Raw genomic sequence first — 144,179 nt, forward strand, 5'->3', positions numbered from 1 at the left:
AAATGTTTTTTAGTGAAATATAATCATGATTTGTTTAAGTATGTTAAGATGTGTATCTTAAAGTTTTAGTAAAAATCAAAACACAATTACCCTCGACTACTAACAAATTCCGCAGAAAGACAGAAAATTTTAACCGTCACTTAGAGCAAAAAAAATTATGTATGTTCTTAACAAAACCTACACCATATTATCTTTAACACTTATATGGTAAAAAGCCGTTTCTATTAGTATCGTTTGGTCAACTTCTGCTGATACATCACAATCGGATCAGTGACAATTTCTAAAATAACGGATAAAGAGAAATACAAAACAATTATTTAATTTTTTTAATGGTGTGGTTTTTCCTCACTATACAAATGCTCACGTGTTTTTCTAGTTAGTGGAGATGTGCTCTGAAGACAGTGTTAAAGCTAATATGTCAACTTTGCCGTTTGACTTCCTAAGGCCAATGTTCACTGTTACATCTGACTCATTTCACCTTGGAGAGAACGACCTCTATCGGCGAGAAGATCTATCTTAAGTATTTCTTTGTTTTTGCCATTAAATTCAGTAAGCCTTATTTTTCAAATGTTTTATGCACGTTTAGCGATAATTAAAACAGACTACAAATGTATAAAATAAATGTTTTGCCATTCAAAGGTTTAATTATATGTGTTATAATAAATTGAATTGCATCACAATAATTTGAAAGAAGAATATTACTGAAATAACTCTTGTGCTTATTATAAACGTTTCACCTGCTACTAGAAAACATCCTCCAGTTTATTTAAAAATAAGTAAATAAAAGTAAACTTGTCTACGTTTTATAAAATAAACAAAAAATACTTGTTTATGTATTTAGGGTAGTAACTGATTACCTTAACCCTAGCTTGGCTTCATTGACTAATAAATGACTAGTTCCAATAGCAAAATAAATGTAGGTTGCTAAAACAGTTTTGATTTTCATATGGAAAAGGTTGTACGTAAGATTGTCTAAAACAAAACCGTTTACAAAAGATTATTTTCAGTTTGTTTTTTTCTTCGTAAGATGATGAAGACTGGAACAAAATCTAATGGAAAATAATAATAAAGAACGGAAAATTCGTGAAATGTGGTTCTCGCTTTTAATACTTTAGTTTTTCTTGTTATGGATATTCTGCGTTTTTGTTTATCCTCTTCGTTAAATGAATAAACATTTTGAAATCAAATAACCAAACATTACTTATTTCAAAACATTATTCTAATGACACAACATTACATAGAGCTCAGAGTGTTTGTAGCTATTGAAGAACAAGTTTCACATGTTTGTTTGTTTTTGAATTTCGCGCAAAGCTACGCAAGGACTATCTGTGATAACCGTTTCTAATTTAGCAGTGTAAAACTAGAGGAAAAGCAGCTAGTCACCAACACCCAACGCCAACTTTTGGGCTACTCTTTTACCAACGAATAGTGGGATTGACCATAACATTATAATGCCCCCACGGCTAAAGGGGCGAGCATGTTTGGTGTGACCAGGATTCGAACCCGCGATCCTCAGATTACGAGTCGAGTGCCTCAACCACCTGGCCGTGCCGGGCTGGTTCAAATTATTGTCAACGAACATTCTTGCCGTTTCAGCCGTGAGATTGTAAGAACGTTAAGGTTAATCCAATTATTTATTGACAAAAGAGAAGCTCAAGAACTGGTGATAGGTGGTGTGTGTGTTTTTATAGCAAAACCACATTGGGCTAGCTACTGAGCCCACCGAGGGGAATCGAACTCCTGATTTTAGCGTTGTAAATCCGTAGACATACCGCTGTACTAGCGGGGAGCGATAGGTGGTGTCTTGACTATGTGTCTGTCCAGTAGACTTTTACTGGTAAATTAGGGACATGTGGCACAGATAGTTCTGAAGTAGCTTTGAGCGAAACTCAAAGCAAACAAACGAAACTATTATCAATGTTTTCATTCAAAGTCCACATGCAATTATTAACTCTAAAGCTCAATAAATTATTATTTTTGCCAAATTCTGCTTTTAAAAAAACTAGTATAAAATATTAATATCAAAATATAAGCCTGTCTATGTTTTTCGACGAAGTATTTCACATTCAAGTTATGAATGAAGACATCACGAAACATTAGCTGGAGAACTTGACGTCGAGCTATGAAACTTATTAGCATATTTGTTATTTAAGAGCGTGATACAAAAGCTACGTCATATACTTGTTTATACAAATTATTATCAAAATGAAAATTGGATTCTTGAATATTCAAACCTACGAATTTTTAAAACACGTGCTTAGAGATCTCTGTGCATAGATTTATAGTCTTACCTCACGGAATGTTTGCATAGACAGAATATATCAAACTAGCAGGCTTTAATATCAGAGTTCAGATCTTGTATCGCCAGGGAAAAAAACAAACAAACTTTATTTGATAACGTACTCGCTACTGGTTAATGGTCCCAAAGGCTTTAAAGACATTCATACTTACACGAACCAGCGTTAAACACAATCGATTTAACAGTTTAACCGTTTTTTTTTTTAGTTTTCGGGATTACACACGTATAACAGTAGGGTGATTGTTTCTTTGGAATTTCGCGCAAAGCTACTCGAGTGCAATCTGCGCTAGCCGTCCCTAATTTAGCAATGTAAGACTAGAGAGAAGGCAGCTAGTCATCATCACCCACCATCAACTCTTTTAGCACTGAATAGTGGTATTGACAGTCACTTTATAACGTGACCACGGCCGAAAGGGCGAGCATGTTGGGTGCGACGGAGATTCGAACCGGCGACCCTCAGATTAGAAGTCGATCATCTTAACTACTTGGCCATGCCGGAACTTGATGTATATATTCTTTCAATAAACTTTATCTCTTATTATGAGTATAATAGCTTCTATTCTAATTATATTCTCTAGGCCTCGTTGGATATATAAATAGAGTATTATAAATCTAGCTTAAATATTTGAGACTTCATAAGCTTTATTGATTGCTAAGAAATAAAAAAAAAACAGTATTAGAATATAAAATTATTTAATTAATTAATTTATCTATTTATTTTATCAATACAAAGGCTTAGGAGATGCAGTTCTCACCAGTACATGAAGAAGCATTATTCAGATGATCATTTTATATATTTACTTGTCATTAAAATCTGGAATAGATAATTCACGATTATTATAGCAATATAAGATTAATTCGTAAATCATAATCTTAGGTTTCCATGTTTATCGTTAATGTGGATACAGCTAGTCCTATCACAGCTGACACGTATTTTCGTATTTTGTACTTTTATCTTTCGTAAACGACAGTTGCTTTAACGATAACTAATATTTATCAAATATTCGCAAAATATTTATTATAGCATTGTTATACAATATAACTTGTAAGCGAACGTATAATATATAATATGCATTATTTAATTTATAACATAACACGTGAATTCAGAAAGGTAACAGTTTTGGCTTAATAACTTTTCCAATGTCCTTTAAAGAGTGGAAAGGACAAATTTTCCCTAAATTATATTTAACCAGGCATTATTACCGGTAGAACTTTTAAGAGATTATTAGAAGGAGGAAGCCCTGTGACAAGATTTGGTCAAATTCCACAAGCATATATTAAGCAGAATTAACATTATTAAAATAACTCTATTTACACTGATGTACAAATAATATATAAAATAAAAAGTAAAAATAAAAGTTATTTTATTTTATTGACGACGCCATGATACATGAACAACACATTGAAAAAGACTCTGGCAGGTGACTATATAGCTGTGGGGAGGACAAGGACTTATAGTTTGGCCGGTGCTAAAGTCTACTGGAATGTAAATTATGTCACATAATTTCTTTGAACTGGTTTTGTTATCACTTTAATTCCAAATTCAATTAATTTTTCATGGCTTACAGTTCTTACTCGAAACCATTTACTATGTTTGGTTTCTTTTGAATTTCGCGCAAAGCTACACCAGAGCTATCTGCGCTTGCCGTCGCTAATTTAGCAGTGTAAGACTAGAGGGAAGGCAGCTAGTCATCATCATCCACCGCCAACTCTTGGGCTACTCTTTTACCAACGAATAGTGGGATTGCCCGTAACTTTTTAACGCCCCCACAGCTGAAAGGCCAAGCACGTTTGGTGCGACAGGGATTCGAACCCGCGGATTACGTGTCGAGTGCCTAAACCACCTGGCCATGCCAGGCCTACGTTAATTGAAGAAATACTTATTACTTAAGTTATTATACTATTGAAATATTTCTATGGAGTTTTAAGTTGTTTTTTTTTAATCAACTAAATGTGTGAATAATGTTGGACAATTGTGTCTTATTCATTATTCGATTTATAAATTGCTGTAGCAACGTTTCAAAAATTCAGAAGATAATCCTTAACTCTGGTCTTGTTGTTGTTACTGAATGGCAACTTTACTCCTGGTCGCGGTTTCGAATCCTCGTCCTGTCCAATATATTCGCCCCTTCAGCTGTGGGAGCGTTATAATTTGACGGTCAATCCCACTGTTCGTTGGTAAAAGAGTAGTTCAAGAGTTGGCGGTGGGAGGTAAGGACTAGCTGCCATCCTTCTTGCCTTACACTTCAAAATCAGGGATGGCTAGCACAGATCGTCCTTGTGTATCTTTGCGTGAAATTCAGAAAACAACCAAACTAATTTTTATATTTTTTTACTCTGTTTTTTAGACAATAATACATAAATTTATTCTCAATTACAGCAGCAATAGACTTACGTTATGGAAATATAAAAAAATATTATAAATGTTTATTGTAATAGACCAAAATATCTTATAATGTAAATTACTACTTCTCAAGTGAACAACCTTAAACCTAAATTTAAATTTGTGTAGCTTTTTTCTTTCATTTTTAGAAAAATAATATATCCAAAAGACTCCTCTTATGTGTAAAGTTTTGACGTTAAGGTTAGTACAGACTGTTGTGTTGATAGTTGTCAAACATCAAAATTTAAGTGTTATTATACCTTAATTATTCCGAGTATTATGGACTTTTATCTTATATAAATAAACTTGTGTGAGCTAAACCGTTTGTATAAAATTTCAAAATTGTTTTGAAGTTGTTCGCACAACAATATTTTCAGCAAAATGAAACGTGTGATAAAACAATTTATTCGTGATCCAATAATACATTAGCACAGACCTCATCCAGTACAACAATGCTATCGAAACGGAAATACGTTTATACATATCGATATATGTATATTCTAATAATATGATCTTAGGGACTATTACGTTATTTACAATTTAAAACGTTATTTTGTCTGCTATAATATTGTCTTAATGGTGTGTGCTTTCTTATAGCAAAGCCACATAGGGCTATATGCTGAGCCCACCGAGGGAAATCGAACCCCTACTTTTAGCGTTGTAAATCCGAAGACATACCGCTATACTAACGAGGGGCTATCTTAACGGTGATTCACAGCTTTGTTATTGTCATCAGCCTTTCAAAATGTTTTGTAAAATAAGAAATGAAACAATAATAAGCAAGCATTTAAAGACAAAAGAAGATATGAAGCTAATAAAACGTTCAAATACTGAATATACCTCCATTATTTAATGTTGCTTTATTTTTAACTTGTTTATGGAATAGTTTTATTTTCAAGGTTCTTTGAGATAACCATATTCTTTTATTTGTATATCCACTAAAGTGCTTATAACAGTCAAAAAATAACTACATTTATAACAACGTGGATTCCTAAGCTGGTGTTATTTTACTTCATAGTAATTGTTCTCGATTAGTTTTATGGGTTTTATGTTTATGTACGTATATGCCAGGTTTTCTTTTTTAATATAAGTTAAAATTATCTAAAACTAGAAATATTCTGCAACCTTAAATTCCTATTTCAAACACCATCAAAATATTTATACTTTTCACAAATCCAATATGATTTATTTTTATATCATGTTGCATTTTTCTTTGTGGATGTAACGTTTTAATTGAATAACAATTAATATAATTTATTTCTATTTTTAACGGAACTGAATACCTGTTGGACGAACTTAACCCGATTAGTTAGTTTGAATTTCGCGCAAAGCTACTCAAGGGCTATCTGCGCTTGCTATCCCTAATTTAGCAGTATAACACTAGAGGGAAGGCAGCTAGTCATCATCACCCACCGCAAACTCTTGGGCTACTCTTTTACCAATGAATAGTGGGATTGATCGTAATATTATAACGCCCTCACGGCAGAAAAGGCAAGCATGTTTGGTGTAACAGGGATTCGAACCCGCGACCCTCAGATTATGAGTAGAGTGCCTTAATCACCTGGCCATGCCGGGCTTTAGTTGAGTCGAAAACAACGGGTTCCTAAACGTAGCCCTCTAACGTCGATAATTAAATGAATACATACACTGCCCTCTTTGTCTTAAAACGATTATCAATCAGTGAATTATTAATCATGGACCCACTTCCAAACTAACCACAAACAAATTTATTTTTTTATCATATTTTGAAAACATAACAGCTTTATATAGTAACATATTTTAACAGTTTAAGTAATAATGGTCAGGGCATGCCATTGAAAATAAAATAAAATATTTTTACGTTCATATATTTCTAATTTCATCTTCTTGTTGTTGTTTTTGTTTTGAATTAAGCACAAAGCTACACAAAGGGCTATTGGTGCTCTACCCACCACAGGTATCGAAACCCGGATTTTAGGGTTGTAAGTCCACAGACGTACCGCTGAGCCACTGGGGAGGGTCTAATTTCATCTTATCTTTAACAAGCATGATTTATCACGAAATATGATATATTTATATACATGACATATTTGCAAAATTCAATACGAAGGTGGTATTTTACAGTTTTATTTTTAAGGTAAGATTCAATTATTTGTCGTTATAATTAAAAGAATGTACTTATAAATACGTTATGGTCAATGTTTGAATAACCTCTGTGATCGTACATCGTCTGATTGGTTTGTTTGTTTTTTGTTGTTTTTTTAATTTCGCACAAAGCTACTCGAGGGCTATCTGTGCTAGCCGTCCCTAATTTAGCAGTGCAAGACTAGAGGGAAAGTAGTTAGTCATCACCACCCACCGCCAACTCTTGGACTACTCTTTTACCAACGAATAGTGGGATTGACCGTCACATTATAACGCCCCCACGGCTGAAAGGGCGAGCATGTTTGGTGCGACGGGGATGCGAACCCGCGACCCTCAGATTACGAGCCGCACGCCTTAACACGCTTGACCATGCCAGGCCCCGTCTAATTGGAATGAACTGGTAGAGTTTGGTTTATGTCTCTATTTGCGAGTATTATATTCACATTGTTATTATATATATATATATTCTTCATAGAACATAAACAAGATATATTTAACTTCGTTAATAAGGTTATATTTATGGTTACTTTGTTCCGTTTCAGAAACCAATATATAATTAAGGTTGATATTTTTTCCCTTAATTTATTTCAGTATCTATAATTAAAATGTTTACTGTCGTATGTGTATTTTAAATTTGTAACTGCAGTACATATAATTTCATATACATTTATATGTTTATTTATTTCAAAAAATATAGTGCAAGCAAAGTAGCAGAATCACACGAGTCCAAACACTAGTTTTGCAATATGAACTATCACAGTTGAAAAGAATACAAGGTTAACAGATGGCTGCCTGTCTTTCTGCTGAAACAACAGCTGTTGTTTTAGTTACAAACTTAAATGCCCAAACTGACAAGAATCATGCAAAGATGTTTGTTGTAAAACAATGTAGTCATCTTCGATGTTGACAATAATGAATTTTACCTCAACAGCAAACGAATCAAATTTTGTCAAACGTTCAGCAAAATTTAAGATCATCCAGTTGGAAAAAATAAAATTCAAATGATAATTAAATAATCGTACGTTTATATATTTACTGATTATTCTATTACAAAGACTGGCCATATTAATAGTTCCAGTTAAACATATTCCAAACATCTACGGGGTGTTTATTCTCCCGTCTTGGGACTTCAATTGGCGTGTCTGTATTCCATCATAAGCAATAGTAAACAAGCTCTTCTTTTCTAAGAAATTGTTCTTTCTCATGTTTATGCTGGCATTTCCTCTACCAATACCAGAGTCCGAATCGTCACTCAACGTCTCGTTACCATGACTTAATCCAAGATTGGTTTGATTCTCCATTAGTTCTAGAGATGAATCTAAAGATCCCCTTCTAATCTTGCGTGTTTCGACATGTTCCGATTGTTGGTGTATTTGACGTTGTTGTAGTTTTATGTCGTCAGAATCGTTGTTGCTCTGCATATTGTTGTTTGTTGATCCCACAAGGACATTGACTTCACCATCTTTACTAGTAGCATTGTTGACCTCACTTGCTCCATTCGAATGTCCGTTATCCACTTGGTTATAAGTTTTATGAATGTCGTCCAGTTTGGTTTTGTTCTGCAGTTCTTTATGATTGGGCGTAGTTGTTGCGTGCAATGGATCAAATACTCTCCGATCGTTAGATTCATTGGTTGTTGGTGAAATTACGGAATTTTCGAATTTGCGTGACTCTTTCTCGCTAATATTTTTCGTCACTTCAATACCATTAGTGTGACGATTTTTAATAGAAGGGTCGATAACAGTTTCGTAAACGGTGGTTCTGCTTTCTTTTATTGTTCGTATAACAGTGTTATCTTCTGTGCTCTCTACTTGTTTGTTCTGATCTGAAGAAACGTGCCTTTTTACATTATATTCTGAGCTTTGATGGACAGAGTTATAGTTATTTGTGTCTTGCATTTGTTTCTGATCAGTTTGACTGTTTAAATTGTTTCTTGTATTTATTTCGTTTGACGCTTGTATACTTGTGTTTTGGCTCTTTGAGGTTTTCGTCGAGCTGTGACCTCCAGTTTCGAGAAATTCCGACTGAGGCAGATTAAGATTTGACTCAGAAGCACTATTGTTCATTGATGTTTTATCTTTATGAGATGCTGCGTTGTTAAGTGTGTTACTACTGTTGCTTTTATCGTCGGCTTGTTCCTGAATGGACTTGACATCATCTGCATTGTTTCGAGAGTTTTCACCAGGATGTTGTCTGTTGCTGTTATGATTGTGAGGTTTATTACTTTCATGTGTCGTGTGATTCTCTTCTTGACCACGAATTCCATTATTTGTGTCATTTGTAAGGTTTTCTTTATTTACCTCTCCACCACTATTTTGATAAACAGTGTTGTTGTTTGATGTATTGTCACATGAAAAGTAAACAGGTTGACTCTCGGGCAAATTTTTACCCGGAACATCATTTCCAAGATTGGACGTTGTTTGATCAGTTGATGAGGTTATCGTATTGTTGATATTATCTCGAGGACGTATCGAGTTGTATTTCTCATTGGCATGATAATGTTGTACATTAGACATTTCAGAGAATTCTACTCGTTTTTGTTGGTGGTTATCTTTCCATCCATTTCCATTCTCCATTTCATTATTGTCTTCCGTCTGAAGGTTTCTTTGCGTTGTTTCTTGTCTTTTATCTTCATTGCCAATGTTTTGGTTTCCTGATCCCGGTTGTGGAAAGACATTCGGAGGATTATTGGTTCCAATTCCCATATTTGGCTGACGTATTTGGTAAAGGTTATTACTGCCCTTTTGATACTCAGACATACGTTCAAAACTGTCCATTCTGACCACGGGTCTTTCTTTGATAATGTGTATTTCACGAATAAATTCACGATTTACGTCTTGAGTATTATTTTCAAAAGAATTTTGGTTTTCTCTTCTGCTTACATCTTCATCTTTAGAAACATAATTCATTCCACTGGGTGGATCTGGTAGTCCTGCAATATACTGCCTATTGCTTTCTATTTCTGTCTGATAAATATTACCCTGATACGCCTCATTAACTCCTACAGAAGAAGTCACGTTTTGGTTATCCTGTAGACTCAACTCTTTTCCATCGTTAAAATACCTATATTCTCTGTTAATTTTCGTTTGATCTACTGAATCATCGTTTTTGGGAGTCTCGTATTTCACAGGTTCGTGAGGACTGGTCTCCACAGCTGACTGTTCAAGATTTGTTTCATGAAGAATTTGACTAGACGGTCCTTGCTGTTCCATCTGGTACCTAAAAATTTCTGTTTCTTCCCTTTCTTGAATGTTGTTTTGGATATCGTAATTACGTTGGTTTCTTCTGTTTTCATCAAACCTTTCTTCCCAACGTTCCTCAGCTGCCCATCTTCCTCCGACCTGATCGTTCGGATCTGGTTTTCCTTGTCTTCTGTAACGTTCTTCTGGCAAAATAAAGTTGCCAGTCCAAGCTACCTGCGGCCTGCCGTTTGGTATATGTTGACCATAGATATCATAACCTCTGTTTGGCAAATAAACATCACTATTCGTCCTATGATACCTAGAAAACTTCAACTGGTTATCTCGAGGATCTAAGCGGAAAGAGTCATCCCTGTACAAAATCCTGTGTGGGCGACTTCTGTGCATGACATTTTGATCTTGGACATTTACGTATTCCCGTCGTTCCTTATAGAGATCTGGCTGACTGTTGCTACGATGGAGTCCATCATCGTTGTGTTCCAAGTACCTAACGTTTTGGAGGTCATGTTCATGTACAGGACTTCTCAGATAAAGAATCTCTCTTCGTCTCGGTTCGTGTCCTCGTCCATCTTGGTCAAGGTAACGCATGTCATCAAGTTCTTCTGTTCTGTACATTTCGTATCTGTCTGTACCTCTCCGACGCCGATTTGCAATATTTCTGCGAACCACATAATTATTTCCCACAAGCTGCCCGCTAGCGCCATCTCTTGGCAGATCGTCAATTCTGACTTGGCCATCTTCTGAAGCGCCCCTCATGTCACGATAAATTCGTTCCACACGATCTCCTCTATAGCCCATGTTATCACGCCCGCTATAGTCTTCATTCATGGTGTCTTGTTGGTGAGAGTCTCGAGGTGTCCCCCTTTCTCCTTCGTGTTCAACATATCCTGTATCTGTTCTGATCAGCTCTTCTCTGTCGTAATCAGGGTGTTTATTGAACCTCCAGACGCGCATGTTATCTTCATTCGAAGCCTGTTTTCTGAGGGTCCTAGCAGGGAATGTGGAAAATCAAAATTAGATGTGTTAGGTAAGAAACTCAACAGTCCAACTCCCTACATTGGTGCATTGTAATTTAATGATTTCTAAATTATATTTGTTATTTAAATTAACAATAATGTAGAATATGTTTTTATTACCTTTATCATTTAGCTGAAAACACTGCATAAATAAAACTAATATTTTGCTTATTCACACGCATGCTCACATTATTCAAAATTACTTAATGTGCACTACATACACACGCGATTTATTTATATTTTTCTTCCTATGAAATCGTTCATAACTTATCAGCATTAGCTGCAGTTCACTTATTTCTTTTTAAAAACATCTATTGATTTAGTAAATAAATATATTATGAAACACCAAAACTAATTCATTTCAAACCTACATTTAATGCAAATGCATTTTATAAGTTTAATGATGGGTTTTTAGTTACCAAAGATGAATAATAATAAAATACTAAAGATCTACGTTTGTTCATTAATAAATTATTTCTAGCACTGAGTAGAACTAACAAACATTTTTATAACAATGAAATAATCAAACCATCTTTATTAATTGAAAGAATCAACACATATTTATAACAATGGGTTCATCAACAATAAAAAAAAAACATTTAGAAAGAACATCCAGAAGGATTCACGTAGCGTAGCGCACATTGGAATATTTATTGAAGAGCTACATCCACAGAAACGTATTTATTTCTTCAACGTTTTACCTTACGGTTTCATTAAGACCCGGAAACCGCAGAAAACAAAAGTCTTAACTAGAAAAACAGCTGACGTAATTTAGAGCAATAGCAACAAGTCTTTACGTACCATCTGAAACGAGATCATCTGACCTACCAACAATAAAAGACAACAATTCTAAATGTATGACAACAATATAAACACTGTGAGCAAAATGTTTATTTAAAGACAAAAAGTGTCTACTGAATCTTGGAGATAAACAGCACATGTGATCACAATCATAAACATAAGCTTTTTTAGGGATAAATTATAACAGAAGGGCCCCCCCCGCTAGTTCAGCGGTAAGTCTACGGATTTACAAAGCTAAAATCAGGGGTTCGATTCCCCTCGGTGGGCTTAGCAGATAGCCTCATGTGACTTTGCTATAAGAACACACACACACACATAACAGAAGGTATATCCAAGATGTCCACGGAAAACATACAAGTTCAACATTTAAAGTGACAACCCTTTATTTCTGTTTAACAAAGTTTTCTCAGACCTGATGACAAAGGACACTGTGATATTTATTAAAATGGGACAAACTATGTTGAGCCTTCTTTGTTAACCTAAAGATGACCCAGGTAGGTCGAAACGTTGTTCCCCGCTTTATTACTAAAAGTGTTAATACCCATACCAGCAGTTCTGATATACATTTCGTGTTGAACCTTCAGAAGTCCACCAACTTCGCCCATCATTGACGAACTACATCGACTTGAATATGCAAAATATATTGTTCACGTGACTTGTGAATCTTTACAAATGTGAATGTGTAGCCACTAAATCATTGAAAGTTTACACACACGCAAAAAGAGCTCAAAAGTATGTATTCAAAACAGTTGGACAATGTATGTCCATAAACATTAACAATACACAGTTTCTTTGGCCACTTGTACTGTGACGTTTTTCTATTACGTAGATGTAAGAGTAGCTAGCCATTGGGTGATAATGCCGAAATAGATTCTGACATAATTTTGACGAACCATATTGATACTAGACCAGTGCACGACTGGACACTTGGTAGAGGAAGTCTCCTGCATAAGTCCAGTCAGCCTTTAAGTATTAAAATAGGAATGATTTGCCACGGTTTCATAGACAGAAAATATCAGATTCGAGAAGTCTTCTGTCAGAAGGGAGAGACGATGATCGTTGTAAATGGTGGATTTATATACATATTATATGAACATTCTAAACACATTCTACGCTATATCTTTTCTAAAAAATAGTGTATATATATGTGGCTGTAACTAGGTTTACGGTTTACCTTAGTCCCCCGCTGGCACAGCGATAAGTCTACGGATTTACAACGCTAAAATCAAAGGCTCGATTCCCCTCGGTGGACGTAGCAGGTAATCCGATGTGGCTTTGCTATAGGAAACCCCCTCTGGTATTCGTGCAACCCGTTTAACTTTACAGGTTTATTATATTTCATTGAGAACATGTCTCGTCTTTTTGTTTGTTTTTTAAATAAATATTTTATTTGCAGTTTTATATTCTTATCATATATTTATTATCATTTTTAATTCTTGATCACGTGATACATAAGGTCTTATTGTTATTGTCTTTAATTGCATTGTTTAATTGTTTGTTTTGTTAAATGTTGGTCTTGTGTTTAGTAGGATCTCTATTTCCTGATAACCCGTCACACCAGATATGCTCGCCATTTCAGCCGTGGGGGAGTTATAATGTGACGGCCAGTCCCACTAATCGTTGGTAAAAGAGTAGACTAAGAGTTAGTGGTGGGTGCTGTTGACTAGCTGCCTTCCCTCTTGTCTTTCAATACTACATTAGGGACGGCTGTCGCAGAGAGCCCAGGTGCAGCTTTGTGCGAAATTCTAAACAATCCAAACTACTTTATAGTCATAAAATGAAACATTAAGAAAATAAAGAATTTTCACCGGTAACTGACTGTTCATCTTAATTTAATAATAAGAAGAAACATATCTTTCTTTATAAAAACAAATAAACTTAGCAAGTTTTATTTATAACAACAGGTCTCGTTTTGTTGGTTAACTTCAGTTAAAGCCACTCCAGGGCTATCTGTGCTAGTCGTCTCTAATTCTGAAGTTTTTCTTTGTTTTTTTTTTGTAATTAAACACAAAGCCACACAATAGGATATCAGTGCTCTGCTCACCACGGGTATCGAAACCCAGGTTTTAGCGTCGTAAATCCGCAGACACGCTGCTGTGCCACCACTTATGCAATTTCCATATGTAACTGAGGTTAGAATATATTGCAAGGTATCCGTACATCGATACACATGTATCACACGAAAATTACAAATAAAGTCCGTTCTTAAAAAAAAGATCCATTAAGGATTGTGTAAATAAAGAGCTCACTGAAATGCCGAAAATATAACTTAAACCCATTTATTTTGCTTCCGCTGTTAATCAAGTACTTAAGAGTAAAAGTAATGCATAAACTGTACATACAACTTAGCCAGAAACTGACGTAAAGAAGATTACCGGGAGAACAGGTCTAACACAATCACATGTATGAACAATAAATACAACTTAGCCAGAAACTGATGTAAAGAAGATTACCGGGAGAACAGGTCTAACACAATCACATGTATGAACAATAAATACAACTTAGCCAGAAACTGATGTAAAGAAGATTACCGGGAGAACAGGTCTAACACAATCACATGTATGAACAATAAATACAACTTAGCCAGAAACTGATGTAAAGAAGATTACCGGGAGAACAGGTCTAACACAATCACATGTATGAACAATAAATACAACTTAGCCAGAAACTGATGTAAAGAAGATTACCGGGAGAACAGGTCTAACACAATCACATGTATGAACAATAAATACAACTTAGCCAGAAACTGATGAAGAGGAGATTCCCGGGAGAACAGGTCTAACACAATCACATGTATGAACAATAAATACAACCAGAAACTAATGAAGATAAGGTTCCCGGGAGAGCAGGTCTGATACATTCAAAAATATGAACAATAAATACAACCAGAGACTAATGAAGATAAGGTTCCCGGGAGAGCAGGTCTGATACATTCAAAAATATGAACAATAAATACAACCAGAGACTAATGAAGATAAGGTTCCCGGGAGAGCAGGTCTGATACATTCAAAAATATGAACAATAAATACAACCAGAAACTAATGAAGATAAGGTTCCCGGGAGAGCAGGTCTGATACATTCAAAATATGAACAATTAATACAACCAGAAACTAATGAAGATAAGGTTCCCGGAGAGCAGGTCTGATACACTCAAAAGTATGAACAATAAATACAACCAGAAACTAATGAAGATAAGGTTCCCGGGAGAGCAGGTCTGATACATTCAAAAATATGAACAATAAATACAACCAGAGACTAATGAAGATAAGGTTCCCGGGAGAGCAGGTCTGATACATTCAAAAATATGAACAATAAATACAACCAGAAACTAATGAAGATAAGGTTCCCGGGAGAGCAGGTCTGATACATTCAAAAATATGAACAATTAATACAACCAGAAACTAATGAAGATAAGGTTCCCGGGAGAGCAGGTCTGATACACTCAAAAGTATGAACAATAAATACAACCAGAAACTAATGAAGATAAGGTTCCCGGGAAAGCAGGTCTAACACAATCACTTTTGAACTTAAAAAGAAATCGTCAACAAAAAATCAGAGCATTTCAACAGTTTAAACAAACGAGTCAATCAACACTGTTCTACTCTTTAATCAACGAAGATGTTTCAGTTCTAACGCATACAAAAACGAGCATTAATGTTGGCTTGATTAATGCACACCTTCAAGAAACGAAGCAGAACAAAACTTGAGAACAGTTTGTCAGGTATAACCTCCATATGTTTGTCATAAATAACCTTCATGCCAGATAAAACATGCTATGTGGTTACCAGATATAATCTCCATGTGTTTGTTTGCCTGTGTTTCCCAGCTATAACCTTCATGTGAAAAAATTTCAAAGTTTATTATCCATAATATGACGACAAAGTAGAAAATGTTTTACGTTATTGAGACATAGTAACTCAAAATCTCATTAGCAAAGACACTGCATGACGTTGGTAACAGTGAATCGTTAGGAAAACATCCTGTAGTTGTGTAACTGTAAGTTACACAACTTAGAAACAATTTAAATATAAAATACATTACGAAGCACACAATACAAACAGTTTATATTTTAGAAACATTATTATTAAAATATAAAGTCTACAGAGAAAACAACTGACCACCTGGTTTGTTTTTAGATTTTGTTCTTTTTTAATTCAAAATTATCAATTTTATCTTTAGTTTCTTATATTTGGATTTTTTTGTTTATTTGAAAAAAAATACTGCTATGTTTAGTTAACACAGTAACTAAGAACGAAACCATGGGAAGTTTCGAACCTTTAATCTCATTTATATGTGTTTATTAACTTACTATGTCTTACTTTGAACTAAAATGTTAATATTTGAGTAAAGAATATTTATTGTTCTGAATAGTTACTTATGTTTTTATTTATTTATCACACATAATATAATTCTCCGAAATAGTTTTAAAATACAGCATTTAAACTTAGTTTCTAAGTAACATTACAATAATTATTTTTAATAGTTGTACTGAGTTTTATTACTTCCGATACTTCTTTTAAGTAATGTTATGTTTTTCGAACATCATATTTTTGTCTCATATTTTAAGTAAACAACGGACCAGTGCTGCTGTCCCCCGCTGACACACCGTTAAGTCTACGAATTTACAACGCTACAATCAGGGATTTCAATCTCCTCAGTGGACTCAGCAGATAGCCCGATGTGGTTTTGCTGTATGAAAATACACACGCTAATGTACTAACAAATCATTAATCTATTTGTTATAAGTTCATGAGTTTCAGTGGAGGTTAGTTAGAGAAATTTCAACTCATATTGTTCTATTTCAACGTGTGTGTGACCTTACCTTCGTCCATCAGTTTCACTGGTTTCTTTAATTGTTATGACTTCTTCAGAGGGACCAACTTTACTGGGTGACGTCACAACATCATTCTTCCTATTACGTGATTGACAAGCAATTCTTATAGTTACTTCTTTACGCAAGCAAATAATGGCTAAAGTTAACAAAAGCCAGTAACTGTGTAAGTAAATTAAAGAAAGTTTCAATATGTTATTATCACACAAAGTGATATAAATATCATATCTGAAGGAACAAAGCAAACATAATATCAGTTCGCGTTTTTCAATAATTTAGAATGTAGTTCAGATATTTAGTTTTAACTTGTAACCTATCAAATAAAAAGACGTATTACATTGTAACTAGCAATATTTACATACAATAAATACACATACAACTGAACGAATACCAAATAGAAAACACACCCATTGCCTCAGTTACAATTACTACTCATTTCTCTATTCACTTAACCAATTATTAATCAAAACCTTTAAATAATAAAAGTGTGGATTCATATATCAAAAGTATCACATGCAAATTTTTTCAACAGTTAACTGTAGATATACATCAGGCTAAGAAACGACGTATCTATATGTGTACTAACTTTACTGAAAACTTTAGAAGTTATGTAAATTTAGATTCAGATTTTTGTAAGGCTATAATCAATCTGATATTGCCACAGTAAGAACACACAACAGAAAATATGAGTTCAGTATACGTTAAAGAAGGACATTGAGTATAATTGAGTTCTTAAAGTGTCGTGCATTTCTGAGAACTATCAAAACGATCGTTTCGTCATAGTACATTTATCTTACCTATTCCGTCCTCTGTAGTAACAGCAGTAACATATCAACCAGATTAAAAGCAGTAGCAGTACTAAGATAACAAAGACGATGAGAAACCAGAAAACAATGTCGTAATCTTCCTGTCTCACTTCCCTTACCTGTAAGAATTATTATAAGTACAAAATGTTTCGTTGAAAGATATCTAATCAAAGTGGTTTCTAATTAGGCTTAATTAAAACCAGCTTTATATTTTTTTAACGTTTTAACCCTCTTATTTTAATAAACTCAACCGTTAAGACTCAGTTATCAGGTTGATAATTACTCTAGTGACTTTAATTGTTTACAGGATTTAATAAATTTAACGACCGTTCTTTTATCTGTTTACAGCATAAGATGTGCAAACTTGTCGAACAGTGACTAGGCTTAATTAACCACCTTTATTTATATATATATATATATATATATATATATATTTGTTTTACGTTTCAATCCTTTTATGCTTATGAACTCAACCATTCAGATTCATATGTTATAATTACTCTAGTGACTTTAATTGTTTACAGGATTTAATAAATTTAACGACTGTTTATCCAGACATGTCGACAAGTGATTAGGCTTAATTAACCACCTTTATATATATATATTTCAGGTAACCAAATGATTAAATTGTATTCCTTTGAAAACCTACTCTGATACTGATGACAAATATTCATAAAATAAATGAAATTGATATTAAACATTGATCAGTGAGATTATAGAGTAATGAAAACTCTCCTTTTGGACGAGTAAAATTATTTTCAGAAAATTCATAGCATAATATCCCACCCTCTCGAAACTTTAATGACTTCTCGTAAACTAATCTTTACTAGAAATGTATTTCTTAACAGCTAGTCAGCGAATCTGGGAAACATGTTTGGTAGAATGATTATCGAATAAAGCATTTCGGTACTCTCTCTTTGGCTTCCCCCCCCCCCAGTGGTGCAGTAGAACGTCTGCAGACTCAAACCGTGGTGGGCTGAGCACAGATAGCCCACTATGTAGCTTTGTGTTTAGTTCCAAACAAACAAATACTCTTTTAAAAAATTAACAGAGATTTGAACATTTTGAGATATCTGGAATCTGAATTACCCATCAACGTGGCGAAATGTACACTAGTTTCTACACATAAGACGGTGATTGCGCAAAAACAGATCTAGTTTCTAAGCTCTATAAAGCCGTTTCTTCGCGGTTTTCGCGACTTCTGTCGATGGAAATGACCAAAAAAACTCAACAAAGATTACTTGTCGCTCTAAAGTAGATAACTGTATTACCTGTCTGAACATAAACACTTTTACTATTCTGTGCAAGAGGAACACATTTCGACCACGCTATTGAAAGGTGAGTTCTTCTTACAATAATGGAGGTTTCTAAGCCTAACGGATGAAACTTTTTTTTTTCTTTTCTTGGATATTTATTTTTGTTCTAGCTTTAATATCACAAACAGTGACGTCACTTCATAACCAACCCAATATTCCGAATCCTGTCTTATTGATTTGCATACTGGAAGTTAAAATACATTTATCTCCAGTCATTTCCGCTTAATTTTTTTTTCTGATAAAATAATGTTCTGAAATTTAAATTAATACTCAAAGTAAAATTAGCAGACAAACACCTTTCAATTTTTGTAAATAACGAATGGTAAACACTACGGAATCTATAGAAAGTTAAAAGCTCAGTTTTCTATAAATATTTTTTAATCTTAAACTCTGAAACTCAGTTGTAGGTTTGCTCAGAACTGATAGAAAAGTTTTCAGCTCAACTCAGTCCAATTTTTCTTCTGATGAAAATTCCTCGAATTTTAGAGAAATGGGTCAAACATTACACAAACCAAATACACTTGGCGAAAGTTCCAATGATTGTGAAAATATCGTATTTAACAAGTTTTAAATATTTTGAAGTATTATCAAATACACGGTAGAAACACTTAACAATTCAATACCTACCTAGGTCATAACTCATTTATTAATCGAAATTCTTGTGTATGCGGTGATAAGAAATTATGTAACGCTTAAAGTTTCAAAACTCACCTCGCTTTTGTCTTGGAGGACGTACTGCCGACCATAAATAGCACTGAAAAGATACACAGTGATGTCATAAATTTTACAAGGCGTATGTATACAGGGTGGCCCAAAAATCACACATCCTTTAAGTTATGCAACTTCTGTGTATCGATTTTAGAAGTTTTATTTGTATTTCAGATAAGATTGGATGATACGTAAAAATAAACCCAAAGCACTGACGAATTAAATCAGCTAATTACAAATGCTTTCCATCGAATCAGAGTTGAAAATTCTGTAACAGTACATCAGGTACTCTGTCGTAGATGTCATGATTGTTTGAATGCTAGTTTAGCCCACTTTAAGCATCACAAATGATGTAGCAGTGTATGTATACAGTTTATTTGTTGTATGAAATATTAATAAAGATGTTTCTTTCTGGCTTTTAGGCTTATTTACTACAGCCAAACGAGCATTCCAAATGTGAATACAGTTTTGAACAATCCTGTGTATATACCAAAGTGCCAGCTTCTAGTTTACGTAACTGTATCAAACTTCGTTCGCATGTCTGTTTTAATCCAATATCAGCACACCTGATAAAACGTCCTATTTTATAGTAATGAATTAAACACATCAGGTTGTAGAGATTCTGTGATGTTGTTTTGTTTGTTTGTTTTTATTTCGAGCAAAGCTACTCGAGGGCTATCTGCGCTAGCCGTCCCTAATTTAGCAGTGTAAGACTAGAGGGAAGGCAGCTAGTCATCACCACCCACCGCCAACTCTTGGGCTACCCTTTTACCAACGAATAGTGGGATTGACCGTCACATTCAGCCGTGAGGGCGTTATAAAGGGCGAGCATGTTTGGCGCGACCGGGATTCGAACCCGCGACCCTCGGATTACGAGTCAAACGCCTTAACACGCTTGGCCATGCCGGGCCGATTCTGTGATGTTATATACAGAGTAACCATAAAGTCCTTGTGCAGTTGGAATCTTTAACAACCTCACTTTTATATAAGATATAAGCAATCTGTTATAGGACAAATAAAGGGAATGTATTCAGAACCTAAATAAAAGTGTTGAAGATTCATTTGTTTTAATTTCTTTCTCTTATTTTCTAGATAATAAATCCTTTACTGTACTGAATGGTTTCGATCTTGGCCACTTCGCTCCCCAGACTTGTCCCCATTAGATTTTTTTCCAGTGGGGGCATGTAAAAACTGAAGCTTATACTACAAAGACTTCCTCTCTAAACAATCTTAGAACTAGTATATCAAATGTGATCAGTGCTATAATTCATACATAACTACAGAATGTGTTCGGGGAACATCGAAATCGCGTTCGGTTTTGTATCCCAAACGATAGTGGATATGTTGAAAGTTTACATTCTTACAATTAAATATACTAAATCTTGAATAAAGTCCCTCTTTTCCCATTTTACAGGTTGTTTATATCTTATATAGAAGTGAAGTTATGTTGGGGGTGTATAGCAAAACCATATCGAGCTATCCGTGTCCATCGAGGGGAATCGAGCCCCTGATTTTAGCATTATAAATCCGAAGACTTATCGCTGCCCCAGCGGGGGAAAGGTGAAGTTATTAGATTCAAACTGCGCAAGGACTTTATGGACACCATGTATTTTATTTTTTGCTATAATGTGAGTTTGCGAAGACAGACAATAGTTTCCAACATGTATTTGCACAATATCTAATGACATTTGAGCCCCAGTAGCTTAATGGCAAGTTAGAATATCTTTGATGCTAGAATTCGAGGTTCGCTCCTTACAATGAGCACAGAATAGACATACCATGTAGTGTATATTTCGCTAAAGAATTCGAGGTTTGATCCTTACAAAGAGTACAGAATAGATATACAACGTTATGTATATTTCGCTAAAGAATTCGAGGTTTGATCCTTACAAAGAGTACAGAATAGATATACAACGTTGTGTATATTTCGCTAAAGAATACGAGGTTTGATCCTTACGAAAAGTACAAAATAGATATACAATGTTGTGTATATTTCGCTAAAGAATTCGAGGTTTGATCCTTACAACGAGCACAGAATAGATATACAATGTTGTGTATATTTCGCTAAAACAACAATATCAACCACTGGGAATTCCTCTGATATATTTAACTATAATCTCGGTAATTATAAAAAAGTGTTTACACTAAATCGAATCACATTTGCTACTGATTCCACATAGCAGTCTTCAAGTTATCATATATAAAGGTCTAACTGTTAACCCTAATTGAAACAAAGACCTAAAATAGTATTACAAAAACATATATTTAACAGCTTCAACGATCGATTTTCAGAGAAAATAGAAGATATTATTAAGCAATTCTGTACATTTTTTTGTTGAGCTAAACCTGGGTTATTATTTTGTAGTTTAACCAGTAATAAAACTACACACGTATTATGTAAACACGTATCATTATACCACTTACTCCACGTCGAGTTTTATTGGGCCGCGATTCTTTACAGTAGGTGTCTGTAAGTTGCTGGCGATAATGGTCAACAGTAAACGGACAGTATACAATCCACTTGTTTTAAAATAATATATTCAAAGCAAGTCAAACGTATGTATAAATATTTTTACACCATAAGTATTCACAATTATATCCAGAGTTTTAAATAATTGTCTATTTTTCCTCAGAGTCCATCAGGTAGGTTCGATCACTTTAGCGAACTTTCTTACAAGGCAAATTACTTTCTTTTACCTCTGTTATTATAATAAACACTGTGAAACCCACTTTAGAAATTACCCGCATACTAGCTTCACTTTTACTTTCACTAACTTAATTTTTCTCTTACAATCTTGGTCACCTATAGATATATATGTCCATTTTAGGTCTAGACCTTTCTACAAATTACGAGACGTTATAATGTAACAATACTCACATAAAACAACGAGAGAATTCAAGAGGCTCGAATAACATGGAATCAATTCACAGCTACTACACAACAAATGATTCGTTAAACTATTTCATAAGCAAACCTGTGATAATTTATCGCTTCTAACAATACTCACGCCCTATGACTATCTACATCATAGCTCTTGTATCCAATGTAAAAGAAACGGAGGCCGGCATGGCCAAGTGGGTTAAGGCGTGCGACTCGTAATTTGAGGGTCGCGGATTCGCCTTTTCAGCCGTGGGGGCGTTATAATCTGACGGTAAATCCCACTATTCGTTGGTTAAAGAGTAGCCCAAGAGTTAGCGGTGGGTGGTGATAACTAGCTGCCTTCCCTCTAGTCTTACACTACTAAATTATGGACGGCTAACCCAGATAGCCCTCAAATAGCTTTGCGCGAAATTCAAAAACAAAAAAGAAAAGAAACAGTCCTGCATATGTAACACTCCTGAATTTTACGATAATCGTTAAATGTAATAAAAATATTTCTTATTTCTTCTACTAACGTTATCGCCTTCTGTAGCTTTAAGTGTTAAATTATTTTCAAAATATATTTTACTACATCATAATGAAATTATTCTAGTATACCTGAGAGCATTCTCCAAGGTAGCAACGTTAATCATGGAACTGAGAGGGTACGCGACCCAGGCAAAGGCCACAGACCTAGAAAAAGAGTTACCCTTAGTTGAAAACTTTTATTGTTTTTACGTTTTATTTAAGCCAGGTTTATAGCTACGTCTAATAAAATCATTTTTATCAACTTTTATAAACCTATAAAATTTGTCACAAATATTGGTCTTTAATACTTAAGTCATTGACTATTCTATAAAAATGCGCTATTTTAAATTTTTTATATATACTAACAGTTTGAAAGTCATTATTCATTAGATAATTGTCTTTGGTTTTTTATATAATTCGCTTTATTATAAAAACTACTTTTCATCAAGTTAGTACATGGATTCAGACCTAGCCTAATTCTTCTAAACTGGCCTAAAGTCATTAGATGCAATTGGAATTACGACCAAAAGTATTATGAAGCAGTGAGGGTACACTGGTGAAGCATTCTAATCATTATAAGCATGAATGATATATTAAAATAGTTATATTCATTATTAGCTATATTCATAAATGATAAGTTACTGCCAGCCTGCTCAAGTATGTTAATTAAACAAAAGGAAAAATAAACACTAGGTTGTTACCTGACTCGACTGCCGTTGTAAGGACGTGCTGAGTAGATACTGACTCTCGCTCCAGTAAGAGTATTGAGAGCTCTTGTTTGTCAGACAAACAATAAAAAAATGGTTATTTCCAGCTGTCTACGAGTTTTTGTTTACTTCAATTATTCATTGAAAACATTATTACTGTTAAGTCAGAGGTCACGTGCAGTTCATTTAGGTGAAAACTTTTCACATGTATCAACTTTTAAGGTATCTTTAGACATACTTAATATCAATGAAAAACGTAATAAGTCCTGAAATTACTGACAAAAAACTAAAGATTCCCTATCTTAAAAGTACGACTGATTCTTTACAGGTGCATATCTGCTGTTTACATGTACATTTAATTCATTGGATAATCAGAACATTTACCTCTCTATTTCGTTCTTTCTATCCAAAACGTCCTCCACAGACAAGGGGATAATAAAGCTTAGCGTTCTGTTAAGATACTCCTGGATTACAAAAGAAAAGAACTTCGTGTATAATATATTATATCGAATCTTGTTGTGTTTTGTATGTACGAAACTTTTGGATAAAGATGAGGAATCTTTGTTAGGTTTTATTAGTAACAGAAATTGTATTGGTTTTGAAGACGCCATCTTTCTTTTAAAAGTCCAATTTAGCTGATTGGAGGTTATTTGAATAACTAAATAGTTTAGCATTTGACCAATCTTCCAGGTTCAATCGCTGAAATTGACATTCGTTTAAACATTTGTTTTGCGAAAACACCACAATTTGTCCATTGCGGAATCAAAATGAGAGTCATGTAAAAAGAATAATTTTCATCTGCCTTTGGTATGATACAGATCATTGCCCAAGGATCCCAGTTAACGAGTTTTGTATTAACGAAAGGCGTCTTGAACACTTTCTTGTAAAGAAGACAAAAAATGATCTGAAATGCTATTCTTACATCCTTCTGATTTCGAGTTCTAAACTGACAAATTAAGAGGATTTATTTGTTTGTTTTGGAATTTCGTACAAAGCTACTCGAGGGCTATCTGTGCCTGACCAAATTAAGAGGAACGGGTAAAACATATCTGCTGTTAATATGATTTTCATCAAAAGTTTTAAGCCTATTGGCATTTGCTTCTTCGCTAACTTTTGCCCTTTAAACTGTAAATGCTTCTAAACAACAAGTGTATACAATGCAGAATATGGAATCATCGTAGAACTACCTGGCCCTGCATGGCCAGGTGGTTAAGGCGTTCGACTCGTAATCTGGGGGTTGCGGGCTCGAATCTCGGTCACACCAAACATGCTCGCCCTTTCAGCCGTGAGGGCGTTATAATGTGACTATCAATCCCACTATTCGTTAGTAGAAAAGTAGTCCAAAAGTTAGCGGTGGGTGGTGATGACTACCTGCCGTCCCTCTAGTCTTACATTACTAAATTAGGGACGGCTAGCGCAGATAGCCCTCGTGTAGCTTTGCGCAAAATTAAAAACAAAACAAAACAAACAAATAGAATTACCTGTATTATGATGAAAATATCTATGTTTTATAGAAACTTCACACTGTTCATAATACTTTTTTTATTTCTAGTATTTCTCAAAATAACGATTTTATAAAGTAAAAAAAAAAATCGTGACTTTTGTCAGGTACACCTTCAAAGCAATATCAAATTTCTAATTATAGTGTGTCCGCTTAGACAACATTTGTATTATCACACGTAGCACGTTCCTTCTATGAAATAACCTTGTTATACCGGCTTAGATAGATAAAATAAAAGGATATGAACTTTATTCTAAAGCGGAAGAATTTCTCCCTATTTGTTCAAGTTATTGCAAACACAACTTGCCTGATTGTGCACCTGAACATCCACAGTGGAGGACTGTACTGGTACGCCATGATCGTGAGCTCTTACATTTAGCGTTATTGGCGGAAGATTACTTTTGCTAGTATCTCCTTGTTGATTCTTAGCTATCAGAGGCTCCTTCAACGTTATTTCACCAGTTATGGAATTAATGTGAAATTTGTCTTCATAATTTCCACTCACTATTTCGTAAGTCACGTTACTATTAGGCCCTGGACCATCTGCATCGTAAGCCTAACATCAGAGAAAACTGAGGTTAATATTCACTTTAGAATATACAATATACAATAAAACTAAATTAAAAAAAAAAAAACGTAAAATTAAAAGTAACGTGTATAAATACGAAAGTGAAGCATTAGAAAGAAAATTTAGTTTTCTGAAAATAATTATATAAATAAAAACATAAACCTTCCAATAACGAACGTGTAAAAAATAGGACCTTTTTTTTATACTGATTTTAAAGGCTGTATCACGAAGGTGGTAAAAATATGGCTTCTAATTCTTTGTAGTTAGATAAATTATTCTCATGTAAACCGTATTAAAACACTCTAATTTTAGCCCTTTCTACCAAATTTGGCCCGGCGTGGCTAGATAAACGGATAGGGGTTCGACTCGTAATCTAATGATCGCGTGTTCGAATCCCTATCACACCAAACATGTTCGCCCTTTAATTGGTGGGGCCGTTACAACGTTGCGGTTAATCCAACTATTCGTTGGTAAAAGAGTAGCTCAAGAGTTTTGGTGGTGATGACTAGCTGCCTTCATTCTAGTTTTACACTACTAAATTAGGGATGACTAGCGCAGATAGCCCTCGTGTAGCTTTGCGCGAAATTCGAAAACACACGAACAATAATCTAAATTTTGAACATTAAACTAACAATCGTACTATTGTATTTTTATTACATATAATAATACCAGTCGAGGGTGAAACTTTCTGTGCACTTTTTTTAGCCATTTTATAAAATGTCTTTTTACCTTTACTATTAATCTCTGATTAAATGTTTTCATGTCGGTGTTTAACACGGCATCGTAACGAGGTTGCAAAAACGTTGGTACGTTGTCATTAGCGTCCACCAGATGAAGCAGTAATTCAACAACATTCTTGTTACCTTTACCAATATCATCACGAGCTTCTACAATCAAAGTATACTCCGGGATTCTCTCTCTGTCTATCCCTTCAAGACTTTGTAAGGTGATGACTCCGGTTTCCGGATCCAGTTTTAAACTGTGTAGATAAAAATCACAGGTAAGTGTACTACTTAGATTATGTATGCACAGAAGCTTCTTTACTAACTACAATGTGGGATTATAAAATGTAGCCTAGATTTTATAATCCCAAGTACAAGCTACAATGTGGGATTATAAAATGTAGCCTAGATTTTATAATCCCAAGGTGTAGTTTATACCTGGGATACTTTCAATTGGTGCAGCATTTTTTATGTTTAATTTGTTTTTGTTTCTGCTTGTTTTCGAGTTATAACAAACGAATATAATATGTATGTGTGTGTGTGTGTGAGAGAGTTAGATTATCCAATTAAGCGTTATTACACAACACGCCAGCCATATTACATAAGCGATAACAATGTCCAAATCACTTTACCTGCATGAGATTAACTGTTAATCACTTTATCGGTACAATTTTCTGAGAGTTCCTTTGTGGTAATTTTATTTTATATTACACTTAATAAAGCTTTGTCTAACTTAGTTTGTTAAGTTTGACAACACTTAACGTTTTCATGAACACTGAACTATGTTTGGCTGTTGTTTCGAGCTCCTGTTGCTGTAGCGACTAATTGTTATTGTTGTTGCCCTCGTTGTTGTAATGACCAAGTGTTATTGTTGTTTTGAGTTCCTGTTGCTGTAGTGACTAATTGTTATTGTTGTTGCCCTCGTTGTGGTAATGACCAAGTGTTATTGTTGTTTTGAGTTCCTTTTTCTTGCGCCCCTCAGTAGCACAGCGGTATGTCTGCGGACTAAGAATGCTAAAATCTGTGTTTCGATACCCGTGGTGAACAAAACACAAATAACTCATTCTGTAACTTTGTGCTTAACTTCAAACAAACAAAACACACAATCCTTGTTGTTGTAACGTCTATGTGCCTCCTGTCCGAAATAATATTAATATATTTTTTATAATGATTTTTCGCTTTCAATGCACATCTTTGATACGTTACACACTATAACAGGGAAAAAATATCTCACGTATTGTAAATACATAACGTATTATGCTTTTAAACTTAGACGATTTTAAACCTCACCAACACAGAAAGAACTCGTTTTCTTCAAGTAAATGGACCAAACAAAGGAATAGCATGTGATTCGTTAAAATCAATACAAGGAGGTTCTTATAAATAATAAAACTAATTGCTGCACAGACAGGAAAAAGTCGACATCATTTTAGAAACTCTGGTACGACCACAAGTACACCCCACCATTTGTTCACTTCTTTGACCTCAGACTCACAAGTTTTGACTTGTCACTCAGTTCTCCTTGCTTTTGTAGTAGGTTTGATAAACTACTAAATCAATATTAAAGAAGTTTAGAAAATGTTTCTAACCATACATCTTGTAACGTTCCATACAATAAGGTATATTTTGTTTATAACATAAAGAAGACATTCCATTAACCATTAAAGTTCAACTCATAACAGGAACTGAAATATGATTATTTTTATTGTGCACAATCTTATACGAGTTCATATTATTGTTATTTGTTCCAGGTTACAGCCTCCATGTTGTTTTCGTATCTTTTTCCCAGCCTTTTCGCATTTTCATTCAAACTTTAACGTTTGTCTTGACCTTCTTAACATATTTTCTGGCAGTAAAAACTCACGTGCGTATGGTGTTAATACATTTATTTAAACTCCAAGACATTTTTTTACTGTTTTCATTTCTCTCTTTCAAAAGAATAATTTCTTATCAAAACTCCTTACACACAAGTTTATTTTCATAAGTATTCACAATATTAATGGATGACAGCAGTATCTTGACTAAGTTGGTGAACGTTTAGAAGTATAAGAAATGTGATTTGAGTGTAATTCTAACCACTCATCGCTTAAAGTAAAGGAGAATATGTTATTTCAGTCACACATCGTGTCACACTAATGACCTCGAGGCCTTTCTCCCAGTTACCAGGTCGGCTAGGCATATTATATATCTAATCAGTTTTCACGAACAAAGTCTATTCAGGTCTGGCTCGTAATAAACAATTGAATCATAAGCATTATCAATTTTATTTAAGTCATTTAGAGTTCGGATTTTAAGAATAAGACAACCATATATACTACTTATTACCATTTTGTACATGAGATGGCGCCACATAGCAGCCACCTCCGCGTGGACAGATTATTTTGAGCAGAATTATGAGATAAATCGTAGAAATATACGTTTAATATAACACGCTATAAGAAAACAATTATGTTGTTTATTTCATTTTCCTAATTATGTACACTAAATATAAACTTTTATTTAACCACAAATTGAAGCTGCTACTGAAATGTGTAACACTGATTGCTCACATTTGATGGAAACAATGGATGACTGTGAGGCGTAACATTGCAATGTACCATTGACTACTTTTAAACCTGGAATGTAAAATAAGGACTTTGGAAATGGTATTAGCTCTTATTAGTGATTTAAGTATTTTCACTTTTAACTGTACAAATAATAAATAACACATGTAAATAGAAGGAGTGATTTAGATAATACATTAATTTTTGGCATTATCTGTTCATATCCGAATAAAATATATGATATATTATATGTATATATATCAGAAGTTATAGTAGAAATGGGGCGGATACACAATACATGCAATACAAACTACATATTCATAAACACGTTTAATAACCAAATAATAAATCTTAAAAAGTATCTGAGAGATAACGTTAGATGCTAAACAAGTCACATGCAAAATTAAAAGTCACAGAACCACTTGAGAGTCACCAGTTCGCAACATCACAAATTTCTCAATCTGACTGGCTGAGATTGTTGAACGCTTGTGGTTGTATAACAAAACAAACTTACCATAGTTATAAGTTTACCAAATGGAACAATAACATAGAGACCACGTGCTAGTACTAGCGTGAAGTTGTTAATTCATTAACCCTTATTATATTCACACAACCGAAATTCGTGCTTGAAATTACACACTATAGAATTTACAGCACAAATGCACGCTCACAATGTATACACGCAACACAAATGAAGCGAATGCACACCATAGATATACCATTATTTGAACATACCATATATTATGGAGCACACCCACACTGATTATATAAACATAAAATATAAACACAAATGTCACCTTCTATGAAAAAACTGTACGAAGAAAAGGAAAAATTATTTAAAAGAAATTGACAGTGTGGGAATTCGCGCTCCAAAAAGTGAGGAAACAAGGTAGGAATGGGCGTGGCTTAATAAAACCTCCTTTGTAAGGGGGCGTGTCCCACATCAGGTTAATGCCCATTTGTTGTATAGTATCATGATCATATACAAAAGCGTGTCTATGAGTCTTCTTTTATAAAGACAGCAACGAATCCACGACGTCGATACACAGGAAGTTTGGTCTTTGTACTTTAGCTCACCCATGTGACGAAATCCTGTTACCTTCTCATGAAACTGTAAGAGGAAATATAAGTTCCAAGCGAAAAAACAAAACATACAAGTTATGTGTCCACACAAGTATCTGATTCTTATGATGTTATATAAACAGCCTTTAAGTACACGTATTGTCTCCAATAATTCGATTTACAAAATGCTCCAATCTATGTATAACAAGTATAACCAAGTTTGATTAGTCCATTCCATCTGGTATAATGTATAAAGGATAAAAAAAAGTTTACGAGATGTTGTACATAGAAAGTTTTATTAGACAATCAATGCCTTGTTTCCTTACATTTTGATGCACCCGTTTTCACACTTTCGGTTTTAAAATATTTTTCCCACTTGTATTCAATATAAAAATATAGAGTCCAAATCTTATATAACGTTTCATTCACAGTAAACCAATTTTTTTTGGATTTTTAACTATAATGTTTTTGTTGATTACTGGGAACGAGAGAAATGGAACAGCCATAAGACATTTACACTGAATTATATACGATGGTAATAAAAACAATAGTGTTATCCAAGTAGCCAAGATCAGAATGAGGCCACCTTCAAAAAAACTTGAGACCTGTTTACTGTTCATCGTACTAATGTTCAAGTTTTTATACAGATTGCAGCTGCCAGGACTTTCCGGTCTCTGTGCTAAGGCTTTTGACAAGACTTCATTATACATATGAATGAGTTTTCAGCCTCTTTGTGGAGACATTCATCAAAATTCGCTTCTCAGGTTCTCATATCTCTATAATGATTTCCTTATTCATATATATGATATTTTGTATTATGTATTGAGACCTTGACCAATATCTAACTTCTCCAGTGAATGACGTTTCGCTGTCCATACTGAAATTAGGACTTCATTTCTCGAGTGAATGACGTTTCGTTGTCCGAACTGAGATCAAGACTTCATTTTTCGGATAAACAACTGCCCAACTACTTTGAGAAATATTTCCTCTGCGAGGGTCTGGATATTAAACCTTCCTCGTGATAATGTTAAAATATATTTTTATTAGATCTCACGTGCTGCTATTTCTTGAGCATCATAAAGCTGTTTCCTAGCTGTTTCAGATGTAAATAAAATGTCTAACTTACTTTTGTGCAATGGGTCCATTGATTGATGTGTAACGAACCTTTCCAAAGTTTCCCGAGTCTTTATCTGTAGCCTAGAAAGCAGAAACATGAGACGGTAAACTACAATATTGAAATATTATAAAGTCATACGCTTACTGGTAAGTTAACAAAACAGGAATAAGGTACTGTCTTGCGTTAGATGGTAAACTAATAAAACAGTAATATCGAACAGTCTTACGTTAGATGGTACAAGCTAAAAACAAAGATATCAGACAACCTTGAACGAGGTAGTAAGCTAACAACATAATAACCACTTCAATTTTCTATCCTTTCAGAACCACAATCAAAAGCATTTTTATAATAGTTCCTATTTCAAAACTCAATGACATAATAACTATACATTGTTATGTTTTAATTTTTCATATAAAACGTATATCTTTTGAATGATTCAGTAAATTCATTTCTTTGTCTAACATTACCAGCATTTCTGTCAACCTGTAATCCAAGTTTACATGTTTTACGTCTTAAAACAGTAGACGTTAAAGAGAAATAGACAGAAACAGCAAGAAAAGGTTCGATCTCTGTGTTTTATGTTTCATGTGAAACTACGACAATAGCACAAAAATTGGTATCTAACTGTGCGCATAACTTTTAAGCTACAAATAGGGGCGTTCTTTTTACGACCATTCAAAAATTTCTAAGATGAATTTACTTTAAAATAATTTAAAATTATTATATTTACATAAAGGGTTACATATGGGTTACACTATTGGTTCTAGTGGCTCTTCTCGTTCGTTGACGTGGAATTTGTTCGAACTCCATCTTTGGAATTCTTTAATAGTAAGCACGTTTAGAGTCAGCAAAAACATAAAATGTGCACAGATCTAAAATCATGTCAAGCTCCTTTAGATGACCATCTGTCACTGGTTATCTGTGTTTTGTCCGCTACAGGGTACGTTACTCCGGATTTTAGTGTAAACTTATCTTTGATCAACAAGCTATCTGATACTTCTCAAACTAAAGTACTAAACTAGTTATATGAGACTCGAGCTCAAACTTAAGTACTTAATTATTCGCCCCCCAATGGCAAAGCAGCATGTTTGCGGACTTATAACGCTGGAAACTGAGTTTCGATATTTGTGGTTGGCAGAGCACAGATAGCCCCTTGTGTAGTTTTGTGTTTAATTCCAGATCAAACTAAAGTACTTAACAAGTCATGTGGGATTCGTTGAAGGATATCAACAGATATTTTTGTTCCTGTAACCAAAATTATTTTGTTTGTTTGTTGTTGTTTTTTAATTTCGTGCAAAGCTACACGAGGGCTATCTGCGCTAGCCGTCCCTAGCAGCTAGTCATCACCACCCACCGCCAACTCTTGGACTACTCTTTTACCAACGGATAGTGGGATTGACCGTCACATTATAACCCCCATGGCTGATTGAGCGAGCATGTTTGGTGTGACGAGGATTCGAACCTGCCACCCTCGGATTACGAGTCAAACGCCTTAACCCACCTGGCCATGCCGGGCCCCAAAATTATTTTAATTTAATTAACCACAAAAGATCTAAGACCATACAGGTTAGTATGAACATGCGCGCCAAATCAAAACAGTGTATATTTTATTATACATATATATACGATTGTACTTGGTGCTTAGCCTATGGAGAGATTTTCACCTTTGATAGAAAGTGATTTAAAATGTTACTCGTGTTTTGTTGTTTCTTGCTGTCTAAACACATTTGTCCAACCCTAAAATATTCAATCACCGTAAACACTAACTCTTCAATAGAGCTTCACTTTAAATTTTGTTACAGGAATTTTGAACAAGTGATATTATTAAAACACTGGAAGTTGTCTTTTGAGAACTTGGCTTCCTAAGGATTATGGTATCTAAAATATGGAATACTTTATTTACTTATTCAAATCCTTGCACTGGCTTGTTATCCCGAATTAACTTCACTCTGGTTTTAGCAAATTCAACATCACCAGGTGTCGCTAATATATCTACTGGTAGCGGCACCTCTCAGTAGCTAACGTGCCAAGCACTTTCAGGGAAGAACTGGTGACCAGTGCTGTTTATTAGTTACTTTCCTATCTCTTCAAAATTAGGAACTATTACTTGTAGATAACATTTATAACCTTACGTGAAATCTTGAAACAAATAAACGAATGAACTTGTTATGAAGGAAAAAAACAACTGACCACTACTTTTGTCACTAATGTACCAGGCTCAGCATTCTCAGATATCGAAGCTTCGTAACGGATGTTATTAAACTGAGGAATGTTGTCATTAGCATCAAGGATGTTCACTCTGATCTCAGCTGTGGCTGATAGAGGAACTGTTGCCTGAGTCTCACGAACCAGAATCTGAAATAAGCACAAAATTAGGACTAAGTAAATTGGTAAGTTCTTGTTCACATAACTAGGAATGTGCTTAATAGAATAACACTTTTTTACCATAATGTTACGATACACACACACACACAAACGCTTCAAATCGTAAGTAAATTATTGTTCGTTTGTCATTTAGCACAAAGCTACATTATGGGTTATCTGTGCTCTGTCAACCACCGGTATCACAACCGGATTTCTAACAGTGGGAATCCGCAGACATACCGCTGTACCACTGGGTATATTAGTAAATAAATTATTAAACATATAATAATAAATAATGTACCATGTTTTGTTTAATTTGCATTATCATTAAATGCGTAATTGAAAGATATTAAGTTAATACAATCTATTTAATCACCTGTAACATAAAACATGGATTATATCAAACCAGCAGAGCAAATATACGATTTCTATAGTTATCAACTGTGAAAAGTGCTGGGTTCATTTTTGTCAACTGAAAACGCATCTTTACAGCTGATATTACTTTAAGATGGAATGGCTATTTCTGAACAGGAAGCGTTGCTAAGCAACATAACGATAATAGTGATGTCAAGACCATTCACAGAATTAAACACATCACAACGTGACAGTCTCACAATAAAACAAACATAAGCTAATCAGAAAAATAACATGTTATGTTTTCTTTCTTTCCAAAACTCAGTGTTCCAGAAACCAGTTTTTATTTGGAAATATTCACACGTAATGTCAGCAGTTGTAAAAAAAAGGCTTTCCACCGTCACTGTCTTCAGCTTCTCTCTTACTGATAACTGACACAGAGAAGCAACTAAAAGTATTCTGAAACTTTGTTGCACTCGTTTTGTCAGTCAGGTGTGGATATTGGTGTGTACTACTAATAATGGAAATTATTCTCAGATGTATTACTATTTTTAACTTGTAATAGTGATAACAGCCAACTGAGTTAGAGCACTGAGATGAAATGTTATCACGTTAAGTTTGAAACCACTTATAAGCGTAATCAAGTGAAGGAAATAAAACAACAGAAGTGTAAGTTATAAACCAGAAACTGATCTAATTAGTACCTTTTATATTATTATTTATATCAAACAGGTATAACGACTTCATTAATATCGTGTGATGAAGTTTGAGTCAGAATTAGCAGAAAGTTAACATAAGATTCAAAACTTTCAAGTTGCAACATTTCGATTGGAGAGAAATATTCTTAACTTCCTAAACCTAAATTTCACGGATGTTTAAACTGCCTGATAAAGATGTTAAACGGGTTTAATGGGCTTTATTATAAGTAGCTGTTAATTATTAATGTAAAAACAACTATTTCGACAAATAAAACTGTACCGTTCCTATGAGCATGTTTGTTTGTTTTTTTTCAAATTCTGAGGAAACATTTATTTTCCATGAAGCATTAAGTTTGTTCCATATCTTCTAACCTAATCTTTTAAAAATCATTAACGATCCTTACTCTCAATCAGGAGTTCTGAATTAAATCTCCATTAAGTTTGTTCCATATCTTCTAACATAATCTTTTAAAAATCATTAACGATCCTTACTCTCAATCAGGAGTTCTGAATTAACTCTCCATTAAGTTTGTTCCATATCTTCTAACATAATCTTTTAAAAATCATTAACAATCCTTACTCTCAATCAGGAGTTCTGAATTAACTCTCCATTAAGTTTGTTCCATGTCCTCTAAGCCTTTCAAAATAACCTAATCTTTTAAAAATTCAATTTAAAAAATCATTAACGATCCTTACTCTCAATCAGGAGTTCTGAATTAACTCTCCATTAAGTTTATTCCATATCTTCTAAGCCTTTCCAAATAACCTAATCTTTTAAAAATCCAATTTAAAAAAACATTAACGATCCTTTCTCTCAATCAGGAGTTCTGAATTAAATCTCCATTAAGTTTGTTCCATATCTTCTAACCTAATCTTTTAAAAATCATTAACGATCCTTACTCTCAATCAGGAGTTCTGAATTAACTCTCCATTAAGTTTGTTCCATATCTTCTAACATAATCTTTTTTAAAATCATTAACGATCCTTACTCTCAATCAGGAGTTCTGAATTAACTCTCCATTAAGTTTGTTCCATGTCTTCTAAGCCTTTCAAAATAACCTAATCTTTTAAAAATCCAATTTAAAAAAATCATTAACGATCCTTACTCTCAATCAGGAGTTCTGAATTAACTCTCCATTAAGTTTATTCCATATCATCTAAGCCTTTCAAAATAACCTAATCTTTTAAAAATCCAATTTAAAAAAACATTAACGATCCTTACTCTCAATCAGGAGTTCTGAATTAAATCTCCATTAAGTTTGTTCCATATCTTCTAACCTAATCTTTTAAAAATCATTAACGATCCTTACTCTCAATCAGGAGTTCTGAATTAACTCTCCATTAAGTTTGTTCCATATCTTCTAACATAATCTTTTAAAAATCATTAACGATCCTTACTCTCAATCAGGAGTTCTGAATTAACTCTCCATTAAGTTTGTTCCATGTCTTCTAAGCCTTTCAAAATAACCTAATCTTTTAAAAATCCAATTTAAAAAATCATTAACGATCCTTACTCTCAATCAGGAGTTCTGAATTAACTCTCCATTAAGTTTGTTCCATATCTTCTAACATAATCTTTTAAAAATCATTAACAATCCTTACTCTCAATCAGAAGTTCTGAATTAACTCTCCATTAAGTTTGTTCCATGTCTTCTAAGCCTTTCAAAATAACCTAATCTTTTAAAAATCCAATTTAAAAAAATCATTAACGATCCTTACTCTCAATCAGGAGTTCTGAATTAAATCTCCATTAAGTTTGTTCCATATCTTCTAACCTAATCTTTTAAAAATCATTAACGATCCTTACTCTCAATCAGGAGTTCTGAATTAACTCTCCATTAAGTTTGTTCCATATCTTCTAACATAATCTTTTAAAAATCATTAACAATCCTTACTCTCAATCAGGAGTTCTGAATTAACTCTCCATTAAGTTTGTTCCATGTCTTCTAAGCCTTTCAAAATAACCTAATCTTTTAAAAATCCAATTTAAAAAATCATTAACGATCCTCACTCTCAATCAGGAGTTCTGAATTAAATCTCCATTAAGTTTGTTCCATATCTTCTAACATAATCTTTTAAAAATCATTAACAATCCTTACTCTCAATCAGGAGTTCTGAATTAACTCTCCATTAAGTTTGTTCCATGTCTTCTAAGCCTTTCAAAATAACCTAATCTTTTAAAAATCCAATTTAAAAAATCATTAACGATCCTTACTCTCAATCAGGAGTTCTGAATTAACTCTCCATTAAGTTTATTCCATATCTTCTAAGCCTTTCAAAATAACCTAATCTTTTAAAAATCCAATTTAAAAAATCATTAACGATCCTTACTCTCAATCAGGAGTTCTGAATTAACTCTCCATTAAGTTTATTCCATATCTTCTAAGCCTTTCAAAATAACCTAATCTTTTAAAAATCCAATTTAAAAAAATCATTAACGATCCTTACTCTCAATCAGGAGTTCTGAATTAACTCTCCATTAAGTATGTTCCATATCTTCTAAGCCTTCAAAATAACCTAATCTATTAAAATCCAATTAAAAAAAATCATTAACGATTCTTACTCTCAATCAGGAGTTCTGAATTAACTCTCTTTTATTATCAGGCGCCAAATTAACAAATGGAAATAGTATATTATAATTTTAAAAGCTAAATAAAAGCTATATTTACACGAAAATCCAGATACTTCCTGTCGCTGTTTTCATAATCAATAGCAGCCGGATTTTTTACTAAAATGGAAAAGTCTACTTCGTTTGATCCGGTAGATGGCTGTACGTTGAAGGTCCCTGCATCGCCTTCCAGATACAGCTGGAAAGATCCGTTTTTACCCTATAATCAAAATCAAAACCTAAATCCTTCAGTCCAGGCAGAGAATGTGGATATTTCTAGTCAGACAGAGTGCGATTCTGTAGTTTTTCACTAAAACAACAACTAGGTCTCTGCTCAGTAATGAAACTATCGTTGATTAAGGGCCTATAGTCAAAGCATTTAATAATATAAGAAATGGGGCTAAAATGGTTTTAAAGTTTTGGATAAACATATATTGTAATTTCGGGATAATAATGTATGATCCTTTGACCAAGGGTACTTTATAATTTTCAGTAAGTACAGTACAGTTATAAACCAGAATCTTATCTAAACCTGTTTGCTATCCTTCCAAATTCAATATGTACTTAATTACGCCTATCATTCAAAGTTACGCTTGAGTACGTAATAGCCTTCCACAACAATGTGCTTATTGAAAAACTATTTAATATTACCCTTTGAAAGATACCCATGGAACTGTTTAATATTGCCCTTTGAAAGATACCCATGGAACTGTTTAATATTGCCCTTTGAAAGATAACCATGGAACTGTTTAATATTGCCCTTTGAAAGATAACCATGGAACTGTTTAATATTGCCCTTTGAAAGATACCCATGGAACTGTTTAATATTGCCCTTTGAAAGATACCCATGGAACTGTTTAATATTGCCCTTTGAAAGATAACCATGAAACTGTTTAATATCGCCCTTTGAAAGATAACCATGAAACTGTTTGATATTGCCCTTTAAAAGATACCCATGGAACTGTTTAATATTGCCCTTTGAAAAATACCCATGAAACTGTATAATATTGCCCTTTGAAAGATACCCATGGAACTGTTTAATATTGCCCTTTGAAAAATACCCATGAAACTGTTTCATATTGCCCTTTGAAAAATACCCATGAAACTGTTTCATATTGCCCTTTGAAAAATACCCAAGAAACTTTCATATTGCCCTTTGAAAGATAACCACGACACTGTTTAATATTGCCCTTTGAAAAATACCCATGAAACCGTTTAATATTGCCCTTTGAAAGATAACCATAAAACTGTTTAATATTGCCCTTTGAAAAATACCCATGAAACCGTTTAATATTGCCCTTTGAAAGATAACCATAAAACTGTTTAATATTGCCCTTTGAAAGATACCCATGGAACTGTTTAATATTGCCCTTTGAAAGATACGCATAAAACTGCTTAATGTTACCATTTAAAAGATACCCATAAAAGCTATTTAGAAGTATCCTTTGAAAAGTACCTATGAAAACTATTTAATAGTCATATATTACCCTATGAAAGATACCCACGAAAGGTATTTAATAGTCACGTATTACCCTTTCGAAGATACCCGTGAAAACTATTTAATAGTCACATATTACCCTTTAAAAGATACCCACTAAAGCTATTTAATAGTCACGTGTTACCCTTTGGAAGACACCCGTGAAAACTATTTAGTATTACCCATTGAAACATACGCATAAAACTGTTTAATATTACCCTTTGAAAGATACCCATAAAAACTATTTAGTGGTATTCTTTGAAAAGTACCTGTGAAAACTAGTTAATAGTCACATATTACCCTCTGGAAGATAACCACGAAAGTTATTCAATAGTCACGTGTTACCCTTTGAAGGATACCCACTAAAGCTATTTAATAATATAAATAGTCACGTATTATTCTTTGGAAGATACCCGTGAAAACTGTTTAATATTGTCCTTTGAAAGGCACCCATGAACAACATTTAATAGTCACATAATACTCTTTGAAAGACACCCCTGTATACATTGAAAGTCACTCAATATTATTTAAAATTTAAATCAAATATTCTTTTAGTCACAAACTATCCTTTCAAAGCCAAATACACAGTTATAAAGAAAACCACATTTGTTAAAGTTTGATATCATATATTCTTAAGTAAATATCTAATAAAATATATGACAGTTAAACTTCAATGTGAGATTTGATATGAAGTCCTTTTACTCTAAAAAAAAATGTTTAATTTCTTTAAATTTCATTAAAATATATTTGAAAAAGTAAATGCTTTTGCGGCGTTAATAAAAATATTTTTAAAAAAGAAACATGTTAACATACGTACATAAATTTACAAGCTCATAATAAATGCATCCAAACGTCCTATAACTAAGATAAACCTTGCACATTTCTGAATTAACAATAAAAAATACGCCAATAATATTTTATCTTGCTTTTCGATTTCAAAGAATCTTCAGCCATTAAACGAACTAATGAAATATCACACGAAACTGATGACCGGCAGATGACTCGCCTGATCTTCGTCGATCACTCGAGCGAAAGTGGCGCCCTCCCAACGAACAGCGGTGAGTGTTGGACTTCCTTCTTCAATGGAACCTACATAACGAGCGTTAGCAAATTTAGGTGGATGGTTTTCAGTGTTAACTAACACAAGTGCTACTTCAGCCTCTATGAACGCTGGGGGAACTCCAGACGAAAATACCTCTCTTGCCTGAAAGAAAAAATAATGATAATTCAAACTGACGAATAAAAATATTCGTGATGACGAGAAACCAACTTGAAGTAAAAATGTATCTCACGACGGCTGGTATGGGTATTAACACTTAATTAAATTAACACTTTAATTAACATTTAATTAAAAGCAGCTTCAAATTAACCTGAAGATGATCTAAGAAGGTCGAAACGTTGTTCTCTGCTTAATCAGTAAAAGTGTTAACACCCATACCAGCCGTCCTGAGATACAAATAAAAATATTAGTTACAATTTAAAAAAACTAAATTATTATTCGATGTTATACAGCCGTCCAACTGTTTAATAATTGTATTAACATGTTAAAGATTTCTTTTATTTTACAATCGAAAGTTAAATTGAAAAAACAGAATCCCTGACGTAGAGGTCTAATGTGTTATTTGATTGGTTTTATCCTCTGTGTGGACTGCAGTTTCGCACATTCAAGCTGTGCTAATAAACCTTAATTAACTGTGCTTAACTAAAAAGTGTTTTTGTATTTTTATTAAGTGTGTTTAGAAGATGCTATCGAAACCTTGGAGAACTGTGAGCGAGAGTATTTAATAGCGGTAAGTCGATTATATTCTGAACTTACTCTAACACCAAGAAGAAGTGGAAGACCAGTTCCGTACTGTTGCTTCAACTCGCTTATCGGTTTGGCTAGCGTTATATCCCCAGTTGTAGAATTCAGGGTAAAAAACGTAATCCAGGGTATGTCTAAAAAAAAATTAAATATAGTAGCGAAGAGGCTGAATCAAAATTAAATATATATATTTATGTATATATATATATATATAAATAGAGAGAGAAAGATCCACAAGAGGGCCTGTCAAGTCTGCCGTCGGAGACACTAATTTTGTATTTCATATCTCAATATTCTAAATTTATCTTTACTGTAATGTTTCATAGCCCAGATGCTACTGTTGAAACGTGTTAGCACTTTACTATAAGGACAAAGCTAAGCGACATCTCAAACGTAATGAATTCAAAAGGTTAAAAATTGAATACCGAGGACTGTTTTCAGACTATCATTAAATACCAGTAACGTGTGGATTTCGTTAACTAATGTAGGACCTGTTAATGGAGTTGTATGATTCTTCGGGTTAAGAAATATTACCACAACAAATATTCAGTAACTGTCTCATCCAATCAGAGGTTGCACTAACATTTTAAGAAGCTAATCTATAAAACAACGTCATGTAAGATTTTTCATCTTGTCAGCATACTCTGGATATCAAGGTGTTTTGTTTTTTTTTCCTTCAACCAAAAGTTAAACATATATTTCAGAGATAACATTTCAAATAATTTAATTTGCGACGTTATCATATCAGGATATTATGTGTCTAGAGATCTGTTTTTTCGGCACACTTCACCTGGTAGAAAGCTGTACAAGATGGCGCGCTGATCCCCAAAATCTCCATCTTCAGCACGAATTTGTAAAACTTTGTCACCCTAATTAACAAAAGAAAAACACTTTATAGATGAATGAACAAGAAAGTTGGCAAATATAAAATAAATCCATTCTTTTCTCAGATGATTGACTACAGTTTAAACGTTTGGTAATTAGTTTGAACTAATCGGCTTTTGAGACAACTTTGTACCTTCTGAATTTCTTCTTCATATTAATATTAATCATTAATGATTTTGATCAAGATTTTGGCGGATTACTTGTTGTTCTCACTACTTATTTATGTATCAACTTCAAAACTTACCGGTTTCAGACTTTCCGACACTCGAACTACATTCGGAAGTTCGGTGAAGAACGGAGGACTGTCCTGGACATCTTCTACAACCACTATAATGTCTACCGTAGCAATGTTTCTTGTATCTATTGTCTCATTGGTCCAGGCATTCTGTTACAGAAACAATTTATCACTAACGCGGTGATGAACGTTCTATTTGTTATTATAACGTTATTTATTTACAACATATATTATAACAATCACGATTACAATAACTAATTGTTCTGCCTTCTTAAAGTCGCCATCTTTCAGTTCATATCATTATGATGGCTTCCAACTTAATACAGCATATATTAGAACGTTAACAAAAAAGTGAATTTACTCTCTATTTGGATCCATAAGTATCCGTACTAAATTACTAGTAGAATTCTGAATTAGTAACTATAAGTTAAACAATTTATTGACAATATTAATGTTCAATACTTTTAGGACCTGACTTTTCCAAGGAGTTAGTATTTTGTCTCAGGAGCTCTCCTTAACATACAAGGCTACATATCGCTAATGTTAATGTTTGTCCAACTTTAGGCAGAAGGATGACTGTTAGCAATTGTCAGTTTTTTATTCAAGTAAAAATGTTCACATTGTTTACCTATTATTGACAACTGAATTGTACAATCTGAACACTCGTATGTTATCAACCTTGTGAATATGAACAGTGAGAACTGTCAATACTAGTAACATCTGTTCCAGTCACTGGTCAAAACATATTAGCTTCTAGTCTAATTACTGGCTTAAGTACTTATGTTTTAACTGTCAATACTGCCAGCTTCTGTTCCAGTCACTGGTCAAAACATATTAGCTTCTAGTCTAATTACTGGCTTAAGTACTTATGTTTTAACTGTCAATACTGCCAGCTTCTGTTCTAGTCACTGGTCAAAACATATTAGCTTCTAGTCTAATTACTGGCTTAAGTACTTATGTTTTAACTGTCAATACTGCCAGCTTCTGTTCTAGTCACTGGTCAAAACATATTAGCTTCTAGTCTAATTACTGGCTTAAGTACTTATGTTTTAACTGTCAATACTGCCAGCTTCTGTTCCAGTCACTGGTCAAAACATATTAGCTTCTAGTCTAATTACTGGCTTAAGTACTTATGTTTTAACTGTCAATACTGCCAGCTTCTGTTCCAGTCACTGGTCAAAACATATTAGCTTCTAGTCTAATTACTGGCTTAAGTACTTATGTTTTAACTGTCAATACTGCCAACTTCTGTTCCAGTCACTGGTCAAAACATATTAGCTTCTAGTCTAATTACTGGCTTAAGTACTTATGTTTTAACTGTCAATACTGCCAGCTTCTGTTCCAGTCACTGGTCAAAACATATTAGCTTCTAGTCTAATTACTGGCTTAAGTACTTATGTTTTAACTGTCAATACTGCCAGCTTCTGTTCCAGTCACTGGTCAAAACATATTAGCTTCTAGTCTAATTACTGGCTTAAGTACTTATGTTTTAACTGTCAATACTGCCAGCTTCTGTTCCAGTCACTGGTCAAAACATATTAGCTTCTAGTCTAATTACTGGCTTAAGTACTTATGTTTTAACTGTCAATACTGCCAGCTTCTGTTCCAGTCACTGGTCAAAACATATTAGCTTCTAGTCTAATTACTGGCTTAAGTACTTATGTTTTAACTGTCAATACTGCCAGCTTCTGTTCCAGTCACTGGTCAAAACATATTAGCTTCTAGTCTAATTACTGGCTTAAGTACTTATGTTTTAACTGTCAATACTGCCAGCTTCTGTTCCAAGTTACTGGTCAAAACATATTAGCTTCTAGTCTAATTACTGGCTTAAGTACTTATGTTTTAACTGTCAATACTGCCAGCTTCTGTTCCAGTCACTGGTCAAAACATATTAGCTTCTAGTCTAATTACTGGCTTAAGTACTTATGTTTTAACTGTCAATACTGCCAGCTTCTGTTCTAAGTTACTGTACAACTTACCAATGCCAGTATTTGAAGTCGATAAAGGTTTTGTTTCTCATAGTCGACATTTTGAATGAGAACAATTTTGGCTTTACTTGTGCCTCGTGGACCAAACACATACTTTATGGAAAACTTATCTGACCCCTAGAAGAAAAGAATGTTTTTTTTCTAACACTTGTAGTGAAACTAATTTTGATAGCTAACTTTTCTAAATTAAGTTAAGAAATTAGGTCTTACTCCGTGATCGTCGTCCAAAAATGAAATTTTTTTATATCAAAATACACATTTTAGAAGTATTCTTGGTGGTAAAGACGTTAAAAATGTTAGCTACTACAATATATTTGTATATCTTTGAATTTAGCGCGAAGATATACGAGGGCTATCTGCGCTAATTCTCCCTCATTTAGCACTGTAAGACTAGAGGGAAGGCAGCTAGTCATCACTACCCACCGTCAACTCTTGGGCTACTCTTTTACCAACGAATAGTAGGATTGACTGTCACATTATAACGTCCCCACAGTTAAAAGGACGAGCATGTTTGATGGAACGAAGATTCGAACCCACAATCCTCAGACTACGGATCGATCGCCGTTGCCACCTGGCCGCTACAATATGCATCCATTCTGAAACCTGTCTAATTTAAATTTTCTCCATATATTAGCAAGCCTGAACTGTAAGAAAACAGATATTACACTACACTACACAAGAAATCTTTAACAACTGGTAATTTATATTTTAAAAACAATATGATCCACAAGATAAGGCAGCAAACACTAAAACTGGTTCCTACTCTCCATAAAATTAATATGTTTTTAGAAGCTTAGCTCTAACAGTTTAACTAAGAACATAACTTACCCGAAGTTCAAACTTTACTGGAAGGTTGCTCGTGTCTTTATCTTTAGCCACTACAGAAGTAATGGTAGCATTTTGAGCTGTATTCTGCCAGAATTAATAATTATGAAATAATTACTGACTGAATACCTTAAGTAATGCAGTAGTAGGTGTCTAAAATTAGAGTAAGGGGTAAGAAACTAAAGGAAATTTGATAACTATTTAAAAGAAGTCTATCATATAATGCTTACCAACCAGATATGTAATCTGGCGTCTTGACAAAGTTAAGGAGAGCATACCAGAAACACTCAAACTTGGCTCACAGAATGTATTGCAGGTTGTAGTTACACAGCGTAACTTTAGAAACTTTAGTGGAGTTTCACACTATATTTTACAGATTGCGTAAAATAAAATGTTGCGGTAGTAGAGGTGCTATTCACAGGATGTCTCTGTGCGTGTAAAAACTAGAAACATTATTGTTCGACTTTAGACACACAAGTTTTACGTTGCTCGTCTGTTGAATTTCACGCCAAGCTATTCACGAGCTATCTGCGCTAGTCATCCCTATCTTTGAAATGATTACCTATAAGAAAATCAATTAGTCCATACCACCCACCCAAAATTATTGGACTACTCTTTTACTGGTGAATAATGGGATTGGCAGGTATATCAGAGAGTACCCCACGGTTGAAAAGATAAGCATGTTCGATAACGGGATTCGATCCCAAACAGTTTTTTATTGTGTTTATTTTTAATGTTAACTCACTGTTGGGATAAAATGAACATAATATTGAAACGTTTGGTCTGATGTGGTGCTTGAGACAGAAATATTTAAAAAACTTTTCTCTGATGACATTCAATGAAAAATACGAAGAATGTTGCTCCCTCCCCGCTAGTACAGCGTCAAGTCTACTCAATTACAATACAGGGGTTTGATTCCCCTCAGTGGGCTCAGCAGATAACACTATGTGGCTTTGCTATATGAAAACATAAACAAGAAATGTTCATTTTCGTACGTTGTATGTGTGTGAAACTTTATGAACATTCTAATTAACTTACTCATAGATTTATTTAAATATGTTTATATTTTAATCCTTGTATTACCTTCCCCCCTGTTCTTACTGTATAAGTTATATTTATTATGTAAAGCTTTGTTGTTCTTGCCCCTCAGCGGTATGTCTGTGGACTTGCACCGCTAGAAACCTGTGATGGGCAGAGCACAAATAGCCCATTGTGTAGCTTTGTACTTAACTATAAACAAACAAACAAACAAACAACTTGTTCTTAACTGATAACAAAAACATAACATATGTTTGATTCTCTTATAGAAATTTTCTGATGGAAGATATTTATCTATAAAGTGTGTATGTGTTTTCTTATAGCAAAGCCACATCGGGCTATCGGACGAGCCCACCAAGCGGAATCGAACCCCTGATTTTAACGTTGTAAATCCGAAGACATACCGCTGTACTATTTGTTGTTAAACACTAACTTTCATAGATTTGCTTCTTTGTTTGTTTGTTTTAGAGCATTACCTCTTTTAGTTATTTATTGTGTTCACCTCGAGGGATCGAACCCTGGGTTTTAGCATCGTAAGTTAATAGACTTGTCGTTGTACTACCAAGTGACACACTCATAGAAAATTAAATGGAAATCTGAGCACCAAGACATATAACTTTTTGTTTGTATTATTTCGTGGGTTCGTCATTATGAAAGGCCCATCGATGCGTTTCCCCAATTGCATTGACGTTAAATGCGCCACTGGAAACTACCAAGATCACACGATACAAAACATGAAATTATATCCCTTGAATTTTAAAGCAAGTTTTCAACACATGATAAATTACTCAACTTTAAAAAATAAATTGGTAAATACGAAGTAATGTACCTATTAGCATTACGGTGGTGACCTCTCTTTCAAAAAGAAGGCATAACTTGTTTGTTTTGAATTTCGCGCAAAGCTACTCGAGGGATATCTGCGCTAGCCGTCCCTAATTCAGCAGTGTAAGACTAGAGGGAAGGCAGCTAGTCATAACCACCCACCGCCAACTCTTGGCCTACTTTTTTTTACCAACGAATAGTGGGATTGACCGTAACATTATAACGCCCTCACGGCTGAAAGGGCGCGCATGCTTGGTGCGACCGGAATTCAAACCCGCGACCTTCGGATTACAAGTCGAACGCCTTAACACACTTGGCCATGCCGGGCCAACAAGGCATAACAACAACAAACATCGGCCATTTTCATAAATGAATTACAGTTTCTTTGGTAATAGCTTCCATTTTTGCCGTGTATGAAAGTTAACATAAAAAATATTTTCTAAGTTTGTTATAAAATGGTAAGAACAGAGACTTTACAAAATGAAACAAAACATTAAACTGTTGTTTTCCGGATATTAAATACTGTATTTTTAATTTATAATTCTAAAACAAATAAGTATTTATTTTGAAAAATAAAACAACAAATTCCACTAATACGACCGTTTGAGAAAGTGCAATTGCAAACAAGTTGAAACTAACCTCAGATAGTTTGATGACTGAGTCGTACTGCAAAAACGGGGACAAAATCCTAGTGGCGTCTGTGATGACGACCGTCGATTCATCTTCAGTTGTCTACATAAGACGTGTAGACAAAAGTTAACCTGTGTTACTGTTAAACTTGTCGCTCAAACTCGGTTAATACTCCTACGAAAAGTGGGGCCTAATAGGCCCCAGAGCAACTTGAAAGGTTATTAATATTAGGCTAATAATGTTGTATTTAAATGAAATTGCCATTTAAATCCATTAATGAATGGATTAACGAGATTCCCACTGTCCCTATCTGCTATCTAGCGAAACCACAGCCAGGGGAACGGGCTTGGAGAAATCAGGACTAGAAACGTCTTTTCGTAGGTGTGTTAATTAGAACCACGAATTTGTTGTTGGAGCAGTAGTTTTACTGATTCATCTTGGTTAGATTGTTTAACATAAAAGAAGGTTACTTTGTGTGACTTTTCAACTTGTTGACAAAACCCAGAGATTAAAAACGTGAGTTTATGAGCAAGAATGAAATTCTAACAAATAATTTACATCATTAGAGGATAACACAAAACTAGACGTAATCGTGTGACTTGAAGCGCACGATGCACAAACAAAAAGGTTGACTTTGAGACGTCAACTAGTTTTTCGCATACGAAATGCCTAGTTTACAATGTTACAAAATGTATCAGTTACAGTGCCCAACCTTACTAGAAGTATTCCAGGTAGTACAAACAAACTGCTATTCGTTTTTTAATGATTTTAACAGCAAACGTGTGTAACGACGGCAACTGAGATAGAAACTGACGTACCTCAACTCCATCCGTAACGAACACTGTAAACCTGTATTGGTCTTCCTGTAAAAAAAAAACGTGAGGCACATTTTAATATCATGCAGTGTATAGAACGTTTTCTTCGTCAAATTAGGACAAACTTATAAAATGTATAATTATATTAAGTTATAGTAACATCTGGAACGTGCAACTATAAAGGTGTCCTTTACATTTTTTGTACTTCTATCGACAAGTTTTCTTCACGAAAGTGTATCTGTGATAATTGTTTCACGGGCACGGTCGGTGTATTGCACGAATGTTTTATTTCCAGTAATTTGCTACGAGAAATAATAATTAATGTTAATACGTTAGGACATCTCTTCTGTAAATCATTGCATCTTTTTGAAAAGATCGATTTCTTTGACATGAAGATTTAGCTTGCAAAACTCATTTGATTTAGTGATGTTGCTTAATCAGTTTGATAACTTGTGACAGGTGAACCAGCTGTCAACAGCTTTACAGCTCGCGCATGACTTATCCGCGTGAGGCAGCATTACGTTCTGCCTCGCATGGAACGTGGCACGTGTGCAATTTAGACCTGTGTAATATATACGTACTGTATTTATCACAAAGCAAGCACTCGAAAAGAAGAAACTGAACAGAAATAAATATGTGTGCGCATAAACCTTTTTTTAAAGACTTCGCGCATGTCAAGATAGGGCATAAACATTTTCGTGTTATATCACGAATACAGTTTGTTTACTTGCTTGTTGTTAAGCGCGAAGCCACACAATCGGGCTATCTGTGTTTCGCCTAAAAAATATACCGAGTCAGCCTTTCGTATCTTATTGCTCCCCAGTGGCACAGCGGGATGTCTGCGGACTCATACCTCTAGAAAATTAGTTTCAATAACCGTGGTGGGCAGAGCACAGATAGTCTTTTCTGTTGCTTTGTGCTTCGTTCCAAACAATCAATCATACCACATTATTAGGCATACATTTAATTTCCCTATTATGTAGATATATAGAGGCTATTCTTGTGTTTCATGAACAGCGGACGAGTGATATACTGTTTTTATACCTATTTTTCTTATGCCTGAGCTTTTGATAAACGACGCATTTCACTTATATTGCAGTATGAAGTTTGCGGAAAGACTTATACACTTGATACTTTTAAAGCTTATAGGGCATGTATACATAACTTGGGATAAAATTTCACGGTATGTGGGTGATGTTTGTACAAAGATATGTTGTTCGATGACATTTAAAGAAGCCCACGTATTTGTATTTTAAATACTTGACATGTCTACCCCTATCCTATGAAATCACGCTTACCAAAGTTAACTTCTTTTCCATTCATGTAACACCCTTGTTGATAGAGAGTTAATTCTGTATAAATATATATTTATAATAATAGCTTTTCTGTAAACGTTACCTAAGCAAACCTCGTAAAGGAAGTAAGTAGAACACACATTTTATAGTGCAATTCTAGTCAGCTAAAATACGAGGGCTGTTCAAAAAATACGCGGACTGACGTCATAAAACAAAATGTACTTTATTTAGAAGTTACAGGTCTGGGACCCCTTCAAGTTACTCTCCTCCCCAACGCACACACTTATCCCAACGGTGTTTCCACTTGTTGAAACAGTCCTGGTACGCTTCTTTTGTAATGTCCTCCAGCTCCTTCGTCGCATTTGCCTTAATCTCGGGAATCGTCTCAAATCTTCTTCCTTTCAAGGGTCTTTTGAGTTTGGGGAACAAGAAAACATCGCAAGGAGCAAGGTCAGGTGAGTAGGGAGGGGGTGGGGAAGAACAGTGATCGAGTGTTTGGCCAAAAACGCACGAGTTCTGAGGCACAAATTTCGCAGCAACGCGGTGCATCTTCAATTTTTCGGTCAAAATCTCGTAACAAGATCCAACTGATATCCCACACTCTTCAGCAAGCTCCCTGACAGTCAGACGTCGATTTGCCCGCACCAGGGTGTTGATTTTGTCGACGTGTGGGTCGTCAGTTGACGTGGAAGGACGTCAATCTTCAATGGACTGTCGACCATCCTTAAAACGTTCATGCCACTTGAAACATGCCGTACGCTTCATAGCAACATCACCGTAAGCCGTGTTAAGCATAGCAAAAGTTTCAGTCGCAGATTTTCCAAGTTTAACAGAAGATTTCACAGCAAGTCGTTGCTCCTTCAGGTCATTCATTCTGAAATCCGCCAAACGAAAAAATCGCACTTCACTTAAAACCGCGTAGCTAATACACAGATGAAGATACCTGCAATCGGGAAATGGCGTCGTAATCAGCTGATCTGTGCGAACCTAGCGACACCAAGCGGATTCCACTGGAACCAACTGGAGCCGCGCAATTCAAACAGTCCGCGTATTTTTTGAACAGACCTCGTATGTTATTACAGCAAACTTTACAGTATGTCTGTGTGTTTAGTTGAATAGTTTATAAACTGGTGAACCTACTGAGTGGAGTGAGGAGTTACAACCCCTCTAGTCCGATGAACTATGAAATAAATTATTCTTAAACCTAAAAAAAAAAAAAGAGATAATTTTTCAAAAGGTTTAATAATGACCTGTGGAAAGAGTTTCAGTCACATCAAAACATAGATCCACCCCTTCAGTCACGTCAAAACATAGATCCGCCACTGCACTTAAAAACACTTGATCTGACACATGATTTCAAATGCTTTTCTTTCTAATTTGTCGTTGCTTGAACGTGACAGTCTCGTGTTATTTATTACATTATAATACTACTTTTGTTTCTGTTTTTAAAAACGCCCTAGCGTCTTCAAAATTATTAGGAACAACTTACGTTTATTTTGAACTAAACTAATTTGTTGTAGGGTTAGAAAGAATTAATTAAACATACAACAAACATACCGTAAACACTCGATTAAAATATAATTTCACGAAGATTTCTATTTACAAGTAGACACCGTCAATAATATTTCTAGAACTGATGTTACTTATCCTGCATGGTTGTGTGTTCATCGAAAATCTTTGAACACAATAACAATGTAGGTTCAGCATTTTAACTTCCTTGGTACCCCAAGATGATTTACCACTTCGGGTATCTAAGTATTCATCAAACTATTTTTTACGACAACTATATGATAATCTAGGCCTAATAAAAAGGAGTTTATACCGTAGGCCTTTTCGTCAAAATCACATCCGCCTCGGTAAAACTTGCGGAACGAACTTCCAGGAAATCGGCTCCTGACCCATGAACTCCGAAAGTCAAGATATCAGGGATATCAGAATCGTAACCTTTCAGGCGGTAAACGATGCTTCCTAAACAAAAGTAAGGTTTCACGTGACTCGTCGGTTTCAAGTCTTTATTGAGGTAACCACGTGTATTGAAAATAAATAGGAACAATGAATGAAGCGTTATTTCGTGCTAATACAAACACAAATGACATGAATTATTCGATAATATAGAGTTAAAACATTTTTCGTGTCAAAGTTTGTGTTCTTGACTTGTATTTCAAATTATTACTGTGATCACTGCAGTACGTAACTTGACAACATTAATTTTAAAAATTATATTAAACATAATACGTTAGAAAATAGCAGGACTAACAATTGATGTGAGAAAACACGATACTTAAGTGTGTGTATCACTGTACCATACGCTTCATAACTTGTTATACCTTTTTATCATTGGTCTATTTTTGATCTTTGAAACATGAAACTAAATGGAAAGAATGAATAATACCATCGTTAGTAAAGAGGTTATCACTATATATATATATATATTGCTTCTGAAGTTTCTGGCATCTACATAATTACATAAACTTTTGCGATGTGCCTCTAACCTTTCACCTTGACCCCTATGAAAAAAAATGAAGCTTACTTAAATAGAAACGTACAAATAAATTCTTACGAGCCCTATAAACAATTCTTACTCAAATTACTAACGATATTATTGTGTCATAATAGCATTAAACAAATGTTTTGTAAGGTTCGATATTACTAAAATCAGTACATTGGCTTGAAACAAAAGAATGGGCTTTATAAATTTAGCAATAAACAAAATAAATAAGACGTCTTATAGGAACACGTTTTCTATATTGTCATTTCACTTTTGTGTGTTAAAACAAAACAACAATAACATTTTCAACATAAATGTTCACTATATTGGCATTTCACTTTTGTGTGTTAAAAACAACAATAATAAGTAAAAGTTCTAACATAACCACAATGGTTGACCTCTCTAATTTTGCTATAAGCTTACCTATTTTGGTTTCTCTGGGCAGTTTCAATACTCGCATGTTGTGTGAAACTTCAATATTTGGAGCATTTCCTAATAAAAATAACAACATTATTTAATCATGATTTAATTATGACAACAACATTACATTATTCAACAAACATTATTAAAACATAACATTACTTAATCATGATTTAATTATGACAACAACATTACATTATTCAGCAAACATTATTAAAACATAACATTACTTAATCATGACTTAATTATGACAACAACATTACATTATTCAACAAACATTATTAAAACATAACATTACTTAATCATGATTTAATTATGACAACAACATTACATTATTCAACAAACATTATTAAAACATAACATTACTTAATCATGATTTAATTATGACAACAACATTACATTATTCAACAAACATTATTAAAACATAAAATTACTTAATCATGATTTAATTATGACAACAACATTACATTATTCAACAAACATTATTAAAACATAACATTACTTAATCATGATTTAATTATGACAACATTACATTATTCAACAAACATTATTAAAACATAACATTACTTAATCATGATTTAATTATGACAACAACATTACATTATTCAACAAACATTATTAAAACATAACATTATTTAATCATGAATTAATCATGACAACAACATTACATTATTCAACAAACATTATTAAAACATAACATTACTTAATCATGATTTAATTATGACAACAACATTACATTATTCAACAAACATTATTGACTTGAGTGTAAATGAAAATGGGCAACAATGAAAAATACTCATATTCTTACTTTTAATATAACATACAAACAGTGTAAATATATGCATACGTAAGAATAATTTTAGAACCTTATTTCAACTGAAGAATATAACTGTTTAACGTTCATGAAAGGTGCGTCTTTGTAGTCAAGTAATATCATATGCTGTGTACATTTTACTGCAAGCTTTAATCGAATATACGTTATTTTATTTATATCTGATATGTTTTGGTAACAATATCTCTCAGTGTCATCGAAGAAAAAACTCAAATTTGAGGTACTAGTTACCGTTTTGTTTTTCACCAGTAACCCACACATTTTTTTCAAATCACGACTTGGTTTGTTTGGAATCTGGCACAAAAATATACAAGGGCCATATGCACTAGTCGTCTCTAATTTAGCAGTGATAGACTAAAGGGAAGAAAACTAGTCAATACCACCCACCCCCAACTCTTGAGCTACTCTTTTACCAACGAACAGTGGGTTTGACCGTAACATTATAACGCCCCCACGGCTGAAAGAACGAGCAAGTTCGATGACGGACAGAATGGGAGCCGAGCACCCTAACCATCAGATCTCGCCAGACTTCTTCCTCCACTTTTTACTCATATGAGGTGAAAATTGTAAAATATTTTAATAAAATCACTTCGTTTTCATGAATTTGGAAAAGCTTAGTCTCAGGAGTTCCATAATAAAAAGTCACGCAACCCCAATAACAGAAAGTAATATCAAAGGATCTATTTGTTTTAAAATTTGAGATTTCTCAAAGGGCATTGAGCATTATCCAAAACTTAGCAGTACCGTTTCATTGCTTTTCAGGTTTTAAGTAAAAGATTCTGTGATTTAATCAAACGAAGTAAAAGCAAAATATTTTTTGTAACTAAAACTTTGATTCTTTAGCAGACCTACGATATTAAACCGTCAACCGTTATACTGATTTTATTCTATACTCATTATAAATGATCGATTTGTTAACCTCAATCCAGCTACTGATCACGCTATAGAGTGATTTGTTTCTGTACCACCAGTCAATTCGTGTTCCTCTTCCATTACTATTAACTATACTTAATATCACTACCATCGATATTTTTTTAACTAGTTAATAATAAATTAAACGGTCTATTTTTGTTACATAAAATTTGATTTTACGACGCTCCATATTTACTAATTATGTTCTCCCTTGAACGAAGAAATAATATAAAATCTGTTGTTCTATAAATTACACCTGACGAAAGATCGTTTATTAAATAAGCGTTATTTAAGAAATGAAAATATTACCATATATCACTTTCAATGGTTATTAATTTTTCACACACAGATTTTAATATAAAATAATGTATTTTTTCACACTTTTTCCTGCCATACTATGTGGCCGTACGTGTGAATACTTTCCTAGTTCATGAATTTGTTTCCTTCATGCCATTTTCCTTCATACCATTACCCGCTATATTATATATCCACATTTTTTTTTGTCTTACTTTATACAAAATATATCCTAATCCAGGGGTTCCCAACCTTTTGGCACTCGCGACCCCTTACCTAAAAGTTTGAAACCCATGTGACCCCCTACTTAGGGCTTACTATCAGCAGCTTAATTTTTCTTTTATTTTCTGTGAAGGAGAGGGAAAGAAACATCTAAAAAAATATATTTACAAATTCTGTAATTATTTATTAGCAAATTAAATCACATTGGTCCAACCTGAATTCACAAAAAGAACATATATTTCTTAAAATAATATTAACATAGGTTTGAACAGCTATCCAACCCAGCTAGTGAGATGCCTGATGTTGCATTTCAGCAGGAAGCTTTGAAATTCGTGGCCGAGCGTTTGTTAGAGCCAGTCTCGTGTCATCTCCAACATCCAATCTGTTCCTATTCTTTGTTTTTATATTGACAAGAGTGGAAAATCCTGCCTCACACAAGTAGGTAGAAGCAAATGGAACAAGGACACGTAAAGCTATCATGCTGACTTTGGAGTATGACTGATACATAGCGCACCAGAACTGAGTCACGGATTTCACCTTGAAGAGATCACGAGCTGAAGAGTCGTTCCTTAGATCCAGAAATTCATCTTGGATATCATCTGGGATGCTGGATACATCAAGTTCAGTACAAAATGGGTTCCTTACCAGGGCCTCCTGTTCCTGTGATAGCTCAGGGAAGTAACGCCCGACTTCCTTTTCTAGAGATTGAAGATGTTCGGTAATCTCATCCTTGAGGAACTGATCCAGTTGGATCTGAGACTCATCCGTCACTTCACAAAGTTTTTCAAAGATAGCGATGTTTCCAAGATTGGTTTTCCGACGCCAGTTCTGCAGTTTGGAAACAAAGGCCCGAAGACTATCTTGAAAAAGGAGAACATGTGTTTCCCTTCCTTGAAGCTTCAAATTGAGCTTGTTCAGCTGGTCAAAAATGTCGGCTAGGTACGCAACCCTTTTATTCCATGCTTCATCTTCGAAGTGAGCTACAAGATCTTTCCTTTCTTGAGTCTCCAGGAATAGCTTTATTTCATCTTTCATTTCAAAGACACGATTAATAACGTTTCCTTTCGACAACCAACGTACTGCTGTGTAGAAGAGAAGGACTTCGTGGTCAGCATTCATGTCTTTGCATAGTTCTTTGAATAGGCGAGTGTTGAGTGCTTGAGTCTTCACATAATTTACAATTTTGATTACAGATTCAAGCACTTCCTGCAGAGAGGCAGGGAGAGTCTTACTGACGAGAGCATATCGGTGAATCATGCAGTAGATGCCCTTTGCTTGAGGTGCTAGCTTCTTCACTCTCGACTGGAATCCTGATTTCGATCCCAGCATAGCCGGTGCCCCATCCGTACAAACCCCACACACGTTTTCCCATTGAAGATCTTCGTCTTGAAAAAAAGTTGAAACTTTTCCATGACATCATCAACTTTTGTTGTGGTTTCAAGTGCACTTCAGAATAAGAATTCGTCTTTGATGTCACCTGAATTAATGTATCTCACGAAGACAAGCAACTGAGAACATGAACTTACATCTGTTGACTCGTCAAGCTGAAAGGAGAACAAAGGGGAACCCTTGATTTCAGTCAAAACCTGTTCCTTCACATCCATAGACATTTTAGAAATGCGCCTCTGTATAGTATTATTTGACAGGGATACTTGTTGCATCTTCTTTGCACTGGCTTCTCCAAGAATAAGATTTACTGCTTTCATCATGCAGGGTTTATGAAGTGTTTCTCCAATCGGTTGAGGCTTTTTTTGTTTAGCAATTTCGAATGCAATCTCATATGAAGCTTCCACTACGGCTGCACTCTGCTGCTGAAACGACCCACTTCTATCGATTCTTTGGCTTTTAAGACACCATTCATGCCATTTGAAGAAATCCAAACCCTTCTTTGTGTGTTCTGGATGTTTCGTCTCGAGATGACGCTTGAGTTTTGATGGTTTCATTGACTCTGCACTCAGGACAGCATGGCACAAAACACACTGTGGTTTCTCGATGCCGTCGTTGGCGAGCACAGTGGTGAAGCCAATGTTGAGGTAGTATTCTGAGTATCTGCGCCGTTTAGCCATGGACACAACTCACCTCTACTGCTTACTTATCTCCTTGTTAAAATAAAATAAAAATGTTGAATAATGAACGCTTTGGCAACTGTAGATCTTACACTGACTACTTGTGGGGGGTGCAGGTAGAGTAATGATGGGGTAAGTATTGGGAGGGAAGGGAGCGTGGCCAGTCGCGCGATTCGTCATCCACCAATCAGCAACGGACATGTGACTCACGTGTCGACAGCGAGCACACACACACTTAATCACAGCTAAACAGACACACAAGCATACGTACATGCGCGAGCACTCACATACTCGCTACTCACTAGTACACACATACATACAGTTGCAGACACATACACATTCACTCACAGGCACGCATACATACACCCATAATATTACCTAATGATATTGAACTAACGTACCACACGTTTTGCTTTGCACCGAAACAAAAAAAAATGTAAGAGCATGAAAATATAATTGATGAAATAAAATTAATGTTATCCCAAGCTACTTCTAACAAGGCTACGCGACTCTCCTGCCAAGACTTCGCGACCCCCCAAGGGGTCGCGACCCACCGGTTGGGAACCCCTGCCCTAATCAAACTCTGAAATAGATTCTAATCTAACAATGTATACATATTACACTGCACAACAAAGTTTTTGCTTCTTGAATACTGTTGGGTGTTCCTTATAGATTTTTGGCTGCTGATCACGAAAATCACATCCATATTTGCCCATCACGTACCGTTTCATCGAAATATTCAGTTTTGCTACAATGGAAAAACGATATCAGGGCAACTGGAATCTGTCAATGCTTGCTGACAACTGACTATGTGATGCACCGGACATTGAGTACAAACGAAAATCAGGAGCAAGACACTTTTAATTATGTTGAACTTAATATCGTATTAGAAATATATATGCAATTAAATACGTTATTGCCGGTAAACAGTTAACTGCCTATTTCTTAGAATTCCTATGTTTGTGCATACCCACCAGGTACCTGTCACAATCAGCAAAACCTTTTTAGGAAGCAAAAGTTTCAAAAAACTTGTTGTGCAGTGTTATCAACACATATTTTTAAATTTTATATTCATTAGTTAGAGGATTTAACGTGATTGATAGCTATAATACCAAACGTTTGATTGTGCCCTTCTGCACACCACTATTGCAAAGAGTGGTTAGTGGAGTATCTGTGGCCTTTCTGTCACCTTGAACGAGTCTGATCATTCTTCTCTGACCTTTCTCATTAACAAGGTATTTTCGTCTACAAGAACTGCCACTAACTGAATGTTTTTGTCGTTTTTTTCTCACCATTCTCTGTAAACTCTATAGACTGTAGTTCGTGAAAATCCCACGAGGTCAGCAGTTTCTGAGATGCTCGAACCACCAATCATTTCAGGGTCAAAGTCACTTAGATTACACATCTTCCACGTCCTAATGTTTGGTCGAACAACAATTAAACCACTTTACCATGTCTGCATGCTTTATATATTGAGTTGCAGCCACATGATTCGCTGTTTGGCTGTAAAGAGCAGGTGTACTGAGTGTATACATGTATTTATTTAATTTTGCAAAATTCCTTTAATGTGAATAATCTTTAAAACGTATTTACACAAAAGCGTCTTTCTTGCCAAATGGGTCGGTTGTGATCCATGGTTAGCTTGAATCCGATGATACGTGGTTTATGTCCCATTGCTGAAAAAAGCGCTCTTCGCGTCCTCTGCTGGAACAACGGTAAGTCTACTAACTTACAACGCTAAAATAAAAGGTTCGATTCCCCTCGGTGGACACAACAGATAGCCCGATATGGCTTTGCTATAAGAAAAACATAAGTACACACTCTTTGCTTTGGGTTCGTTAGTGTGTTATCAGAGTGACAGTCAAATGCAGTTCGTCCAGATGGCAATGAGTGCTGTTGGCTAGTTGTTATATTTCCAGTCTATTTGTTCAAAAGTATCAACTGATACAAGTAGCGAGCTCTTGAGTAATTGTATTGGCTTCAATATTATTTACTAAACATACGATCTCACCACTCACATTCATTATCAGAGTTATTGCAAGCCATTATCAACACTAAATCCGAGGCTTTGTAACGCCAAACATCGGGTTTTGATACCTGTGGTGGGCGTAGCACAAATAGACTGTTGTGTTCACTTCTTTTCTTTTTGTAAAATTATAACTAATTTACATTTCTCTATCATGTTATAGATATAATAAGGTACAAAAAGTCAGAAACAAATTAGATAATAATATTATATATATTCTTCACAAATCCCTCTTTCATTCTACGACCGTTCCTATATTGTGATTTCACAATGCAGGGAGGGTAAAAATATTTTTATTTTTATATTTACCTATTTATACACCTCACAGATTACACTGTACTAACTACTCGCTATTACAGTAAGCCAACCAAGAAATCTGTACCCTTTACGTATTTTATTTAGTTTAAGAATTGTAGGTAATGTAATTTATGTATTGTGGTAACTAATTTACACTTAGCACTGAATGTTTGTTTGTATCTTGACTGAAGAGCTCGTTTCGTTTTTAAGTTATAGAGGGAGAAGAAAAAGAAAATATCAGAAGAAAGAAGTAGAACAAATGGCCGAATTTCAACCTCAGCTTTCACACTACTGACAGAAGTTGGACGAATTTCAACCTCAGCTTTCACACTACTGACAGAAGTTGGACGAATTTCAACCTCAGCTTTCACACTACTGACAGAAGTTGGACGAATTTCAACCTCAGCTTTCACACTACTGACAGAAGTTGGACGAATTTCAACCTCAGCTTTCACACTACTGACAGAAGTTGGACGAATTTCAACCTCAGCTTTCACACTACTGACAGAAGTTGGACGAATTTCAACCTCAGCTTTCACACTACTGACAGAAGTTGGACGAATTTCAACCTCAGCTTTCACACTACTGACAGAAGTTGGACGAATTTCAACCTCAGCTTTCACACTAGTGACAGAAGTTAGACGAATTTCAACCTCAGCTTTCACACTACTGACAGAAGTTAGACGAATTTCAACCTCAGCTTTCACACTACTGACAGAAGTTAGACGAATTTCAACCTCAGCTTTCACACTACTGACAGAAATTGGCCGAATTCCAAACTCAGCTTTCACACTACTGACAGAAGTTGGACGAATTTCAACCTCAGCTTTCACACTACTGACAGAAATTGGCCGAATTTCAAACTCAGCTTTCATACTACTGACAGAAGTTGGACAAACTTTACGAATAGTTCTGTGTGTGAATCATTGAGTAATTTTGAGTCATAGATTGTGCGGATTTGCACTTGTTCTGGTGTTACCGTTCCCATAGGCTATAAATATGACATCATGTTTTTTTCTATGCCATTACTACATGAGGATCCACTATCGTTTCTCCTAACACATATTTCCTGTCATCACTTGTTGAGTGTTGCCTGGTGACAGTTCAAGTTCTAAACAGAGTTGTTAAAGCTCCGGAGATCAATTCATTTTTCATCTCATTGAAAAGTTAATAAAATATTTATGATGCAAACTAGAGATTTATAATTATTTTCCCAGTAGAAAATTACTTATTATTTTTCTTTTCTTTTTGTGTTACGGTATTGTGTATGATTTATACCTTTATACATGGACATTTATACGTATTTTGTATTCCTGCCTATACAGCATCATGAGTCTAACCTTTATAAAAACCAGTGTGTCAAGTAATGTTTCATTTCTCGAAATAAGACGAGTCATAAAAGCCAAAATGGATTTATCTAAATAGAATAATTCGATTACTGTCTGCACATTACAGATTTAGTGAAGGGAGTACAAGGTAGCCGTGAAACCTTTTTAAGTATAATGAGTGTAAGTACAACAAGCCTACAGAAAGACGTAGAGTAAAATAACCTTGCCTAGAGCCAAGTGCATAAAATTTATCATGAAAGTAAAAAAACATCGATTCAATTTTAAAAATAAATCGTTCCTGAATTATGCTATTTACAGGTATATCATAAACGTTTTCAATTAAAAAGAAACCTATTTGATCAATAAATACTTTGAATTAAAAAACAGCAAGTATTTTTCTTGATTTTTTGTCTATATATTTCAATTTATACTTTTAAAAAATAGATTAACAACTATATTAGATATTACATTATACTTTTGTTACTAAGCAACATGACATAAAAGCTATTTTTGGAACGTACTTCAACCAATGCGAATTAGCTTTTCTATATATTAGAAATTGTGAATCTAATTGATTTTTATCAATAATTATTCAATGAATTCGGCACGGATTCATTTCTTGAATGATCTTAATTTTGATTGGTTCACAAAGAAATTTACTGACTTTTGACTGCCTCGACTGAACTTTTCTGTTCTCTTTTTTTGGTCAAACTTGATTTAACAAAATTTATTTATTTCAGACAGCTATGAAATGTAAGGTTAGGGTATACTATCGGATGGGGTAGCAGTGTGGTAGTATTTGTCCTGTCATTTCTGACTGACTGTATGAGGCCAGCATGGTCAGGTGGGATAAGGCGTTCGACTGGTAATCTGAGGGTCGTGGGTTCGAATTCCCGTCGCACCAAACATGCTCGCCCTTTCAGTCGTAGGAGCGTTATAATGTTACAGTAAATCCCACTGTTCGTTAGTAAAAGATTAGCCCAAGAGTTGGCGGTGGGTGGTGAAGACTAGCTACCTTTCTTCTAGTGTATATAATAAGACATTAATATAAACAAGTAAACGAACGTATATATAAAGAAAATGAGAGAGAATGTGATAGAATGTTTTTCACTCAATTATTGTGAAAACTGACTAATTTTAAAATTCGATATTAAATAGAAAGCGCAAACAGTAATTATAACTAGAAACCACAAAGAGATACTTAGGAAACGTGTTTACAGAAAAAGCGAATCATGTTGATGTTAATGTGTGTTTCCGTTTCAATTCGTCAAAATTCAATTAAAATATGCGTTTATTAAACTACTACTTTTGCATGCCTGGTGTTAATTGGGCACATTCGTTGGTGTCAATTTCAGCATACCTGTAGAGGTGCCAAACTGAGAAACTTTTTGTGAAGAAGTGCCCCCTAGGGGAAGCATGTTCCATCAGAAAATTTAGAGAAAACAAAGTGCTCTTTCATTCATTCTGAGGATTTTTTTGTCTGGAATTAATCACAAAGCTACACAATGGGCTATGTATGCTATGCCTACCATGGGTATCGAAACCTGGTATCTAGCGGCGTAACTCCATAGAAATGCCGCTGTGCCACTGGGGGGAGCACATTCTGGGGAACTTCAGACAAATATTTACACTTGTATTAATTATTGGAATTATGTTTTCTGTTCATTTACAGTGGGCTTGTTACACTAAGAAAATCAAAGTCATCTTCTAATATCATTATACATTTTTTTTATAAAAATTGAAAAATAAAAATAGAATACACATATCGTGTATAGTGTCCTTTGTTACACTCGTATGTTGCACCTTTGGCAACTTTCAATACCTGCTTGCTGGGCTTGTAATTTTTGGTTGAGGATTTGGGGTACAGTTAGTTTAACCTGTTCAGTGCCGAAGACGAGATAACTCGTCCAAGCCGATCGGTAACACAGTGCCACGGACCAGTTAATTCGTTTTCAATGCTGTGTTCGTAATGTGTTTTTAAAGACATGCATTTGACCTACTTGCAAATTGTTTCACTTTCGATTCAAAATGGCGCCATGAAAAAAATTACAAAATAAAGAAGCATTAGAGTTGCATTTTGAACTTAGTTCGGAGTTGCCGCAGCAGCTGAAATACTTGGCAGTCAACAATTTAAAGGGGAACATACTGTGTCATGCCCTAAACTAGTCCTGTTATTAATTACTATCTTTCTCACCGTTCAAAATGCCCTTTCACTGGGTGGTCTGGAATGCGGTACAACAAACAGATAGTATAATATAACAAAATGTGACAATGCCGCACAAAATGAATAAATATTTACTTTATCCTGGTTGGAACTCTGTGGAATTGAATTTTGCGACTCGATTCATTTTGTTAAATTATTAAAAAAACGTTGGTATTGGGAGATCATAGTCACATGTCCGAAGATCGGGAAACAGGACTCCAAATCGATAAAGCTGACAGGCCTGCATCGACATCAGTACCGACTGAATTATATTATGTATAAGATCAAAATTCAACCAATAGTGACTTACGTCCTGTTGTATAATCAAAACTATTGAAAAAAAATGGAACAACGGTGCTTTTAGGCTTATGAATATCTTAACAACAAGTCCCTGCATATGGATTAGATTCTGGTGGAATTCACTTCAAAATCAGGTTAATGAAAAAAACAAACAACGGTAACAAAAGCCGTAATCAAACAATGACAAACGCGCACGCACACAAACACACATTTATATGCATGTATAGTGTTGAATTTTTCAACACAACTTTGTTTTACGCTTAGAATAACGTGTATTGTTTGTTTTCGTGAATTTCGCGCAAAGCTACTCGAAAACTATCTATGCAAGCCATCTCTAATTCAGGACAATATGACTGGAGTGAAGATAGATAATTATCACTACCCATCATCATTCCTTGGTCTACTTCTTTTACCAACGAAACGTGCGTTTAACTGTCACATCAAAACGCATTCACGGCTGAAAGAGCAAGTTTTATGACGGGACTCAAACCTGAGACCTGAAGATTACGAGTCAAGATTCCCTAACTAAATGTTGCATTAGAATAACTGTATCTTATTATTTGACTTTATAAATGTTTTTATCCCAGTTTACTAGCGATATAATTTGCGACTTCAGACCTCAGATTTGGAAAATAAAATGTACGCTGCTTCGATAACACCTTAGCTAGCGCACGCTTACCTTGTACCGTCACGTTTTGTAACAATAACATTAAAATTGTCCACATCCACATGATTCCATGTAAGACTTTCGAGGACTTTCACACTCAAAACATTGAAAAATCTGAAAGAAATGGTACGACATCAACGTTATTTTCTTTGAGAAAATATAATCGACAATCGCATTAAATGCTGTGTAGTTTATATATTATATTTAAAATTGTGATATCCGGCTAATTTACTCACAAAAATAAAATAAAAACATGTATCAAATAGTTACGTAAATGTCGTAAGACAGACGGAAACTTGAAGGCTGTTATTTCGTTTGGAAATTTAAAAAACATTCATCGAAACGCACAAATAATATTAAAGCTTAATCACAAAATTGGAGAACGTGAATAAGCTCTTTATAATCTTCAGTAAAAATAAATATCAATTTTAGTCAGAAACATATTTTTAATGTTTAAGATGAGTTTCACTTTCAAGTTTACAAACACTAAGAACTGTAAAATAATGTAAAACGAGATACAGAGATAATTAAATAGGTAAACAACATAACTTTGTAATCTGGTCATAGCTTTGTTGAGTTATGTTCCGAGCACATATTACAGCAATAATGTAAAATATAAACGAAAACATACTTTTTCACCTTTAGGAATTTCTTAAGTTCTATGAGTCACTCCAACGTTTTAAAACCAACTGTATAGTGGCAGGGCCGAAAAAGAAACAATTATAAACAGAGCAATATCATGTGGTGAACGTCATATAGTACAGTGAACGTAAAAGTTTCAATGGGTTAAGTGACGTCCGATGCAGAAGAAAGACTTGCTTTATTTAACTGGCGAGTCTATCCATGTTGATAAATCATTTCAACTGTATATTAATTCTATTATACAAATACGTTTACACATCTACAGTCAGTGGAATAGCCTCACTAAAAAATTACACTTTATTTTGGTTTAGGAAAGTGGTTAAACTGTAGTGTAGAATATAAACTCACTTAATTATGAAATTAATCTCGTCGATAAATAGCTTTGTTTTAATATAGTTGATGCCCCCTAGTGGCACAGCGGTATATCTGCAGACTCACTTCGCTAGAAACCGTGTAAAATCAGGGGTTCGATTCCCCTCGGTGGGCTCAGCAGATAGCCCGATGTGGCTGTGCCCTAAGAAAGCACACACTATAGTGAATGATGCCTTCACTCTGACACGAAAGATATATTCACTCTATTATGGATGATGCCTTCACTCTGACACGAAAGATATATTTACTCTATTATGGATGATGCCTTCACTCTGACACGAAAGATATATTCACTCTATTATGGATGATGCCTTCACTCTGACACGAAAGATATATTTACTCTATTATGGATGATGCCTTCACTCTGACACGAAAGATATATTTACTCTATTATGGATGATGCCTTCACTCTGACACGAAAGATATATTCACTCTATTATGGATGATGCCTTCACTCTGACACGAAAGATATATTCACTCTATTATGGATGATGCCTTCACTCTGACACGAAAGATATATTCACTCTATTATGGATGATGCCTTCACTCTGACACGAAAGATATATTTACTCTATTATGGATGATGCCTTCACTCTGACACGAAAGATATATTCACTCTATTATGGATGATGCCTTCCACTCTGATACGAAAGATATATTCATTGCATTACCGATGATGGTGTTACGCTGATATATAAAATATATTCAATCTATATTCGTGGCAAATTCACTTTAATATAGAAGACAGACTTCCCTTTTTTCTAAAGTATAATTTTTACTCCATTATTGAAGAAATATTCATTACAATACAGATCATAATTTAATGCACTATGAATAATACATTTAGTCCGCTACATAAAATAGATAATTTTTTCTACGGTTTTTAAAAGATTTTCTCTATTGTAATCGATAGGTTTGCTCTACCATAAAATATAGATTAGTTACATCATCGTCGTTGGATAAACTGTGGAACATGTTGGAGTAAATAAGCTAAATATAATAAACATATTCTAGTGGAGAGAATGTATTAACATAACTCTTTAGACGGATGCTTACTTTGCTGTAAGACATAGCTTAGCTTTGATCTGAAATGTTGATCAATGTCAACGTCATGATATGTAAAATAGATTAATGGTATTCACTCTATTGTATTAAAGATAAACTTTTCCTACTAGAAAGTTGCTTAAATGTTTTATAGAAGAAGATTATCTCTATTAATAAAGGTTTATACAACTATAAAAGATACATTCTCTCTATTAGATAAAATAAAATTTTACCCTTTTGAAGAGGTTGGGTTCACTCTGTTAACAACGAAAAGTAAAATCTGAAATATACATAAATATATTTGTTTGTTATAACCTAAAACAAGCCAAAACAAAATAAATTAAAGAATATTAAACAAACATCGCTGCTAATTAAAAAGATCTTGGGTTACAAGCTATAATGTGGGATATAATGTACCTTAGGTTTTAGAGGTGACTGCAAAAGTAGAACCCCCATTGCGGTGGGGATACACCATCCATCAGTCTTAACCTCCATTCATCAGTCTCTTCATACCAGTATAATTCGTTTACTGGGCTACCAACAAATGCCTTTCTACCATAATGGAAGCTGGAATGCTAACTTCAAGAGATAAGTTTTTAGTTTACTTACCCCCAAATGGTGGAACCTTATTGTTATTTTTAGTATTCTCATTTTTATTTTCCAATTATTTTTTTCTTTACATTGGAGAGCAGTTACCTTCGTCACAATTGTCTGCAAACAGTGAAGGGTAATATAGATGTGGAACGTTGTGGGCTTCAGCACCCACATCTTGCTCTCGTAATTTCTATTTCTATATCTATTGCTACTCCTTTATTTTATTTCTTTGTGTGTGTGTGTGTGTGTTTTCTTATAGCAAAGATACATCGGGCTATCTGTTGAGTCCATCGAGGGGAAACGAGCGCCTGATTTATAGTGTTGTAAATCTGTAGACTTACCACTGTACCAGCAGAGAACTCTTTATGTGACACTGGCAAATGGAGGTTAAGACTGATAGTGTATCCCCATCGCAACGTGAGTCCTAGTTTTCAGTCACCTCCAAAACCCAGGGTACCTTGTTATATCCCACATTATAGCTTGTACCTTGTGAATTTTTTAAAACTTAGTGCAGTGTTTTTGTTTATTATTTTTAATCTATTTTTGTTTCGACTTGTTTTTTTTAGATCATAACAAACTAATATAATTAGTTAGAGGTTCGTATCTTCTGTTTTAAACGCAGTCCCTCGTTTTGATTTTGTTTACTTAACTTTATCAGTATTAATTTTCTCTAAATATATATAAATACACTATAAGCTTACTCTATTATAAGGAATAAAAACGTTCTGCTATAAAACGTAAGTTAAATTCACTCAAACACAGAGGTCTAAGTAACTTACCATGTAGCATTACACTGAATTTTAAACCCTCATTTTTTGCCACATAAAAATATCATTTTGATAATAAACAACAAAACTTACTTTAAAAGAAAATCAAGAGAGAGCTCTTCTACTGGATTTATCAATAAAACACCCTTCATGTATGAAAATAAAATGGACGGTGTCCTACAGAGAAGTTTTCATGTATTTCAAATATGTTCTGGACCTTAATTATGGATGATCTTTCATTATAACTTCTAGGAATAAAATACAAGTGTATTCGTTCCATCATCTTCTTTTTTAGCAGGTGACGTGGGAAAAGTTTATCTGTATCGTTCCAGTTCTGTTGGTTTTTTTTAGAGAAGTCTGCGAGTGTAATAGAAGCACAACCACGCTCATCCAGGATTTTCTCTTTATCATCTTATTCATTTTAAGATCAACTGAGACATTTTCACAATCGTTTTCTTTGTGCTCGAGTTCTTCACATAATACTTGAAACATGAAATTCTACAACCTTGGCATAATTTTCAAAATCGTGAAGGACAAATCTGACGGGTGGTTTCTCACGACACGAAATAAAAGAAGATTAATTGTCGTATCCCCGAACCTGTATAATGAAGCTCAATGAATTATTCAGTTGCAGTTGTAACGAAACTAATAATAATGTTCTCCCTAGTTCACTAGGTACGTAGAACAACAGTTTACATTAGGGTTAAATAAACGTTCAGTTTTAATTTATCTCTCTTCTAACCGAAACTTTTCAGGTCTTTCGTAAATAGTTTTGACACAGACAGAAACTTTCAGGTCTTTCGTAAATAGTTTGGACACAGACAGAAACTTTTCAGGTCTTTCGTAAATAGTTTGGACACAGACAGAAACTTTTCAGGTCTTTCGTAAATAGTTTGGACACAGACAGAAACTTTTCAGGTCTTTCGTAAATAGTTTGGACACAGACAGAAAACTTTCAGGTCTTTCGTAAATAGTTTGGACACAGACAGAAACTTTCAGGTCTTTCGTAAATAGTTTGGACACAGACAGAAACTTTCAGGTCTTTCGTAAATAGTTTGGACACAGACAGAAACTTTCAGGTCTTTCGTAAATAGTTTTGATACAGACAGAAACTTTCAGGTCTTTCGTAAATAGTTTGGACACAGACAGAAACTTTCAGGTCTTTCGTAAATAGTTTGGACACAGACAGAAACTTTCAGGTCTTTCGTAAATAGTTTGGACACAGACAGAAACTTTCAGGTCTTTCGTAAATAGTTTGGACACAGACAGAAACTTTCAGGTCTTTCGTAAATAGTTTGGACACAGACAGAAACTTTCAGGTCTTTCGTAAATAGTTTTGATACAGACAGAAACTTTCAGGTCTTTCGTAAATAGTTTGGACACAGACAGAAACTTTCAGGTCTTTCGTAAATAGTTTGGACACAGACAGAAACTTTCAGGTCTTTCGTAAATAGTTTTGACACAGACAGAAACTTTCAGGTCTTTCGTAAATAGTTTTGATACAGACAGAAACTTTCAGGTCTTTCGTAAATAGTTTTGACACAGACAGGAACTTTCAGGTCTTTCGTAAATAGTTTTGACACAGACAGAAACTTTCAGGTCTTTTGTAAATAGTTTTGACACAGACAGAAACTTTCAGGTCTTTTGTAACTAGCTTTAACGCAGACAGACACTTTCATGTCAGTATTATTTAGCTGCTTTGCCTCCTTTGGCTGATTTAGAATCTTTCGATTAAGCCAGAATTTAAATCATTTGGCCAAATGAGTAAACGTTTAAACTTACAAAATCAGTTAAATTAACTCAGACTGAATGACTGTTTATTTACTTATTGAAGGCAACTTTAAAGAGTAATATATACAAGCACAAACTTAGGAACTTAATTGAAAAGTAATAGAACTAAATGATAGCGCGTTAGTATTATTTTAAAGCAAATTCTAGGAATAATATTTAGGGCAATGTCACCAGATTTGATGATTTACCCTGTAGGGTTTAATAAATATCATAAAACGTTAAACAATGAGAACAAACTCACAAAACATTAAAGACGAATAAATTCTTAGAAAGTAGCTTTAATCCCTTTAAAAATTACCTAGAAATAAAACAATAGATATGGTCTATCAATGAAAGGAACAAAACATCAGTCATAGCAAAGAATGGTTCAATAATAGCTTTTTAATCTGAAGAGGGACGACCCATAGTACGTACTAGTCCCCTGAGTATTAACCAGTAGTGTAAGGAATCGATGAAAATACGGGGAGGGACATTCCTGCTTGGCTGCAAGCAACAATCAAGAAACATTAGAATAAAATACGTCAAAAGTTTGATTTTTTTTTTACGGTCAATCTTAGAAAGAAGTATACATAACGTTTCTCTAAAACTTGGCAGATATTTCATTTTTGTCACAAGGAAAAAGAAAGTATGGGAAAAAGCCAGACTTGACAGATATTTCATTATTCTCACAAGGAAGAGGAAGAAGTGTGAAAAACCACACTTAGCAGATATTTCATTATTTTCACAAGAAAAAGGAAATAGTCCTAAAAGCCAGACTTGACAGATATTTCATTATTCTCATAAGAAAGAGGAAGAAGTGTGAAAACCACACTTAGCAGATATTTCATTATTTTCACAAGAAAAAGGAAATAGTCCTAAAAGCCAGACTTGACAGATATTTCATTATTCTCATAAGAAAGAGGAAGAAGTGTGAAAACCACACTTAGCAGATATTTCATTATTTTCACAAGAAAAAGGAAATAGTGTTGAAAGCCAGACTTGACAAATATTTCATTATTCTGACTAGAAAAAGAAAGTAGTGTTAAAAGTTTCATAACACCTCCCAAGTACAAGTTAAATAAAATTATGCTCTTGTCAGTATATAAAAGAACATGATACTAAAATGTTAATATAATAATAAAGAAAAGGTTCGGTTATTAGTGGGAAACTAATCAACATTTGTAAGCTTAAGACATTCATGTTTGGTGCGACGGGGATTCGAACCCGCGACAAGAGGGAAGGCAGGTAGACATCACCACCCACCACCAACTCTTGGGCTTCTCTCTTTTACCAACGAATAGTGGTAATGAACGTCACATTATAACGCCTCCACGGCTGAAAGGACGAGCATGTTTTGTGTGAGGGGAATTCGAGCCCGCGACCCTCACTTTACAAGTCAAGCGCATTAACCACCTGGCCATGCCGTGCCAGAGTATAAAAGAACTATATGTTTGATTTTTCGCTGGTATTTACGAACCCACGTTATATATTCACTGAAGTAAATATATAATTTTAGTTAATGTGTGCCCTTCTTTCCTCGTTCCTCGCAGAGACAACGGTAAGTCTTCAGACTTACAACGCTAAAATCAGGCTTTAATATCTGTGGTTGGCACAGCACAGATAGCCCATCGTGTAGCTTTGTGCTTAACTTCAAACAAACAAATACAGGAAATACTAACATTTGTTATTTCTAGATAAACTATCAAATTTAAAAAAAAAAAATTAAATCAGAAAATCAAATATACATGTACAATGACTTTTCATTGTAAAACAAAACGATTGAAAATATTTACGATTTCTTATGAATTAATATAATTTATGTCGTCGTTTGTCTCATTTCCTGCAAAATTTCACGATGGATTTCTACAACACTCTTTCCTAATTTCAGAGTGAGAGGGAAGGCTGATAATTAACAACGACCCTCTTCAACACTTGGGCTACTCACTCACGACCCCAAAATGCGGAGCGTGTTTTTTTAATTTGTTTTGGTGAAAACGAGATGTAAACCATAGAACCTCAGCTGCACAACCCAGCACGCTGACCAGTCGGCAACAGTACAAGTATCAGACAAGAAATAAAAGCGTCTGGAAAACTCATCAAGTCATTTCAGTTGCAAAGCGGTATGTCTGCGGACCTACACCGCTCGAAAAGGGGTTTCGATACCCGTGGTGGGCATAACACAAATAGCCCATTGAGTAGCTTTGTACTTAACTACAAACAAAAAGGTCATTGCAGTAATTTTGCACCACCCGCTCGTACAGCGGAAAGTCTATAGATTTACAACGCTAAAATCAGGCGTTCGATTCTCCGCAGTGGGCTCAGCAAATATCCCGATGTGACTTTGCTATAGAAACAAACACGCACGCACACACACACATGCAGTAAGTTTATAATGACGTAAAAATAACCTAACTGTTCGTCGCCACAAGTTGCAAGGGGCGTCGCAAGTTTCATCAAACGTAGAGTAATTATAGAAACATAAAGAAAAACTATACACACATATATATATATATACACACACACATACTGTATCTTGCCTCAGGGATACCGTGAAAATGAAGGTGGGTGAGTTACGGTATGGCTAGCAAAAAAGGTTTAAAAACCACTGGTTTTTACTGTTTTGTTCTCCTGTACATTTATTTGTACTTACAAATGTTTCAGAGCAAGTAGAGATTAACGCCTTCAAATGTTATGATTACATGTAACATATTTACTTAAAAATGCGCATTATTGTTACAAATGTATAATTTTAGAAGATTTTGGGGCACGTGTAATTTAGGCTTACAATTCTTAGAAACAATATCAGATTTTTGGGATATTTCACAAATTGTCCATTAGGATTACACCGTCTAAGGTACGTAAATGCATGTTTTTCCTTAGTGAAATCGGGCTTGTGTACGTCACAATACACAGTGATAAATTAAACTGAACATAAACGCACGTTAAATGTTCAGAGGATAATTTTTGTTTCTTTCGATACACGCAAAAATGTAGGTCGCACGCGTTGTAGTTGTGACAGTGCAGGTTGACATTTCCTATAGTGTATGGGTTGTAAGCGCCCTGTCTATCACAAGGTTTTGTCCATTTTTTATATCTGCCAAGGCTTTGTTTCCCACCTTGTGTTCAAGGTATTTCATTACATTTAGAATGAAATTTTCGCATTACCTACATAAGAAGTTTATCTCGAATTAGGAACACTGGAACATTAAACATATTGCACGACCCACACAGTACACAATAATCTAAACAGTTTCCAGGTGTTCTATACCATTGTTGCTATAAAAAGATTTTCACCGTAGTCACGAAAGTTCATATTTATAAGAGTAATCATTTAAAACGTTATTATATTTTTTTAAACATGTATATGTCACTTTAATGAATTTTTGTATGCATGCCTATTATTCTTGTTGCTGATAATACAAGCTCTTCTGCTAGGCCTAGTATATGAAAGTCCTTTTCGGCAATAATGCTAATATTGATCTAATAAGCAGAGTTACAGGAAATGAGTGTGTTAAGGTGTTATCTTGAATATCAATATATAACACAGACACCGTACCGTATTTTGTACAAACAAAGCAAACAAAATACTGTGACTGATTTTTGTACTTGCGTTTGTGTAGACGATACGAGGGTTAACGAATAAAAGTGTGATTTTCAACATATAGCAACAGAGTGTACGTTATATCAAAAACATGGTTATTCAAGGAAGACATTGAAAGTTAACAATAACACGTATTAAGAGACCGATTAGTTTTGCATTTTTTATACTTGATGTAAACTCTGGTCACAAAACTGCTGAAAGAATACATTGTTATTTTATTACTACCTTCAATTGTTTCTGTTCTTATTTGTCTACATGAAATTGTTTTTTTTTGTTTTTTATCAATATGGCTACCGATGCGTTGACTACTTTCGAAGTATTCACTCCATTGGACAATACGTTTTGAAAGGTGTTTATTATCGGATGTTTTCTCTTTGATATTATATTAGAGCAATGTTTATGATTACGCCAACCATGACTCTCAAAAGACTTTTTTTCCCCATTTTCTTTTACTTACATCATTTTCTTAAAAATGACAGGTGCGCCTTCGACGTGCCTTTATCTTAAAACAACGCTTCTATTGTAGTCCGTTATACACTTAGTCCTATATCGGTCAGTAAGTGAGACTGTATGTAAGAAACTGAACATAATACAACAAAGACATATTACATTCACACAGATAGTGTGAGCTTCGTATGAAATGGAGCTCGTAAATTACGGAAACAGGCATTCTTTGGAATAAAGCATCTAAAAAAATATAGTTCATCTCTATAAAACAAGATAAAAAATTAAAGAGAAAGTGCTTAGCTTGTTTGTTTTTTTTTAATTTTGCGCAAAGCTGCTCGAGGGCTATCTGCGCTAGCCGTTCATAATTTAACAGTGTAAGACTAGAGGGAAGGCAGCTAGTCATCACCATCCACCGCCAACTCTTGGGCTACTCTTTTACCAACGAATAGTGGGACTGACCGTCACATTATAACGCGACCACGGCTGAAAGGGCGAGCATATTTGGTTTATATGACTAAGAGAATCCAAGTAGAGAAAACAAACATTAATTTACTCCGCTATACGTTGCATTAAATCACGAAAACCTAAAAACAAATTCTCGTTCTGTGAATGATGACTTTAAATTTAAGGGTTAAACTGAATTACAATGTACGGAAATCAAACAATATTAGTGCTATAAATAACAGGCCCGGCATGACCAAATGTGTTAAGGCGTTCGACTCGTAATCCGAGGGTCGCGGGGTCGAATCTCGGTCGCACTAAACATGCTCGCCATTTTAGCCGTGGGGACGTTGTAAAGTAACGGTCAATCCCACTATTCTTTGGTAAAAGAGTAGCCTAAGAGTTGGCGGTGGGTGGTGATGTCTAGCTGCCTTCCCTCTAGTCTTACACTGCAAAATTAGGGACGGTTAGCGCAGATAGCCCTCGTGCAACTTTGCTCAAAATTAAAAAACAAACAAAGGTATAAATAACATGTTATTTTAAACCTGACGATGTTGTTGTATTCTAAAGACGGCAGGTAGGGGTATAAAATTTTAAAATAAAGTATACAACAACGTAACGTTTCGATCTCCTAAAATCATCTTCAGGTTAACAATCGTTGTTCTGCATTATGTTTAAATTGCTAATACCCATTCCAGCCATCTTTAGAATACATTTTTACTTCAAGTGGGTTTCTCGTCATCATGAATAACGGTGTTGTAAATTATGGAAAGACTTCTCCGCGACTGTTTTTCTTAGAAAGCCGAAAATGGTCTAGATGTAGAGTGCTAAGAGTGTGAAACCGTGTGTCTATAGTCTGCTGCCCCATTACCTTACAAACACACTCCGCACGTAGGAGACAGATAACTATAACAGCGATAATTAAGTTCATTATTCAGTTACAAAACGGTAGCCCAAGAGTAGGTGGTGGGTACTGTATACTAGCTGCCTTCCCTTCAGCCTACCAGTTTAAACTCAGGGTCGTTATGTGTACGCATCTCTTGCGTAACCTTGGAAGTAAATAAACGAAACATTTACTGAGTAGAGACATTATGCAACAAAAATGACCTGAAAACGTTAACGTATGTATCAGTAGTGATTACCAGTGATTTGTACGACATATTGGAGAACCTTAAGCTGTTTGCTACAAAAGGAAATGCAATATATTATTGTCAGTCCCAAACTGACTAAGTGAGCACGATAGCGGTTTCAGTCCCTTTCTTTGACCAGAATAATGACTGGATCTTAACTGACTGAATATATTTAAGTTAAAATTAAACATCAAACTTGCCACCATAATTCTCCACCAACAACTATTAATTCAGTAATCGCATAACATGGAGTAAGAGGACTCCACAAATGGTCTGCTATCGATTATGACATCCAACATTTAAGCCATAATTACATGTAAACATAATCACTATAACATTAATATTTAATGACCCAGTTTCTCAAAAACAAAATATATTTTCGAAGCTTGCTATGGAAAACTTGCATCGCGACTAATATTTGGAAAACCCAACTGCAAAAATTCAGTGTTCATAAAATAACTGTCGAAATATCGTAATAATCATTATTTATTCCAGTACTGGACATTCGCGACAGATGGCAACACTATACAAACTTAAAAAATAAAATGTTTATAATCGTTCCTAACTCTCAGAATAACAGAAAAACATCTACATTTTACAATATTTTCTTGTCGAACATGAAACCCCTAGCAACGGAATACCCTAAATTGATTGTGAGAAACGTGTACTTTGAAGTGTTTTATGTTGTTTAGTGTAAACAAACATTTAGATACCCTGGTTACAAAAATGAATGAAAAAAATTATAATTTTGCACACTTTAATAAAATACATTGTGTGTGAATTAGCTCTCTTTTTCTTTACTATATCTATCACTTACTAAGAATTTTTTCAAGTACAATATTTTACGTATATATTTCAATTTGCACAAAGTCCATAAACAGGCTAACTATCAGATTTCTAAAACTAAATGTTTCAGTTCCTAATTCGAAAGTATAATTACTGCTTTGTACAATACTAACAAGTTATTCGAATACTTGTTCATAATAAGGGAAAAAATACAAGCACGTGCTTTAAAAAAGCATACGACGTTTATCCAGACCTATATTAAGCATGTTACAATACGTCATAAAAATATTATATCTAACTATGTTATTAGTTGCAAGTCGTTTTTATACGGACATTTGGTTTGTTTGTTTTTTGAATTTCGCGCAAAGCTACACGAGTGCTATCTGCGCTAGCCGTCCCTATTTGAGGGGTGTAAGACGAGAGGGAAGGCAGCTAGTCATCACCACCCACCAAATAGTAGGATTGGTTATAACATTATAAGAGTCCCACGGGTTAAAGGGCGAGCAGGACCTTCAAATTACGAGTCGAGTGCCTTAACGCACCTGCCCATGCCGGACCACAGACATCTGCAAGTAATGTCATGATATTCCCGTTAAAACAATTTTCAACCTTTAATTCAACACGAGGAGCTGTTTTACTCATTTATATTTCATGTGAGAAGTGCTTCGAGCATGGCATACCGTAAATCTAATTTTCATGAAAATATATATTAAACTGCTAAATCGTTTATTTGTTGTTTTTCGCTCCATGGTGCCAATAGTAATAGAAACAACCTTAATAAAGTGGTTAAAATAAAATCATTTCAATTTAAAATAAATATCACCATTTTCAGTAATGTTACACACAAGGTTAGCTTTCACCCCTTACGTTCCTCGGTGAGACAGCGATAAGAACATAGGTTTACAACGCGAAAATCCAGAGTTCAATTTCCTGCAATGCACTCTCGAGATAACCGAATATGGCTTTGTTACCAACAAGCAAACAAATAAAGAAAACAAACTCACCTGTTTTAAATAAGCTCAAAATTATACCCGTGTCAACTTCTCTGAAAGTACAATATTGCGCAAAAGTGTTAGAACAAAAAAATGTTTTGTTATTCTTTCCATTTTATAGGGCTAATTTTTCCATACCATTACAGAATGTAAGTTTCAACACCATTGTAATACTTCACTCATACCTACTGACAACTGAATGAGCCAAGATGAGAATAATTATCATTCTTCAGAATTCCCATATGCTTGTACCAAGGACTTATCACGAGGGTTCTACTGCAGACGTAAAATGCTCCCCAAACACTGTAAAGTACACCCTAGATCGTGTGACTGAAACAGTTAAATTTGAAAATAGGAAGGGAAGAGGCAGAACACCTAAACTCAATGATACTGATGTTAGGTATCTTTGTTTATGTAGCCTTTGGGACAGAAGGAAGACAGCTACTGATCTCAAGCATGAAACAATCATGTACCAAATGATAGAAAAGTGTTCAGACCTATAGTATCGAGAAGACTCGACGAGAATGTAATTTGGTCATGTAGCAGTTTTAAAACCTTTACTTCAATCTGAAAATATTGTCAAGAGGCTGAAATTTGCTAAAACGTACTAAAACTTGACTGTTGATGATTGGAAAAGGATGTTAGGAACAGATGAGCCCAAGTTTGAAATATTTGTTTCAAAGTGAAGGTTTTAAGTCCGGTAGAAGAAATGTGAAAGATACGTACCTGGGGGAGGCAATGTGATGGTTTGGGATGTATTTCTGCTGAAGCAACAGGAGACATTTGAAAAATAGATGGAAAACTGGACCAACAAAAATACCATTAAGATCAAAAACTTAACAAATCAAAAGTTACTTCCAAAAAAACATTATAAGAGTACATTAGAGTCATTCGTAGTAAAATCCCAAAAGACACTTTCATTAAGTATCCTACAACATTATCTAAGTAGCTGTCTGTAGTTATTAAAGTAAAACGTGGACACAAAAAAAAATATTAACTGTTTGCTGAACTCGAGCACTCCCAATTAATTTCTTTTGTACTAAATATAAAGATTAAGAAAATTACTGGAACTACATGAAAATAGCCTGAAATCTAAATTTTGACTTGATTTTTAGCAAACTCTGATAAAGAACAAATCAGTTTTCAGTTAGGTAGAAACAATTTTTAATTGTTTCATTAAAACAACAATCGATATAACTGAGAGTTACCAAAGTTTTGGTGTAAGTAAACTAAACAGAATTAATTTTAATTTTAAGTGATTAGACTCTGAAAAAGACGTCAATCTGAACTCACGTGTTAAAATAGTTGTTACCTTTTATCTGTGCCAACAACGAGGTTTGGTACTTAGGCTAACTACAGTTTTCACACCTATAACTATATAAAAACCATAAAAGAAACTAAAAACAATTTTAACCCTCGTTCCTTAACCACTGCTACTGTTTCCATGTTATTTTGTAGTGAATGATGGGTTTTTGAATTTCGTGACTTTCGAATTAAATATTTCGACTAAACTGGTCTTTGGTGAGTGAAACAGTAAAACTAGAAATCTGTATTCATCCATGCGTATGCACCAACTAGATTTATTTTCTTAATTAGCACATACATACATAAAAAATGTTGTCAGGTAATGTTATGTATTACAATCGGCTAATAGCCTTACATTTCTTCTAAGGCATTTATTAACTAATTATTATAGATAAAACATTAAATTAGGGTTTTTTATATTGATCAAATAAAGTAAATGAAAATAGGTTCCAACTGTTCACAGTAAATATGTATTTATACTAAAGTGCTATAATCTAAAGCTTATCTAAGAGAACTTCATTAACTTCCAAATGGAGTTCATTAATTATGGAAAAACTAGTTAGATACTTGGATTACACATCCTACATTTTTATATACTGGCCTTCTATTCACATTAGCCGAATAGCAGCTGAATAGGTTAATATTTCTCATGTCATTCTCAGTTAGATTAATGGAGCTGTCAGTTATTTCTATGTTGCATAAATATCCGAGTAGCCCTCCACAATAGAAGCGGACTCATACTACAAGAAACTGGGTTTTGATACCTGTTGTGGGCAGAGCAGAGGTGTCAAAGAACTAAATATATCGACAGCCTCAATGACTATGTCACCAAGAACTCAATGAGCAACATCGAGTTGGTAAGGAGGACTGACAACAGAAAAGTCTGGCATGCCATGGTCGTCGATGTCTGCCCAGATTTGACACATGAAGAAGAAGAAGATAGTAACACAAGGTTTCGTATGGTTAGCATGCCACTATACTAACACAATGTTTCCGATGGTTAGCATGCCACTATACTAACACAATGTTTCTGATGGTTAGCATGCCACTATACTAACACAATGTTTCAGATGGTTAGCATGCCACTATAGTAACACAATGTTTCAGATGGTTAGCATGCCACTATACTAACACAATGTTTCAGATGGTTAGCATGCCACTATAGTAACACAATGTTTCAGATGGTTAGCATGCCACTATACTAACACAATGTTTCCGATGGTTAGCATGCCACTATACTAACACAATGTTTCTGATGGTTAGCATGCCACTATACTAACACAATGTTTCTGATGGTTAGCATGCCACAATACTAACACAATGTTTCTGATGGTTAGCATGCCACAATACTAACACAATGTTTCTGATGGTTAGCATGCCACTATAGTAACACAATGTTTCAGATGGTTAGCATGCCACTATAGTAACACAATGTTTCAGATGGTTAGCATGCCACTATAGTAACACAATGTTTCAGATGGTTAGCATGTCACTATAGTAACACAATGTTTCTGATGGTTAGCATGTCACTATAGTAACACAATGTTTCAGATTGTTAGCATGTCACTATAGTAACACAATGTTTCAGATTGTTAGTATGTCACTACAGTAACACAATGTTTCAGATTGTTAGTATGTCACTACAGTAACATAATGTTTTGTAGGCCTTCCTTTCCTGTTTTTTATTATTATTATTATTCTTTGTACTTACTAAAGCTATCTATTATATTAAACGAAAATGAAGAAATTCGCTTGGTACCAGGCAGGTTTAGAAAACAAATCCGAAAATACAAAAGATTTATTTTTCTTTACTGTTCTTTTTTATCAGCTTTCTGTTATTCAAAAAACATTAAGCAAAACCAAATTATGGTCACTAAGGTACTTGCTAGGTTTGGTGACAATTAGTGTAGAAATTCGTCAGTTACAAGCACATACAGACGCACACATATATCGTTTTGTTAAAAATTGTTTACATAGACCAATATTTTGGATATTTTGTTAATATAACACACATTTTTGGATATTTTTTTACTATAATACATAATTTCGAAAACTTTGCTATTATCACATATATTTTTAATAGTATTTTACCATCATACATATTTTTGGATACGTTTTACTATGATAAATATTTGGGATAATTTCTTTTGATATATAAATTGGAATATCGTTGGTTATGTCTCCTATGAAAGTGTGCTAGAAAATGAATTGGAAATGCCTGATACAATGTTCCGAAAACTTTCAAATTAATATCCAGTGCTACAAAATGACAAACAAAAATAACCTAAATAAAGATCTATTTTAATAAAGAGATACTTAATTGGAAACTCCTGATATTTTTACCATACGGCAAGGTACATGAACTGTATTTTCTGATTGTTATACTAATGTAATTGGTTTTGCTGAAAGTTTTTTTGAATAACACATAGCTGAAAATAACAGTGACGAAAAATAACTGTAATGTATAAATCCTTCAATTAGTAAACTAGCGAGCGCTATAGCCCATTAGGTTGTTTCTGAGAATTACCATATATTTACCTTCTATGAACAATGTATTTCAAAGGTCACATTCTTAAAACGTTACCACACCCTTCTCTGCGGACACCTCTTTATCAGAATACACTTTACGATTCCCACACTCTACCTCATCTGCTCTTTACCTGGCTTGCGGTTTGTTTCTCGTACAGTTATCTATATTTTTAAAATGCATATGTGCATACACATGTGATATTAGCATAAGTGTGTGTGTTTCGTATAGCAAAGCCACTGCGGGCTATCTGCTGTGTCCACTGAGGGGAATCGAACCCCTGATTTTTGCGTTGTACATCCGTAGACTTACCGATGTATCAGCGGGGGACAAGCATAAGAATAAAACCTTGGTAGGTTAGAGCGACCCCACTGGTATATTTTTAATAGACACGTGATATAAACATGACAGCAACATTCTGGTATATATACACACGTGTCATAAACATAACAGTGAAGTTTGGTAGGTTAGGTCGACACCACTGGTATATTTTTAATACACACGTGATATAAACATAACAGTGAAGTTTGGTAGGTTAGGTCGACACCACTGGTATATTTCATAATGAGAAGATTTCATACTTGTGGTCCAATTCAATAAGTCAGTTGTGTCTATATAAAGAATAACCACATATATATCCTTGTTTGTTGTTTTTGACACTGCTTCCAATGATATGCTGAATACGTATATTAGATGTATTGCAGGGTTAGTAGCGCATTAAAAAGTTAAAGAGAGCTCCATGTTGAATAATTCAAAAGTACTGTTAGAAAGAGTCCTTCGTTCTCTTCTTCATTTAACAAAAGGACCGTAAACTTTTCGAAACAATACTATTCGACTGCTAACAGTTCAACAGTAAAACCCAGAACGCTGTAACTATGGCAACTAGGTATAATATCAACACATACAGTCGATGTTTTGTTTCGCTACAAAATACAAATTTTAAATTCGACTTAAACAATGCGTAGCTTTGAATCTCGTAAATTTTTTTCGAGATTATATCAGCATAATTACGCGTTTCCTTCTTTAATAAATACATTAGTAAAATATTGTCTCAAGTGTATATTTGAACGATTCGCTGCGTAACTGAACATACAGTTGTCGGAAAATAAGTAACTGAAAACTAAAGAAAACTGTTATTAAACGATCTGGAAAAAAAAAGGGTTGCTCAATAGTTGATAAGTTGTATTTATTTCGCGTAATTATCACCAACAAAACTTCCAACTTCCTAACAAAACTACACATTGCGTTGCTATAAGTTCACCTCGGGTATCTAAGCACAAATTTTAGTGTCGTAAGCCACTGACTTACCACTGAGCCACCGAGGATCTTCTTGAAAATACCTGTAATCTCTGAGAGAGCGGCAAGTCTTTGGATTTGCAACGCTAAAATCATGGGTTCGATTCCCCGCGGTAGACATAGCAGATAGCCCGACTTGGTATAAGAAAATAGAACACTGTTCCGACAAAAGTTGCTTTGCCGGTTACAAATTCGAGTTGCTAACTGTACATGTTTGTGTTTCAAGAATATATTTATCATGTCAGCTGCTTTATACGAAATGTGCACTAGATCTGTACACATTTTCCTTAAGTTCAATAAGGTATTCATAAAATCTTATCGCTTGCTCAATTAGGATATAGAAACAATAACTCGTGAAAGTAAAAAATACAAAGAAAATTATTATTTTTCCAACAATCTATTCACCTATCTATATGCCAAGCTCATTTTATATTTGAAAGATAATTTCATAACAAGTAAAATTAGTTTCTAAATATACCCGATACTTTATTTTACGTTATTCATTTGATATCTGTTTATTGCCTATATGTTGTTCATGTTCCTGGAAAAATAATGAATTTCAAGCAGTTAATAACGAAATTAAATAATACCATTTAGAGGCGGATCCTGTGTTTAGCGTTAATAAATCATGTGGACTTTGAGTTGAAGACTGGTGTAGATTTTTAAGTTCCCAGTGGGATGTCCGTTGAAAAATGACAGTTAAATTATGAAGAGCATTACTTGGAATCACTCCATCTGAAATGGAGCGAGCTAAAGAGTGCTTTAAAATATTTCATTGTTATATCTTTGTCGAAGAGAGCACTTTAAAAAAAAAAATTACACACACACACACACACATTATATATATACACACACCTATCCACGTGATCTTCGAAAACGGTCTAGATATCAGACAGACTTGCTGGAATATTTCTGACAGGGTGTAAAAATTGCTCAATGCCAAAACTTTCAAAGCAGTTAGAACTGATTTTGCAAGACACGCCGTTAGAAGGAGCCACAAGTGTGTCGGACTTGAGGAGGGGTGCCGATTTATTTTTTAGTATGATATAGTGTTCATCGTTCTTTTTAGGACGATTTAGTTATAAATTAATTAATAAAATAATCAATTAGTGTTTTAAACCAATTAATTATAGTCACGTTGATCCAATTTATGCTGATTCAATGGATCTATGACGTCATGACCACCTAGTATTACATCCTCTACTTCATGGAATACGTCATGGCCACCTGTCATAGCAGACAAGCAATTCGTCCTTTGGTGAGAACTTATAAAGTCATAGCCGCCTGTCATGACGGTCTAACAACGTGTCCCTAATAAAGCACTCTGGTGACAATTTATGAAACTGTGATGAAAATCTCCTTTGATTATATTATCCTCCCCTGCCTGAATCTGACACACGTGTGACGCCTGTTATCATTTGATATATTATCAGTCAGTTCATTAAACAAGAACTTAAAGTGTTATGTCAGAGTCACTTTAACTCATGCCTAAGATCGTCAGTAAATTATGCCGTTTAAATTTGACTGAAGGTTGGTGTGCTGATCAGAAACGTTAACATTTATCTTTAATTGACACACACATTCAACACACGGGTAAGAGTTACGAGCTCCTTAGGTGACTCGGGGAAGTAGGACTCCAACACCGACCTCTCTGTGTCACTCATCTGGGTATATGCAAGATTCGGTGATAATCGCTTCAGCAATTTGTCAGCTATACGTGAGCACACTCGTGCGCATATAGAAGTTTAGACAGCACGTGATCTAGAAATTATTCTGAATTGCATGTTTACTAAAAATACTATGTATATCGTTATTAAAACTGTATTTACGTATTTTTCTGTAATTATCTATTTCTATGTATATGTGCTTCTATCTTTCTATAATCTATCTGTCTGTTTCTACCTTTCTACATATCTATCAATGTATCGTTTAGTTTGTATCATACCTACTTGTCACTATGCATGTCTGTCCACCCACCTATGTTTATGTATTTATGTAACAATTTATCCATATAACATTATTATGGTATATGTTGACAAAGTCGATATTTCATACGTTTAGAAGTAATTTACTATAGTCTTTCCAGAACAATAAATTTTATAAGGAAGCTATGGTGTCCTATTACTGGCTATTTTTGTAGTTTGGAAATGCAAAACAAATACTAATTACACGTTTGGTATTTAAGTATTGGTGTTTACACGTTTTTAAAAACGATTTTATAAAAGAGAAATTCATGTTCGGTGTGACGACTCAATATTAAGAGGTCCAAATGTCGTAATCATTAAAAATAAAGCGTCCCTACTTTAAGAGTTACTGTTGTATGTATATGTGAATTAATTAAAACAGAAGTTCGTTACTATACGTGAAATGTTACACTAATCTCATTGTCATTCAGTCTGAAAACAAAGCTTTCTTCACCGTCACATATCCGCAGTTCCTAAACAAAATCTATTCTTCACTACCATTAACTACACATGGAGGAAAAGTTGGTGAAAGAAATGGTTTTATATGGTTGAAAAGACAGTTTTTATAGCTAATGGATCATCAGGTTGAGGTTTCTATTGTTCATTTAATGGAGGAAAGAAAATGCATTGATCCGAAAATAGTATTAATAATTCACTCTCCCAACTTAAAAGGTGGCCTAAAAATTCTAGCTCAGCATATGTATTCTAGTGCTGTCTTAATGTTATGCTCGGCTTCTCACTTATTAAATTTTAACACATACAGTATTAAACTTCTCAAATTTAACGACGCTTTTAAACTATCCAACACATTACAAGCATTTATAATTTATTTTATGATATATCGGGTTCAGTATTCTCAATCGACATAATATCTTTAAAATGACTGTTATTTTACATTTATCTTTTATAATAATCAGCAGTGTTAACTTACACAAGTTATTAAAATTTATTGTCTTTCAAATTAGAAAATTTTGGATTCAACGAGTTTCAGTAGACAATATTTTACTAGTAAGTAATATTATACCTCAAGTTCAGTTTTACCTTATACCTTATATATTAAATAAATATACAATTGACATGTAACACTGTTCACAAATTGCTTCAGAGATTTCCCACCAGACAGACGTACATATATAAATGATGACACGATATAGGTTTGGTTTACAATATAGTTAAAAGAATAAATTAAAAGTATAAAAAACAAACATTAACTTACCAGTTTGAATGTTTCATATTCATGTCAACTAATATATACACGAACCGTGTAATGTTTAAACAAAGCAGTATATTTGGTTTTGTTCTTCAGTATGTTTCAAGAAACTATACTAAATAAAACTGCTCCATTCTATTTCTAAAGCTTTCAAATTCGTTCACCCCAGGAAGAGACATGTTCAGTGATGTGTTATTCGCTCAATAAAAATTGGTTCGCTTATTATAAAGTTGACAATACAGCGATCTCTGTCGTAGGAAAAGTTGCCTCGTTCATTACATAGTTGATTTGTTAACAGTGCATATATTTCTGTTTCAAAAAGTGTTGCCTCGTTCATTACACAGTTGAGTTGCTAACAATACAGCGATCTCTGTGCGAAGGAAAGTTGCCTTGTTCATTACACAGTTGAGCTACTAACAGAACAAAGATTTATGTTTCAAGAATCCAATATATGCACCTCAAAGGACGAGTTTACTTTTAAAAGTAGGAGGTCTTGTTCAACCTTGATGTCAATTTACTGTTGAGTCGTGGATACCACGAGAGCAGTACACTCATTGTTGAAAGGTTGACCGTTATTACGGGTGCGGGACTCGTCTATAGGCCACGTATCTGATTGATTATTATTCAACGTACGTTTTATCAATAGCATATCCTTCTTTCAATATTTATAACTGGAAAGTGTCTGCTGGGATTAAATAAACTAAAAACCAAATATACACAAGTTCCAGTTTCGTTTCTTGACTATATTCAGACTAAAAGGTACATTTGTTGTCGTTGTTGTTGTTTTCTTCCTGAAACTGTTCTGTGGAAAGTTCCGAGAAAAACAATGTACAGTGAGGTAATAGCGGTCGATAGCCAAATGGTTGCTCCATTCTTAAAGTGCCTGTATGGTAAACAACGTTTAAATAGAATAACGAAAGGAAGTGGATGCGAATGCACACTTGCGCAGAGAGTTCATTCGTATCAACTAAACGGATCACTTATATCAGTTATGCAGTTATGATGAAAATAACAGGCTACGTACTAGTTACAATTAGTTTATGTATACCTTTTATGACTTCTACTTTGATTTAGAGACACTTATTGGATGATTTTGTCTCGCCAAAATCTGCACTATACAGTTTCCGAAAGTTGTATGTACGGTTAAGTATGTAATAATTTTCACCGATGTTATGACAATAGATTACTCAAATTCTAAACCGTCAACACAGTCGTCATGGTAACAGGTGCAACAGTTAATACGACATGTGTGGTGTGTGCGGCGATTGCCGAGAACTTGTCGTCATCAAGCGATGTCCATAGTTACTTAGAGGATTAGAGGGTGTGGTCACTGGGTGGTACATTCTTCAACATAACCAAACACGTAAAACTAGATATAACAGGCAGATACATAAGTTATTTGTTAAAAAACTAACAAAAAATGCTACAATGAGATGATGCTGATTCATAATTCCATCACGAATACAACAAAAATTATTAAAATGGCAAATAAAATAATAATAATCAAATATTTCACAACTAAAGCACTTTATCTGTATTAACAAAGAAAGCAAAATTACAAACGACATGAAGTTAAACATTTTAGACTCTGTACCTTGCTTTATATCAAACTAAGATACATTCAATCCAAACATGGCAGAAAACAAAGTTTCAAATAGTAACAAAAATATTCCGAAACGATTTCTTGTTCTACGTCCATACATAACTTGTTCTGTCATTTAACATAATAAACTACAGTATATATACACAGAAAGCATACGAATTATGATGCATGAAAAATGTTAGCGCCCTCTATCGAATTTATATTTTCCCCATTTTCAAAAGGATTTGCTTGTGATGTACCAAAATTATTAGATGATCGCAGAACAACACTAATAAAAAGATAAGCAGGCGTCTTTTCCATTTGAAATTGTCGGATATACAGAGAATAAAAGAAGAAACTCAAATCAGACAGATGTTTAAGTCAAAATTCAGATTACGGTTATAACCCTAAACGCAATACTTAAAATAACATCAATAATTATCGTGTACCGAGGCAGCTGACTTTTGTACTAACTGACAGTGGAGCTGCGTAACGGGTTCTAGTGCACGCTAAAGCAGTTGGAATTACAGTACCACATAACTTTCAAAGCACGTGAAATGTTTGCATGTAATGGTCTTTTCATTCGATTGTTCGAAGCTTAGTGTGATAGTCACGTGGCATCTAATCATGTATAAGGTATTCGGTTTACATACAATCACTTTTATTAAAATAATGTCAAGAGGGCATTACAGTTATGTCTAATACAGACTTAACGAAAGAAACTACTTGTTTCGAATTACATTTTACCTAAATCCTTTGCTGTTGTTTTTGTTGTTACGGCTTGTTTGTTTGTTTGTTTCGAATTTCGCGCAAAGCTACTCGAGGGCTATCTGCGCTAGCTGTCCCTAATTTAACAGTGTAAGACCAGAGGGAACGCAGCTAATCATCACCACCCACCACCAACTCTTGAGCTACTCTTTTACCAACGAATAGTGGGATTAGCCGTCACATTATAACGCCCCTACAGATGAAAGGGCGAGCATGTTTGGCGCGACCAGGATTCGAACCCGCGACCCTCATATTACGAGTCGAACGCTTTAACACGCTTGGCCATGCCGGGCCATTATAATAAATAAAGAATGGCAGCGGTGGCATTCAAACCTACGCCCTTTCGGACTGGCGCCAAAAATAAGCACCTTGGACCGCTCGGCCACGAGCGTGTGTTGTTATGGCATTAAATTCACATAAAAAAATATAAATATATGATAAAAGTGATTTTTATAAAACACATAAATTAGTAAATATCTGTACGTTTTATAAAAAAAAAATGAATACATTTACAGATTGAACACTGAAATTGAAGATTATGTTGAGTTTGTTTGGTTGATTTTTTTAAAATTTCGAGCAAAGTTACACGAGGGCTATCTGCTAGCCGTCTCTAATTTAACAATGTAAGACTAGAGGATCCACCGCCAACTCTTGGGCTACTCTTTTACCAACGAATAGTTGGATTGACCGTAACATTATAACGTCCCAACGTCTGAAAGCACGAGCATATTTGGTGTGACGGGGAATCGAACCCGCGGATTACCAGTCGAGTGCCTTAACCGCCTAGCCATGCCAGGCCACTTGTATACAGTAATAACTCAGTGGCATTATAGTCTAAAATTCTGCACACACTCACACACATCAGGTATTGGACATTTCAACCTGAAGTTTATACAGATATGAACTGCTAATGGCGAGGTCAGAGACCTCTTGTGTTCAAGTGTAATTTTCTCTAATTTTGAACTACTAATAAGAGGGGAGCTAGACATACTGCAGCACTAGAACATTATCCGGCACTTTAAACCAACAACGAGACTGGCTTTAACTTATAAAAATAAAAACACTGCTAAAAGTGCTCTACCTCTAACCCGAGACCCTTCAATCCACGGCTCAACACGTTAGCCACTAGGTTCTATATACTCAGCCTATATAAACTCTTCAAAAAAAGAAACGCAAAAGGCAAAATTTGAGACAAATTGTTAACAAGTTTATTCCGAGTAGTTCTGTATGACATGTGTGAAACTTTGCACATTCACTGCTGAACATCCAAAGTTCAGCAAAGGCGAAGTCCACGCTCACTAGTTGAAGTTTAACGTCACTCAACGTCAATAACGAGTATGCCCCCGGTGAGCATCAATAACTGCTTGGCATCTCCTGCGCATGGAAGCGATGAGATGACGAATCACATCCTGTGGAATGACTGTCCACTCAGCCTGTAAAGCTGCTGCAAGCTGAGGTAGAGTCTGCGGTTGAGGTTGTCGCCGTCGCAGACGTCGGTCCAACTCGTCCCAAAGATGTTCGATGGGGTTTAAATCTGGTGATCTGGAGGGTCAGGGAAGAACGTTGATGTTGTGGTGTCTCAAGAAGACAGTGGTGAGTCGGACTGTGTGAGGACGGGCGTTGTCATGTTGAAAAACGTCGTTGACGTTCACCATGATGGGTTGCACATGGGGCCTAAGAATCTCGTAGACGGTTGCGTACGGTCTGATCGGAAATCCTACGTAGCCCTGGTATGGTTGAGGCAGTAGACGTCGCAGTGGTGGTCCTATCCCGAAGGTGACGTAACCGGATGTAGCGATCTCGTGCGGGCGTGGTCACACGAGGTCTGCCAGATCGTGGATGGTCACGAGTTGATCCATGTTGTTGGTAACGATTTCATAGCCTTGTGATGGTGCTTGGGTGGACATTCACAGCTATGGCAACATCTGATCGAGATTCGCCTGCTTCAAATCGACCAATGGCGTTGTTGCGTTGTGCTTCTGTCAGTCTTGTCGTAACTGTATTGCGTGTCGGTGGCTTAACACTGAGCTATGGAAACCGAGAACCCGTCACTTTTATAGGGATTTTGCACATGTTGCACGTGCAGAACATGCAGATCTCTCAAACAAATTTATTGGACACGAATGCGTTTTGGCGAAAAATCCGATGTTTTCCTCCGTTTTCACAGTGCACAACTTTTATTGTCATTTTGGTCTGACAATCAGTGCCTTAACACGTGTAACATCACATACTCTGAGCTTGTAACGTTATTACATATATTTCTCTTTAAAATAACAAAAATATCCCATTTGCGTTTCTTGTTTTGAAGAGTATATTTCTAAAACGTGTAGAATGATTTAACGTTACAAAATAAGATGAATCGAGAATTGTCTTGTAAATACAATTAACGTTAATATCGTAAAAAGAAAAAACACGTTCTTATAACATATTTTCACACGGCTACTCTTAACGTTTCACTTACTTTTTATTATTATCTAGGCTTTGGTAAATTTTCAAGCACGCATATAAAAATGTTATTGAGCAGAACACTCTTCAAATGAAAAAAAAAAGTACTTTAACATTTCACAGAGCTCCGAATGTTCTTTTATTGAAATATTTGAAAACTTAGATATTTCTGTGCTTAAGTGTTTTTTTTAATTGCTATATTGACCAGTTTAAATTTTGATAACTTTCAACTTAAAAAGATCAAAAGTCTCGCTTTACAATCTAAAAGTACTTGCGTATTTTCTATTTTACCCATTTTCAAAAACTGCTCTTGCATGCAATAACAAAGGCAGGTGTAAAAGCCTGCTAAACGTTATGTATCTTAAGGAAATGGTTTTAGTAAGAGAATACGTAAGAACTTATGAGAGAAATGTGAATTTAACAATATTTATAGCGCAGATAGCCCTCGAGTAGTTTTGCGCGAAATTCAAAAACAAACAGAGAAACAATATTGATTCAAAATTTCCCCGTAAGCTTATTGGTTCTGAAAAGAAAAGCAAATAAACCCACACGTAAAAGAAGAAATTATAAGCTACACGTCATTATATATTGAAACCTTAAATATCACCTGTAAAGGACAAAATTACAAATTAATTGTTGTTTCATCTTTAAAAACCATCAAGGACGTAACTTGTAAAAAGGAAAAATTACAAATTAATTGCTTTTACATCTAAACACATTAAAAGGATCATCTGTAAAATAGAGAGTTGCAAATGAAATGCTGTTGCATTCGTCAGCAATGGCAAAGTAATAAATGATAAAGAAGCCACACACATACACACATATATATTTATACAAGCAGGCTCACTAAACATTCGCGTCAACTTAGTATCTTTATTACAACAGTAGTTCTTTAAATACAGGATTTCCAGAATAGCACAAGATACGGCTAATCACAGACGCTGAAATCTGTAAGTTCACTTCTCTTAGGCCTAACATTAGTTAAGCCTTTATTAAATACGACCGATATTCTATAAAGAGATAACACTAATTTTTTCATCTTTTTGCTTTTATTTAGTTAGGGCTAAACTCTACCGTACTGAACGCTGTTGATAAACAAACTTGTAAGGTTATTGTACGACCTAACGTTAGACATTTTTCAAAAACTTTTATAAGCTTTTCGTATGTGTATGTAGTTGTATGTCGATTAAAATATATTTATATACGTCTTTTATTTGCTTGCGCCTTTTAAATAGAGTGCGCGTGCACTTTCAGGACAGCCGAAAACTGAGATAAGCCTAACTTGTTTAAAAATATTGTGGAAATGAAATCACACGCATGACTCAAATGGATAGAAGTATAGTAGACACGTATTCTGTCAATTTAACATCAATAGTGAATGATCTTTTGAGGGTCCAAAAGGCAGCAGATAAGCTTAAACAAAGAACGATAGCTATTTCTTATTTTGAATTTCGTGCAAAGCTACTCGAGGGCTATCTGCGCTAGCCGTCCCTAATTTAGCAGTGTAAGACTAGAGGGAAGGCAGCTAGTCATCACCGCCCACCGCCAACTCTTGGGCTACCCTTTTACCAACGAATAGTGGGATTGACCGTCACATTATAACGCCCCCCACGGCTTAAAGGACGAGCATGTTTGGCGAGACGGGGATGCGAATCTGCGACCCTCGGATTACGCGTCGAACGCCTTAACACTCTTGGCCATGCCGGGCCACAGGACGATAGATCAGGTCCTATTAGTTATCATATAGCCAAATCACATGCAAGCAATTTTTCTCTTACCAATGAGACCCGTTATAAATTAAATTACTTGGTTGGCCATGTTTGGATTAATGACAATACACCATTTTTGGGATTTATTAATGACAGAATACTCACCTGGAAAGTGAAACAATTTATGTTGAAAAAAATTAATAAAAATTAGATCTTAATAAAAAAAAAATAGTGCGAAAACTGTCTGGTACAACAAGAGCAAATAATTCATATATTCTGAACGTCAAATATATGAGACCCAGAATGGAGTACGTACCTGGTCGTGATTACATGTAAAAAAAGCAACAAATGCAAAGTTCATGCTCAAAAACTCAGTGAAACGTCGATCACTGCATACGTTATAAGGGTTTGATTTGTTTGGTATTTCGCGCAAAGTTACACGAGGACTATCTGCGTTAGCCATCCCTAATTTAGCAGTGTAAGAGTAGAGGGAACCTAGCTAGGCATCATTACCCACCGCAAACTCTTGAGCTACCCTTTTACCAACGAACAGTGGGATTAGTCATGACATGTAACGCCCCCATGGCTGAAAGGACGAGCATGTTTGATGTGACGAGGATTCGAACCCGCGACCTTCACTTTACAAGTCGAACGTCTTAACCCACCTGCCCATGCCAGACCCGTTGTAAGGGGGTAAGAGAAACAGTGTGAATGATATTTAATGGGAAATACCCAATCAAAAACCTTTCTTCAGGGTGCTGTAAAACCAGGACTGTATGGATAAACTGACGATCTTAAGAATAGAATATAATAGCATTTCTAGAGATGAACAACTTACAGAATCATGAAAAAGCCCTTTTGTTTAAATCCAAATCTGTTAAGAAAACTGGGATTATCACTTATAAAGCCTGTGCTATGTAGAAGAGAAATTATAATATGCTATTATATCGCATCTGTTATTAATAAAACACCTGCTTCTCAACACATTAAAAACAAGTTAAACGTATGTGCAAAAACTTTATACTACGTGTATTATAGCTATATGTTAAACACTATAGAATTATTTCTAAGAGTCAAAAGCCTACTCGGGCTAATTCTATTTCTTTAGAATTTCAGTTAACAGGCCCAATTATTTTCTCTATTTTATCTTAAACACTATCAGTGTATAATTTACTTATTCCTTTTTTTCTTTCTCTCCCTCGTTTTTTTTTTACTCACAAAATTATCGGTGCATAATTCTCTTACACTGCCTATAGATTTACCATAGTTGTATCCCGAACTCGACATACTCGTCTGCTTTTTCGTATTTAGGCCTACCTCCAAAATATGTTTTACGAGTATAGGTCTACTTCCAAATAATCTCTGCTTTTTGTCTAAGTCACACAGGCAGGTTCAGCTGGTTTGGAACACCCTTTGATGAGACATGTTATTCTCCTAAAATGACAGAAAATTGTTACTGTCACTTTAAAATATCATCCTTTGATTATTCATTCCAACATTTTCTAACTTTTCCTCTAACCGAAAGTCTCTGTCACTCAACTTTACCTTTGGCTCTCTTTCTGCTATCATTCTCGAAATTACTTATATAGGTTTAATACTTAGGCCTTCTAGAAACATCTGTAGCTTAGACATCAAAGGTTTGCATGCGATGTTTGACAGTCTCGACATCAGTGAATTTATAACACAACGTACAACACTTACCGAGTTACGTAACGAAACTTATCGTAACTATCGCATTTCAAACAATTGCTTTTAACTCTCTTGTTATAAATCAAATTAAATAATCATGCATATTCAATCACAAAATAAACAAATTAACAATGCCTACACTAAACAGTTTATTATATCTAATACAGAATAAGAAAATAAAATATTATGAAAGTATATCAAAGCCCCCAAGTAATAAACACCTTTATGTAAATAGGAGATAGTCTGTTGTGAATTTCACACAAAACTACACGAGAGCAATCTACACTAGCCGCTCCCAATTTTACCACTGATAGGCTATAGGGAAGACAGCTAGTCAACATCACCCATCCCAAACTTGTGGGGTTACTCTTTTATCAACGAGTAACAGGAATGACCATGGTTTAAAACACCTCCACGGCTGAAAAAGCGAACATGTTCGGTGACGGAAATTTGAACTCGCGAACTTAGATTATGAGTCAAACACTTTAACCACCATTTTGAGAAGTGTTTAAATATAGTGTAGGATATCCTTAACATAACATCAATTAAACTATTGCTGTAACACTTCCTATATAATCTGCAACATGTCACTTACGACAGTTTAAATCTTCGATTTCACCAGATCGTTTCACAAAAAATATTGCCATGCATGCTACTTTCAATTAATCTCACCCTCCAGTAGCACAGCGGATTTTACAACGCTAGTATCCGGCTTTCGATTACCGTAGAGAATAAAGTACAGATAGCCCATTGTGTAGCTTTGCGCTTAATTACAAATAAACAGGGTGCTTTCGAGGACTATCTTTTTATCTTTCCACAATCAAAAAAATTATCTTTAGCTTTATATGACATAAAATCAGTTAAATGAATAAATAATATTCTATTTATACTTTTATATTGATCACATTAGGTTAAATATGTTGATATTTATTTTTGCTGTTTTTTTTTTGTAATTAAGTAATTTATCATTTAGATAACGTATCACTGTTGTTAAAATATTCTAGTCAAATGCATAGCTAAAATGTTAGGCATAATTTTCCTTAATGGTCACGGCAAACATTATTTATTAATAGAAGTAATCACATGTTTTGAATATTTCAAAAAATAAAGATCAGTATGTAGAGAAAACCCCTTGGAATGGCACGTATAATTATGTGAGCCATATAAAATTTGAGGGAAGATAAAGGCTGCCCCACCAAAGCCCTAATTAGTTATTTTGAGCTGTTTATATGGCAAAATACTGATATTAATTTATTCAAAAAATAAAGTCAACATGTCCATTTTTTTAATTTTTTGTTCTTCACAAGCCTATAGCTCTTACCGTTTTACTTCATTTATAAGCTCCAAAACGTGTTACGTCATAAACAGCACATGTAGTTTGGAGAAATTAGGTTCAACTTTGTCCACCCCCTCAACAAAATTACTGAAATTGAGCCCCTGTGCGATAGTATGGTGATTTCAGCCTAAGTGGTACATTGGGTTAAATATGTAGGTCATAACCCAATAGTTTCAAGTCTGGTGGCCCCTAATTTGAACTACTGAAAATATTTCATCAGCAGTATCTACCGCCACAAGAGGTTTAAACAAATAACTTGATTGACTTTAATTATTGTAGCTCTAACTACTAGGCCACGCCTAGCCATGGGGTGTCTTGAGAATATAAACTAGATTATAGCTAAATCTTTAAAAAGTGACATAGCAACCTATTTCTATAGTTAGAAAAGTGTATGTTTCATAAAATATGATAATGTTATGTTAGCCTTTATCGAAAGCTATTATTTTACTTCATTTGTATGTCTAGTGTTTTCAGTGTATGTCTAGCAGAAATATAGCGGAATTTTTGCTAGTAATTACCAATCCCAGTATTTGTCTTTTCATCTTCGCACATTACGACGTTTTTCTCAGCCTATCTTCGTTTTGTTTTTTTTAGACTCTCTTCTTATAAGTTTAAAACGCATCCTAAGAATACAGTAAGGCCTTTAAACGATCAATATTTCATTTCTGTATCAATATTATCAATATATTAACGTTTAAAGACTTTTTCTATAGTTTTGGTCACATGCATAGATACTGACATATACTCTACGTCTGTTGTGGTAAAATGTTTAGTCTGCTTATTCTTAAATAAAATTGCAGATAGCCTAGCTGCTTTGTGCCGTAAAACACTTATATAAAATAAAATAATGTAAACGTTATAAAATTTTGCTTAATGAATAAATATTTACACACATGTACATTGTTCTTTGTTTCTTTAAACGTCAATAACAGAACTACAACTCTAGTCGAAATGAGGACCGGCAAGGTCAGATGGTTAAAGCACTCAACTCGTTATCTGAGGGTCGTGGGTGTGAATCCCGGTCACGCCAAACATGCTCGCCCTGTCAGCCGTGGGGCTATATAATGTGATGGTCAATCCAACTATTTATTGGTAAAAGAATAGCCCAAGAGTTGGCGGTGGGTGGTGATGAGTAGTTGCCTTCCGTCTAGCTTTACACTGCTAAATTAGAGATGGCTAGCGCACATAGCCCTCGTGTAGCTTTGTGCGAAATTTAGACCAAACCAAACCACTCGAAATGGTTAATTTATGTTTCTTTGTTTATCTAGTGCAAAGCCACACAAAGGCTATATGTACTGTACACAGTAAAACCCTTGAATTCATTATTTTGATCATAGTGTTATTATATTGGGGAAATACATTGCTTGGTTTGTTTGAATCCAAATAAAATTATTCACATAGATGGAATAACAAAATTCACAATGACGAAGTGTAAAAATCAATACAATAACTGGAGGGCTAGCGATATTTTTGTTTTCTTCCAAGTTTTTCGTTTATGTGTTTTTAAGCACAAAACTTTTGTTTGTTTAGTTGTGTTTTTTTTAAGCCCATTACGAACTATCTGTGTTTTGCTCACCACTGGTATTTAAACCGATTTATAGCGTCGTAAGCCTTCAGTTTGTTTGTTTGTTTTTGAATTTCTCGCAAAGCTACACCAGGGCTATCTGCGCTAGCCCTCCCTAATTTAGCAATGTAAGACTAGAGGGAAGGCAGCAGGTCACCACCACCAACCACCAACTCTTGTTTGGGCTACTCTTTTACCAACAAATAGTGGTATTGACCGTCACATTATAACGCCCCAAAGCTGAAAGGGCTAGCATGTTTGGTGTGACGGGGATTCGAACCCGCGACCCTCAGGTTACGAGTCGAACGCTTTAACCCACTTGGCCATGTCGAGCCCGTAAGCCTTCATACGCTTCTTTTTTATAGTAAAGCACAAAGCTACACAAATGGCTATCTGTACTCACCACGTGTATCGAAAACAATTTCTTGTGTCGTAATTCCTTAGACATACCGTTGAACTACTGGGGGGCTAATTAAGCCTTCAGTCTTAACGCTAAACCATTGGGATCAGCTGTAGGATAGGTTATCTATATTGCGTCCACCACGGTTATTGAAGCCAGATTTTAAGAGCTACAAGATATCACATTTACCGCTTCACCGCCAGTGGGTCTCTTCCAGCTAAATACTATTACTTTCAATTACACGGACCATAAGTTACAACATTATCATCAGTTGAATTGTACCGTTTCACTTGTTATTGACGTTTAATGTAAAAAATGTGCGTCTATGCAATTCTTCTCATAAAGAGATATAGTTTTATTTAATATTTTTAAGAATATAAAAGTAAATTGGCTAAATTATTATCCAACATAATATCCCATGATAATTTTAATGAGGAATAATATTAGATTGTTTCATCACTATGCATAATAATTCTTCAAAAAAAAGTACGTGTAGGTGTCTTTGAGAAACACTGTCTGATACAAACAGTTTTAGGCCTGGATGACAAACTTTTCTTTTGTGGTAATTTGGTATATACGAGGACTAAAAAACAGTGCTATCTCGAACTCTAATTTTCTGTCAAACTAGAGCGTCGCAAAAGTTGCCAAGTGAGTTCCATTCACTGTCTGTCTTTCATAGTCCAAAATTAGAGGCAGCTAAGCGTAGATGGTCCTTTGTAAAGCACAGTGCAAAATCCTGAAAACAGAGATTATAATTTCTTTAAGCCATAATTATTTTAGTCTTCAAATTGTGGTTAACACGATTCAAGTCAAATCTTTCATTTCTTGAATCTGTGTGCTCAATCACAATGAAATTATTATTTTAAAACCAAACCATATGAAAATATTGTAACCAAAACTCAGGTGACTCAGTAATAAACTGAATATCTTTTAACACTAAATTACTGAGTGTGATCCCTCTGCGATGGATACAGCTCAGACAATCCATTTGAAAATTTTCGTTTAACGTTAACACGAACTCAGCATCTTGTTTCTGGTTGCCTTCTAGTAGCACCCTCTATCGTTTTATTTCGGAAAGAGTAACATAATAATTTTAGATTAGTGAAAACCGAATAAATAAAATACTACAAAATTAATATACACGCGTACGGAAATGGATGATTATTAAAATTGCTGTAATGTTCACACAGAAAAGAATTACCTTTGTGACATTCTCTGTACCATTTTTGATGATTTAACAAAGTAACATGTAGATTGTTAACACAAGTCGTGAACAATCATTTTTACAACCAAAAAAAACAAACGAAATAATTTATATTTAAAATAAATAAAAAATAATTTAATATTTAATTATAAATAAGATTATGTGCATCAGTTACCTTATTATTATCAAATTGAACATTTTTACACTATATGCAGCGGTAGAAATACGAATGGTTAATGAGCTCTAAAACTAATCAAACTGAATAAAGATTATTTAAAAACAAATGCCAGGGAATGACATTTCTAAAACAGTTAAATTAAACTGAAGATTCCGATATATATAATGGGCCACCAAGAACTTGAAACCTGAATACAGAGCTGTCAGAATTTCCAAGAGTCCCAGTAGCCATGATAATGCACCACAAAAGACTCCCTCACTCTATTATGATAAGTATTTAAGTGAAGTCCACGTTTTGTTCCTTGCCAAGTTTTAGAAAAATTCTTCAATGTAATAATCGTGGAAAATGTTTAAGAAAGTTCTAAGCTCTACAAACAGAGGTAATGATATACAGAATCGTTTCCTTATTGTTTCTTACAGGTTTTCTTACAATGTTTATAAGGCATTGTTTTAATTTCTAAAAATCGTTTATTAATTATTCACTCTAATCATCTAATGTAATTTAATCATTAAAATTAGCTTATAGGTGACATTTTAGACTATTTAGTTTGATTTGCTTCAAACTGCCAAAAAGTTTCCCTGATAGAACTGTATTATCACAGCTTCTCATTAACTTTAATAATAATAATTTTATTGAATTTCAAAAATCTCATATAAATACAAATACAGTAAGAAAACATTCTTTTTGTTTTGTTTAATAAGAAAATACCTTTTCTGCCTTTGATATAACATTGATATTCTTAAATTCAAAACATTAAGGAAATTACAATGAATATTCTTTAACTGATGTTATATATGATATTCAAAAAGAAATTTCCTAAAATATTGCATATAAAATTATATGTCTAACAATTTTATCTTTATATGATTTATTATTACATGAGTACTTATAATACTGTTTAAAAAATCATATAACTTATGTGATGCTAATGACTTGTCAAAGACATTCCTGTAGCGTAAATATCGCAATGTTCCTTTCTCATCCGAACTTTGATTAACTATGTTTTACAGTTGGGGCTAAACTGTAAACAGAGTTTGTGGTATTTGCGTTACTATGATAATATTACTTTTGTTAATAACGAGATATTCATAAATTTCATAAAATTTTAAAGAGACCAAAAGGATTTTATTAGCTCGTCAAAGATATCTCTTTCAGCTACAAGTTATGATCCGTCCTTACTCCTCGTGTATCATCGAATTTTTTCTTGTTTCTTCTGTATGCAATTAATCACAGAGCTTTACAATAAGCTATATGTGCTCTACTTACCACTGGTATCGAAACCCATTTTCTAGCGTTGTAAGTTTGCGGACATATCGCTTTGCCATTGGGAGCATCTTTTCTTAAACTTAGTTAAATTTTCTGCCTCCACCTTTGCAGGCAGATCATTCCAAAGCCAACCATTCTGTTCTAAAAGCAGTACGGTCTAAACAGCAGACAATTCCTACGCTGCCAAAATGTGAACTTATAATCCATTGTCCTGTTGGTTATACTGCTAAACACAAATAACCAATTAGCAATAACTCTTAATAATCTTAAACATCTCAATCAAATCCCTTCTTGTCCTTCTCGTCTCCAGATAAAACACGTTTAGAGATTTTACTCTCTTCACATTGGATAATCCTACCATCCTAGGTATAATCCTAGTGGCTCTTTTTTGAGTCTCCTTCAATAATTGAATGCTCTTCTCGAAAAAAGAAGCCAAAACTGTACACACTACTCTAAATGAGGCCTTATAAGCGATCTATATAGTGAAACAATAATATATCTTGTCTTGTATTCACAATACAAGGGATACTACCCCAAATCCTATTAGCCCTAATTTGAACTACAACATACTGCTTAAGTGATTTTTTTCTATTACAGCATCAAGATCAACCATAATATTTATTGTACTCCTACTTACACTGTAACAATAATTTGAATTGTGAAAACCTACATACATTATCTTGAATTTTGAACAATTAAATATTATATTCCCACTATTGACCAAATACATCAAATAACCTAAATTTCCCTGTATGTCTGCAGCATCTTTGATACACTTAGCCATTCCAAAAATCTTAATGTCATCTGCAAACTTCAAAATTTTGTTAGTCATTCCAAGGTCAATATCGTTAATATAAATCACAGAGAGAGCCGAAGGATCCAACATTTATATCAAATTAGATTTTTAATTGGCGAAACTAAAATTAAAGTCACATTCCGCAAATGATATTAAAAAGATGGCATTTCAAGAGAAAATAAAATACTGTGCACTATAGCAGGTTTCATGAAGCTACAAGTAACAATTAAATAGCTATTCATTTGTGTGAAGCTTTGTGTGAAATTAACATCAATTTAAATGTTACTCGTAATTTGAGAACATAGATCTTTTTCAGTATTTGTTTATTTTATAATATATGCCCTATTGCTCCTGCTTTCTAAACAGTAAATCTACAAACTTGTAACGACCAAAACAAAACGCCACTATAGCCAGGTTCGTATAAAAACAATTTGTTAAACTGTAACAGCAAAAAAAGTGCAAAACAATAGTTTCAAGTAATTGGAATACAAGTTTTATTATCACAAAACAAGAATAATAATAACAAAAACAATAATAATCAGTAAATCTCTGCCTAGACATGATACAAATGTTAATAAATAATATAACATAAATATTAATGTTATTTATTTGAATAAACAAAGGAATTAGGAATAAGAACCAGGAGAAGAAAAATAATTTCTAAAACCAAAATACAATATTCGAAAATTAACATCTCAAGATCAATAGCAATATCGAGCAAAAATCAATAATAATTTGTTATACCTATATCTTAAGAACTAATTCGATGAAGACCAAGAAAGTTTTTCTTTATTTAGTGCCTAGATCACGAAATAACATCTCATGTCACTACTAATTTACATAATCTTTCACAAAGTTTATATTTGTACGTCACTGCTAAAGGAAGTTTATTTCTGTTTCACATAACACACCAGAACACAGTTTTTCTTATATGGTATGTCAAAGTCGTTGCGAGGACGATACTGAATATTTTGATGAGTAAAGAAAGCAGATTCCCTTTATTGATTTTGCCTCTAACCACACTCTAACCAGGCAGTTAAAAATAGAGATCCATAAACAAATATAACTTTCAAAACTTAAGTCCTTTCAAAGGTAAGGTTTAATAACACACTCATTCCTTTCAAGTGGAAAATAAGTGGGATAACTACAGCACTACTGGCAATAATATACACTTTTTAAGGATTATATTACAATTAACATCCAGCTCGAAAATTTACATCTGGCTGTATTTGAACAAGTCTATTTCATATAACTTCGGGGTGCCTCTTTACATTGTATTCCCATCTAATTTCATAATTTTAATTAAAAGTACAATTTGGATGGGAATATAATGCAAAGAGGCCCCCTAAAGTTATATGAAATAGACTTGTTCAAATACAGCCAGATGTAAATTTTCGAGCTTGTTGTTAATTATAATATAAATTTTAAAAAGCTTCTACTAAATGCACACATGTATTTTTTGGCCTTTATTAAAAGTAAAACCCATCTGTCATTTACTCATCCAACTCATTAAATGATTCTTATTCTTTTTGTGAAGTAGTTGGATCCTCTGCACAGTTAGCAACAACACCAAATACCTATACATTATTAGCAAATTTAAATAATGTGTTGGTCCTTTCCTTCATGTATGTGACTGGTGTAAGTAAAAAAAAACAGCTAAGGTCCTAAGACTTAGTTTTGAGGTACTCTATTTGTTATATAAATACAGCATGACTGAGCTCCATTTATAAGAACCTTCTTTTTTTTCTATACAATTAGCTAACTGTAGATATATTTTTGAAGCCTTTATGTTACATCTTGCCAAAGGCTTTTTTGAAAATCTAGATACATCAAATCTACATCCTTACTCTCATTTACATAAGCAATAACCTTTTCAAAAAATGTCAAAAGATTTACAAGGAAATATTTTACAGTAGCTATTTTGATTATCCAATAAGGTTTTAAACTATGTATGTATGTTTAATAACTTTGCAAAGCATTTTTATTAGACTTTCCAAAACTTTTCCAACAGCTAGTTAACACTAACAGGCCATTAATTATTGGGTAATAATATAGTTTAACTAGTAATTATGGGCTTCAATACTCTTTTATCATAATTATTTCATAAAATTAGTTTAAAGCAACAAAACTGTCATAATAATTTATCATAAACAGTAATTTGAAGGCATAAATATGGGCATTTAAGCACTTTCACAATATCTTGGCAAAAGCCACATTCTGGTATGTTTACTCGTTAAAATAAACTGGGTCTATATGGCCACTGAACCGTGTCCTGGTGTATATAAACGTAATCAAATTAAACATGCTCTAACTAGAAGATCAGCTAGTGCTTTAATATAAATTAAAAGTCGTAGTTGAACAAATTATACACAAAATAACAAATAAACAGTAAGCACAACCACAATACATTAAAAGTATAATTCGCTATATCACAACTTATGACACTAGAAACCGCGCTTCGATACAATTGGGTTCCCCGCTAGTACAGCGGTAAGACTACGAATTTACAATGCTAAAATCAGAGGTTCGATTCCCCTCGGTGGACTCAGCAGATAGCCCGATGTGGCTTTGCTATATGAAAACACACATACACTCGATACAATTGGTTGGCACAGTACAGATAGCCCATTGTGTGGCTTTGTACTTAACTGCAAGCAAACGATTATTGCTGCTACCATTTCTTTACCGATAGTAACTATGGTAGTTCATCACATTTTTTTTTTAATTTCTGTTGTGCATATTAGTGTATATAAGACATATTTATACTAGAAATAAAAACCTTATAACACCAAAATGTTTTTAATTAATTAAACACTCAATGTTTCGCTCTACAGCTTCTTTAATTCATTTCATTTGTATAGACTAACAGGTTCAAATTTGTATTACAATTTTAGTTTATATTTCCAATTAGATTTACTCATTCTTACTTCGTTCGAATGTTTCATGTCTTTTTCTGTTTTGTAATGTCATAAAAATATGTTATATATACTTGTCATTAAATATACGTTGGTAACAGAGGGCGCTGAAAAAATCGATAGAAGTGGATGATAGTTATTGATAAAGATGCTGCGGTAGAGATTGATTAGATTAAATTTTGGTACTTAATACCTAAAACTCATATTGGAGGCTTTGAAAAACAGTCCCAAAACTGAGAAGGTGAGCTTATAATTAACATATATAATGTAGTCTTAGAGGTATATAGATGTAAATAGAGATTTCTTAACTTAACTGAAGTTATTCCTTTTATGTAGAGTCAAACTGCGTATCAACTTTAAAGTCAAAGTCAAAACATTAATTAAAATGCAAAAGTTAAATATTAAGTTATCTAGCCTTAATGCAAATATAGTTTACTAATTACTTTTATACTTCTTATTACTATTATATTTAGTTTCCTAGTTAAGTAAGTACTGAAATAATGTTATATTGTGAGGCGGTATTGCGATTACTAATATTAGTAATAGTATTACTTCATATGTTTTATTATTATATTGATATTTCACATATTATAGTCTTTATATTTTTACGTTCCCTCTTTTGTTTAGTTGAGATGCCTCTTGAATTTATTTATACGTGATGCCAGGTCACATTCTGTGAGTGTTAGAATTAATTTGAAACAAAATGAATGACTCTGAGTAACACTGAGGTCTTTCACACTTTAATTTTAACTATAGCCTGTAGGTGTGTTAATGTGTTAGTTGTCACATGTAAAATAGTAGATCATATGTTTTGGCAATAAGTGAGTGACCCATATCATTCTGTTTAATTGCATTATCATCACTTCATTTAGTGCTAACAAGTAAAATAAAAGAAAATTAAATACTAAGTTAAACATTTCAGGATCTGTAATTATAAGTTAGGTATCACAAATTACAATTAATCAAAGAATTTGAAAGTGTGGTATTATTATTCAGATCTTTATGCCATTATGGTAATTTATAATGTCAGGAATTTTCCAAACTTATAGAAGTTATATTGTTAACTTAAAAGTTTAAAGTTTAGTTGTGTTTGATTAATTTTAGGTCAGACACTTTTGAATTGTATATTCTGTTTAACTTGTTAGCATTCTAATAAATATTATGTTGTTTTAAGAAGCCTTCTATTAATGTTTCAGTTATTTATTATGTAGAAAAGAGATACATTTCAATGTTGGTAAATAAGTTTGTCTTACTCCTAGACTAAACTAGGCTTATTTATAATATGTCACTAACCCTTGTCCTATATGACACTGCTGTGTACCAAATTCTTTCCTACTCTTTCTAAATCTAAAGATACTAGAATGAAAGTGAACTAAGCTACTAACATGGCCAACATATCAAAAGGAAGAGAATAAAAGATAACTTACTACATTAGCACTGTTGGATTTTTGTTATTCTTTTAGAACACTACATGTTTAGTCTTTTTATAATCAAAGGGCAAGATGGGGGTCTAGCTGCAGAAAAGAAGCAGAAAAATTGGAAATTGCTGATGGTGATAATTCCATAAGCCTTACCATTAGCATTTGATCATATAATTCTTTAGAAATTATCACTGTTATGAATTCTACTTAGAATTTTTATTACACAATACTTGGTAGAACTTTTATTGTTCATTTACATAATATTAAACAAACCTAGTTTAACAATAAGACAAAATACCTTAACCAGTAAGTGAATATTTAGATAGATACTTATACCATAATGAACTGCTTACAATTTATCAGCTTTACAAGTGTGATTACTATGTGCATCAATATGATTGTTGTTTTTTCTCTGTCAACTTATTAAACACATAAGAGGTATTGATTTTCCACTATCCATTTAAGGCTACTTTAGTTGTTTGATCCAGTACTTAACATACTTGGAGATAGTTAACTTCATATGCTGTAGTTATCATAATTATCTCACTGCCTCCCATTGGACATTTACATTGGATATCATAAATGTGAGATTACTTTATAGGTAATTTACTAACTCTCTGAGAATATGCTACATAGTGTTGCTTAGTCAGTAAAATAATAAAATGGTAAATTTGAAGTATTTTGTTAGACTCAAAGTAAAATTGTGTCTTACAGATGTGTGTTAGAGTAAAATTTTGTTTTCTAATTTTGAAGTATAGAAGAAGGGAAAAGGATGGCAGTGTGTTTTTTTATATTTCATAAAGTACCCAAGAAACTATGCTGAAAATAAGCTGTTAAAAATAACAAACTGATGTTCAGATGTGTTGTAGTATTAATGTGTAGACTTGATTACTTAGTGCAGTACTTAAAATTGTACCTAATCAGCTTTCCCCTTATACATATAGTAGTCATATTCATATATGTCAGTAGTCATATTTTATCTTTTCATGGTCAGGTCATATTTTTCAATACCTTTCATATCATTACTTTATAAATCTAATTTGTAACTAAGTTTTCAAAAAAAATTAAACTGTGGTGAAATTATCGTAATATTTTATAAAAACATTGAAATGTACAGTTATTTTTTCCTCCTGTGTTTGTTTTTAGATAACAAATATACAAATGTTTTTGCTTTCTTCACAAATTACATTTTCTCCTATTAATTTCTGCTAAGAGATTTTTGTAATGTTGTTTAAAAATTATAGTAATTCTTACTTCTAATTGTTTATATTTGTTAAATAAATTGTACTTGTAGTTCTTTTATAGCTATTTAATAACATTTCATGCTAATAACTGAAATGACAGCTCTTGTGTATATAAAATATAAATAAAAAACAAATTTCAGGTTCAGTTAATGACAGAAAATAGGCTTGGATATTTGGTAATATTAAGTTGATAAGGAGTAATCTAAAAGTATAATGAAATGTTTATACAGAACATTTCTCTGTCTTCTTCATGCAGACCTGTGTTCTGTCAAAGCACATGCTCCCCCCCAAAATAAAACTCTTATCTTTATAAATCACTGTTAGCTAAATTATTATTACTTCAGCATAATGTGCTTCAATAACCAAATATCAGTAATAGTGTGGTATAACTAAATCTATCAAAAAATGTGTACATTATCATAATTTCAACATAATTATCCTTAAATTTAATGTTTCCCCAAAAATCTTGATGAAAGTTAATTGAATATATATGCAGGTTGGTATTAGTTTAAGTTCTCAACTATTATGTAAACCAGCTCTTGTTGGATGGAAGTTGTGTAAATTCTTGATTAATAAAAGGTTATCTTTGGACATGAAAAATTGTTTCCTCTATGCATGATTAAAAAAAAACAAACAGAATGCCCTTAAAAACAGCAAAATACAAAATGTGAAACTGTAAAGTTTGCATGTATTACCTCATGGACCCAACAAACCTTCATGCCAAATTTGGTGAAAGTCTATCAACAACTGCAATGTGGTGGTAAAAATATCCCACAAAAATGTGTATATCCACACCCTACGAAGTATTTATTTAGACATACAACAGACAGTACTAGTATATAGATAGCACCAGTGTATTAGATCCACATGAGATGTATTCATGACATCATACCTGCACCCTGAGAATGGAGAAAAATAAAGTTCTCTGTGATGAGAAGTGGAAGCAAAATAAGAAAAACATGACCCCTACATGGGATAAAAATTATGTGAAATAGTGGGTTGTATATCACATAATAAAAAAGGTTTTCCAGTATCATGGAAGCAAGAGTTTTATTATAGTATGACATCAGAGTATTGGAAATTGGTTAATATTACTCCTCATTCCTAGGAAGATTGTAAAATGTGTCCAGTAATCATAGGCCTAATAATGATCACACGGGATCACCTACAAAAAGTGTAATTTATGAGTTTTGGATCATTTGGTGAGTTGGAAAACTGAAAGTTTGATAAAAGATGCATTGAAAAGTCATTTAACATGGTTAAACATTTTGTTGTATTTTGAATGTGGTTTCAATAGAGGAAAATATTGCCTTACTAATCTTCTGAGATTTTTTGAAAAAGTTATTGCTTAAGGGTGTGGATTTGATGTATCCACGTTTTCAAAAAGTATTTAACAAGATGCCACATAAAAAAAAAAAAAAAAAAAAAAAACTGTAAATGTCTGGAATGGGTTGACTTGTTTGATAGGAAAGTGGTTGGATGAAAGAAATCAAAGAAGTGTTATAAATGGAGCTCAGTGACACTGGACTAATATCACGAAAGGAATATCATAGGGCTCAGCAGATAACATAATATGGCATTGTGCTAAAACAAACAATCGGACTAAAAGTGTATTAAAAAAATTACTTATATTGGCTGGTAATTTTAATGTCTTGGCTGTTGCTGGTTGTCATAAGGGTGTGTTTTGTTTTGTTGTTTGTTCTTTTTACCAAAGAATTTAGATCATTTGGTGATTTACGTTAAGTAGTTAGCACACAGGATCACCTACAAAAAGTGTAATTTATGAGTTTTGGATCATTTGGTGAGTTGGACAAATAAATTGCAGATGGCTGTTAATTGTAGTAAATATAGGTTATCATATTCAATTATAATTTTGATAGGAATAATGTTAACAGTGACATGAAAGAAAAGGAACTTAATATTCCAGTTCTGTTTCTTAAGCTCTCCAAGGAATGTGCTATTGCTAGTTGTAGGGCAAATATGATTTTAGGTTGTATCTACAGGAATAATTAATAGAAGTTTAGAAAGGTTATAATTTCTTTGCATATGCTGCTCTGCTGGTTACCTGACATTTGAATTATTGTATTCATTTTGTGTTTCTTACATTAGAGAGGACATTGATTTGTTGAGTGGGGTTCAGAGGAAGGCTACTTGGATCATACTTTGGGTGGAAAGGTTGTCACATAAGAACAGATTAAGATATTTGAAATTGTTTTCTTTTTTTATAAAAAGTATAAAGATCTGATTGAAGTGTTTAAAATTCATAATATAATTTTTAATGTTGTGCATTATGTTCTTTCATACTTGATGGTTAGAACAGCAGGAATAAAGGCATAGGTCAATGTTTAGGTCACATTTGGAGTATTGTGTTCAGAGGAAGGCTACTAGAATCATTTCTTGGATGGCAGCAATTTCGTAAGGAAATGCTGAAGTCTCTCAGATTGCTTTCTCTTGAAAAGAGAAAAGTTAGAGGAGATGTGAATGAGATATTTAAGATTGTATAAGGAATTGATGGTATTGATGTATTGTATGTTTTTCATATTTAATGCGAAGAATAGTAGAACTAGGGAATATAAATATAAATTTTCCACAGTACTGTCATCTTCAGTTAAGACAGTTTTATTTTTCTAACAAAGTGGTTGCTTTTTGGAATGGGTAGTCATCATATATGAGAGAAGTAGTAAGTTTAAGAGAAGGCTTAATAAATATTTGAGTGACAAAGGATGGATTTGAATATTTTTTAATAGTTTAGTTGAGAGTACAGCATAACTGTGCTTTTAGATCCATTGTTATCCTTGTAGGTTATATTAAAGTCTTGTTTTAATCAGTTTAGTCATGTTTTTCCATTTTCTTTTAAACAGTTTATACATGAATAATATGTCTTGAACATCATGTACAATAAATGATCTTTTCAAAGTTCATTCACAGTGAGAAGTAAACCATTTTGATTTCAACTAAACAGTAATTTAAATTTTTATTTGTATCTAACAAGCTGCTAGAAGTGCAGGTGCAATGTTGCAATCTGTACTGTATGTTGGGAAGTAAAACAGATCTATGTTCATTCTAATATATGTAAATAAATCTATAAGAAACAACTGTTTTAGTACACTATGTAAGTTTTTTTCCACTTTTAACCCATGGGGCTTTTATAGATGCTTCCTGAATAACCTAGGGCAATATCTTTGTTTTCTCATAGTTCTCGCAGTGTGATCTTTATCCAAATCTTACTCCTAGAGAAATAATTTGGAACCATGGATTATTCATTGGCTTTTTCTTTTCTTGTATTTCACATTTATTGCAAAGTCTACTTGACTTTAAGGGGTCATTTTCACTAGCATGAAAAACATAAGTTGAAGGGGGGATGGAAGCTCATGTTCACTTTTAAAAACATTTTCAAAGGGATGCCACTATTTGCCAGTAAATAACTTGGAAAAGTATTGATTGGTAGTTACTCAGGTAAATTTTATTGATTTTTACCCTTCTGTTCCATTTTTCGTTGCCATATTTATAAGGACTAAGATGATGTGTCTTTAAAAAAATAAAATAAAACTTGCAAGTTTATGTACATGCTTTTAGAGGGTTTTGTGGAATCATGAAAGCATATATTTTGTACACTCGTAGAAATTTTAAACAAAAACTTGCGTGAGTAATCCAATTATGATATATCAAGTTAATATTGACTTGTAGATTGTATATTTTCAGATTACAGTCTTACATGCATCTTTCTTGATTGCCTCATGGTTCTGAACCTATGGTGTGTGTGCCAATTGGCAGAAGTTACATTTGAGGTTATTGTCTCTAGTATAAGGTTTTGTTCATGCAAAGAGAAAGAAGTACAGGTGACTTCAAAGTAAACTTGAAATAATTTGAATATCCAGATACTGCAGGACTGCAAATAGTTTAGTAGGTGTTACTAAATCTGAAGCACAATATACTATTTATACAACACCGAGTATTTAAGTATACTACAACAGTTGTAATCTGTTCATGTAATAACATCAGGAAAATAGATAATTTTATGATGTGAAAACTTGTCAGCAATACTATGTGTTACTTGTAATTTACACCATGAAACCCAGTTTTAATCTGCTGTAATTAAACACAAATGGGTAAAAGAAAACCACTACAAATTGGATAACATTAAGTAACAATTAAAACAAAGAAAATAATGGAACAAATGCCTGCCTTAATGTAGTCTGCTACAATAGTATTATTGCCTCTTTCTGAATGTCTTTTCCCTGTCTGTGAATATATCAATTTCTTTTTAATAGTTCATGTGCAAATTAATATTGATATTAAGATTAAAAATACTTTTCCTTATCTCAAATCTCATTTTCTTTGTGTAATTTCTAAATTCTCCTAAATAGGTTTCAAATGTTGTTTTTTTAGTAAAAGTTTATATTTTCTTTACCCTATCTTAAAATGGGGTTGGTCAATTTGACCAATCTTGTAACCATTAAAAACTGAAATAAATAAGTTACAATTCTTTTTCTTTCTAGAATGACTTTAAATTGTAACATGAAACTACATGTTTATTTTAAGTAGCTTTAAGCTTGTAACAATATACATCTATTTATAATTAAATGTTATTGTTTTATTGCCCCTTGAGTAATGTCTAACTACTATCTGCATCATTATAAGTGGTAAATCACTCAGGGTACATGCAGCTCATGTTACAATAAATTACATTACCAATGCACTGCTCATGTGCATACCTCATGAAGCATTATTATATTATTTAGTGTATCTAATGGAATATTATCCAACATAAAAAGCTCCCTATTTTTACCTTTGAATTACTTTTACAATAAATAGTCTCTTCTTGCTGTTGATTGTCAAGGACATGTAAGCCTACTACTTTATATTAATGGTAGCAATGTACTAAATTTTTATTTAAGTAATGCACAGAAGAACACAGACTAAAATCATGTCCAAAATTAGAAAATTTCTCCTAACTCTTAGGAGCCATTACAAATTCATCCAAGCTAGTTGTTAACTTTCTCACTGGAACATTGCTTGTACCCTGAGTGAAATTGACTATCTGTTCAGAACACAATGTGATACAATGTTACTTGATAGGTGAAAACCTTGACTTTCTGTCAGTTATAGATAATATATAATTAAACATAATGGAGAACTATTAACAAATTATGAAAGAGATGTGACAGGAGGCATGTGATTTTCTGTTCAGTAGCTTTGTAATCAAACATAATTGGGGTCTATAAAAATTATGGTTTGTCTGAGCAATGAAAACATTATAGAGAATAATTTACATTTAATTTTGTACTTTTTCAAGGGGTGATGGATAAAATGGAGAAGACAAAATGCCTAAAGAAAATGTCGCGTCTCTTTAGGTGAAATTCAGGATTTTTTTTAAATATTGCCTTGTAGACTTAGAACTGAAACTTGTATACTCTTAAAATATGGATTGTTAGCTAAGATTTTATGAAATATTAATTAGTATAACATAAACAAAAAGTATTTTAATAAAAGTTTAAATGCAAGACACTAAAATTTTTTCATGTGTAGTAAAGAATACCCAAGATGAAAGGGTTAATGCATTAAGTGAAATATGCTCAACCATAATTTACTGTAGAAAATTTTCCTTATAAACCTTGGAATTAAAACCAAAACTAATTCAATAATTGGTTATGAAAAAATATGGTAAATTAGCAGCCCTTTTGCATTATTTCTCTTCTTTCTTATGATCAAAGTTTCACTAAGAATCTCTAATTTTTTTGTTAATTCATCTTATATAACTCATTTCCTGCTTCTAATGAAGTTAACATAAGCTTCCCCATAGCTTTCTGTATGCTGCAATTGTGTCTGTGTATGTAGATAAACAATTGATTCCGAACACCACCTGGAATGCATCTTAGTTTATACTTCACATATACCTTTTTTTTTTTTGGTCAAGTGTCATTGTGTAGCTTGTCTTATGCATTTGCTAAATGTGCACAGCTTTTTGTATTGCATGAATGTATGCCACACAAGGAATTTTATAAAATTATATTTTACATTTTTTGAAGTATTTGAAAATATCATGAAATGCATCACTGCTTTAGTACAGATGTATATCAGCAATGTTGCTACATGTATGTGTGTTTACAGTTGGCAGGTTTTATAAAATTCATGTGCTACCCATTCCTTTCACATAAAATGAGCTATATTTTTTATGAAGTTCTCTAGGATTTTGCTTCCTTTTTTTACAATTGCTTCTTACTCTAATTGTTATTGAATTTTACGCTGAAAGATTCTGACCTTGTACTTTGTTAAAATAATAAAGCAACTTCATTTTTTTCTTTTATTTCTATGTTGTCTTAAAATGTCTTGTCATTAATTTGGTATCTGGAAAAAGTGATTAGATATTTTTTAACAACTTTTCACAAAATGATCATTTTTGCTTAGTCTTCAAGATACTTTTAGGTCTGATCCACATACTGTATTGTTTCTTAACAAATACTTTTTCAAATCTTAAACACTCAGTTGTTTGACATTTGTTGATATTACAGAAATATCCTTTTGGTTTTGTTTTCCAAACTTGGTAGTTAGAAGGGGTCATGGAATTTTTTCTCTCATGATTTTTTCTTTTCCACAGATACTTGTTTGTGGTTAGACCTTGAAAGACTTTCAGGCTTTATCCATGTGTTATATCATTTTTTATGTAGCACTGTTTGTTTTCTAAGTGAAACTCAAATGCTGTTTAGAGCTTGCTGATATACTGACAAATTGAAGGCTACAAATATTGTTCTTTATCTAAATGCTAAAAGTAATTTGTTATTTGTTATATTTTTTTTTTGTGGGGTTATGATAAATTAAAGAAAGGATGCCGAGAGGAGAAATATCACATTTCTCAGTCTAGAGAAAATTCAGGATCTATTTCAGTATTGCCTTTATAAAATTTAAAACTTATATTCTGTTAAAGTATTGGCTACAAGTTTTTGCCATGCTAATTGGTATGACATGAATGAGCAAAATAGTAGTTTAAGTTTTGAATGTAACTCACTAAAAATCATGTAAATTGGACTGTAAAGGATGCCCATGGTGAGAGAGGGAAAAGTGACTAGACATTTTTTTCTTCAAAAACAGGCCACACTCCAGAGAGCGATAAAGTATCGCAAAAAAAAAAATTAATTTGAAAAATTATTTGTGGCAATCTTGTTCAGTTGAAAAATCAAGTCACTTCTTTCTCTGGTTGTTGCATGTTTTTGTAACAGCTGAAGTGCCTGATCTTTCTTTCACTTTAACAGTTTTATTTTATATACCAGGAACTGCTTTGTTCATGAAATGCCATGTACATTACAATTAAATATTAAGGTTTGAAACTGAATAAAAATGTCAGAATGAAAACCTACCATTTGCCTCTTTTTCATTAGTGAACGTCAATATTGTCTCCTCTTGTTACAATTGCATTTTAATGTTTTTTCTTTAGTACTAGGTGCTGTTGAAACAAAATGAAATACAGTAATCAAAATATTAAAACTATCATTTAACTGAGCAGATAAGTCACTAGTTAGATGTGGGTACTATCTTAACATTTAACATCTTGCTAAAATAATTCTGCATTATTTTTATTGCCTGAGGTATTGTTTTTTGGACTGAAGTAGTAGAGAAAACATGAAATTATCCAACCATTATATTAAAGCAAAATGTTTATGAAACTACTTGTGTTCATTGGATTAGGCATGGTGACTGAACAGTTTAAAATTGAAACCTTAACATGAAAATCTCCACCAATAATATGGGTGTGTTTACTCAAGCTAGTTAATTTTAAGAGTATAACCTGGATGTGTGTCAAACGGTTATTGAAAGAGTTTTGTGCTTTAATTCAGTAGCTTACACATACAGCTTACTTGTTAAGTATCAAACGGTATGATGAACATTAGTAGAAAAATTGTACTGGTTGGTAAGTGGTATTTATAAAGCAGTTTGTAAATTACATTAAAGATCAAACCCATAGTTTTTTTTAACAGATTGTACAGTTTTACCAGGTTTTTATCATATAAGCCAGTTGAATGTTTATCAATTTGTGCTAGACAATTCCAGTTATCTGCATTTGACCAATATTAGTTGATAGTAAATGTTTCATAAATGATTCATTCATCACTTCTTTGTCATAAAATTATTAATTGAAAGCTTGCTTTTTGTGCATTAAAACATCAAATAACCTACTTACAAACAACAAACATTAGTTAAGGATATTTAGTGGGTAATGGTTTTCTGATCTGCAGTATTGTGACATAAGTAAAAATATTGGATGGTGTAAGAAAGTTCTTTCCTTTTTCACATACCCAGCTTTATTTGTGGAAAGTAAGGTTCATACCATAATAATACCACATTATATATTTCCTTCCTGCTTGTAAAACTTGATGTTGCAAGAAAAGTCCAGAGTGACAGTATCAATGTAAGTTCATATATCTATTTGGTTTTCAATGTAATTCTAAAAAATAAAATTTTAAGTATATCAAACTATTATCTGTTATCTATGTTGTTTGTTTTTTATGAGAGACTCGAACATATTTTCAACATGAGTTTTTATCTTGGTTAAGAATGCTTGAGTACTGTTTAAAATAAAGTATAGAAGTGTTCAAAATTATAAAACTTATTGTCTAAACCAAATGAAAATTTTACTATATAGTAAAATTATTCCAGACAGTTTATCTGCAGGTGCTTTACTTTTGTAATTATAATTTACAATTTCAAAAATAAATGTATTTAAAGTAGGGTGTTCTCAGAACTAGAAATTTTGTAATCTTCTGGCACTTAGATAACAAAAAATGTGGATTTTTAATTTTTTATAATGATTTAAAGGTTATTTTCTTGAAGTTTTACACACATGAATTATGTGAATGGATCTGCTTTTATATTTTTTGCTCCAGATTATCCATAAATGCAACTATTTCTGTATGTGTGCTGTTGAAATATGAATTTATCTGTAAATTAATTTTAGTTTGATCTTTAACAGTTTTTGTCCTGATACTTGTACATACAATAAACTATAATGTTAACAATGTTCACAAGTTTCTTTATACTTCTATGGCTGCCTTTACAACAGTTTAGTTATGCTATAATAAATTTGAAGTTATAACCCATAAATGTGTCGGAAATCTATTTTGCCTCACGTTCCAAGACTGGAAGAATAGCATGTTGAAAGAAAATGGTCTGCCAGTGTTGTTTGTCTTTGTGCTTGTATGGTCATGTGTCATTCATTTTGAGATAACATGTTTGTTATCTCAAAACAGGTGTTGAGAAAAGAACTGTGATCCTAGTTCACTTATCTTGGCTTACAGTGTTTGTGTAGAATTCCACTTCAGTTTGGTTTGGAAAACTACTTTTATCCTGTTTTTCAGATTTTCTTACTGAATTCCAGTTTTCTAGACCATTACTAAAATCTAATATGAGATACTCATAAAGCATTTAAATATTAAATATAATATTTCTTTCCATCTGTACTTACTCTTATAAGCTCTTCAGATCTAAGTAAAACATCCATACTCCTTGGACTAGTACTAGTGTTTTCAAGATTTTTTTGCATAAAATGCTTCAAGCAGAAAATCATAATGTTACTGGCATATGAAATGTTGTCTAAAACATTTAAAATTATCTCTTTCAAAAGTTTCAATTGAATATTTTCATAATCATTCATCCACTTGGATGTGATTTTCATTTTAGGTAAAATCTTTACATCCAAAAGACATTTCTATAAAACAAGACATTTGTAGATGTCTGCAGTATCTTATTGCTACATGGCTAAAAAGAAAAGTAATATAGAGTATAGGATATAGAACTAAGTTTTCAATTTTTTCTTGTATGTATAAAGTACGTTTTTACGTGTTCTTCTGTTTGCACTAATAAAGATTACAGGTATGTAGAGCTAATAAATTAACTCAGTTTTTAAATAACTTGAGGTTGTTGTCCCAGTTTGCAAAAATAAATTGACCATAATTAGTGATTAAAATTATTACAGCTATTGAAGTCTTACTTGAGAATAATCAATTAGTTAAATGTGATTGAATGAGAATAATTAGTTAGTTGAATATAATTAATGAGCCATATCATTAATGGATTATAAGATTACACTAACTGCCTAGCTCCTCATGTATTTTCAAGGTGCATGCAAATTCATATCTGAAAATTTGTTTTATTTCTCGTATACTTTTAAGTAAAATCCATGTGTCTTGAACATAATTTCTTTTTCTTTGTAGCACATGAATTCACTATTCTTTTAATGGGGGCGTGCTACTCCTGAAAAGTAAGCACTGAAAGTTACTATTATCCTAGTCTGCCAATGGAGTCCATAAAAAGTGGGATCCCCCCGAGATCTATAAGACCTTCTCCTTACGGCCGAAATGTTCCTGAATCTTTTGGATTTGGTCCAAACAAGCGACCCCTTTCAGGAAGTAAGCTTCCCCAGTCAACAAGGTCAAACAGTGCTTTAGAAAGGAATGAGGGCAGCATTGAAAATCTTCCTCTTTCATCTAATACCTCAAAAAATAGACCTTCTAAACTCCAAGCTCTCGGATCTAGTTCAGTTAGGTGTGTAGGACGAAACAACATATCTCCAACATCAGCTTCTACTGGAATCCATCAACGTTTCAAAGAATGTAATAAATCATCCCCAACGGATGTTAATGTTTTAGAGCCAAATTTAGATGCTATTAATTCTAATTTAATTAAATGTAATATGAAACATTCACTTGTCACAAATGATAATAATAACTTGGAATGTATGTTAACTCGTAATTCTAAACTTAACACCCAAAATAAGGATAGAGAACAAGTATCAGAAAACTCTGAACAATTAACAATCAAATCAGTTTCAGATAAAATATCTAGTAACTCTAATACCCAATGCAATTTTTATAAAGTGGAAGATAACTTGAATACCAGTATTGATAAGGAAATTGAAATGAAAAACTTAATTAAAAAGTCTGGACTACCTTCACGTATATCCCATAAGCCTTCCAAGTTACCATCTTTTATCAGTGGTTTAAGAGAACCTCTAGATCAACAGGATGAAGAAAGATTGCCTGTCCCTTCAGAGCAATTACAGACTAAAATACCAAGCCATTCTACTGCAAAAAAAGAAAAGCATAATGATGGTTCCTATGTTGTAAGTGATTCAGATGAAAGGCTGAATCGATTTGGTGATTATAAAACAGAGAGAAACCAAAGATTTTCTTCCTTATCACATAGTCAACTTGTAGACAGAGATTTTGAAGTTGGAAGTGCTTTCAGTGAATGTGAAAGACTAGAAGGTTCTAATGCTTTCAAAGATGGTGAATGCTTTAGTTCCTTTGAAGGCTCTTCAATTTCAAGAAGAAATAAAGAACCATCAGTATCTTCAAACAGAGTAAAACTTCGAGACTCAAGTGAAGACATACAAAACAGTTACAGTGTTTCTTCTCGTATTCCCAGCAGTTTCAGGCAGAATAAAAATCAAGGAAATACCTTCACCTTCAAGCATGAAAGAAGAGAAGAAGAATTACAGCAATTAAATAAAACAAACAGAAATGAACTTTCTCAATCTTATGGATCAGTTCGAGGTATCTTAACTCATAGCAAAATACCATCTATGAAAAACAGTGATGAAACATCTAAAGCAGCCTGGAAGAAAGTCTATGACACCAAAATTCAGAATGCTAAAAGGTTGCAGATATCCAATGGGTATTCAAACATTCCAAAGACAAGATATACCATTCCTAAGTTGGATAAAGGAATTTCAAAAAAAATTCAGGTCAAACATTTTACAGTTGCATCAGAAGGTAAAGATTCTGACACACAACTTGCACAAGTTTCCAGGACCATAAAATGCTCAAGCCCATTTCATGCTTCTGTAAGTGAAGATGGTCAGATGATTACAAGTAACCAACTGTCACAAGAAACCACTGATAGCACTTTTGAAGATCATGGTTGTTTCAGTCCAACCTGTGATTCAGACAACAGAGATTTTCTTATTGATGATGAAATTGAAGACCAGCCAGGGCTAATGGCCTTTGAGAATGAGAAGGATTTTTCCGGTGGAATGACATCTTTACAGCAGTCAGTTACGGAACTGACCGAGCTTCAGGCAGCTAATCAGAGCAGATATAGAGGCAGCAATACATTTTACTTTGGAGACAGCCTGAAGTCCTGTTCAGATATAGGTTCTTCATGTTCTAGTCTAGCTTCTGATGATCTAATACTTGTTGAGGAGGGAGATGAAAAGCTTATTAGTGAGTCAACAGTTATACGGTAAGTGCTTAAAATATGTTACACCTAAAAGAAAAAAAAAAGACTTGGTATAGAGTGGTTATTTATTGTATATTTTAAAGAACTGTTTGTATGCTATTTTTTCATACACGATATTTTTTAAAAATTAAATGATATCCAGGGATCACTGGAACATAAAATGTTATCTTATGGATGACCATACACATAAACTTATTTATATCCTGGCTCCATAGTTGTTTAACTGTAGAGTTTAACACACACAGACAGACAGACAGATTTTACTGAATTACCCTGAAGATAAGTTAAAACGTGTAAAAACGGCAGGTTTTGGTTGAGAAATTTTTTATGCGGAGGAGCGAACAATGTTTTTACATATATATTTCTCAACAAGTGGGTTTTCTCATCATCACTGATTAAGTTAAAACACAGTTTAGGATTGTTAAGTGAATAATGACAACAAAGGGAAAAAAGGTAAACACAAATAAGCAATTTTTTATTAAAATGCTACATTTAGCATTCAAAACTGTTTCTTTGTGGTTTTAACTCTTAAACAGGCATTTCAAACATGTCCACACACAAGACAGCATGAATAATAATAAAAAAACAGAATTTTCAAGTCTAACAAGGACCTAAGAACAGTATTCTACAACCAGTAAATTGTCTGTATTGAATAGCTATTCTAAATAATATATCAAAAGGAGAAAGCCCCAGCTTATAACTTGTACAACTATTTGCATCACCCCTTGAGATGGGCTTTCCCTGTGTCATTGTATGGACACAGTCATAGGTACAAACTGGTAGAAGCTTCTTTAAGATAATTATGACTATTTATATTGCATAAGCCTATGACATAATCCCCATAGTGCTATATAGCCATATATCAGTAGGAGGGTGTGACACAACCCCATGTGCAATAAACCTTATGCACGCTAGTACATGATCATGAGCTCATATTTCCTTTGCATTACCTGTGTTCTGATTTTTTTTTTTTTTTTTTTTTCCTATTCTATCTTGGTTTCTCTGTTCTTGGGATCTCCTTGGTCTGTAGGTTTTCCTTTTAGATGTTTACCTCTTACCTTGTTAAAACATGAATAGCTCTGTTAGCTACCTGTCGTCACAACTCCTGTAGGGCTTCTCCTTGTCCTGTTTTTCATCTCGTTACTTCTACATGCTGTTCCTCCTCTTGCTGAATGGGTCATTGAGACACCTAGTAGTAATTTTTCCTTGGAGCTAATTCTTGACCCTAGAACCTCTAGTGCCCATCTTTAACCCTGTTCACACCAATAGTTCCAACTCACCAGCAACCCTTGGGTTCTTTCTTCATGTCCCTGGCTTTCTTACTCTTTCTTTTTCTTCTCATCTTTCCTCAATATCTTTCACAAGATATAATTTTATTATTTGTTTGGGTTTTTATAGAGAGTGAGCTCAGGGATTTTCCTTACATCTTCATTCTCTGGAGATTTTGATATCAAAGCCTCTTCATTGTCATTCTATTTTCACACAAGACATCTTATTCTTGGGAACTCTGGCTTTTTTATACTTATATGCCACTTCAATGCACTGTAGAAAATGTGTGGTACATGTTCCAAAATCCATTATCTGCTCTTGTACCTGTCCATCTTTCCTTCCTTATCTATTGTGGTAGATCAGTCACTCCAACATGGCTCAGGAATACTCCACCAAACTTTCTATTTAACACCAACACATTTCTTTGTTTTTGATGGAGTTGTTCTCAACATAGTTACTATCTCCAGGATCTGGCTTCCAGAAGAGTATTTTCTGATAATCAGCATTTTTGGGATATCTGTAGCTCTTTGTGATTGCCAAAATCATTGGTTGCATTTGTTGGTCATTTCATGATGATCTATTCTGACTTTTCTTTGGCCATTTCTTACATCAACTACCTGTGGAACACTAGTGTTTGGGACTAATGATTTACCTGGTTGTTTGAGATAAACCTGCCCTACATTTCAGTGATTGATAGTTACAGAGCAGTGTTGTCTACTCCTTTTGCCCCTTTCCTGGCAATGTACCCTTTGTTGTTTTATCCTTCTGTTTGCTTGTGGTCACCTTCATTCAGACCACACCTTTGCCATCATTCATCCTCTATATAATAAAGACCAGTTGATTTGTTCCTTGACCAGTTCTTTCTTCCAAAGACTTGGACTCTCTGGAAGGGTGATCAGTTGTTTTACTGCTCTCTCTCTCTTACTTGCATTTTCTTATTATACAGTTATTCCATTTCCAATCATCCTTTATGTCCAGTTAAAGCAGTTCATTCCTATTCCACTTGGACTAACTCTTCTGGACATCAACACTGTCTGTTTTTAACATGGCTTAACTCCTATAGTCTTAACATCTTCCACCTTAACCAGTTGGGCTCATCAGTTCAGCTGTGTGATGTATTCTTTTTTTAAATCAATGTAGTTGGCTGCCTTTTAATGTTATCTCCCATTATATCAAGTATATTGCATCTCTTACCTTCTTTCATTACTTACCTTTGGTGATCTTACAGGCTGGTATGTGGACTTTACCTAGCACATTCATCTCCCATTATGTCACTGGGTGGTTTTATGTGCCTCCATGTTGTTGCTAATCTCCAGTCTACAAAGAGGCTGTAGTATGGCTCATTTTGCCTATTGTTTTTCATTTCCAGCTCCATCACTGAATTTCAAGATAACAATGTCCATGACATTTCATGACACCACATGGTATGTGCAATTAATTTTGTACACATAAAAATCAAAACTTAAACAAATAGTATGCCTGCTTGATCTTTCACTGACTGATTCTCCACTAAACAAATCCAAAATTGTGGAAGTTCCACTCCATTGGCTTTTCCTTTTCTTTTGCTATTTCAAAAAGGAGTTCCTCTGTATAATAATCATCACTGGCCCCTCTACAATCTTCAGTGGGATATTTTAACTCTTAGCAGTACAGAGAGGTAAATTCTGAAGTTAACATTTTCTCAACCTGAAAGTGTATTTCGTATGGATACTTGCACCAGTCCAATAACCTTCCTATTCACTTCAGGTACATTTCATTTGCTTTGTAAAGAATGGGCTTGTGACCTCATGCAAGTTCTCATAGGGATTACTGCACCTTTGTAAAAGTGAAGTGAGAGTTTGTTCAAAATTTGACATGCACAATAAATTCCATTTACAGTGAGATAAATATGTATCTGAAATAAGTTTTCAATTAAGGAAAATTTTAACACTGTATGTTTAAAACCTTTAAAGAATGTCATAGAGAAAAGTAGAAAATTAACAGTAATTTCATATGATATAGGAAAATGCCTTATACACTGCTGGCCAAAATCTTAAGGCCAATGAACATAAAGAAAAAATATGCATTTTGCATTGTTATACTCAACCACTTATTTGAGTAAAGCTTTGAAAGATGAAAATAGGAAAAGGAAAATACAAACTAAATCTGAATGTAGTTCTTTATATTCCCATCCAGCTGAATCCAAAAAATATTAACACTTATAATAACATACAGTTTTAACTCTTTTGGAGAACCACAACGTACTTGTGTTAAAAACAAACAAGTCTTCATCAAGATGTCCAAAGTTTGTGCTTGTTTGTCCTAATATTCAAACTACTGTTTTTACACTTATAATTCTACCATTCAAACAGATTGTTCAAGCTCCTATGAGTTTAATTTTAATTAATCAAGTTAAAGCAACTACATCTTTTTTCCACTAAGGACAAGTTGGGTATAAGTGGTGGTACTCCTCTGTGCACACACACATAACTTGTACATTTTATTGCATCTTTATTAGTTCTTACCAGATTTTTGAGGGGTTGGTTATTTAACCAATGAAATAAGTGGTTTGTAGGAATGTTTATAGAACCCCTATTTGAAAAGTTGTATTATGTTAAAATGTTTTATATAAATATCAGTGTCAGTGGTTGTTGGTATCTCTCTCTGTGTGTTCATAAAATCAATAAAGATATACAAAGTTTTTTTATTCTTGGCTTCTGAACTGGAGGTAAATAAAATTTAATACTGTTTTGAAGATGTTTGTAATAACCTAGATACATATATTTATTTAGTTATGTTCATTTGTGCTTTTGTAACTCATCAAGAGTTTAGAAATATTTTAATACATGTAATACATTGGATATGGTTTCTTGATCAGATAATGGTAATTTGTTTCATTGTTTTCTGTATACATGCGAATTTGATTCTAGGATTTATCCATGCTTCAAAAGCCAGTGGCAGTTGATCTTGCAGCTGTGTATATAAATTAAAAATAACGATAAATATACTACTTCGGATGAAAAACTATTGTTTGTTTTATAATGTATGTACTTCAGTTGTTGTCTACTACAATGTGTGCTTTTTCATTGCATGTTTTTGCTGTGACTTCTAAAGATATCCTTTTTTTTTCCATGCTCTGTACCCTATAATGTTTGTGTCCTTCTAATATTTTAATGGATGTGCTACTCCTAAAATAGTTTTGTCATGTTTTTCTAAATTTTTTTCTACCCTATTTCTTTGTACAGTTTGTCATTTTGTGTTCAGTGGTAAACTGCCATTCAGTAGTGTAATTAATGGTCAACAAATATGCTTAAAATGTTCAAGGATATTCACAAGAACTTTCCAGTTGTTATACATGTGTACATGTACGTTGCATGACTAACACAGTACACACATAGCTCCACCCATTAGTGAAGGACATGTTTGGTGCTTGTCTGAAAGTTTTATTGTGATGAGTCACTTTATAGGTTCCCAAAACTGTAGCAGACACATTGGCTGCCAGAGATTCTTAGGGATTTTTAATTCGTACTAAGCTGTGAAATGTAAAATCTTTAATGATATTCACTAATAAATCAAGTACAGTATTTGAAAGTATTCATGTATATCATGTCTTTAAGCAAGATTATGCATGTTAAATGTGAGTGTTTAAGCAAGATGAAACTGTGCATATAGTGTGTATAAAAAAAAAAAAAAAAAGTTGCAGAATTTTTTAAAATATATTTTATTACTGTAGTTAATCAATGTAAATATTATAATGTTATGCTTAATAAATAATTCTAAAATGAGCTTATAATTAATCGATTTGGGAGTAAGATTGTTTCCATACCTGTAGAAAGTAAGCTGGTACTTTGACAATAATAATTTCATATGTACATGGTACAGCACTTAGCTGCATTATAAAAAAAAATTGCTTGTAATATATCTTTGAAAGTTTAGCATGAATATATTTGTTACATGTAATTGCAAAAAGGTTTAGTGCTAGAATCAAACAAAATGTGTTGCTAATACAGTTCTGCTATTGCAGTAAAATTGATGTTTTCATAGGTATACACACAAATATTGTCTGTATATTAAACAGTTTCATGAAAAGTTAACATTTACTCAGATTTTAGGAAACACAGCTTTCATTTCCATATTTCGTGTATTAGAAATTATTTGTTAAGGTGTTTAAAAAAACTAGCACATGTTAAATATTAACATTGACCTTGACCTTTTAACTAAACAAATCTCTGCATCCAAGTGCTATGAAAGACCAGTCTTTAGATGTACAGATGTATAGAATACACTTCATGGTAAGCTAAAGTTGTATTATGCATACTGTACACTTGCATGAATGTTGCTTTACTAACTGTTATGTAAGAATACTGACAAAAGACCAGTAGTTTAAACTTTAAAACTATTGAGTTTTGTACTGTACCTAAATTATTTTGTTTAAACATGCAGAAGAAATACATTCTGAAAGGGGTATTTTTGCTATATGTTTAAATCACCAAACTAACATAAAAATAGGATTCACTAATTGTTATTTTCCTATACTTTTCACTCTTATTTCTTCCTTATTTTATGTGCATGTAAAGTCAAGAGGTTATGCACTACTAACCGTATTTATATGCATATAGTACACATTTCTAACTTGTACAACATTCATGAAAAATCTGTTGGTGCATGTACATAAAGCATTTATTTAAACTAATACATCTTTATATTCTAAAATTATACCTATTGTAGGATGCTTGAATAAGTGGTTCATAATAATAAAAAAAAAAAAACTTTTACTGTGTGTGATACTGTAAAAACGGTTAAAATAATTGTTGTGTATTTATAACAATAAAAAAATTTGTTCAAAGTGTAGGTAATTTTATTTCCCAGCTGTTGTAGCTTATTTTACAGTAATAAGTTTCCAGTTTGTTCCTTTTGTACAAATATCTGAAGACATTTAATTTATATTAATGAACTGTAGGAGCCACCATAAAAGAAACACCCAAAATATTGAAGTTGACTCTAGTCCAATAAATGAGTCATCACTGAAGCATCAGCTTGGATGGAGGTTGCGATCCATAAGTCAACCACCATTTGTTTCTTCTCATTTGCTCTCCAGTGAAAGTGATGAAGGAAGTATCAAACTAGATGCACCGGCATACAAGCTAATTTGTCAAGATGTAAACAGTCTAAAAACTAACTTGTTGCATTTGAAAAACATTCTTCATGAGGTGAGTATTCACTTGTGTTCACCCTAATTATATAAAAAATTGCAAGAAAATGAATCTATATTCATAGTGATTCAATAACAAGATGCACAATCAAAAAATAGTAGACAGGTACCAGAGGCTTAGAAGTTTGCCAATGTAACTCCTCTTTTCAAGGAAGGTGATAAAATTTGTCTCAGTAATCATAGATCCATTAGTCTCACATTAGTTGTGGGAAATATTTTGAGAAGTCTTAAAAGATGCTTTGCAAAACTATTTAACAAAACTTAGAATTTTATTCAACAGTCAACATGGTTTTACTGAGGACAACTTTTGCCTCGCAAATCTTTTGACATTATCTGAAAAAGTTGCAGTTTATGTAGACGGGTGGGTAAAGGTATGGATTTGGTATTTCTTGATTTTCAGAAAGCAACCTAAAAGGTGCCACATAAAATGCTTGTAAAATATTATCTCTGCAGGAGTATGGGGATAAGTTAGCAAAAGGATAGAAAAGTGGCTTGAATGAAGAATGCAGAGGTTTGTTACAAATGGAGCTCAGTCAAACTCAGTTTAAGGACTTTTGTTCTTTTTGATTTACGTCAGTGACATAGATGAAGGAATGGTCAATAAATTATTTAAACTTGCAAGTGATGTTGAGGTGTTGGATGTTACTAGCTGTGAAGAGGATACTGCTTATTTATGAAAGGATTTATAGAATTGGATAAATAAATTGCATATGGGTTTTAATTATAATAAATGCAAAAAAAAATTCATGTGGGCCATCATGAGTTGGATTATGAGAATAACCTAAAGTGTCATGAAAGAAAGGGATGTTGGTGTAATAGTCTAACAGTCTCTAAAGCTATTCAAACAGTGTGTTGTTGTTAGTGGTAGGGTAAATAGGATTCTAGGTTGTATCTACAGAAATACTGAATACAAGTCTAAAGAGGTTATAATTTAACTGAACAGGTCACTGGTTAGGTCACGTTTGTAGTATGGTGTTCAGTCTTGGGCTCATCTACCTTTAGAAAGATGATGAACTGATGGAAAGGGTTTTGAGGAGGGTTACTAGAGTGATGCCTGGAATGGAGGGGTTGTCATAGAAGTTGAGGCTGAAATCTCTCATTGTTTTTTCTTGAGAAAAGAAGAGTTAGAGGGATCTGATTGAGGTGTTTAAGATTGTGAGGGGAATTGATAGTGTTAATTCATTATCTTTTTTTCATATTTAGCGATGAGAATAGTAGGACTATGGAACACAAATATAAGTTTTGGTAGGGTAAAAGTAATCTTCAGCTAAGTCAGTTTCATTTTCAAACAGAATAGTTGGCCTTGGAATGGAATACCTTCAAATGTTGTAGATGCAGTAAATTTAAGTTCAACTCTTTCAACCCAGGTATCCTTCACTGTGTATAACTGAAAGTTTTAGTGTCATGCATTTAAAATTTATTAAACTACTTTTTGTTAAGATTTTAGGTTGTACTAATTGGTATAATCTAATAATCCATATTTAATTATAAGTTTTCTCTTTCTAATGCTGCAAGAAAATATTTTAAACAAAACATGAATTTCTCGTAGTATGACACTTACCCAATATATTTTCTCTACACATCTTCTCTATTCTTACCACTACCCCTTTAAAGAGTAAGAAATTAAATATAAATTACTTACTATAAAACTGTCATTGCTTGGAGAAACCACAATTTTTATAGCCTTAAGTTTTGTGTTTACAGAGCCATCAATGGAAAATCAGATCCATATTGCCACACTTAACTGTCATATCCTGAAAGACAGGATATGTCTATAGTTTTCTCTTGTGTTTAATTATATATTACATATAACCAATAGAAATTCAATGTTATCATATATTAAATTGTATATTGCTTAACTTAATCCAGTTTTCCTTGCTCTGACAAAATGCATTATTATCAGTTTTCTTTATTCACAGTGAAGCAACTTGGGTTCTTAGTAATTTAAATACTTGTTTTGCAGGCAGAAACACTGAATCCATTTGAAATATCAATTGCAGAGGTAAGGTTTTCTTATTATAAAAGTAAAATGTTTTGATACAAACCATTTTTCTGTTTCTATATAGATCTTTGTGTACTTTTAGGTATTTTCAGAAAGAAGTTAATTTGAAATGATTGTTTAAAACGAACATGCTTGTGGAAAATAATGCAGAAACATAAGCATCTTTAATCTCCTGGTTATCATTACTGTTTGTTATTAAGTGCAAATCTACACAAAGGATTATCTGTGCTTTGCCCACTATGGGTATTGAAAACCAGTTTCTAGCAGTATAAGTCCACATACCTGAGTTTAAAGGTTAAAGTAAGCATGTCTAACTTTGTTACAAAATTACATTCAAAATTTAATAGAACTGGTTTATTATTGACATATGTCAATAAACGTGACATCAGAATGTATTTAATAAATCAGATTATCATATTATATAAATTTAATTTTGTAACTTCAAAAAGGCAAATATATTCTAAATATTCATTTCTCCATATCACCACACATTTGTTCCTCTATATTGCCCAAGTTACTTATTTTATCACCTGCATTTGAGCTTCTGAGTTTTGTTTCAAATTACTAATTTATGGTGGAGATACTGCTAAAGCATGATTTTAATTTTTATAGCTTTCAACTTACCGAGAGATAAATCATATGCCACACCCTCATATAACATTCTGTCCTTCAAGAAATTGTCACTAATTCTCTCTAGTGTTTGCCAATACATTATTTATAACTTATAACCAATATAAAGAAAATATTTTAATTTACATAATATAGTAGCTCATTCTCACAACATCTTTTGAATTAATTGGCCCACATATTCATAGCTGCTGTCTCCAAATTTGCTTCAACCAAGTAAGGAGAATATGTTAATGCTCTTTAACTAAAATTTAATGAAATAGAAACTTATTAAGTTAGATGAAAAATATAACTTACCAAAAAATATTTATTCAAACTTTTTGTGAATTGTAATTTTATCTTACAATTTGCAATTATTCTACAAAGGGAAAAAAAAACTAATTTAGATTTTTTTTATTGTGGTTACAATGTAGTTAAGGTAGAACTAACCCATACAGTGTTAGAGTAAAGAAAAAAGATTTTTACTGGAAGAAAGACCTTTATTCATTTTGGAAGTTAAAGAACTTTATTCATTTTGGAAGTTATACGTGTTATGCAAATTAAGTTTAAAAACTCTATTAAAAGAACATATTTTACATTTTAACATGAAAATCACTTTGCCTTAGATATGTCAGAATTTAAGTTATTCGGTGACTTATAATTTCCAGTTATTATCATTGTATTTTTGTTCCTTTGCAGAATGTATTCTATCTTAATCTAGTCAACAATGATCTACCATCAGAATACTTAGTGAGAAATGAAGTTGATAAAAGTTCTCCTGAGGTTCCTTTCTCACGGGATATTAACAGTGTCAGTCAGGTCAGTCCAGTACACTGTGGAAAAAGTTATGTTTAAATGCAAAATGTTCAACACTGATTGTATCTTAATGGCATAACTCAGATAATTTATATGTAAAGACGTAATATAAATTTTAATTAACTATGATAGCCTTTGTAGGAGACTTATTGCTTAATATTAAAATAGATATGCATTGCATTAACGATCTAAAGTTTCAACTGTTAGATTTGTTTTGTATTCTTTTGTTGTTGTTAGGGAAACCATGTAAATAAAGTGTAGGTTTGCTTTAAACTGTTTCATGTTGAACTTAGGACTTGCTAAAGTAAAAAAAAAATACTTTGTAATGTATATCACCTATATGTATTATATCTCACATAAGTATACAGTTTGCTGGCATTTCTTTTAACTGTAAGGTAAATGCAGGACTTTTAACATTGGCAGACTGTGACTATTTTGGGTTTTATTAATTAATCTAATGATGCTAATATTGTAATTAAGATGTTGAATTATTTCATAAAAATGTTAATTTCTTTTGTGTTTTTATGCATATATAAGTGCTTATCAGATTATTTGAAATTATTTGTGATTTTATATATTTAGGAGAATATTGACCTGCGTAGATTAGTGGTTCTCCTTCAAGAGCAACTAGAAGAACGAGATTATTTGGTTCGATCACTTCAACAACAATTGGTATATGTTATTAAATATTTTATGGAATTATATTTAAAATCTTAAATTTGTTATTTCTATGATTTTTATTTTAATGAGTGCATCTAATGATTGTGAAATAGCAATCTTTATATGTTAAAATTTTAAAACTACACACACACACACACACACACACACACACACACACACACAAACATATTTCTTCACCTTCAGTTCTTAGCTTTTTTATCAAAGTTATAAGAATTTCAGAAATATTGTTTCTGTATAGTCACTCTCAGTTTTACCTATGCATCTACAGTGTATACTGACATGATTTTGGATTTTTTGCTTATTTTTACACTGATATAAATGATGCTTGTTATAAAACAGTGTTAGGCCTATTATATTTGTAACACTACATTTTTAATTGTTATAGGTAAAAATAAAAAATGCAGTGTTTATAAATATAATAGACCTAATACTAATGTCTTATAACAAATATAATTAATTTTGATCATGTTTCTTCAGATTAGAAATGACGGTCACACCATGGCCAAAGACATAACATTGTTATGAAGACTTCTACAGTTGTAGCATATAAGTGAAGAAAAACATTTTAGAAACAATTATGACAATTTTTAGAGACTGTAGAGTGTGACTGAACCCATTTGTAACAATAATCTGTATTCAGGTTTTGGAAATTTTCTAACATATTGACCCATGTATGGAGATCAAAAGAGTGTTCAGAGATCTGAGGATTTTCTCAACTGATTTCTATGAAAATTGAAAAGGGATTTCAGAAATCATTCAAAATAAATATCTAAGTTATATTTTTTTAATTTTCATGATAGATGATTAAGCAGGTTTTGTCTCCTACTATAAACGTTGTTTATTTGAAAATTGACAAGAACTTATAAATAGTCATTGAGAGAATGTGTAAAATATTTTGCATATTTGATGCTTCTGACCAGATTCCATTGGTAATGTTTTAATTAAAAAATATTTCTTTAATTGGCTTGGCATTGCTTAGTAGTTAATGTGTCAGACTGTGAATTCAAGAATCCACTGTTGCATTGCTGCAAATTTATGCTCCACACTTTGGGGTCATAAGTACTTTATTATGAGTCATAATTTTATTAGAGTTGCCTAAGAGATAGCTGTAGGTGCTGTTGACTAGCTGCCTTTCATCGAGTCTTTTGCCTCAAAATTAGCTATGGCTAGCATGGATAGCCTTTATCTAGCTTTGTGTAAATTTCTGAAACGTATAAAGTAAAATATAACAAACATATCCTTATTGTGAAGAAATATGTTTTACAAATTTGCATGTGTGTATATATGTGTGTGTGTGTGTGTGTGTGTGTGTATATATATATATATATTTGTTAATAGGTAGTTAAAGTCAGTATTTTAAAACAATGATGAACTTAATATAAAATAAGCATTTAAAAATTTTATTAAAGAATCCATTGTCACTCCTAGTTGTCATCTTAAAGTCATAGAAGATAATGCTTGTGGTAACAGTTCCCAAATGTGCTGGAGATATGCTGATATTAAACTAGCCAGCAAACATGGAATACCTTTTAAAGGTGTGTAGTTCAGTGCTTTGCTTGTTTCCATTTCAGAGTGAATGCACATTTCCAAAAAATAAGTCAGAAAATCAACTACAAGAAAACACATGTAATGCAGCAACTCAGACCGAAAGAGTAAGTGGATGTGTGTATATGTTTTATTTCATATATAAATGACATGTTCCTTCTGTTTATGTAAATTGTTATATTATACAGAAACAAGAATTATGAACTTGGGACTACATCCCCCGAAAATAAGCCCTAGTGTCATATTTTGGAGTGAATGTATTATTAGCTTTTAAACTCAACTTGAATCTAGTAACTTGAAACATTAGTGAAAAATTCAGAATTTTTCATTCACAGACTTGCAGACACAAAACACATTAATTGGTTCAGGTGTTCTGCAGGATGGTCTAAAAGTAATTATTATTCTATATTTGTAATAAGAGAGTTGGAACTCAACCCATAAAGGAGCTCTATCTGACACTGTTGTGACTTGTTGCCAGTCTGTTTATGGATAGTCCTAGTTGTCTGAGTTAATCCATATTAACTTATTTTTCAGTAACTATGCAGAAGGGATATTTCCATATTTAGAATTTTAAGTCCCATCAGAACATATCTTTATGGCCTTATTGTATGAATATTTTACAGTGGAAAGATTTGTTATATACCCTTGTCACTGTGATTAATTTTCAATATTATAAAATACCAAGTTAACATCAAAATGTAGGTTTCATATGTAGCATTTCCCCACAAGCTTATATCATTTGTGGATATTATAGCTTGCTGATTTGTATACTCAAGATAGTTTGGGTATAATGTTACCACTTCTCAGTATTACAGCCTATTTCTCCATCCTTTTATGATGTGAACACAGGTAGTCTGAACACTTACTAATGAAGCTCAACTTAGCCAAGTAATGTACATCTATAAAATAACTTAACTTTATTGAAAAGAAACTATATTTATTTAAATATAGATTCATCTCAACCAAGTGTATTGGCAATGGCAAAATATTCAAATGGCTCAAATCCTTATTTATCGAATATTATTGTTAAATGTATTGTATTTAAAACGTGCACATAACTTTCATTTATTAACAAGAAATTATATTCAGTAAATATTAATTTATTCCGATCAAAAAGTACTGTTGGTAAAAAATCATAATACTTGGCCTAACAAACATATGTTTTGGGGATGCCATAGGTGAGGTCATAGGTTATCATAAAATTTTTGATAGTTTTGACCAGGCTTTATATGATTAAGAAATTGAAGTTATGAGTGGATTATATTTATAAATAGTAATGAAACTGAAAGTATCTGGATACATGAAGTGGGACTCTCTGATTGTCAATAAGAGATAATAATAAATTGATGTTCTAAGGTTAAAGGACTTCTTTTCAAAACATGTTTTACAACAATTTTTTGTAATTTCACAATATAAAATTCCAGTTACAAAAAACAATTTTCAGCCAAAAATAGATACTCTTTAAGTTTGTACGATGTAGTTTGGTTAATATTTTTTTCCTTTGAAAGTGACAAAGATTATAAGATATTAGTAATACCTCACTAATCTGGAGAGAGTTGATATAAAAGTACTATCCTACATTTCAGTATCTTTGTTTATAATTTTTAAACTTAAACTATATACTGTTTACTAAGTTCATACCAAGTTTCATGCAATTTGGTGAATACTTTCTATTACAAAAGAATACATATAAGAAAATATTGATGATGTCCTTCTAATCAGAAAAGGGTTAATAAATTTCATGAGATAATCTGTTTTTAATATTTTTCTGTTTGTATTTTTAAGCCCAAAGTGAATTTCTTCTTATTACACAATATTGTTGTATTTAGCTAGCAATATTTTTATAGCCTTCAAATTTTGTTTAGTTACAGAACTGTAAGTATAAAATCACACTCTTCATGTCTCAACCTCCTCTTCAGTCTTTGCTTATAGTTTTATGTGTAATCATGTATTACCTATAACCCAGATAAGCATCATTTTCACACAGTTACAAGCTTCCTTCCCATGGGTAGGTTAATAACTAGTTTGAATGAATTTTAAAGGGTTTTGTTGTATGGTTAGAAGGCAAAAATGTTTTTTTTAAAGTTGAAAATTGTCTGCTATTTGTATGTTGCTAGTCTATATGCTTTATTACAATAATTAAAAAGTATTTAATGCACTACTATGATTAGTAAAACAATATGTAGGTTTGGGTATAACTGACAATGAACAGCAAGAAAAGAAGATTGGGTAACTAATTTATTTCTTGTTTTTCATGTTTATTTTTTATTTATTGCTATAAAGGTAACTAAAATGTAAAAAATAGGAATCCTTTATAGGTTAAAATTAGATTAGATAAAATAACTAATATAATAATATTTCACAAAACATGCATGTGAGCAGCATGTAGATAATGTGATTTTGGTAGCATAGTGTGAGCTGCATGTGAGCCAAATGATTTGCAATTTACTATAAGAATATTAGTTACACACAGATGAAAGGGTAGTAAAACAACAGAAATTATAAATAGATGTGTGCTGTTACCAAGCTTAAAGCAAATTAGGATAAACAAAAGTAGTTTTATGTTACACTTTGAAATCATTTAAGAAAGAAAAGAGGGGTAATTTAGATTATTTTTTGTTTCAGTGGGTACAAGGTCGGTCAAATCGACCAATTTTGTTTTAAGACAGATAAAATATAAAGTTTTACTTAAAAAAATTTTGAAATGTATTCAAGATATTTTAAGTGATCACACAAAGAGAAGTTTGATATTTTTGAGATGAGGAACAGTATTTTTAATCTTGCCATGAAAATTACTTTACACATTTTGTAATGCCAAATTTTGTGAAGATATACAGACTACATTGAAAGTCAAAACATTTATCTTTAAGGACTTTAAATGAATACAAAGAGGTTACATGGTCAACCAAAATGGCTGAGCCCATTCTGAGAGAGTGAATGGATTGTTTTGTTGCTGTTCACATGCTCATGGGTTAAGTTGTAGTTGTTGGCATGTTTTAGGACTTGGGTTCTGCTGTATCCTGATAGATACTTTATAAGTATCTGGCAACCAGGAAAAGGGGATAAATGTCCTTCCTAAATTAGTGTCATCTATTTCTAACCTCTGCAGTCATTTGTATGCTGATCATTTTTTTTTGTTTTATCAAAACCAGAAGTGTTATATGGTTTGCTCTACTTCCTTTTGTTGTTCACAACTTTGGATCCTTCAGTTTCTCAGTATTTCCCCCAGTTCCTTTGGGTGGATTTGCAAGTATCCAGATTGTATTTTCTGTAATTTACAGACAAGGAATCTTCTAAGTTACATATCATCAGATTCAGCATGTTTGTCTTTTACTGTCCATTTCATTTATCTGCTAATGGGACATTTTATGTACTAGCATTTGGACTTTTAATGCTTTTATTTTACCTTTTTTACCTGATCTGGCAGTTTTCTTCTAGGGTGTCTACCAGACTCCCCCCTATGGCCATTTTAAGTACATTTGCTAGATTATAAAGAGTGGGTGGTGTACTTTTGTCATCACCTTTTTATTTTTCCAGGACCCCTTTTATCTTGCTTTCACTGGATCCTACTCTGTGATGAGTGTTGCCTAGACAGGTGTGATTTCATCAGTTCAATTCTACACTAGCAACCAATTTGATTACTCTTGTTACTGGTAGCAACAGGCTCTGTATAAATGAGGTGTTCAATAGTTCATCTTGGCACTTGCCAGGTGGTATTACTCTTATCATGGACTATCATGAGTATAGCTAAAGCAGATTTTGCCTATTGCTGCCAATTACTGGAATGAATAAATTAGGGTTAATTTTATGCACTGTTTCCAAAGCACTATTCCATAGAACTCCCTGACATGCAATACCCCCCAAGCTCTACCAGTGGAGCTAGAGAGTTCTTACTATGCCCAGTTTCCAGTCGCTGGGGTGGTGAATAGAGGCTTTTCCTCCAGTGTGTTAGTGTTCTTTCACTCTTAGAAAAGAAGATGAAGTTGGGGTCCCTCTCATCTGGGTTCCTGAATGTTTTTGCCAGATGTCAGTAGGAGCAGCACCAACCTCCATGGAAGCCTACTCATAATATCAGTCCAGATTTGACACAGCGTTATCTGGTTGGGGTGTGCGTGGCCTTTCTTTTTCATCAGTGTTAACTTAGTATATTGTTCATGAAGGGAGGTCCACTATCTTCTCATAATTCGAAACTCAAAGTGGTCCAATCCTAGATCCTTGGTTGAGCACAGTGTTCCATGCCCTCTCCATAATTGAGGGCAAGTGGAATACTCCTTACCCATACAACTGAGGAGTAGGATGAATATGAATGTTAATAATTGCAAACCAAATCAGTTCTGCTATTTTTAATCAAGTAAAGCATATATGGTTCTATTATTTCAAGTCTTTAATGCTCCCTTTTAAACTTTTTAAGGTTAAGGAGAAAGTTTGTCTGCTTTGGTGTTACTTACCTTCTCTTTGTGATTCTGGTAGTCTGGAGTACTTCACTTTCATGGCTACAGGTTGGGATCTGATCGCATATGTATCTATATATAACACTGTTGTCCAAATGCCCTAACTACCAATATCGGATATAGAAACCAAAACTCCTTAATTTTAGTCCTGAGCAGTGGAACCTCAGCTCTCTGGTTGGAGTTGGCCTTTAGTGTTAACCACTCATTTACTATTTACACCCTTGATGCAAGAATTGTGTTCCAGGCAAAGTGCATATCTGTTCTAAAGGTAATGCAATTCTCCCCCTCAGGTACTACTATCTTGGTGTACACCCTTGATCTGTGCATAACTTTCTGTGTGGATAATTTCCTGATCAGCCCCTCCACCTCAGTGTGGGAGTCTAACTGCAAAAGTTAACATGTTCCTAAACTGAAAATGTGTTTCCAATAATACCTGTTTCTACTGACAGTTGTGTCCTTCCTTTCCACTAAAACTGGGATGGTGCAAATCTCGAAAAAGTGATTACATTATCTGAATGAAGTAATTGTGTACAGCATTAAGATAGAGAACACATTGACACAAATGGAGAGATTTGCGAACTAAATATTGTCAATAACACTGAAGTGAGGTATAAAAGATAGAAGCATTTAAGACAAGTCTTTAGATCGAGCCAAAGTGAAAGAACAGCTGTAGTGTCAGTGGAGATAAGGATTATTGGAAATACATTTTCAATTTAGGAACATTTTATCTTTTGGGTTCCACAAGTATTTCTCTGCTTATATGCTATATTCAAAGATATTCTCCAAGATAAATAGTTGCTTTGTTCTGAACATCTGTATTTTTACAAGACAGATAGATTATCTCTGTTTTCTGTTACTATTTCCTAGGTGAGATCCTGGACAAGTAGTCAGAATGAAACAGGAACTTGTGAAGATGTAACTCATCCTAGCAGTCTAGTAAGGTAGGGTTAGAATGATAGCTTTGTTCAGATTATTTTTGAAATAAGTATATACTGTGCAATATATGTAAAGGCTAATATGGAAATTTAGTACACCTTTTTTTTTTTTTCCTCTTGACAGATGTCAGTACAACAACAAAAATTAACATTATGGTTGTATGTAAACATTTAGCTGTGTAACCAGTGTCGCTTAAATGAAATCTCACTTTACTGCTTTAAAACACTATCAATACCTCTTTGATGCAAAATTTAAGTTAGTGTTTTGAAAAAAATAAAGGTTACCTCAAAATTTAATTATGTTAAATGATTTATAATGTAAGAGGGAAAGAGATTACTGATACGTGGAAGTGTAACTTTCTGTTTTATGACATACACTTATTGTGTTGTACTGTAAGTTTTTCAATGAGTTAATAAACTGAATATCAGTTGTTTTCAATAATAGTTCCTTTAAATTATATACAGCCCAAATACAAGAGTTGTAAAACAGACTTAGTGTTATTTCAAAGTAGAATTAATTTTATGAAATACACAGTTTGTATGAATAGATTTCCTCTGCTTATGTATCAATGATGAAGTTTAGAAAAAACTTTTAATGATATAAATTCTCTCTCTGTCCAGCAGTCTTTTGTGTTGTTTATACTAGCTTTTTTCGGGTTTTTTTTCAACTTATTGTAACAAAACTGACAAGTGAAAACCATTCTGTTCTTGTAAACATACTAAAAACTATAAAACAGTAAAAATATACCAATAGATGCATAACAACCATCATTGCTGTAATGCTACACTATATACAGGGTTGCTATTTTGCCAGATGTCTGAACACTGAACAGTTTTGTCCTGGCCCAGAGTAAAAACATTGGTACATAAAAATTTACAGATCTGTTATAGTGATTCTATAGCAAGATTTCCCAACAATCAATCCAGTGAATACTGGCCTCAAGTGGTTCTCTGGCAAAATTTTATAGTATTGGATGTAGTAAGTGAAGGTTAAAATATTGTTTCATGGTTAAATTTCTTACAAGATTTCCTGGCACTCTGTCCTGATTATGAGTGAGGAAAACATTAAAATGTTGTTCAGGTGAATCTCTGGAAATATTTTGTAACATCCAGTAAATAAGTGAGGATGAAAGTAAACTATTGTTACCAAAGTGTAAAATAAAGACCATCTGTTTGTTTTATGAAATTAACTTCAAGTAAATCATAATAATTTTCCGATTTTTATCTGTCTGTGTTATTTCTCAAGAGGATTTCAGACCAGGCACGTCCTGGTAGAAAATATGTTCGAAGTATAGATAAGAAATTTATCTGAGGTTCAAGCCCATAATATGACATTGAATTCACCACTTTCATGTTATAAAACTGGCAGTAAATCTTAGTATATTCTGTTAAACACAGATGGTGGGTACTTCTCACAGGTTTCCTTTATCTGGTAAATAATTCTAAATGAGGAATTACCATATTGTGAAACCATGGAGTCTCTGAATTGTGACCATTTAACACATCACAAATTACTGTTTAGGTTGACAATATGAAACTCCTAATTCTTTTTGTTTTTCAATTGTTAATTTGTCATTGTTTGCATATTTTGGCAAGATTTTAGGTCCTTGTATTACTTCCATCTCTTCTCTTTATAAATAAACCTGTGAGTAGTAGTAGTAAGATGTTGCTAAACACAGCTCATGGGGTTATTATTTTTGGTAATATACAGTTTTGTTATTCAATTTTTATTTATTATTATAATTGTTTTTATTTTATAAACATTATTTTCTTTAACACTACTGCTTTCCAACTGTAGTTAAATACTAATATGTTGTAATAATTTATCTTAATGTTAAGCTACTCTAAATTATGCTAATGGAACCTTTTGAAAGCTTTTGGATACTGGATATAGTTAGTGAAGATTCTGTTAAAACTAAGGCAAATACTCAGTGATGTGAACCTGACGATGACCAAAGAAGGTCAAAACGTTGTTCACTCTTCTATGTAAAATATTTTCTCAACCCAACTGAGCCATTTTTGCATATATAATGCAAATACTGATGTCACACTGTTCACATTGTTGTTAAAGCATGCAGCAGACAACTAGGTTTTATCTGGTTTTTAATAAATTCCATTCTAATCACTTTATTATTTTATGTTAATCTTATTAACAGTATTGATTAAAATGTATTACGTATGTTACTATGAGTATTATTTTGAATTACTAGCTCAGTATATGGACTTAGGAAATTTAAGTTACAACTAAGCTGTGAGATGTTATTCCAATTACAAACTAAAATATCACTAATCAAGAGGGTATCCAAACGAAAGATCATTACATTGTGATCAAGGTTATGTAATATTACTTTGGATAGATGTAATTACACTATTTTAGATGTAATCAATATTTTAAAGTAGTTTTATTAATTACTGAACTAATTTTTTAGCTTTTTTCTATGTAGATGGCTTGAAGTTAGTGATGAATATAAACTACAACATTTTGTTTTTGTGTTTATCTACCTAAGCCATTGAAAATATTAGCTAGCTTAGAACATAGGGCCTGCAGAAGTATTTGTAAGATTTTAAATTTTTTATTTCTTCTCTAGTGCTTTGTGAACATGATCAACGATGAATGATGTTTATAATTTTCTATTATTAAATTTTAAAAGTTGAAAAGCTGAACAAAATTAACTACTGTAATTATTGAAACATTGTAAAAATGGTTTTCATGCAATTGAAAAGTTGGATGTTGTTACTCTGTTAATACACAGATACACATATCATGAGAGTGAAATAATTTTGAAAATACTTATTACTTATGTAATGCTTTTCTTCATTACTGTTGTTTTTTTTCTTCTGCTGTCCTGTTTGGATTTTTACCATAAGTTTCCGGATTGGAAAGGTAGGGAGCTCATTACTTAAAGACTTAAGTTTGATATTCATGATGTTTTACATTTTTTTTAAATTGCAAAAATAAGTGACATTTAGAATTGTCTACAATTTCAGAAATACAAAACACTTTAATGGCGAGATACTTTGGATCTTTTCTACAACACAATTATAAGAATTAAAGATACTGAAATAAGAATATGGAGAAAAAACAAACCACTCCATCATAATTACCATTATGAGGTATACACACACATTGTTCAGTATGCACTGCCTATATCCATGTTAGAGCATAAAATAGGCTATGATAAAAAGAATATAAACTGGACTAAAACTTCAGCAGCCAAAAGCTTTTCATACAACATAAATCTAATTAATTCAACCTTTATCATTGAAGAAAGACAAGTTAGTACATTGTATCACAAAAAAAAAATACACAGGCTTAACTTTACTCACCTAATCAAAAGTTTTATTTCTCCAATCTGTGATCTCACTATATGGCTGATAAGGACAGTAAGATTTTTTGTTTATCTACTCTTATACGTGATTACTATAACCTCATTTTCAATTTTCCATATTCCAGCAGTAGAAGTAAACTTAAAGAAAAGATTAATAAATAATTAATTCATAAGGGCTGGCTTTGGTAATGTTTAAAGTTGAACTAGTAGAGTTCATAGCCTTTAAGAACCAGTGGGAACTTTGTGGTTCTTAAAGGTTTTGTTAATATTTTGCTACAATAAGTGCTTTCTGGGTTTATGAGTCATTTTGGATTATTTATCAGTACTACATAAATTATCTGTACAAACCACAAATTATTATGGATGAATTGACACAGTTTTATGAATAGTTAAAACTATCATTTATTTATTGAGTTAAATTAACCAAAATTCAACTGACTGATATTTAAGTAAAACATATGGCATTGTATAAGTTATACGAGGGCTGTTCAAAAAATATGCAGACTGTTTGAATTGCGCGGCTCCAGTTGGTTCCAGGGGAATCCGCTTGGTGTCGCTAGGTTCGCACATATCAGCTGATTACAACGCCATTTCTCGATTGCAGATATCTTCATTTGTGTATTAGCTACGCGGTTTTAAGTGAAGTGCAATTTTTTCGTTTGGTGGATTTCAGAATGAATGACCTGAAGGAGCAACGACTTGCTGTAAATTTTTGTGTTAAACTTGGAAAATCTGCGACTGAAACTTTTGCTATGCTTAACACGGCTTACGGTGATGTTGCTATGAAGCGTACGGCATGTTTCAAGTGGCATGAACGTTTTAAGGATGGTCGACAGTCCATTGAGATGATTGACGCCCTTCCACGCCAACTGACGCACCCACACGCCGACAAAATCAACACCATGGTGTGGGCAAATCGACATCTGACTGTCAGGGAGCTTGCTGAAGAGTGTGGGATATCAGTTGGATCTTGTTACGAGATTTTGACCGAAAAATTGAAGATGCATCGTGTTGCTGCGAAATTCAGCCCTCAGAACTCATGAGTTTTTGGCCAAACACTCGATCGCTGTTCATCCCCGCCCCCCTACTCACCTGACCTTGCTCCTTGCGATTTTTTCTTGTTCCCCAAACTCAAAAGACCCTTGAAAGGAAGAAGATTTGAGACAATTCCCGAGATTAAGGCAAATGAGACGAAGGAGCTGGAGGACATTACAAAAGAAGTGTACCAGGACTGTTTCAACAAGTGGAAACACCATTGGGATAAGTGTGTGCGTTGGGGAGGAGAGTACTTTGAAGGGATCCCAGACCTGTAACTTCTAAATAAAGTACATTTTGTTTTATGTCGTCAGTCTGTGTATTTTTTTAACAGACCTCGTATACATAAATGGTTCTAAGTCAAATATGCAAGATGTATCTAGCCAGCATACAATATTCATGTAGCTACAGTAACGTTTGTGGTGTAATATGTTCACATGTACATGCCATGAATGTTACTGATGTAAGATACATAAAGTTACCATAGGATAGTAGTGTTAACAGATGCATATAACTACCCTGGATATTAATGATATAAGATACAAAGTACATACCATGAATATCATCTTTACAATGTTCATGTAGTTGGATATTGCAAAGTTTGAATAACAAATACATTAAGTAAAGTTTGCAGAATTAGCTACCATTGTTTCAATTTGTTTTACCATAAAGTATTTATAGCAGCTACATTTTCTTACATCAGTTATATTTATGGTAATGACATATACAATGTTATACTAGTAATGCCCATAGTAGCTACATTTGTGTATATTATTCTAGTGAAAGCACCTAATATTTTAGAATCAAATTAAAAATATTATTTAAATTAATCATAAAATAATACCAATTAAACAATGGTACTTTTAGTGAACTTTTTGAAAACAGTGGAAAGAAATTAAGCAACAAAAAAGTTGATTTTTTAACTTAAATATTTAGTTTAAATGAACTAGTTAGTAGAGTTTGATAAACTAGCCTACAATATTTTTATTATAAACAGATTTTTAAAGAATATTGTAAATATTATTTATGATGCGAGTGCTGAATGTACTTCACATGTTTCTAAAATTTGTTTCTATTATGTTTTTAGTTTATAAGTATCATTTATAGTTACAAGTAATTTGAAACTGAATAAAATTAATAAAAACTAGGATTTTTTCAGTTAAGAAAAATTTCATACTCGGAAGGTGTACTTTATTTTATCCATGTTTACAAACTTGGATCATAAATAAGTAAATTACATAAAACTAAATACAATGATGGAAAAGTTGTAATGAGTCACAGGTAAGGAATTATGGCCTATTTTCCTTTCTAACAGTCATGTATATTTATAATAACTACAGTGTTATTTTAAATATTAGTTTGGTTTGGTTTAGAATGTCCATTTCTATATTTTCTATAGTTCTAGAAAGAAGCTTTCTCCTCAGGATGTAAGAAGATCTCAGGTAAGAACTGTTTTCTTTCATTAATCATATATCCTTCAGCCTTTTCTAGGTTTTTTCTTGTTTTAACATTTTTTTGCAGTAATGTATACAACACATTAGTTGTACACATTGTTTTTTGTAGGTTTTAGCATTTGTCCTTTGCTCATATTACTGAATCTTTCTAGAATAATTGTATAGTACTACTTTTATTGAACATTCATAGCAAATTCAATTCCTCAGGCCTCTCATAAACTACAATGTTTATAATTTTATTATGAAGGTGTGAAATGAAAGTCAAATGGTGTTAAGAAAAATGTTGAAAACATTAGCTACTTTTTTCACTGTTTGAACAATAAAACAATCTTGTTTATATAACATCTGCAGTAGGCTTACAACTCAAAGAACTGATCCAAACACTCCATCTCAGTTTTCTTTTTCAATTTTTACAAGATTGGTTCCTAGTCAAATATTTTGTATTGATATAAATGTTTTTAAAGTTGCAGTATTGTTTGATGGTTGTGTGTTTACTGTTTGAAGTAAAGGAGATGGAACTTTCTTTATATATTGTGTTTTCTTGATAGGATCCTCAAAGTCATAAGGAGAAGAAGAAGTCTACTGGAGTGAAGAAATCTCGTTCAACAAAACCTATATTACCAAGCTCTTAGCATAACTAAATGTTAGCTTAAAAATTAATTGTTGTAGTAGTATGTCTGGTACATGTTTAATAATGTAATATGTTCCAAAAAACTTGCTTTTACTTGTAAGAAAAGTTGTAAAAACATTAAGTAGAATTACATGTGATTTTGAATTGATTGTTACATCACGCTGCATCCAAATACAAGTAACATTCTAAAGATGTGCACACAATATCCAAGTTTTAAGTTAATGGTTACATTGTGATTTAATGATACAAAATTAAATACTGATGTTTATCTTCATTTTCATGAGTAACATGTCCAGAAGAATATAATATAAATATACTATGTGCTTTGTATTACAAAGGATGTATTTAAGCCATTGAGAAAGTGTAAAATTGCTATCAAATATTCATAGGGTCTCTTTGAAACTGGCTAAAAATAAGAATAACATTAAAGGTGATAACATGGTGATTAAGCTGGCAGATGTAGGTTTACTAGAATAAAGTATAATTTTATTTTTAATTACAAAAAATATTACAATATAATGCTGTCACAAAATAATTATTTTATGCACTTTGGTTTCTGAATCATAAACTTTTGAAAATAAAATAGATTTAAAAGTAATTTTCTAAGAATAACCTATATGTTAAACATCAAGCAATTCACAAGATATGTAATTTAGATATTTATAGGAAAAGTTAAAATAACTGAGTTTGTGTTTAAAATACAAGCATAATGTTTATAAATTAAAATTTGAAATCATTTTAGATTTTGAAACCCTTATTTTAGGTTTACTGTAAGGAGTTTAATCATATTTATAAATGTATTTTTTGTTACTACACATACAGAAGCCAGGAGAACAGAAATGTTGTCTTACTTTAAATATTAAAGCTCGTAAAAAGTTTGAGCTTCTTGTATTGATCTATAGAATAATACAAGTTTTGGTTTATACTCTTTCTGTGCAAAATTTCTAATACTAAGCAGAATAGTGAGAAGACACTACACAATAAGCAGCTATAAATGTTTAAATAAATAGATAACCGTAAGGATACAAAGAACGTTCGCCTCTTGTGTTAAGCCTAATGTTAAATATTAGGCTTAAAACAAGTATATTTCACTTAAGTTATGAAGAAATCAAGTAGTTTACAATTACAAAAATTAGATATGAGAGCTTGTATTTAAAGTAGCATTTGTTAATATAACATGAGAAAATTCTTAAGATACTGACAGTTCCAGTGACTAATTAAAGGTAATTTTCTTTTATTCAGTTTGTTCTTCATATACGTTATTTGCTTTAAGAAACAAGTCTAGAAATTTATAAAAGTGCTGCAAACTCATTTTTTCTCATAATATTATGAAATAAAAAGACATACAACTTAATAGCTTACACACACATATTAACTTTGAAGAATTGTTCAAACTGACTGGAATAAACCTGAATTAAGATTAGAAAATTTCTGGAATATAGTCCTAGTACATATATAAACAAACAAGACAGAGCGACACTGTTTTTACTTGTGTAAGGGACACATAGGTGACTTTAATTTATTGTATACTAAATTAATTCATGTGTAACTTGTAAGCAACAAGTTGTGTATCATCACCATGTTTATTTAATACTCATCAGTTATTATTATTATCATACAGTAGTTTCTAATACTATCAGTAGATAACACTGAATTTCATTATTGTTTCATTTAATGTATGTTAATGACAGTCGTAGTGTAAATAGTTATATTGCTATCCTGAAAATCTGTGTTACATTTCATAATGATATATTAGTTCTGAATCCAACAACATAATTGATAAATGTGATATATCTAAATGTACTGAAGCGTGGTCACAGTTTGTAGAAGTGAATATTTTTAACGCACGATAGAAAGTTTATCTTATGCTAAAACTGATTAAAATAAAAATACCAGGATTGTCGCAACACAAATTGTAAGTGTGATATATGAGTAGGTGTTGCCCATCGTGTACACTGGAAGTCTTTGAGGTTTTCAAATTAAAATCACACCAAAGAAAGCATAATACAAATACTTGTATGCTGTTTAATGTACATTGCATTACCAGTGTTTGTTTTTTGTCTCACAACAAATGTAAGGGTATTAAAAGGTCTTATCTGTAGTTGTAATTGGTTGGAAGAATTTGAATGAAATGCCTGTTAAAAGGTAAGGAGAACCAATTGCATTACACAACATAACTTATTGCTTATTATGAATAACCTGAAACATATAAAATTTAAAAAAAATATATAATAAAAATGTGAATAATTATTACAGTATTAAAACTTAAAATTTGTACCAGATGTAAACTGTAGTAGAACTGATTCATCTGAAGCTGTTTACAGGGTTACAAAAGACCTTCTCTATTTCTGTGGTTATCTTCAAGAACTAATTTCTTTGGTAAATGATTCATAAAGTGGTGTTTACATAATATTCCTTATTATCTGGTGAACATGTTTTTTTTTCAATAATATTTCTTTGCACAATTTCTGCCTAAAGTGTTAGTGTAATGTGCATAATTTATAAATCTATTAGAAGTGATTAGAAAAAAAAATATGCATGTCAAAAGTTTTTCTGGAAAAAAAATGAAGCTTGAGAATAGGTCATCATTGTTTTCATATCTCCAAGAAATCTAAATAAATAGGCTGGCATTATGTCAATTTCAGTATGGCTTACTATATGAATGTGTGCATGTTTTGTGTTTTATTTGCAATTACAGTGAATTTTTCAGCTATGAGTAAGTGTCATTAGATGCCAAATAGGTGTTTTTTGTTGTAATAATGAATAATTCGTGTTTGAGTACATAAGTGTTAATATACTTAACTGACTGATTAACTACACTTAAGACTTGCAAAAGAAGTGTGTTAATAGTCATCTATCAGTATGAATGGTATTATATATTTGTACATAAATACCTTGGTCCACAAGGGATTGTAGTGTTAAGACTGTAATGAATGTGTATGAAATGAGGTTCTGGAATCTTGCATCTTGTGTGTTTTGGTGTAATGTTACTCTATTTTATGGAAGCATTATATTTTATCCATTAGATTAGAAAACAATTATTCATGTCTATTTATATAGGTGGTGATGTATTGGTAGCTGATATTTACTGAAAGAATGTTGTAAACAAATTAATTATCTTGTATGTAAAGTCTCACAGAGTAAAGCATGTTTATTGTATTTTATCATTCTTAAAATCAGTTTAGTGTCATTCTCAGTAGATTTAAATTTCGTGGATATTTTAGGTATTTTTTGATAAGTAAAGTGTGTCAAACGTAATGTCATCTGTTCCAGAAAACTTGCTTTTACCTCTAAGAAAATATGTTAAGATGTTAAGTAGAATTGCATGCAACTTTGAATTAGTTGTCACGTTTCATCACGTTCTAGTGTCTTCAAAATTCTAAATATGTGCACAAATACTGATGTTTTAAGCTATTGATTATATCTTTTGATACATATTTAATTTGTGTATCAAAAGAGTTTTCTTTACAATTATATATAACTTTGCAGCTGTAAATGTCATTGCATGTCAAATGTGTTTTTGCGTTGCCCTTATATGAAGAACATTTTGTGTTGGAGTACATAAGTGTATTAACACTTAACTGACTAATTAACTATACTTGAAACTTGTAAA

At 33.3% G+C, this 144,179-nt stretch overlaps 2 protein-coding genes across 4 annotated transcripts in view; one reads left to right on the forward strand and one right to left on the reverse strand.

Moving 5' to 3' along the window:
• Positions 1-7,808: 7,808 nt before the first annotated feature.
• LOC143246530 (uncharacterized) lies at positions 7,809-85,221 on the reverse strand. 2 transcript variants are annotated; one of them, XM_076493391.1, is made up of 24 exons: positions 83,880-85,221; positions 62,998-63,099; positions 51,842-51,910; positions 50,753-50,898; positions 47,639-47,683; positions 46,830-46,922; positions 44,334-44,417; positions 43,497-43,622; positions 41,527-41,667; positions 41,188-41,266; positions 40,410-40,531; positions 39,600-39,797; positions 37,178-37,336; positions 33,283-33,447; positions 31,102-31,172; positions 26,378-26,627; positions 25,388-25,636; positions 23,964-24,043; positions 23,574-23,645; positions 22,963-23,037; positions 19,488-19,530; positions 17,452-17,579; positions 16,646-16,735; positions 7,809-10,994 (listed from the first exon to the last, which is right to left on the reverse strand). In XM_076493391.1, exons 2-24 carry the CDS (start codon positions 63,047-63,049, stop codon positions 7,904-7,906), a joined length of 5,628 nt encoding a protein of 1,875 aa, XP_076349506.1. In that variant the 5' UTR covers positions 63,050-63,099; positions 83,880-85,221; the 3' UTR covers positions 7,809-7,903. The 2 variants fall into 2 exon arrangements, with proteins under 2 accessions (XP_076349506.1, XP_076349507.1); XM_076493392.1 differs by lacking the exon at positions 62,998-63,099.
• Positions 85,222-101,827: 16,606 nt separating this feature from the next.
• The window catches only part of LOC143246531 (uncharacterized), a 43,950-nt gene continuing 1,598 nt past the window's right edge, over positions 101,828-144,179 (forward strand). Inside the window, exons 1-11 of one of the 2 annotated variants that reach the window (XM_076493394.1) lie at positions 101,828-101,966; positions 114,596-116,624; positions 122,830-123,079; positions 125,045-125,083; positions 126,389-126,508; positions 127,088-127,177; positions 128,758-128,838; positions 134,050-134,123; positions 136,986-137,001; positions 139,881-139,923; positions 140,484-140,573. In XM_076493394.1, coding sequence (XP_076349509.1) covers positions 114,679-116,624; positions 122,830-123,079; positions 125,045-125,083; positions 126,389-126,508; positions 127,088-127,177; positions 128,758-128,838; positions 134,050-134,123; positions 136,986-137,001; positions 139,881-139,886 — 2,622 coding nt within the window. In that variant the 5' untranslated portion in view covers positions 101,828-101,966; positions 114,596-114,678 and the 3' untranslated portion in view covers positions 139,887-139,923; positions 140,484-140,573. Of the gene's footprint in view, positions 101,967-114,595; positions 116,625-122,829; positions 123,080-125,044; positions 125,084-126,388; positions 126,509-127,087; positions 127,178-128,757; positions 128,839-134,049; positions 134,124-136,985; positions 137,002-139,880; positions 139,924-140,483 lie in introns of both variants that reach the window. The other variant, XM_076493393.1, reaches the window with a different exon arrangement.

This window comes from Tachypleus tridentatus, chromosome 3, assembly GCF_004210375.1.
Source record: "Tachypleus tridentatus isolate NWPU-2018 chromosome 3, ASM421037v1, whole genome shotgun sequence".
In the NCBI taxonomy this organism is placed as follows: Eukaryota; Metazoa; Arthropoda; class Merostomata; order Xiphosura; family Limulidae; genus Tachypleus; species Tachypleus tridentatus.

What these genes read in the sequence shown, in the direction of transcription:
- LOC143246530 (XM_076493391.1), bottom strand. Translation starts at nt 63,049, where the DNA reads ATGTGGATGTGGACAATTTTAATGTTATTGTTACAAAACGTGACGGTA. An exon ending in ACAAAACGTGACGGTACAAG is followed by an intron (nt 51,911 to 62,997) that starts GTAAGCGTGCGC and finishes TATTTTTATTAG; the next exon opens with GAAATGCTCCAAATATTGAA. An exon ending in CAGTAAAGTTTGAACTTCGG is followed by an intron (nt 43,623 to 44,333) that starts GTAAGTTATGTT and finishes CTTTTCTTCTAG; the next exon opens with GGGTCAGATAAGTTTTCCAT.